This window comes from Leptosomus discolor, chromosome 19 (assembly GCF_034619465.1).
Source record: "Leptosomus discolor isolate bLepDis1 chromosome 19, bLepDis1.hap2, whole genome shotgun sequence".
Classification (NCBI taxonomy): domain Eukaryota; kingdom Metazoa; phylum Chordata; class Aves; order Leptosomiformes; family Leptosomidae; genus Leptosomus; species Leptosomus discolor.
Genome location: NC_141409.1, coordinates 4,522,483 through 4,663,383, shown reverse-complemented (window position 1 = coordinate 4,663,383; position 140,901 = coordinate 4,522,483). Strand labels below are relative to the sequence as shown.

General features: G+C 50.5%; 3 protein-coding genes across 6 annotated transcripts; 1 reads left to right on the top strand and 2 right to left on the bottom strand.

The window, feature by feature from the left end:
* Window positions 1-29,493: 29,493 nt before the first annotated feature.
* On the bottom strand, window positions 29,494-38,449 carry TMEM268 (transmembrane protein 268). Its single transcript, XM_009952153.2, has 8 exons — window positions 38,302-38,449; window positions 36,365-36,474; window positions 35,687-35,794; window positions 34,314-34,463; window positions 33,127-33,237; window positions 31,603-31,683; window positions 30,506-30,691; window positions 29,494-29,686 (listed from the first exon to the last, which is right to left on the bottom strand). The coding sequence occupies exons 1-8, from the start codon at window positions 38,405-38,407 to the stop codon at window positions 29,507-29,509; spliced, it is 1,032 nt and encodes a 343-aa protein (XP_009950455.1). The 5' UTR covers window positions 38,408-38,449; the 3' UTR covers window positions 29,494-29,506.
* An 11,004-nt stretch (window positions 38,450-49,453) lies between these two features.
* On the bottom strand, window positions 49,454-53,117 carry ATP6V1G1 (ATPase H+ transporting V1 subunit G1). The gene is made up of 3 exons (XM_086475594.1): window positions 53,013-53,117; window positions 51,631-51,731; window positions 49,454-50,229 (listed from the first exon to the last, which is right to left on the bottom strand). The coding sequence occupies exons 1-3, from the start codon at window positions 53,092-53,094 to the stop codon at window positions 50,056-50,058; spliced, it is 357 nt and encodes a 118-aa protein (XP_086331720.1). The 5' UTR covers window positions 53,095-53,117; the 3' UTR covers window positions 49,454-50,055.
* A 27,656-nt stretch (window positions 53,118-80,773) lies between these two features.
* Window positions 80,774-136,610, top strand: WHRN (whirlin). 4 transcript variants are annotated; one of them, XM_086475700.1, is made up of 13 exons: window positions 80,774-81,373; window positions 97,916-98,131; window positions 110,616-110,741; window positions 122,323-122,525; window positions 122,928-122,964; window positions 124,320-124,532; window positions 124,871-125,083; window positions 126,951-126,983; window positions 132,025-132,096; window positions 132,497-133,094; window positions 134,796-134,974; window positions 135,607-135,729; window positions 136,428-136,610. In XM_086475700.1, the coding sequence occupies exons 1-13, from the start codon at window positions 80,774-80,776 to the stop codon at window positions 136,608-136,610; spliced, it is 2,796 nt and encodes a 931-aa protein (XP_086331826.1). The 4 variants fall into 4 exon arrangements, with proteins under 4 accessions (XP_086331826.1, XP_086331828.1, XP_086331827.1 ...); XM_086475702.1 differs by lacking the exon at window positions 126,951-126,983; XM_086475701.1 differs by lacking the exon at window positions 126,951-126,983 and having other exon boundaries at window positions 134,796-134,984; window positions 135,611-135,729.
* Window positions 136,611-140,901: the final 4,291 nt, after the last annotated feature.

Genomic DNA, 140,901 nt, shown 5'->3' with positions numbered 1-140,901 from the left:
CAGACAAGACAGCAATAGGAGCCCTCTAACCTTTGCATCTGCTCAGCCTCCTGCTGAGAGGATGATCTTAGATCAAAGATTGATCCTTATCGCCAGGACATCTGGGAATAGACAGGCAAGGAGCCAGTTTGAATTTCCTCCAGGGAAGAGCAGTAGGGATGGCTGGGAATGAAAGAGATGAATTGCATGCAGCCCTGGAAACATTCAGCTTCATTCCTCAAATGCCTTGTTTTTGTGGGTAGGAAGGGAAAACGAGGCAGTTAACCATACTGACCGTGCAGCAGCCTTAGGAGGTCATGCTCCAGCACCTGCTGCCATGTGAATAGTCTCCATATCCAGAAATGCATGAACCCATCCCATCCACCTTGCAGACTATTGAGGAAACGTGTGCAGACATGAGGAATGGGTTCAGGTGAAATATGCCTGAATTTATACTAGTTCTACTCTCTGCAAACATGTCAGGGGCAGCTGTTTGGCCAGGCATGTTCTTGTGCAGGGCAATATGCTGCATGAAGGAAACCCCCAGTGCTCCTTGCCAACCATTCACAAACCATTCCGTTTGATTTTTTCAAAGTGTTTCCTTGAATGACCCTTTGGGGAACTTAGCTTTAGATTTTATGTTTATTTATAATATAAATTAAATAGGTAATATCAATAAAGGAGGAGAATAACCTCACCTAAGTGCTATCTACTTATGTGAGAATAAATCCTTGTCCTTGAGTAAAACTTCCATGGTGTTACTAGCAATGGCATCTCTCTAGTCTTGACGGTCTGTCCTGGTTTTGGCTGGAACAGAGCTAATTTTCTTCATAGTAGCTGGTACAGTGCTGTGTTTCGGATTTAGTGTGAGAATCATGTTGATAACATGCTGATGTTTTAGTTGTTGATAAGTAGTGCTTATCCTAAGTCAAGGAGTTTTCAGTTTCCCATGCTCTACCAGCAAGGAGGTGCACAACAAACTGGGAGGGAGCATGGCTGGGACAGCGGACCTGAACTAGCCAAAGTGATATTCCACACCATAGGACATCATGCTCAGTGTATTAACTGGGGGTGCCCGGGGGGGACTCCTCGCTGCTTGGGAACTGGATGACCATCAGTCAGCGGGTGGTGAGTGATTGTATTGTACATCACTTGGTTTTCTCCAGGTTTTTTTTTTCTCTCTCTTTTTGTTATGTTCCTATTATTAATAATTTTTATTCCAATTATTAAACTATTCTTATCTCAGCCCACGAGTTTTACATTTTCTTCCCATTCTCCTCCCCATTCCACCAGCTGGGGGGAGGAGTGAGCAAGCAGCTGCCTGGTGCTTAGTTGCCGGCTGGGGTTAAACCACGACATAGTCCTAGCACTAGCACTGGCTTTCCAGTGCAACAGCGAGGTGGGCAAAGACCTCTCACAAGCTTACCTTAAAAAGTCTTTTTTTTAAAAAAATAACCCATTATTTGCTCATCTGTCCAGTTCGCTGGTGAAAGAAAACTCTTTCTGCTTCTGCTTAGACAATCAAAACAGTCTGGCTCACAGTCCTTTTTAAACAGTAAAAACATAAGAAGAAGCCAGAATTTGGAGTGCAAAGTCCAGCCTGCGGACACCCAGCACCTGAAACACTGACCTGAGACCCTGAGAAAAATCTGCTTCAGACCTTGTTCTTGTTCAAGATGACAAATTCAGCCACTGAGCTTAAAAGTGAAAGAATTGGTGCTCACATTTGTTTTTGTGGGTAGGAAGGGAAAACGAGGCAGTTAACCATACTGACCGTGCAGCAGCCTTAGGAGGTCATGCTCCAGCACCTGCTGCCATGTGAATAGTCTCCATATCCACACCCATCCTCACCACAGCACGAGAAACCACCATGTGAAGACCTCCCGAGCCCAACTGAGAGCCTTGCAGGGTTTCCTGCCACTGCTTCATTCACCGCTGGTTGACTGAGAAGGTGGTGAGATGCTCCATGAGAAGACAGCTCTGCTTGTTTACGAGCCTGGAGGGAGAAGTGTAGATAACCTCTGAAGAAATGTCTTCAGAAAGGAAGGCAAGATGCTGAAGGGTTGATTGTAGAAACAGAGATCCAGTCCTGAAGAGCTTCACTTTGTCCACACAGCACCAGGGGAAACTGCGTAAGGAGGCTGCGGCGGTGTTTCTGTTCTCATTTAACTAATGGTTTTATGGAAGCAGGGTTGGTTAAACTTCTTACTGTCAAAAGCTGAGGCTGGTTTTGCACTGCTGCCTACCCTTTGGAGAAACGCATCTGTGCAAAAACAGTACCAAATCAGAGCTTTCCACTTCCACTGGTGGGAGTGTTTTGCATTCACTTTCTGCCAGTATCATTCATGGCAGATGGGCAAAGCACTGAAGTCAGGCTTAATTTTCATTTTGGGATCAATAAGTCACCTCCAAATCTGTCTAGATCTCAGCTATCCTGTTCCCAAAGGAGACCTGCTATTTGTGTAGTGTGGATGGCTGTGTGAATAAGTGTTTCTGCTCCCTGAATAAATGCTTGAAACCATGTAAGAAAGCTACACTGCAATAGATGACAGAATAGTTACTTGAGCTAATATTCGTAACGCGTTTCCAATCTGCAGGAGCACTCAGCTGTATTGCGAGAATCCATATGCCCTATCACAGGAAACTGGTGTTTTCATTTCTGACAAGGCAGGTAGAGTTTGTGCAGTTCAATATTACTGTGTGTTCTTTCTAGTCATGGAAAGGGGACTGGGACCCAAGAAATTATCTTTGTGTTACTCTGTGCAGAAAAGTGCATTTCAAGAGAAGGCATTAGCAAACTTCTCCTCCACCCTCCTGTTCTATAGCTTGGGCACAGCAAAGTGTGAGCTATTTGGTGTAACTATTTGAAGGGGTTCTCTTTCCTTCAGCAGAAAATTGGAAGATATATTTCTATATATTCTAGAGCACCCAGTAAGCGGAAACAAAGACAGATATCTGTCTTTGGAGATACATAGGTATATCCCAGTGAAGTAAAATAGTAAGAATAGGGAGTCTTGTGAAAGCTGGACAACGCAGCCTAGGGCTTTGTAGTTTTATACTTTGCTTACACTGCAAATTGCATTTCCAAATGTCTCTTTCCACTCAATAGCTAAGATCTCCTTTGCCCATCTGAGATACTTGCATCTGTTGGGGTTCAACCTCAACAGCTTTCCATGTGTCAACCGGAGAGGAGGATGAGCTGTAGGAGGGCAAATCCTTGACATGCAACATCACCAGAAGCATCCTAGGACAGGCAGGGAAAGCTTTGTCAGGGGCACCCACACCTGCTTTTTGAAGCTACCACCCTCTGTATGCGCAACCACTGCCTGCGCAGAGCACCCACACCAGCAGCTTTGTTTTCAGCTGCTGGGACTGCAGAGAGGTTACCACCAACTGTACTTCTCAGAGTGACTTTGAAGTTGTTTTTACAAAGAGAAGAAAAAACAAGCCAGCTTCACCGGGAACAAGAACAGCGAGATGTGACACTGTGGGAGGCCAAGCCAAACCCAGCAGAGAAGGCAGCACCAGCACCGCACAGCTCTCACCGGGACTGGGCTGGTCCCATCACTGTGCAACCAAGGGTGACAGCAGCAAACAACCTCAATCTTGTTCTCTGGGCTGGGAGAGGCTCTGGTCTCAATGCCTTCTGCCCAGGATCTGCGGAGATCAGCTAACAGCAGATGGGGAAGCAGAAATGGTTAAAATACAGGAAGAAAATGCAGGTAGAGCAGGTTGGCTGAAGCCACACTGGGCTTTACAGCTGAAGGGGAGGGTGAGAAGGAGAACAGTCAGAAAAAGTTTAGACAAAGTTCAGAGTAATGAAGCTGAATGTTGGGCTGGGAGCTTTATCCCAGCACAATCCCAGTTCACTTTCAGATGGCCACCACAGAGGTAGCACAGGAACATAACTAGTGACTTTGGAGCTGTAGAGCAAGGAAGCAACATCTTGCCCTCAGGCAGGTTTACCAGCACATAGAGGAGGGTGTCCCCAGAACAATCTAGCACAGAGGATGCAAGAAGCTGTTACTCTTGTAGAGACATAGTTGAAGGAGCAGGTCAGGGAAAGAAACCAAGAAAACTATGGGTTTGATTCTGCTTCTCTTGGTATTGACGTAAATTAGGGGCAGGAGCAGCAGAAGACCAACATGTTCTGAATCATTGTGGAGATCTCAGGAAAAAAAAAAAAAAAATTCAAGAACTTAATAAAAAGTTTTGAGACCTATTAGGATGGTTTTTTTTTTTTTTGCATCCTGCTATGTGGTACCACCTGGATCATCACAGCAAAAGAGGCAGTGGTTGACAGGGATGCTCACTGAAGCAGCAAACACCTAAGCTAGTCACTGCCAGATCTGGTTGCAAAACACCGAAGTCAGCAGAAGACCAAAGCAGTCTTGTTGCTGCCTCCAAACTGCATCCCAAACGACATTTCATTGCCCACAGCCTCTGGGCATCTCCGCTCCAAAATTAAATCTCCCTTAGCAGATGTGGCATGGCCACTCGGATTAAGAGAGTTCTGAGTCAAGTGAACAGTGGGTGCATCTTGTAACGGAAAGGATATTTCTCTAATTGAGAGAGTTTCCTGGCTCTGACGTAATTGGAAGAATTATTTCTCAATGTGTCAGCTTTACTGTCAAGCCACAGCCACATGCTCACTATGAAGGCTCAAACTTGTCTGGCTTACGCCATAAGCTTGACAGTTATTTATAGCTGGCATTTACATAACTGCCACTCCCAGAATACCTGAGACCTTCCCAATTTGAGGCTGTTCCTGTATCCTCCACCAAGGATGCAGCCAAGCGATGGAGGGACATGGGGGCTCGGACTCGGCCCCTCACCCAGACTGGGGCAAATTAGTTATTTCCACGCCAGCCACCTAAATCCCAAATGGCTGCCTTAGCCTTTCGTCTCTATTTGCTGTGGCTAAAGGTAGACAGAGGTGATGGGAAATGATGAAAAGTTGCAAAGTTTTGGGCACTTTGCATGTTTACCTGAGCAGCAGAATCTTCTAGAGTTTGCAAAACCAGTCCGGAAATTGCTCAATTACAAAATTTCTATTGCTTTCTACTTCCAGTCAGGCTAAAAATAAAAGAAAACCTTGTGCCAGGCTGATTGCTGCTGCAACCACACTCGTTTTAGCACAGTTAAATGGGGGTGAGCATGGGCCTTTACCATGTTTTTTTTTCAGCAGTGTAACTTCCAGTCACAGCCAGAACAGGGAAACAGAAACCAGTGGTGAGCCAGCTGGCCCCAGCACTGCTCCTCCATACTCCTCACTGGCAGGTCTCCACATCCCCAAAACTTGCCCCATCTCCTCCTGCTCAGCACCGACACCAAGGTGTCTGCAAGGCAACCGTCAGCAATGTGTGTTTGAAAGACCTGAGGCAAGACCCAGTTCAATCCCGCTCCTATGAAGTCCCGGCTTTGTGTTTAGGCAGAGGCTGGGTGCAGCTTAGGGAGGTTTGAAGCTGTCCTGGTTTTGCAGGGCTCTGTCCTACAGCCTTACCCTTCTTTATCTTCTACAAAACCGGCATATTATTTTGGTTTTGTTAGCATGGAGATGATTTCTCCTGGAAGTCCCATGCGGAATGTGCTGCAACGGGGAAGAAACTGTTGTTTCATCCAGGGCAAGAGGCGGTGTAGATCAATCAACCTCCTGGACAAATTGCATGGGCTTCTGCCAACAGCAGGGTCACAGCTGTACACATGACAGCTAATGCTGTTCATGGTATTCCTGACCATCGTGAGCATGGTCCTAGGAGTTAGGAACAGGGGATGCCAGCCAAGATACAGGGCTTCTGGCTGGATGCTCTTTTTCCAAGTATTTCTCCATTCCAATACAGTGAGCTCCCCCTCAGTGGTATTTTTTGCACCTGGAACACCCATCCCAGCAGCCTGCCTCAGCAGGGCTCAGGTGAAAGGGCAAAGCCTGCAGCATGGGGCCATTTTGCTGCAGCAGGGGCCACAGACAGGTACAGAAAGGAGACCTTCAGCTCCAGTAGCCCTAACTTCTGCAGGGAACAAAACACGAGCAGCACAGGGAAAGGCTGGTGGTCCCACATGGCAGCTGCACACATTACAGAAGCCACAGAAGGCCCTAAAGTGTCTCCTAAGAGAGTTCCTGTTGTGCTGAGAGCTGGGTGCGTCACTGATGTAAGGGGAGAAGGGAACAGGTCCCAGCTTGGGGGTGTTAGAAGCCAGTGAGTCAAGTATCTTTGAGGAACTGCTTGGGTATGACCATAAACCAGGGCATGGCTTCTCTTTCGGAGTATCCTGTGAACTCCTTCCCAGCCTCACGCTGCCTTCCCACCCTTCAAGGATATATCCACATGTCTAAGGCATGTCAGAGAGCTACACTCAAATCCACACATTCATACACACAAAACCTTAAGAGTTACTTGAAAACAGACCTTTGGGAGCCCTCACGCTCTGCATGCAGTAGAGGATGCTCCCACGGAGAAGCCACTCAACTCCAGCATCATTTGCCATCCACAGCACACCTTCACAGCCACCACCACACTCACAGAAACATCTCCAAGCAGCACAAAAGAAAAATCTCTACCAGCATCATACTCCCCTAGCCTCTTTTGGCCTGTTTTGTACCCAATCCTCTCCACCCACCACCAGGTGAGGGGTGGGTTCACCTAAGTGGAGAGGGTGTGTGTCTCCCTTTCCCAGCTGCTCCTGGGCTCTGCCCGGGGCCAGCTGATGGGGCAGCTCAGGCAATTGCCTATAGACCTTGCTGTGTCCTCAGACTCCGTGTGCTGAGCCTTTCCCGGGGCCAAGGGCAAATGTCTAATGTGACTTGGTCCAGCGAAAGAAATCATCTGTTCAGTTTCTGACACAGTGGCAACCTATTGCTGTAAACCTTAAATAACTGCAACTTTAATCTTACCGGGCTTGGTGGAGGCACTGGCCTTCCCTCTGCTTTTTAAATAAGGTGAAACCACGAATATTCTGGTGTCAGGGCTCAGAACTTCAGCCAAAAGGTTTAACAGTTTGTCTGGTCCCCAAGCCACAGTCAAGCTCAGAAATAAGAATCGTCCCACCAGACTGAGCGTACCCTAGTTTCTGGTTTGGGTGTAGACTTTCTGCTCTAAGTTTAGACCAAACAAGAGAGATGTGCCTAAGCAGGATTGGACTTTCCCTCTCTAATGAGCATTTTGCTGAGAGGTTATTGCTCTGCCCTGTGTGACAGGAGAGCAGGAACTGAGTCAATTAAGTGACAAGCAAATTCCTAACAAATAAACGGGAACAAGTCTATGTGGGCTGTGTTGTCAGCACGCTGGAAGGAGATAAGGCTTAGCCCCCGCTGCAGAGATTTCATGAGGGTTGATAATTTTAAACCCTTGCAATGTCTAGCAGCAGTAATTATTTTTCACACCTCGGATGAATAGAAAAGATTCTCCAATATCTTACGGTGTCTCTGACTGTGAATATGGAGCTGCACATTCCCCTGGGACAGGACGTGCAGGTCACTGGTAGAGAAAATATCTGATAAGGTTAGAATGACATGCAGATGCTGAAATTTCTCCAACTTTTACTTGTTTTTCTAACCAGTTCTGAGCTGGGGAGGAAAAAAAAAAAATGATAAAAATGAAATCATTGGAAACAATGGGCCGGAAAGCTTCCAAAATCAAAGCAGCTCAAGTCAGGCTCCTGCCCATGCTTTACTGAGAGCGTTCTGCTGCTGGGATGATTTTGCGGCCCTTTGGGAAGTACCTTCACCGGCCAGCTGGCAGCAGGGCTGAGGTCTCCATCCTTCCCCCGGCTGCAGAGGCTGCGCTGCTGCTTTCAGTGGCAGTGACATTGCTGCTTTGAGACTTGCTGACACCAACAGCAGAGAGTTTGTGCCAGGCTCGGAACTTCTTGTATTTGGTCTCGTACCCACTTCCCAGGGGACTTCCCTCTGTGCATAAACACTCGGCAGGGCTTTCTACGTGGCACTGGAGGTACCAGTTCAAGGACACTTAATTTATGCATCCAAAACGATAGCGTCAAGAGAGAGACTTGGGAGAGTCACAGAATTGGATATTTTCCGAGTCTGACACCTCTTACTTTTTTACCGCAAATGACTTCAGCAGCCACCCATTAAATCATTTCAGAAAATGCATGGAAATATTAAGTAACAGAAAAATTCCACCTCATCTTTCCATTCAGTCAGATATACATATATAAACATATTTTTGGCTGAAAAAAAACAAACAACGATGAGTTAAAACATCATTTGTACCTTTGTGGTCCTGGTAAAAGTCCCCCAACCCTTCTTCGGCTCTCTCGGTTGTAAGTTCACAGAGAACAGGTACAGGGGCCGAAGCTTAATCAGGAAAAAAAAAAAAAAATAGGTAGAAGGGAAATTCAACAAACAATGCATGATTGTTCTGAGGTTAGGTTCATCGCCGAGCCTTGGGATCACTTCCCAGCACATTGTGCCATTGTGACCTTCAAGATAACCGCACAAGAAAGGGCTTTTCAGCACTCTGAATCCTGAAATGACTGACTCTGCTTACTCAGGCAGCATCCTCCTGGGCAAATTACTCACTTTGTCGCTCATTCTGGTTTCTTTGCTTTCTCGCTCTCTCTGCAGTGTGACACTGGAAGGCACCTCTGGGTCAGGCCCTGCCATATCTTCATCACCATCGTGCTGATCTCTGCTCAAAGGGCGTGTTAGTCACTTGGGTATAGAAAGGATTAAGCCCAAGACTCTGCAGGACAATTTTATGCCTCCTGGTCTGTGTTTGCTCATACAGGGGATTTCTGTAAAGATGCTTTATTTTCCTGGCTATCCTTAGCAACTCTTACCATTCACCCTTTCCCAGAAATCCACCTGATCAGAGAAATATCCACAGGCCTTGCAATAATTGCTAATAAATTTGCCTTTTCTAAACCTCCGCGAAGTGTGAATCTCTCTGACATGGAAAAGGAAGACCAGGGTTTAGGGGCAGGGGAGTGGGGTCAAAGAGCAGAAACGAGCCTTTTACCAGACATCCCACCCAGCCCATCCTTGGCTTTGACCCAAAACCACTTCATGGATCTCACCTGGGACCCACCAGGACACTGTGGGGAGGCTCCCCCACCGCAGCCTGAAGTGAGCTCCCAGCTGTTGGGCATATCTGGATTTTGACACAGGTGTTGCTGTCATGCCACTGGGAGCCCCAGAGCTTCAGGGCATGGACATCTGCTGCTCGACAAGGACAAAGAAGCCTCCAGCCACTGAGCTCCCTCATCATGGAGCCCCCAGTGCCGTCCCTTGCTCTGGCACATTCAGCACTTCGCTGGCCCATCTCGAGAGCCCTTCCCCTTCTCCTGACACCTCCCTTCCACATGGCCACTGTTCATCCCAGGGGTGCTTCTAGCAGGCAAGGCTCCTGTTTTTCCAGGGAGATGAGCAATAGTTTCCTATCAACCATCCACGATGGCTTCATTAAATTACTCTTATCCCTTCAAAAACAGCAGGCCTGAACCTTTTCTTTGGGTTCTTGTTGTCCCTCCTGCCTCTGCTCTGCCATGACTGAGCCTCCTGCTGGAAGGGTTTCAAAAACGTTAAAATGCATTTTTGAAGAGGTATCTAAAAAGTTATGTTCCTGCAGGCGCCCCATGGTAACCTCTTGGCAACATTATGTACAAACCCGTAATTAATTTATGCTGCCCTTGAGCCAGCGCTGCAGTGAGAGTCCTGCAACCCTCAATTTTCCTCTCACTTAACTTTTAAGCCCTTAAAGGATTGGTCTGAACTCAGCACTGAGCCCAACAGAGACATCCTGTCTCCCAAAACAGCATCTCTGAAGGAATGCATCCCCTGAAGAGCGCTGCAGACCTCTCTACCCTCCTTCCCTGCTCCCCAGCCTATGCGGGGCTGCCTGGAGGAGGTTCCTGCCCCACACCTGGGCAGGGAGGTGAGCTCAGCCCCCCTTGGGGGGGAAATATATATTTCCTAATAGGTATTTCAGCTCCATCCCTAGTCCATGTTATCACCATGCTAGCAGTAACACCACATGAAATCTCTATCAGCTCACACCAAACATATTAAATCTACCTTGAACCTTGACTTTCCTGGAGCGTCTCTCATAGCCAGGGCTGCAGGGATGAACCTGCACAAAATCTGGCCGTTCAAACTCAGCAGCAGCCACAGAAACCTCGTGCTCTCTTCCCTCTTTTACAGTAGCACAGTTCTGAATGTAGAAGTGCTCATTAGGCTGATCTAGTCAGTTTACCTCATCAGCCACAAGATTTTCCTAATTTTGCTGAGATTTGGAATGACCCCAAGAAAAGTTGATATACTTTTTTGTCTGGCTCTCAATGCTGGCTCAGATTCTCTGATCAACCACCTGCTTTAACATGAGCCAGAGGTGCCTGAATGTTTGCACACGAGATACCTGAAAGGTTGATACACAAACAATTACTAATCTCAAATGCGAGACATAAATCATGCCTGTGTGCTTTGTTAGGTGATACTGGCAACTCTATTCATCAGCAGATCAATTATGCTAATAATGCTCATAACTAACTTTCCTGTTTATTATAATTAGATACTGGTGTGAATGTGACTTGTCTAACATGCTGATGTGCAAGACCATTCATCCAGTATGAATAGTTGATATAAATCAGGGATAATTCCCCCCCAAGAAAATTTTTTCATTGATTTGCCTTTATTGTTCTGCATCTGTTGTAAGTTTTGAGAAACCTTATGACTGCCCTTTCTTTCCTGTCTTTTCCCCATCCCCAATACTGCTATACCATGCAGGACCTGCATTAACACCCAGGCACCCCAAGAAATCTACTGTTTGAAAAACACAGTTGGTCTAAAATACCGCATGTCACTGAGGACCAGGACTGAAGTCCTGCTTTCATCACCAATTTCCTCTGTGAGCAGAAACCGGTCGCTCGCTCCTGGCGCACTTTGCTTTGCACACAGCTGTGAGAAGGACGTGACTTGTTTTTCTCACTTTGGTGATTCACATGCGATGAATCCTCTTGGGGCAGGGACCTCTGCTCGCTGACGGGGCACCGCGGACTCATCCAGCCTGTGGCCTGTGTGTCTGCGATGAGGAGCCCCGTTTCCCGCGCTCCCTCCCAACTCACAGGGACTCATGCAACCAATGGGTCAAAGGAGGGGATTCTGCCCCTCTGCCCTGCTCTGGTCAGACCCCACCTGCAGGGCTGCATCCAGCTCTGGGACCCCCAGCACAAGAAGGACATGGACCTGTTTGAGTGTGTCCAGAGGAGGCCACGAAGATGCTCAGGGGGCTGGAGCAGCTCCTCTGTGAGGACAGGCTGGGAGAGTTGGGGTTGTTCAGCCTGGAGAAGAGAAGGCTCCAAGGAGACCTTATAATGGCCTTCCAGTGCTGAAAGGGGGCTACAGGAAAGGTGGGGAGGGACTCTTGATCAGGGAGGGTAGTGATAGGGTGAGGGGTAACTGTTTCAAACTGAAAGAGGGGAGATTTAGATGAGATATTAGGAAGAAATTCTTTCCTGTGAGGGTGGTGAGGCCCTGGCACAGGTTGCCCAGAGAAGCTGTGGCTGCCCCTCCCTGGCAGTGCTCAAGGCCAGGTTGGATGGGGCTGGGAGCAACCTGGTCTGGTGAGGTGTCCCTGCCCAGGGCAGGGGGTTGGCTAGATGACCTTTAAGGTCCCTTCCAACGCAAACCAGTCTGTGATTCTATGACTTTTGCCACCTCCAGCAGGTGAACGGGGTTGCAGAGGACCCGACTCACCCCTTGCTCTGCCTTATACCCCAGGAGGGCTACAGTCCTGCCTTCGACTTCCCCGTTAGTGCTGAGTTCAGGGCTGTAGAAACGGGAAGGCGATCAGCCCAGACAAAGGAGAGACCCTGTTAATAGCGTCGAGTGGCTAATTGAAGTTGATTGACTTGTGAGCAAATGGCACTGAGAAGGCAGGCTGGGTTTTAACTTGAGTCAGCATCACCAAACCAGCTCATGGGAGATATGGTATCTGCAGTGTCCAGAGCAGCGGGACCAGGACCCAGGTCAGGGGCACCGAGTGATCCCAGGAGACCTGGGGATGTGACAGCGCCTCCAGGCAAAAAGCTTTTCTGTGCTTGGAGTACATCCCAGCAGCTGTACATAATGAAAAGAAGAAACAGCACGTCCTCTTTTTGGATTTTAAAGGTTTTCAATGGTCTGTTTGGAAGTGCTGGTCTTTCTCCTCACCCCTGCTCTCAGTCACGAAATAAATACCACCAGCACTACTAGGCAGCCCTTGTGCTAAAATTCGAAGCTAACCCTCTGGGATGGAAGCAAGCCTCTGCTCTTAACTGTACCCTTGCAGCTACACATCTGGCCACTTTGCTAAGAGTGTTTTTCAGCAGCATTCATAAGGTGACTTGCAAACATTTGATAGGTTCCATTGTCACCTTGTACCAGTGGTATATCGTCTGACACCTTTGCACAGAACTGATGCCATTCTCCCACTGCACCAATGGCACTTGTCATTGCCCTGAATGCCCCCCACATCCCATCTTTTCCTAAAGAGGCTGATTTTCTGCATACCCACTGTAGATCTGTGTGGAGAAGGGCTGTTTTCCCTCACCAGCTCCTGATGGTGCAGCCTTATCACAACTTACAGTAGTACCAACCTGTGTAATTCACCTGGACACGAATGCATCAGCAACGCTCAGTGCTCTAAGATAAGGTTAATAAGAGATACCTCACAGGCTAAACACACAGGGACGCATTTGTCACCCACTTCCTACAGATAAGGAGCTGAAATACAGATAAACCCGGCGTCTGCTGGAAGTCCAGCATGCGTCACTGCCACCGCGCGTGTGGCTTGCACTGTCTGAGGAGTGACTCCATGCGGCAACTTTTACTTTTTTAAAAGCATCTGTATGACTCACTGAGAGCATCCCTGAGCATTATGCCCAGTGAAGCATCACCAACCCCTGAAGGCACATTTCTTTTCCAATCATCCCTCAGGGCCAAGGCCTGAAGGGAAAAATTGTTTAAAAAGATGGCTTTGCCCTTGGCATGCTGAAAGACGGGTGCCTCATCTCTGATGCAGGGCGTGCAGCCTGCTTACGTGAGCAGATCTGGAACAGGCCTCTGCTCCCACAGCACTTGTTTTGCTTTCGGCCCTCTCCTGTGCCTGCGTCATTAACCTGGGATTCCCACTAAAGCACAAGAGCTACATCAAACCCAGCTTGTTTGCCTTTCAATTTAATAAATAAACCTCATTTCCCAGATTGCTGTTTTGATTTGGCAAGTGGAAGCTGCTGTTTGAACAGTAAGGTGCTTATCTGAAAAAAGCTCTTGAATAAACTGTTCCAGAGTGGTGAGCTCAGATCCCGTAGCCCCGGCTATTTTTAAGCCTCTGTTTAATTTATTGCAGCTAAATTTTCATGCTAGCCCAGGAATTCCATGCTGGATCTGGGATATAAAGAGAAATTAGTCTAGCAGGCTGAAAAAATAAACTGGTTTGAGATCCCTGGTTCCAGCTATCTGCCTACAGGCCTCGCTCTTGGCACCTGGACAAGTAGCCAGCTGGGAGGAAGGACCTGAACGTCACAGCTAATGTGACCATCCCCTCTGCCACTTCACTGTAAGCAAACTGGCTATGATGAGGTCACCTGTTTATAAAGAAAAAATATCTTACCCAGACCAAAAATAGACTTGGAAACTCACCCCCCACGTAGCTTGGGAAGAAAAGGCCCATGCTTACACCAAAGTCTGCTTCATTTCTGCTGCAAGCTTCTTTGGTTTCCCAGTATCCCAATGAGAGGGACTGGGCACCTCTGGGTGTTAAAACTCCCTGCCTCCCCCAGGCAGGGGTATAAAGTGAAAACGATGGCAAGAGAAAATAAAATCCATAAACTAATGTCAATCATAGCAAAGAAAATGTTATACGAATGTGGGGCCGATGGCTACAAGAGAATCACCAAATTTCATCAGCTTCCCAAAAGGCCTGGCTATTTCAGCAAGCGTGGCTGCTCAGTGGATTTGTTTCCCTTTTCCAAAATCAGAGTAAACAAGGATGCTGCCAGCTGGCAACCAGGGAAAATTCTCCTTGGGGATACATCCACCCAGCAGCATCCTCCAAAAGAGGTGTTTTCTGGAGCACATGGCGGGAAACCACCACATCATGCATGCTCTGGGCACATCTCACCAGCAGCTGCCAAGCACATCTGCACCAGCCCTCGCCTGCGCTTCCCTGGAGCTCCCACATCAGCGGCTTCGGATCTGCAGAGGGAAACCACACTGATGAGTTTTCTCTGCCTTTCAAGCATGTTGCAGCAGCTTCTTGCCACAGTAACTTGTAATACAGATTTTCAATGCTGTCCAGGAGTTAACGCAACCCTGTCTCTACTGCCAATGATACAGATGAGCTGCTGCAATGGATTAGGTACAGAGCTTTTTACCAACAGAAATGTGGATGAATGCAAATTTAGAAAAACCCTCTATCTAGCAGCCTATCATAAGAAATGTATTCTAAAGCACCCTCCAAGAAACTTCAGTGTTGGCAAAATTCATCAGAACAACATTTAATCTCCTTGGCACCTTGTCATTTTTTCATCCCATTTCTCACTTTTTTGTTGTTGTTGTTGTTGAGTTCTTACAAAAGAAGAAGAAGAAGAATCATAGTGTAAGGTGGCCAAGGGAAAATATGAGATAGCTGGGGTTATTTCTATGAAAAACTATAGTAATGGGCTTGAATATACAGTGAAAGAAGATGAGACTGTAATTCTTAATAGGTATATATTTCATAATCCAAAGTCTGGAAGGAGATGATTAATTGCCTTTGTAGGGAATTATGTATTAAGTTTTATATGAACGAGAAAATAACATTTTCCTGGAATCAATGCATCTTTACTAGTATGTTAAAAAAAAAAAAGAAATTAATAATTTTCTGAGACCTGTCTTTTGACAAAACCTGTAACAGCCCAAGCCACATTTAACTCCCAGCTGTGCCCTCTTTTCCTCTCCCATCTGAGTCCTGCCCAGGGCCCCCAGGGCCCAGGGAGGGGGTTGCGGAGCTGCACAGGGAGCAGTAGCAGCACCCCAGGGCTTCCAAGACCCTGGTGCTCGGGATCCCGCACAGGAAGGGACGAGGACCCGCAGCCAGGTCCGTGCCGTAGGGCAGTTCGGGGCCGCATGCCCTGGGAGCGAGCTGCTCCTTGCCCAACTGCCCCGGGCGAGAGCTGCGACATGCTGTGGGTTTTTTATCCCATCAGCCTCCTCCAGCCTCTCTCACAGGGGGTGCTCTGCCCAAACAAAATAAAACACAGTCCCTGCCCAGAAAAATTCCTTAGCTAATCAGACGTGAAGGAAATGGAGAAATGAGGCCGCTTGTGTAAGAGCACAGCGAGAGCAGAGCCAGGAGCGGAGCCGGTATCTCCCGCCCTACCCTGGGCACCCGACTGTTGTGCCTGTTTAGGAAACCTCCCACATGATTTTTCACATCCTCCATTTCTGGCTTGTCTCATGGCGAAGGAGGGTTGGCTCTGCGGGGGTGCTGCATGGCTGCACATGGGAGAGCTGCGCATGGACGGCAGGACGGCCTCAGGATACCTGCAGAGCACCGACTTGTGCATCACCAGACCATGCCAGGTGGCAAAGGCCTTTTGGCATTTCTTTACCGCAGGAGATGTCATCTGTCCCTTGTAGGGGTGACTCCTGGAGATCTTTTATCCCTGAATGCCCTCACTCCTGTCCAGGGAAGCTGATTCAGGAGAAATCATCTTTGACATGATAGCAGAGAGGAGATGCTGGATGAAAAACTTTGCTTGGGACGCTGAAAGTGCAGGCAGCAAGAGGAGTTACCCCATGATGATAAAGCACAGACCTGGGACAGACCAAGTGCAGCCCAGGATCAGACAGGCACATCTCGCAACATAAATCTCAATCTTTTCACTCATCTTGCCACATTTAACTCTAGTGGTGAGATTTCAACTGTGTCTATTAGACTGGTCACTGGATTGAACCTACGGAGAGAGCATCTGCTGTGCAGCATGGGAATCTCTGCTTGATTTCTTCTCATTACCCCTCAATAGTTATTAATCCATTTTTCCTAAGAACACTTTACCCAGGGACGCTGGGGTAGGTTTCAGGATCAGGGAGAAATTCCTGACTCTACCATCCCAGCCCAGAAACTACTACAGAGACAGGACAGGCACCATCAGCTGCTGTTGCCTGCAAGAGAACATTTCCTGCTGTGCAACAGGGAGAGTGAGAGCAGAGTCGAGCTGGCCCAGGCACCAGCAGATTTGACTCAGCAGCTGCTCCTCGGTGTTCCCTGTACTCTCAACAGGGCATGACCGATGCATGCCTTGGGATCTCTTAATCCTGATTTCCTGCCCTGGCTCAGTTAGCTGAGCAGCATGACTCTTGCTCAGCCCAGCTTTTGTCACGTAGCAGCAAGAGGTCCTGCTTTCCCTCATTGGGGTCAATCACACACCACAAAGCTCCAGCTGAGACAAGCATCACAAGCCATTTTGACCAGTGCTTTTTCAAGACCCATCATCACCTCCATGCGCAGCATCATGTTCCTGGCATTTGCAAAGAGGCAGGTGGCTGCACACAGCACAGGGCAGGCAAGCATCCATCATTGCTGCTTCTCTGGGGTCTACCTGAAACCTCCACGAAGCCTCCGAGTTGTGACTGACTTAGCAAATTTTCAGCACTTCCCAATTCTGGTCAGGCAGAACATCTGACAAGAAGCAGCTTTCCTACAGTCAGACTTCTGGTTCCACTGACAGGGACTGTGGGGCTCAGGGTGCTCTTGTGCCCTGGGTCTCCTCCGTGGTGCCACATGCTGAATGTGCACCCCAGTGGGAGCAGCTTCTGCCCCACTGTTTTGCTCATGGACCCACCTCCTATTGCCACGTCCCTGTGCATAAAGGGATGCTGATTTAGCCAACTTAATTTAGAAAGTGGTTTAATTGACTTAACCTCCCTGTTCTAAGGCTAATGAATCATTCGAAAGCAGCTTGCCTTAGAGGGGCTAGTCAGGCCTTTGGGATTTTCAAAACCTCACAACCCACAACATATCACTGCAAGTCTGTTAGGTGGTTCTGAAAATCCCACTCTCCATCCGCTCTGACATTTCAGTATTGCAGAAGCTTTGGCTGGCTGAGCTCTTTGCAAAGACATCAATTTCACCCTCTAATAGGAACAGAAAACTTGATTTCAGCCCCACTTACAGTGCTGTAAATCCAGGCTAACCGTATTAAAGCCAAGGGAGCTGATGCTAGAGACTTAAAACTACTATAAGTAAAAGTCACATCAGGTTTATGCAGTCAACAGCCTGGCCTACAGCCACCTTGGGCTGATTTGTAAAGCAGCCCAGTGAAATTTCTCTATAAAAGTTCCATTAATATTAACAGCTAAATCCCTGGCCTGCTCTAAAAACCTCACCCCCATCAAAGCTAGTAGCAACTGTTCTTACTTAATTTGCTCCCAAAGCTGACAGACCACACCATCAGCGGTTGCAAGCTGATGTAGTTCCCTTGAAGTCAATCATATTTATTACTGTCACTAGCAGGGGTATAGTTAGTACCTTGGCTAAGGGCCAAGTTTTTAAACCATTCCCTTTCAAGGTACTGGACAAAATCTGATCTGAAACCACTGAAGACCTCAATTCTATGACTTCTTCCTCAATTTTTCATCTAAACTTCACGTAGTGGAAAATTCCCCATGAGTATGAATTCTGGTGGGTTATTTTCTCCTTCAGGAAACTACCTTTGGGCATTCTAATATTCTCCCACCACAAGAAAGAGTTTTAAGTAAAATGCACCCTGAAGCTGGTGCATCGGTCCTTGTGTTACACCCAGTGCATGAGGTATGCTGGGCAGTATTCACCAAACGATGCAGTTTATTAATAGGAAGAGAGTGGCCTTTTTTTTTTTTTTCCTGAGCTAAAAGCAGAAACTGAGCCAACAACCAAGTACAACCTGGGTCCATCCTGCACCTAATAAATCCTCTGGCACCAGTTTCCCCACTGCTCCTTGTGGCAGCGAAGCAGGGCTCAGCAAGGCACAGTTCACCCTGCACCGCTTAAACTTCCCCTGGTCCCTGACTAGCCATGTCCCAAACCTGGCTAATACCCAAAGCAACGGTTTCACCCGGGTGAGAAAGTGGAATTAAATACCATTTCATGTACATAATAACTGTCCATTTAAACACGACAGCTCGACACAAAGGGAAATTCTTGCCTCAGCAAGAATGCCTTGGTATTTCCTATTTGCAGCCCAGAGGATCCTCATCTCCTGTCTCGCCTGCCTTGTGCCCTAACCACCAGACCGTATGGCCCTGGACGTAAAAAAAACAACCCAGGAGCTTCAAGTGCTGGAAGGAAGAGTGAGGCTATTCATTACTGCTATCACTGGTGGCTCCTGATGTAGCTTTCTCATTGTTTCAGCCTGAAAAAATAAATTAAATCTGTGGTCCAACCAATTAACATACAGTGTTGTCAGGTGAGACACTTCCCTTTCCATCCTGCTGCTGTAGTCTCTCTTTTATTACTGGAAGCTCTGCTGTACGTTATAGAGCCATGATTTATTATTGGAAGTGAATTTGGGGTCACAAAAAAAAACAAAAGTCAGAATATTCTGTCATGAACCAAACATCCCTTGCTCATTTGGCTGCCCTACAGCATTGTAACATGGTTTAACTGCAGATGTGATTCTTTCCTAATAAAAAACTGCATCACATGAGAGCCACTGCAAACATAGCGGTCATACCCAAGGATCGTGGATAAATACTTTCTGCTTGAATATTTAAGGATCCTGATACTACTTTTGGCTTCAGTCAAAAATAGTTCATCTCTTGAAGTCAGGAGCTCTCGTTCTTGCTGATAGGTGAAGCCGCATGCCGGCAGGGAGGGAGAAAGAGCATCTGCATCACGCTCTGCCATGGCTTGCTCCAGGCAGTGCCTTCTGACCCAGATGACAGAGGGATGGACGGCTCCCTCACTCTCCCACATCCCACTAAATCCAGCCTGGGGACTGGTGCATACTGGTGTGGTTGCACTGATGCTCGCACAGTGAGAAACACTACCACAGCTTTTAGAGAGAAGGCAAATTCACGCTTCTAAATTGTTTCAGATCATGTGAGCAGTGAGTTTTAGTTTTAGTTCCTAACGTGAACTGACTGAAAATCTGAAACCGAAAGTAATAGAAGCAGAAGGGTGGGCAGCTCGTACAAGAAATATAAAGGCACAATAGCAAACCCTCCCCAAGCAGAAAAATAGAAAGTGTTATGAAGAACCAGCATAGTTGCAACAAGAAGTCTTTCAGAAAATCAGAATGAGCAATACACCACCTAGAAATGAGGATATATGGGTGAATACTGTCTAAGAATGGCAAAAGTATTTAGTGATAAACTCAAATGCTGAGATGGAAACTGAGATGTAGACAGAAAGGGTTAAGAGAGACACTAAAATAAGGTCTTCTGCATTCATCGGAACTGAGAAGGAAACACTGAGAGCCACAGGGAAAGCTACAGCATTAGATACCCTTATTGTTTCAGTCTTCAGAGAAAAAAAACAAGCTTAATTCTCACCAGCTGCCCAGCAATGAGGCAGCTATACATCACAAAATAAAGAGTGTATACAATTAAAAAAAAATCAAATATTTGGTAGTATCGAATACTCTGGTATTTAATGGGTGAAAGACACTGAAGCACTAACAGCCATCCCAAAATCTCCTTGAGGACAGCGGCCACCTGGGGGCCAGATGAAGGGGAGAGTCGAATCAGACACCCGGAAAGGCAGAATAAAGCAGAGCATGGATGGTCAGGAAGATGCAACATCAAAAGGCTAAACGTGAACCCTCTGAGGACACCACAATGGCAAGAGACAATGAAATAGCATTTCTCAAGACCAAATTGGGTCACATAACAACCTTTCTGAGGGTATCTGGCTGCGTGGATAAGAAAGCAGCAGATACACCCAGTTTCAGCAGAGCACTGTGTTACTTATATGCCTTTTTTGTGGGGTGACAGCAGGGTGCTGAAGAAATGCCCACTAGTCCTTGCAGCTCTGACTTGCATGTTCACTCATGTACGTGCATCCAGACACGATGCAAGGGACAGTGACCTTTATCCTCTGCTTTGTGCGCAAATTCTCTCAAAATACTGTTCCTTCGGAGGTTGACAGTAATTGCTAGAAATGCCCAGCCAAGAAGGATAACCACAGCAAGGCCAGGCCAGGTGATGGCTGCCATGCCATTAAAATGATTAGCAAACAGCAGGAGATGAAATACACCCCAAAGGATTTCCTCCGTTGGCTCTGCTGCCTGTATTTGCTCTGAGTGCCTGGGGATAAGCCAAGTTGGGCTGGCATTGCTGCCACCCATTTTCCCTTCCTCCATGGGAGACAAACCAATCCACCCTCTCTCCTTCTCCCTTGGGGTCTTACAAGTCCCTCATCCTCCTGAAACCCTCCCCATGATGGCTGGACACTTTCCATGTCATGGTTATCTATTTCTGAGTTGCATTGATGTCTTTCTCCCTTCTCAGCAAGGATGTCACCTTGCCAAGGGCTGGGAAAGGCACAGGTAAACAATTTTGAGATTGTTTTGCCATGAAAGGCTTGCAGTCACCTTCATCTCTCCTCAGACTTGCAAATGCCAGGACCAATTATTCAGGAACAGGCTTTTTGCAATGCCTGCATCCAGGCTGGAGAGGGAGAGCTGGGCTGGGCCAGTGGCACAGGCCCACCAGCAGAAACAAGCACCATGTCACCCCAAAGAGGTCACTGAGGTGACAAGAGCCAGTCCCACCTGAGGAATGTTTGATTTAACAGGAATTCCCCACCATCAATTACAAGAACAAAGCATCCAGAAAAACACAATGCCAACTTTGGCTCAAGAAAACCTTTTCCCTGTCTCATTACCCATAGTCACAAATAACTGCCATTGCAAGAGTCTCACCAGCTCCTGCACACCAAGACCTCTCCATCCCTGCATTCTGGACCTCTGGAAGAAAGCCTTGTTTGGACTTGCTGACGTTTTGCTTATGCCTTGACTCCTCCTGACGCCAGTGAGGTTTCCCAGCACAGTGCATCAGTGGTTGTTTTCCTGTACTTAGGTAAACAGCAGCAACACCATGTTTACAAAACCACATTTTGCCTCTTTGCTGTCCCGCAGCTCATTGAGCTGCTCCGGAGCAGGAGCCATGATGCTCAGCCAGTTTGCAGTGACCCAGCCACCTGGATGCTAAATGTCACCCTTCCTTTCTTCTGAACTGGACCAGACCCTTAAACCCATCTAACCCAGCCTATTTCCTCCTAAGCAAGCAGGTGTTCAAAGAAAGGTGCAACTGTGGAGCTCAGCTGAGTACTGGGAGGAGGGCAGGTGTAGCAATGCTGAGCGTAAAATCCACCAGCGAAACTGGGAAAACAATGGGCATTTAGCCGCGGCCATATCACTCCTTGTAACAGCTCTGCTTCATTCACGCTAAAGGTATCTTCAGGTCTGTCTGCAGAACCCACAGGTCATGGAGGTGGCTACAGCAGAGATGCTCTGAAATGGGGTCAGGCTGATGGATGGAGATGAGGTCTCATTAACTTCACAAGTTAATTTTCTGCAGTCATGGGCAACATCAGAGGTTTTAATGGATGATATGTTGCCTGCAGCCTATGGATTAATTTGACGACTAATTTTTGAGAGGTGCTTGCACTTCTTGAGAAGGAGAATCAAGAGGCTGAGGAACATAATCTTCAGAAAAGCTCGGGTCTCATGTCAGCCTGGATAACGTGTCAAGTCTCGGATAACTGCCTTGCTTCTCCCAGTATCCTGGAGTGCTGGGTGCTGTGCTTTACAGAAAACATGGCCTCAAGTAGCCTGATACAAACTGCAAAGTGCTGAGCACTTATGACCATAATTTGCTGTTTACAAGGGGATGGAGCTGTTCTGAAAGCCCAGCCCAGATTATGGGTTTCAAATACTAGGAAATCTGTCCCTGAGCTCTTAATCCAGTTTAGGGGCTCATCACGAATGGAGCTGAGCCATTCTTGGAAGGAAAACTTGGCAAAAGCAGTCTTTCTACACTGTATCAGTAGAAATCGCATTCAAAGCTCAGGCCAACAAATCTAGACTGTGGAGTAACGAAAATCTGTAACAGCCTCTCTCCCTGACCGAGGGAAGTGGCGATACTGGGGCAGCAGCCAGACCTAATTGCACAGGAACAGGATCGACACCCAAATTCACTTCTCAAGGCACTCCCTAGGTCATGGACCTGGACAGGAGCTGAATGCCTCAGCTCCAGTAGAACTAAGCCTTCTTGTGCCAAAGAGCTGTCTTCTCCAGCCCTACCGAAAACAGCAGGTTGTGCCTTGATACCACCAGTGTGTACAAACATCTTTTCCCTCTGCAGAGCAAGGCACGGGGAGAGGAGCTCAGTGCTCCTCTCCCAGCAGCATTACATCAGTACAGCGCTATTGAGGTTAACAAGCGTTGTTCTCCTCCTGTTTATACTTAGTGGGAAGAAAAACAGACCTGAACGTGGCTATTCTTTTTTAAAAGTCTCTTCCAACAATAGCTCTTTTTCAATAGCTTATTTACTGCCCATCTGTGACTCCCAAGTAAAATCTGTTCAGCTGTTGATCTAAAAGATTTCCCTTTCACAGCTAATCCTCAACAATCCTTGCTGTTCTCTGGCAGCCAGGCTGAATTCTCTCTTGATTGTCCGCATCAATAAATTATACATTATCTATGCTTGAATTTGGTTAAGATTCTGGCTAATGATGCATGAGATAGAAGAGGACTCAGCTAATGTAATCTTAGTTGTGCTTCTCAGCAAAAGTGGTTGAAGTGGAAAAAATAGCTAAGTTGGATTTTTGCCATTAAAAATCGACTTGTCTGATTCAGTGCATGGACAGGAGCAGATGCACTGATTAAAATCACGATGCATTTGTGGAGTCTCATCAGCAAGGGAAATAGGAAGTGGAAGAAGGGCCTGAGAAGTATTTGCTGCAGATAGACACAACGAGCACCATAGGAGAGCACCTGTATAAATGCACGGGCACCTTGCTGGGAGTAAGCAGAGCGCGGAGATGTTCTCCTAGCCCAGGAGACCTCAGGCAGTGCCAGATGTGCAGAGGCAGTACACGGCAGGACAACCTCTCCTCCAAGGCCTCCCGTCACCCGCCTTTTCTCTTTAGCTTAGCACCACCTAGAGGGATGCATCTGCAAACCCAGGGTGTCAGCTCCACAGTGCGCATTTGGCAAAGAATAACACCCACCTGAAACGTACTGGGTTTGGAGTGGGGGAAAACCAAACAATTGAAAGCAAAGCCTCGAAAGAGCAGTTTATTCCTCCAGCCACCTTCACTATTTGTTAAAGCTCAAGGCTGTGGTGCAAACATTCCCCTTGTCCTGGTGAGCTCTTCTGGGAAAGGAAAGGGGTCCTCCAGACAGGACTGGGGGGGGGGGGGGTGGTGGTGGTGTGTTTAGGAGGGAGGTCTGGAGGGGGATGTTCAGGGTTTGGGGTTTTTTTCTTTTTTTTTTTTTTTTAACACCTACAGGTCTTGCATCACATACTCCTGCAGGCTTCAATGACATCTGATGATGTGATGGGGAGTTCTCTGTGGCTTAGAGCAGTCATTCTTCATGTCTGTTCAAGCCTTTACCTTTCACTAACACCACCACAGCATGACAGGTCACCAGTTGAACTAAAGGTTTCTATGCTGCATTTTATACAGTTTTTCAGTCCAGTGCATCAGAGCTTACTCAAATCTCCCAACACGGAACACAACCAAGGGCATGGTGGAGTGACATTGACTCCTCTCTATCTCACACACTGGTATTGCACTTTCTTCTGCAGCAGCCCAGGCTGCTGACTTGCAGTGCCATGAGATGCAATACCTGCACTCCATCAACCGTGTCTCTGGCCAACCTTACACAATCCCAAGGCAAGGCCATCGAAACCAAAGTCCGACCTGCCTGAACCAGTGAGTGCTTGGTTTGGAGATAGGAAGCACATTGCCCGGTCAAAGGGCAAAGCAGCAGCTGTCAGAATTCACCTGACTTTGAGATTAAGGAATACATACCGAGCATAAACAACAGCAACGTTTTGCAAAGGATGCACAGAACCTGTATCTCCTTCATAACTGGCTGCAGCGACCCTGAGGACAAAAATCAAGCAGTTCTCTGGAGATGGCATGGGGAAAGAACCCTGGAGAAACCAAGGGCAGTGCTACTGCCTACATCTTGTCTGCTAGGGGTGTCACTCTTACCTTCCCCTGCATACAGTGGGACATGGTAGAAGAGGGTTGGACGGTCTGGCTGGGGGAGGGAAGGACCTTCTTGTCCCAGCAGTGTTCAGACAGCAGCAGGAAAGGAGACGTCCCTTTCTTCACCCCTGCTCCAGACAAGCAAAGTGCATGCTGCAACGATCCTGTCCAGCTGAGCTTAGAGATCACAGCACAAGGTTTACCTCCCCACAACTCAAACCCTCATCCTCCACCAGCCACGAAGCACCAACAGCAGCTCCTCTAGCCAAGGCCAAGCCACCTTTCCAGCATGGTTGGCTCAAACCTCAGTGCCACTGCCCACAGCTGATGCTCAGAGCCCTTTCCCCTCCCCGGGAGGTGCAGTGATCCCTCGCCTGGCACACACAGCCCTGCCCAGAGGCAGCACCAGGCTGAGCCTGCCTCCCCACGCGTGACTGGGTGTTACTGGAGCAACGTCCCCGTGGGAGGGAAGGAAGGAGGAAGCCGGACTGTAAAGAAATAAAACCACTGCAGAGCTGACTGCGAGAGGAGAGAGAGGAGGAGACAGGTTGGCTGGAAAGGACAGCTTTGCTGAGACCAGGAGAAAATGGTCTGAGTAATTATCAACGGTAAGGAAACCTCTCATTTGAGGCAAGAGAGCTTAGAGGGATTTCTGCACGGTAAATACTCTGCATATTTTATGGCCTTGGCTTGTGGGGGAAGAATGGCCTCTGCTGGAGCGGTTTGAGAGACAGCCAGGACACCAGACACAGTAAATCCCTTTTTGCCCATTAAATCCGGTTCCCTCCATTTCCTCTGTGACTTTTGGCCATAACCCGCCATGCGTCCAGCACAACCCCCAGCTGATCCTCCTCTGCGAGGACCCCCAGCTCATGAAGAGGTCCCGCTCTGGGCTCTCTGGGGAGGGTTTCTGGGGTAGCTCATGCTTTGCAATGCTGCAGCAAGCAGACGGGTCTCCCTTTTCCCGCCAGCCTGCCGCTATGTGGCCAGGAAGATGGGGACCCTGTGCAGCCGGGAGCACCAGGAGCCACCCCCCTGCCCAGCGCAGGCAGCACCCCGAAGCCACCACCAAAGTAAGTCAGCAGCTTGTTGGGGACAGGGACATCCACACGCCTCAGCACCAACCACGCTGAGGATGGAAGGGCCAGGTCTTGCCTGGATGCACAAGCTGGGGGGTGAGGTGGCACCTCCTGTCACTGCCCACTGTCTTGGGCAAGCTGCTGCCCAGCCCACAGGGGAGATGTACTGGGTCCCCATCCCTCCCTGCCTGTGCTCCAGCAACCATAGTCTTCCTCAGAACCGGGCTTTTTGTCTAAGGATGAACCATAACAGGTAGAAATTCCAAAAGTTTGTTTTCTTTCCTGCTTTATCTTCCCTTGCTGGGTTTTGCCTTTAAATGTCATGGCTGCATTCCAGCCCCTGAGAGAGAGGATGAGCAAATAGCAGCCTCTGGAAGGGAGGACAGAGTTGCTCTGGGGAATCAGAGAGGTGAGTGGATGTAACCTACTGAAGCACCGCTTCCACAGAGCTACGTCTCCCTGGGGCAATCTTTGTTATTTCGGGCACCCTGCTAAATACCAAAATGCATCCGCATGCACCCCAGCTGGCAGTAAGAGATTTCTGTGCTTGCTGCCAGTCTTCCCCAGACCCTTCCTGGCCCATTTAAAACACACAAATCGCTATGACTTTGCAGACTACTCATGCAATGTCCCCGAGAGCAGCTGCTCCTCCTGGCTGCCCCCAGTTCAGCACAGAGGCTACAGCAAGGACCTTCCCGGCTCCTTGTCCCTGCCCTAGCTGTGGGGGCTGCTCCTGGCAAGGAGGGCTCACCAGGGAGCTGCTCCTGCATCACCTAGCCATGCTGCTCAGGCTTTAAAGCTCGCTGTCAAAATGAAATAATTTTTGAACAGCAAACAGAGGAATCTCAGCATGTGAAAAATCTGCCCCACCAATACCAGTTTCACTGGTTTGGCTGAGTCATTCCTCATTGCTCTTGTGCAAACACACGCAGAGCTGCACCCAGGCATGAGCACATTCCCCTGAGCACGTTTCCCGGCAGCTTCTACAGCGATCAGGTCATGCCCCATGGTCTCCTACCTCTGCCAGGAGCTTAGGGCTCTCACCGGAGACTTGCAGGAAAGATGTAGGGCTGAGCCATTCCCTCTCTGCTACTCTCGTGTGCTGTGTGCAAGGGGAGGAAAGGGAACTGCGTGCCTAGGGGGTCCTACAAAATCTCCAGATCACCTTTCCCCTAAAATAACACCTGGATCCTTAATGGGGGGATGAGGTGAGGGAAAGGGGATGTCCCCCTTCATTAATGCCTTAATTAAGTGCATACGAAGCAAAAGCAGAGTTAGTCATCTGGCCTGCCACGGGAGCTAGGACTTTGCAGAGGCCCCAAACGGGAAGATCAGGGCATGCACTCGGGTGTATTAGCAAGAGGACTCAAACTCCTCCTTCTCTGCAGTTAATTGCTGGGTGTTCAATCGCAGTCAGGGGAGCTGCCCAGGAGGCACTAGCAGAGGGTCTGGTCGGTGCCTTTCTGGCAGGTCAGGCATCCCGGCCCCTCAGCCGCTGTGGATGCAGGGGCCAGAGCAGTGCACAGGGTGGTCTGCACCTCTCTTGAGCATGGAGCAGCCAACAGCTGCGAGCTCTGTGGCACCCCAGGGATAAGCTGGCCCAGGATGGGGTGCGAGAAGCATACAGCTCAGCAGGGAACAGATCTGCCTGGGAAATGTGGGTGAGCTGGAGGCACCGGTGGTGTCTAGGTCACAGCTTGGAAACTGCAGAGCTTTATCCCCTCCTTGCAGCAAGGCGGGCTCTGCTGGAGAGCTGTGTTGTAAACCTGGCCTGACTCCCTTGCACTTACCTAGTGCTGCTTACAGCTCCCTTCATGAGGTTTTCCAAGCACCTTGCCAGTTCACACCCCAGCCTTGTCCCTTCAGGAATAATCTTTCCCCTTGGCTAATCCTGAATCCCCCTCTTCTCTCTGATGCTTGTGCATTTACAGATGTAAAGGCAGAGGTGTCAGCAGACCCCCAAGCAAGAACCTCCCTTCCCAGGAACAGCAACCCTGTCCAAGATCAGCCCTGCAGGTCCTGAGGGTAAAAGCCCTCGTGGTGCTCCCCTGAAGGCCACGAGCTTTCTTCCCATCGGTTTCCCCAGGAAATCCTGCAGCCCAGGGATTGGAAAATACCAGCAAATCCCTCCTGTATCTGCGGTCAACACAGAAGCACAATGATAGAAAACGTCCTGATCAGTCTCTCATTACTAGAATTTTCTATTTGGCAAAAAAAAAAAGCTTGCCAATGTGTATCAGATGCTTCTGGCACTTTTGGGCCTTGGAGCACCACGGGAAGAGCATGAGCCATTGCATCCTAGCAGCAAATTGGATTTTTATATTGTGAAAGCAAATTGTGCTCCCAATGATATTGGTATACATTCCATTTCCACGAAGGTAAAATCAGCTCCTGAGCTGGAGTACTCTCAGAGCTTAGGTCTGTGGAAATCCCATGATGTTTTGTACAACCCCTTTCCCCACGCCCAGTAAGCTGGTGAAGCGGTCTTTAGTGGGCAGCCAGCACCTCAGTGTGATGCACAGCACCCACAGAGCAGAGGGCTGCAGGGGCCGCAGTGGGATCCCCCCCTCCAGCAAACCCCACCCCGTCACAGAGAGCAATGACAGCAGAATCGCAAACTCCGCACGTGCGGGGAGGAACCTGCCCGACCCCTTCCTGTGACAGCCCAAGCTGAACCAGAAATAAAGATGGATGGAAAGAGGCTGGTTGGGAGTATGGTGGTTTTTCTCCTGGAAGGGGGTTGCCGTCATTACGGTGTTTGAACAGACCGACGCTTTGGATCGTACGTTGGCAGCACTCAGCTCGCTGCTGAGGCTTGCCTTGCGGCTCATCTGGGAGGAGATGGATCTTGTCTCACCATGGCTTATGACAGAAACAACAGGGGAGGGAGCAGCAGCATCCTGCGCCCCTGGGGAGAGCTGGCTGTAAGATCCTGGGTCTCCAGGGCTCAGCCGTTTGCTGCCACCCTGAGTGGTGGTTTGGCCTTCGGTATCAAAACTTTTCCAGTACAATGGCGGCAGGATGGGATGTGCACAACGGAGGGATGTGCACGAACTAATGACCTTAATTTTGAAATGCTCCTGGCTTTGTGCAGGGCAGGTATCTTGTGCTGAGCTTTGTTAAGGTGGGAGAGGCAAAAGCCCTGCCCAGGGAGCTGTGCGGCTCTGCAGAAGTTGGGGAGGAAGGGAGGGCAGGCTGGAAGGCAGAGAACAGACTCGAATCTCCCATGCACCCTCAGCCACAGCAAGGCTGGAAAACACAGACCTTAGGACTCTCTATCCTGACTAGTGCCACTTCCTAGGACAGCTATCATCACCAAACCCTGTGGTTAGGTGGTCAGGTAAACATCAGGGCATGCAGTCACCAGAGTTTCATGAAACTGCCTGGCTCTAGAGACAGAGGAGGACCCCAGCAGTTCTCCATTCATGGGCACCACCTGAGCACAAAACCTCTTGTAGGCTTACAGCACTTCGTTTCGCATTTTCCCAGGGGCTCCACTCAAATGCTGAAGTCTGCTCACCACTGGCTCCTCTCACATGCTCTGTGCTAATGCAGTGGGAAGAAGGGAGGAAAGGAAAAACAAAGGAATCAGCCTGTCCTAAAATGAAGCAGAAAGGGGAGTCTGAAAAAAGCCACGCTCCAGGATGCCCTACCCAGTGCCTTCTTTAAGGCTTAATCCCATGGATCATCAAGATGTCCTTCACCATCCTCCCAGGGCAGCAGCAGAAGCAGCAGGTACTGAGCACCATCCTGAGCTAGTTCAGTGGAAAGTTTGCCAAGTCATCAGCTGAGACATTATCCACGTCTGTCACAGGACATCGCTCACTATCACTGGCAACTACATGACAAAACATGATCCAGGGCAAACACCACATTTGCAACACTGCTATGCACAGATGTTCTGTGTCTTCCTTATACTAAAAAAACCCCACATACTTCCTATCTAATATCTGCAGGTATTCCCCATGGCTCCCTGAGGCCCCCAAGTAAAAGCAGTGGGTAATTTCCCAAGGGAAATCCAAGCTGTCCTTGGATTGTTTTGATCCCCATAACAGCTCCTTCACACCAAGCCATGGGGCAGGCAGAAGGTCTCAAAGGTAAGCAGCTTTCTGGTGAGCGTCTTGCATGTTTTATTAGAGTCGTATTTCCACTTATTCATCCAGACAAGTCCAGGATGAGCAATTGCAGCCCTCTCCTCTGCCCACAGCTTCTTCACACTCTTGTGTATGGACAGCTTTTATTTCTATGTTTTCCAGCTCCCTCCAGTCACCTGCCTGTGAACCAGCTCTGGTGTGTGTTGAGCGCAGTGGTCACGATGAACTGGCAGAGACAGGGCACGCTGCTGTCCTCCAGGTGTCCCCCTGCCACGGCCCGAGGGAGCCGGCCAGTGACCAGGAGCCGGACGTAGCATCCACTGAAGATCACCAGGAGCTGCTGGGCCATCACCTAGAATGAGCACAAGAGATGTCAGAGCATCTACCTGTGGGAAGAGTGGATGATACATTAAATACCATTTTCTCCCTCGTCCAAGGACTGTCCTTGTCTGAAAGAAACAGGACAGCAGTCAATGGCATATATAACTGTCCCAGATCCCCTTCTGGTCAGCAGTGCTGGCACACTCTCCCCACAGGGGAGTGACATGAAATGACCACTCAGTGGTGGGCGGACAGGGAGCCAGGCTGCTTGGGGACCTGCCTGCCCTGTCACTGCCTCCTGGCGCTTGTTTTTGCCTGCAGACAGCCAAAGAGCTTCAATCTGCAGGGATGTCACCTGCACCAAATTTGCTTAGTAACAAGCAAGCAGAAAACTGAAATAAATCAAAATCATCGCTTTTGAAGCTTCTTGCTGAGCAGGAATGAGGACACATTTGTTGCTCAGCACGGCACAAGGCTTTGAAGGCATGCCCCACGGAGGAAACAAAGGCTGAGCATTGCCATGCCTCACCCCGAGCCCAGACACAGACACTGGGTCCCTGCCTGGACCCTGGGAGAGGTTGTCTTCCAAACAGGGACCCCTGGCCACCAGCAGGGAAAAGCCCAATTCATGAATTCCTGAAGGATTAAGAACTAGCTGCCTCAGTAAGCATTAACTGCTCAGCAGTCAGGGCTGGAGAAGGTGTGTGGACCTCCAGGCTTCCAGGTCCTTCTACTGGTGACAAAGGAGGTGTCCCCATGGCTGGTGGCTGCTGGGGTGAGCTTTGGAGTGGAGGTGCCTGGGGAGGTGATTCGGTGCCTCTGTCCATCGGGGAGGGATATTTCTCATTACCTCTGGTGGGCCCTCGGGAACGAGGCAGAGCAGCTCGTTGCATGTCACAGGCTCTTTATTTAGGTTCACTTCACTGGATAAAAGAGGGGACTCTTCACGCGAAGACTCCTCCTCCATCACCGGGTCAGGCTGAACCACCGCCTCCATAACCACACAGAGCTGGTCCAGGCTGTGCCGCAAGCCCATCTGGAAGAGAGAGAGATTTTGGGGGTCTCCAAAGGCAGGCAGCAGCAGTGTCCTGAGGACAGCCTGCGAAGGGCATGAATCCTCCTGCACATTTTTTACTCCTGGGAGTTATCATCCCAAGAGTAAAAACCAGCATTGGCCAAGAGCTGTGCCCAGCACTTGGAGCTGAGTGTCTTCATCCTACAGCCCTGCTGCCATCAACTGCCTCTTGTGCCAGCGACTGCTCCCAGCATGATAGTCACAGCCTGGCATGGAGAATCTTGTCTTTAAAAGCTATATGAGTTATATCAGCCAATATATGAATCTGTGCGCTACTGTCCAGCCCCCGATCTGCATCTGCTGGTTCATCCAGGGAGATGAGCAGCCTTGAGATTTTCAGAGGGTCGTACCCCCTCACCTCTCATCCTGTGGCTGCGGTCAGCAAGGGCAATTCAGCGCAGGAGAGTGTGGTCTTTGTATATTTATACACTGCATAAAGGAAAACATTTTCTGAAGGCCAAGAGGACAAAATTTTTTTATACAGTTAAGCCGGTACGGTGTTCACTTATTCCTCAGGCTATCCAATTTCTTTCAGGAGGACAGCTCAAGGTGTCAGCTATTTCAAGTTGTGACACATGCTTTCAAAATTTGCCCTTGATTCATGATTACTCTCCTTTATTAAAGTTGTACAGTTAATTATCCAAACACGCACATACCACAGGACCCAAGCAAATTCCTGCTGAACTGGGCACCAACGGATGCAGTTTATCCACCTCCCAGTCTGTCCAGCTCCCAGTTCACAGCAGGGGAAGCCCATGAGAAATTCAAACACTCAGTTCTCCTTGCCCATCTCCATCCTACCAAAGCCGGGGCATAGGGGTGGACACACACTTGGCACCACAGGAGCTCAGGCTGTGCCCATTGTCACTTACCTCTCGTGTCCTCTGCAGGTCGGTGATGTGGGCTGACAAGGACTGGAGGCAGCGCTCCAGGCTGAAGTGCACAAACCACAGCTGGGATGGGCAGGGTTAAGGAAGGGGTCTTCCCATGCTTCCCCCTCCACAGCCCTCTGTCTCCATGCAGATCGTGGTATGGACCTCAGGCAGCTGGTACCCATGGGACACTCAGGACGCAGTCAGGAACCAAATAACACATCACAGGGCTAATTTTAAGCCAAGAGGCTCTAAGGCAAGGCCTCAAGGTAAAGGGGAAGAGAAGATGGGTGGCAGGGAAGGTGGACATTGCCCCAGAGGGCAGCCAGTCCTCCTCGCACACCTCCTGCAGCCTGGGGGAGTGATGACTGCAATAACCCAGGGCCATTGCCTATCACCCATCTTAATTTTATGTCTAAATAAACTGGTGGGTCGCATTGACTTAGCTCCCCTAACCCCGTCCTTCTTTCTTTCCTTTGTTTCTAGGGATCCATTCCATTTATTTTTTTACAAAATTTACTGTATGTGGTACTTGTCTTCAGGATGGAGGCACTGTTTGCAAAGAGTCTACCAAGAGCAATGTGTTGGGGATGAGAGTCCTCCCAGCTTTGAGAGCAGCAGCCCCCCAGAAGGGCAGCCAAAGGTTTGCCCTCATAGATCTACTCAAGCTGCTGTCATCAAGGGGATTCAGGAACAGTGTAAAAGCTAGAGAGTTAAAACAGATCTGATAATGGAGCAGACTGAGAAATCGTAAATCCTTGGGTTGTTTTCTGCTCTCAGGCAGTTCTGGGACATGTAGGTAGAGGGGAAGGTTCCCTGAATTAGTCCTCACTTACCGAGGTGCAAAACTATGATGGTCTGAACAAAAGTGTAATGCAGGTTCTTAAGTGATTCCTCCTCATTCTACATGTCTTCAGCCCTGCCAGCCCCCCTGCCCCCTTCTCTGACCGTGTATTTCAGCCTTGGTTCCCTCTCCATTCCTATTTCATGCCTCTCTCTATATATGGGGTGGTGTGAGGTCCCCCAGCAAATCTGGGAGACCATCTCTCTCACCTTCTTTTAACACTTTCGTGCTGTCTTAAAACTCTGTTCTTTCCCCTACATCTTTGTCCAGTCCAGAAAAGGTATCTCTGAAAAGCAGCAAATGAGCCCAGGGTTGGGGACTCCAGTTCTCTCTGTGTTGTTTTGGGTTGGGATTTTTTTTGCCAGAGGCCCATTCCTACCACTCTGCTCATAAGAATCACCACTGTCATGTAAGTATAATACCCTTTCAGGAATGACTGTCTGCCCAAAGGACTAATCCCACTTACCTTTTAGATTTGTTATTTCCAATTGCATTTGGGCATATCTCAATCCCCACTTCTAGAAGAAGAAAAACTACCAAATCCCTCACATCGTTATGAGAAAAAACAAAACCTAGAGATCCCACCCTCTGGAGATCCTCATGGACTGTAACATCAATAAACACCTCCACGCCATTAGCTACCCAGGAGGGGTACAAATGATTCCCTACAGAAAGGATACTTGTAGGATGTTGTGTGGCCCATCCAAGGCATCTGTAATCCCCAGTATTAAACTGTGTTTGATAAAGATTTCATTGACAGCTGCCAGCCTCACATCTGTATTCATATTTATCTATTAAAGAACGCAGGAAAAATTAACACGCTCTACAGCAAAAGTTGGGCCAGCCTACAGCTACAACCTGCAGCTGGATAATTCCAAATAACCATGTCTCTAACAAGAAAGCAGTGACAAAAGCAGTCTGCAGTCAGGCAGGATTGTCACCAGCCACTGCTAGTGGATGTCTTTGCAGCCAGAAATCTCACTTAGGATTATTTCTCTTATAGACAAGATGTTTGAAGTGGAATCAACTTCCAGTATCATGTTGCCTCTTCCCTCCCCAGCAGTCCCCAAGTGAAAGAATCCTTTCCTGAACCTCTGTGCACCCGCACATTTGCCAGGTTTCCATTTGGAAGAATCATTGCACAGCTGGCATTAGAGGCTTGCTCCAAACTCCGTTAAAACCAGTGTGAAGACCCCTCTGGATTTTGAATCTAGCCTTTCCATACCATTCTTCAGATCACTGGTTAGAAATTTCCATACTCCTGTGATTCCTACAAAAAAAAGTTGACAACAACCGAGCAGTGGATGCTGCAGGCTGGTTGCCTCTCATGCTAATGTCACCTCCCTGTTTCCTTCTACTGCCCAGACTACCTCAGTTTATAATTTTATTGCAATTTCTATGGATTAGGAGCTGCCTTTTTGTTCTGGACCTGTTGCAAGGTCCAGAGCACCACAGCGACTCAAATAAACCATGCTATTAATGGCTGCACGCAGCCGAGGCTGCAAGGACCATCATCAGAAGCAGGGCAGGAGCCAGCTCTGCTGGCAAGTCCCCGTGGCTTCCCACCAGCCGTGGGAGTGAGAACCGCGCTCTGCAATGGTTGCTTTATCTCCAGCGACAGCAGGCGCTCAGAGCCAGCCTGCCGGGCTCCAACACCTACTTTTTAGGCATTACGACACCTAACTTGGCTGTAAAACATCCCTTGCCTGAACCTGATCTCTGAGCCTGCTGTAAAAATATTCCTTCCTCCCCGGATAATTACGCTCTTCGTAGGCATCTAGGAGATGACCTGTGTGCCAGCACTTTGGTGGGAGGGAGTCCTGCTCCCCATGCACTGCCTGCCTGCACACAAGCAGCCTCCTCTTACCTTCCTCTGGTGACAATCGATAACCAGTATCACAACTACAGTGACTGCTACAGCAGCCAGGGTCACTAGCACGCTGGCCTCCCAGTAGCGTCCAAAGGAACACAGCTGGACTGTGGAGTAAATGTTTGTCCAGAGAGACATGTAGAAAACCTATAAAAACCCAGAGAGACTGCTGATACTCACAAAACTATGAAAGTGAGAAAAGTCAAGAAGAAAACTACTGGTCCTTTCTCCTGGGGTAATACCTTACCATAAATTAAGTCACACGAGATTTTCAGAGGGTGAGAAAGGACAGTAGTTCTTTCCAATAATAAACTGGGGGGAAAAAAAGGACTCGAAGGACTGAGCGAGCCCTAGTTTACTATAAAAAATTACCATTCATCAAAGACAGAGTGAATTTTTAATGATGATTCATACCTAGGAAGGATTTCAATCCAGTTCTTCCATTTAGATAAGAAATGCACTCACTGAGGCATATTGGTAATACTTCTAACAGCCCCTGCATTTAGAAAGCTCCTATGTCAGAGCACTCAAGGTGGTGCAGAGACTACTCAATTACAGCAGCGCTCAGATGGTGGACACTGACACTGGGCTCAAGGACTATGTTAAGCACTGACAAACTTGGCCTTTGCATAAAGGCAGGCAAAACTGAACTCCTTTGGCCTTTACATCAGAGAGCATGCATTTGGGCAGGAGATTGCCTAGAAGCAAACAGGACGTGCACAGCACAGCATGTCACAGCATCATCTTGCAATAACAGAACTCATGTGCACTAAACAGGCACCAAAACCCTCAAAACACTGAGCACCAATTCCTACAGTATTAGTGAAAGGAGAAGACATGTATAATGGCTAACCAGAAAAATAAATGCAACTAAAACAAAGGATTCAGACTTTATTACACCCTTGGCATGTTGCACAGTAGATGCTAATGGTTGGGGTCTCTGGAGGAGCTTCTCTCACCAGAAGACATCAAACAAGACTAGACAATCACCTCAGTAACCAAAGATGACTGGTCCATTGGTCTAAATCAACATCAGGACCAGAATATCTACAGATTTTAAAAATCAACTTCAAAAAAAACCCTCTGATGTAGGTACTACTACCTCAGCATATGCTGGTTATCCAGCCACAGACAGCCTGCTTCCGTGGGACTACCAGCAAGGGGTTGGAGAAGGTGCCTTGCCCTCCATCTACAGAAATTCTGTGAACTGGGTTTTCCAAAGGAGACCACTAGGATGTATGAAAAACAGTATCTCCTCCCTACCCAAACCTCTCTCCCTCCCTGGGCACAAGAGCCCCAGGTGTAGGTCTTGATGCGCCTCAGTAAGTGCATGTCTATGGCAAGCCTGCAAGAGACCCTGCTGTCCTTACCACAGCAATGGCTATCTGGAACACCCTGGAGTTGTAGAACATGTACCGTCTCACTTCAGGCTTCAGGACAGCATCCTGGATTAACCTCGCCCACTGACCCGCTGCCACCTGCTCAGGGAGAAAAGAGAAAAATAGAGCTGCCCTCCAGTTTGGGGCTCCTCATCCCATCAGAACCAGCTTGGGCAGTCATCATGGGGCAAGGCTGGCACTGCAAGCAAAAGCTGTGTCCCAGAGCACCCTCCTGCAGAGCGCGCCTCCAATCTCATCCATACAGCTGCCACAGACCAAAAACTTGTGTTCCTGCCTCCTTTGCAGTGAGTAATAGCTCCCTGGAAAGCGCAGGAAAAGTCACAAGAGAGAAGCACTTCTTTATGACAAAGGACAAGACAGATTGTCCCAGGGGTGCTCCATCCCATAGAGTGACTTTCAAGCAATCCACTAGAACCTATGTTGAATGGGTTTCTTCATAGAGGTTTAAGCCAAGATGACTACAGTTGACTTGCAGTCCATGGGGAATAGACTGAAATTGAACCCAAACAAGTGACACTCAAACTAAAAAAAAAAAAAAAAAAAAAAAGAAAAGCTGCCTGTGATGTGGGTGCAAATGCAAATGATGCTAACCCAGCCAGCATTCACTCCTACAGGGTCCCCAGGGGACATAACGTGTGAGGAGCTTACCTGAACCCCAAGAGCCTTCAGTTTCTCTGCACAAAGCTCCATGTCAAAGGAGGTGGCTGAGCAGTTGTTGTCCATGCTGAGCACCATGAGCACCTGGCCATTGAGGGGTTCTGCAAGAGCCCAAAGGAGTCATGAGCACAGCTCTGGCACGGGTTTTTCTCCCAGCAGCTAAGGAAGACAGGAATGCAGACCACACTGATGTGTTTTAAATGGATCCAGAATCCCCTCTTGGACATTTCAAGAGAGCATCACAAGGAGCTTTGGAAGCAGTCTGACATCCCCTGTAAGGAAATAACCTACAAAAAGGGAGGAAACCTCAAGTGCATTCCAGGAGTGAGCAGTCAGAGATAACATGATGCTCTGATCTTCAGCAGGATGACTTGCCTCACTGATCCCTAACTGAAAGGACAATGGACTCAAGCTGCTTAGCATTGCAAAGGCTATCTACCTCTTAGAGAGTTCCCCCATTGCCTACCCACCCCACCCACCACAAGAAAAAGCTTGAGCAATCAAATTAAAGTGTTTTCCAATAACCACATTTCCTGGGACATGGCAGGGCTGCCCTGGAGCACGAGCCCCATAGGTCCTCCAGTGTCCTGGGAAGACTCCTCCTGCTCTCTGCTCAAAGCTCTCAGCTTCCCAGTTTCAGCTAGGACTAGGATCACAGATGTAACCTAGAGAGGTTGCAGTCAGGAGCCCAGAAAGTGTGAGGACAGCCTGTCCCAGATTTGAGGAGCAGGCTGCTCGGAGCTGAGGCAGAGCAGCCTTGGAGTGGCACAAGAGAGCTGTGATCTCCAGGCTTCCCATCTGGCATTCATCTAGAGTTTACACAAGCTGTGCTACATCAAGAGAAAGAGATCAGGTCTAAGGAAGTGACTTGTTCAGATGAGATCCTGTTTCACTGAAATGTTTCGCCAAGCTTTCCTTCCCCTTTGCAGATCCGGGGTCAGCCAGGTGTCCCCTGGGGCTGCTACAGCTGACACTGCCTGCGCAGTGCTCTCCCAGACTGCTGTGCTGGCTGAAATGCAGCGTACACTCACCTTTCCCTTCTCTCCCACTCATGTCCTCCACCTTCATCACCTCCTCACTGCTCAGGAACAGGAGATGCCAAGTGAAACGAGGCAATTGCATTACAATAGGGCGTGACTGCATCGAGTCAGAAAAAGAAAAGTAGATGCATCTGAAACCTCCAGGATAACAAGGTTCTGTTTGTTTGCTGAGGTTTATCTCCTCCTGACACAGAGCAGTGGAGGCGGTGAGCATGAAACAAGAATAAAAAATACCTCAGCCTTGGGCTCAGCTCGGCTGTTCTCCATGGCTTTGGTCAAGTTGCTCGCACAAAGTCTAGCAAGTCAAGTGCCAAGCTGAGATACCAGAGATTTGCAGAGGGGCTCAGCTCCTTGACTTTTGCTGGAGCCTGCTGTAGGGACAAGAGCTGCTTCACCCAGGCAAAAACTGAGCACTAAGGAGGTGCCATGAACTGAGCAAGCAAAAAGTGTGCCCTGCTGAATGGTGTGTGGAGGTCTTGCTGAGAACACCCATCCATGGCACTGCCTTCTGTCTCTGCACAGCACCTCAGGCAGTCTCAGAAGCAGTGCTGCAGAGAGGCAGCAAATTGTTACTGGGGAAGGGGAGTCACTTGGAAAGCAGAAGTCAAGTTTCCCAAAAATTTGACTTCTGAAGGCCAAGAGAAGAGGACTTCCAGGGTCCTGTTTTCAATAGGTGGATGTCCATTCATTCCTGTGTATCAGGCTTTGCAAAACAGTCGAGGTGTCTCCATCCCATCCCCAAAATGCTGAAACATCCATAATGTTTAGTTACTTTTGCAAATGAGATGCTGTTAAGGATCATCTTCAAAAAACTCTGTCTTCTGTTATTTTAAGGGCACTGCACTCAGTACTGCCTTTCTCCTTATTGTCAACAAGCTGCTCGCTTACCTTTCACCCCCTGCAGGGATCCTTCCTTTAAATCACTCTTACAGTAGAGGATGGAGGGAAGCGACCCATTCTTCTCAATTCCACCAGCCTGGCTTTTATGGGCCATGCTGAAGGTGTCTCTCCTTGAGGGACTCTACGTCGTATTGTGAGAAACTCAGCACTTTGTGTATCTGCCTTGTCTTTCACTGCTGAGAAACACTGATTCAGCCCCACGGCAGCAGGCAGCTGGCTTGCTCTCCTCCTCAGGGAGCAGATTGTGAAATCCTCATTCACACTCCCACTGATGACTTCCTCGAGATCCTGCTTTCCATGAGCAAGGAGGCATTTTCTGGCCCTGAAAAGAGGAAAAGAAAACCCCACATCTTGCAGAGACAGCAAATAAAGGGGAACAGCACAGACCACTTGGGTGTACTCTGCTCTTTGGACCCCACTCCATGTGGATGTTATCACCAGGTAGGTGTTAGCCAGCCGTCAGTGCAGTACGCACAGGCTCGTCTTTTGCTGCAATTACATTTTGGGGGGGGGGTTGTTGGGGGGTTTTTTGTTAATAGGTAGAAAAGTTATCTTTAAATATTCCTTAAATTACCCCGACATACTTAAATATTTTATTTTGTAAACAATTAGTCAAGGAATAGGCAGGATTTCTCCTTGCAAAGCCAACAGGCTTTTTGCTATTGCTTTCAGCGTGCACCTTCAGAAGAAAATAGAGCTGGTGTAAATGCCCCTCCCTGGAAGCAATGCACCCGACTCACTGACGCAGTGGATAACTCACCACTGCACGAAGGATGCAGTGCAGATCAGGAAGAAAAATGCATTCACTGCAGGCAGAGGCAAGCAGCAGCTCTCACCCAGCAGCAGCGAAGCCTTTGAGGGCCTCTGCTTTCCTTGTCCCTCTCCTCTCCACCGCGGACAGTGCCAGAAGCCGACGGGGCACCTCCCCGCAGCAGGCACCGTGGCCACGGGTTTTCCAGACAAATGCTGATGACGTAGGTCTCTAACCTACTGCCAGGACCTGTGGGTGGTTATTAAAGCAAATGCTTGGAAGACTCTGGAAGATAACTGAAAAGTAAACTTCACTCATGTGGCTCAGCTGCATCTGCGCTGGCTCTCCAAAACTGTCATTTACTTTTTAACCTCTGCTCAGTCTTACTTTTGCACCAGGAGCCTCTTGCTGTCTCTTGGTGTAAGGGCCTCTCACAGAGCTCACCTGCTCTCCTTCCAAAGGGGACTGCTTTATTTTTCACTGATGGTTGTTACTGCAATTAACCCCCTGCACAGAGCCAGGATATTTGCCAGATGAAGGACTGCCGGAAAGGAAACTGAGGCAAGAGAAACAACAGGAAAGGTTCTTCTGATTACAGAAAAAACCTGCAGAGGGCTGGAAACTTACACTTAAAGGAATCAAGCCATGGTACACGTTGCACAAGAGGTGTGCAGCGTGCACATGTGTACACGGGATGGGCACAGCACCCACTCTTCACCAGCACAGGAGGAGCAATTCTGCTGTACGTTGAGCACAGCTCTCCAGTGTGATTTCCTTGCCAAACGTGGGCAGCCACGTGTTACAGAGCACATCTCCCAGTACCAAAATGTGGATTCAGACTGAATTTTCTCACTCATTCCCCTCCTTTGCCTTCAATTCCTTCAGGTCAGCGTCAAACAGAAGGCAAAATGAAAAACAAGACAGAAAAGCCCACACAAAAGAGCAAAGCTAAGAGTGAAAAAACAGAGGGAACAAAAGGAAAACCTAATTAAAACTTATCACCTCGGGTGTTGCTGCCGTCACATTAAGTTAGAGTTTGAATCAAGGCTCTCTGGCTTGGATGTCGAGAATTTTGTGTCTCTGGAGCACAGACCCTGGGAGATGACAGCAAAGGGTGCAGCAGGATGAGGGCAGCTCAGCCTTCCCTAGCCCGTCGGGGAGCTGCAGGTGGGAAACAACCTTCCCCAGCCAGGACAAGCTTGTTAGCAAAAGCAGCTTTGCTTTTACCTCTTCAGGCAGCACAGACCTCGTTTGGCTCCATTGCCTTTTACTGCAGAACAACTGCCCAGTTTTGGAGATGGGTCCCCCCCCCAAATCTTCCTCCGCCACCTCCTGTGCTAACGCGAGGGGTATCCTCTCATCCTCTGCACTCCCCAGGCTCTGCGTCTCTCTACATCTCTTCTTATTCTTTATGCAATGCCAATGTCTCTCTGGTGATTTTGCCTCCTTCAGGCTATGGACCTTCTTTTCAGGACACCTCCAAACCCTAGCTAGCAGCAGAGAAACATTCAGCAAATCCTTCTGCTTCATTTCCAGAGCAGCCGTCAGAGGCTTACCTGGTCCAGCTCACCTCCCGGTGCTGGGGAGCCAGCTCAGCTCCCTCCTCCTCACTGCCCTTTATCTGCCAACCTCCCGCTCTGCACTGCCCAGGCGCTGTGCTGTCCCACCGCCGAGCGGGGAGGTCTCCGATCCCACAGCCCCAGCCTGTTCTCCAGGAAAGGTCACTCTCTTCCCTGCGTCTCCCGGGGACTACGGACTAACCAGGCACGGCTCACCGAAGGCAAAGCAGCCTGCACCCCCACGCTCCCTCTCATTACCCTGAGCTGCAAGCACCAACTTGCAAAATCTCCCTCGTGCATGTGACTTTTCCTCTAGACTGGTTTCAGAAATGGGGTTTTAACCCTCTAGAGTTCCGCAAAAGCGCTTCCTCACTGAAGGCACAGCCATGGGAGGAGATCCCACTGCAGGAGTTATCCTCACCTTTTGCAGGCTGGGGTGTCCAGAGCTGGAGCCGCACCCTAAAAGCTGGGAAGAGCTGAAGAGTGGCACAGACAGAAGGCTGTCCTCCTCCTCCTCCTCGATCCGCTGGGCAGGACTCACCAAGTGCTGATCCCAAGGTTGCATCAGATTAGTTGTGTGAATATATTAGTCAAAGCCAACCATCAATGACAGGGCTGGAGAAATCAGGAGAGGTGAATGAAGATCTCAAGGCTGAGAACGAGTCGCTGTATGTTAAGCAAAAGGCCATGTTAAAGCACAGACAAACAGGGGTAACACGCAGGGTGGGAACTGTAGCCCTCCTCAAAACAGGACGCTGCGCAGATACGGAGGGCGGGTGTGAGTTTCCTCTCCAGCTGCCGGGCTCGGAAGAAAAGCAGTAGGCTGGACACGCAATCAGACAGACCCCGCAGAACAGCTTCATGTGCTAGAGAAGTTATTGGCTTTCAGGCAAAGAGACAGCGCTGAGAGACACCACAGGAAAGACGACTCATTAGCCTGGGAATCATGGTTTCACAGCTCACCAGAACCTAGAGGATCCATGGAGGCTAGAACAGAGTGAATCAAGTATTTCAGTGATTGTTAGTCTTAGTGGATGGTTTAAAAAAAAAAAAAAAAGCAAGTTTTATTGCAGTGCCTGTACACACTTTCCTGGAGAAAATGCCATTCTTCTCTTGCAGGGATGAATTTCTGCAGCCCTGCTTGCTCCAGACATTGCTGAGCAATGCGTTCATTACATCACGTGGCTGCATGGGGAACAGAACTGACTCCACAGCTGCTTACCCACACGGGATCTTGTTACACTGGGAACTGGCAACTCACATCACAACATCGCCCAGGTACTGGGAAAAATCAGATAAATCTTCTTGCTGTTGTCACTAGCTCAAGGCCCAGCTCAAATCCCCACCCAAGACAGAGCCATGAAAAGCTTTAGATTCTTTTGCAAATGCTCCTCATCAAAAGCTTTGGCTTCATTTCCTCCTCTTCTGGCCCACACAAAGATCCTGACAGGGAGAGAACATGACAACCAGAGTGCTTAGAAAGAGCCCTGAGAGCTCACTGCAAAAAAATGCCCAAGGCAAAACTCTGTGGGGGCAATAAACCTGAAGGCAACATTCATAATTACCTGCAGCACGTACACCATACGCCTCTTGCTTAGCCAGACGCGCATGTATGGGCTGATCTTGGCATCAACACCTCATCCCATCAGCACAAGTAGAAAAATCCTTCTCGTTTGGGAGGGGTGTTGCAAGAAAAAAAAAAAAAAAAAAAAAAAAAACCACAACACACAACCCCAAAGGAAAAAAGGAAATTCCAAGTTTAAAGCTATTCCAATTTTGCTGCTCCGAAGCAGGAAAAAGGGCACATTCAATCTCTGGGATCTCTTAGACTGACAGGCTTTCCCTCTGGAAAGCACCTGTTTCACACCTATCTAACAAACCAAGGAGGAAGCTCCATGGCAGCTTAAACCAACCACGATCAAAGGCAAGGTTATCTAGTTGTTTTCCCGAGAGAAGTTTTCCACCCAACCACTCCCGTGAACTTGCAGCTCTGGCCCAAATGAGATGGTGGACCTGCAGATTGGGTTGTAAGGAATCACGGTCTCCTAGCCCAGCTTCAGAATTGGTTGCATCAAACCACATGCTCAGAAACCTTTGGCAGGTGTAAGTTTTCTGATCATCTTATTTGGGACATAATTTTGATGATTTTGTTAGGCAGGAGAGATCCTGCCAGGTATTTTCTCAATTCAAGCAGGTATCTGTAGCCACAGGTCCCACAGAATAGTGTATAAAATATCCAATGATTAATATATTCCAATAAAACCCCACATTTTAGATTCTAGCTGGACAAGAAGCTGCTATTGTATTTGCACATATGCCTTTATATCTGGAATACAAAGATGGGTCTGTAACATTCCTAGCCCACCTATTAATGGCCCTACCAAAACCTGAGCATTAGAAAGTTAACCTTCTTAAAGACAACAGGGAGAACTATAACTAACAGCAAATACAAAGTCAATCAGTAAACTAGATAGACATTTGGAGAGAGGCAAAGGCTCACAAGAAATAGGGAACTATCTGACTGTAAAACAGAGGACATTGGCAGGATCCCAATGCAGACTGGAGGTGCTTCGGCTTCGCACAGCCCAGCTGACACCCTTTGATATTCAAAAACAAAGGTCTTCCAAAAATTGAAATGAGAATGAATGAATTGAAGTGAATGAAAATGCCGACTTCGCTCCAGGAAGCATCGTGTCAGCTGCACATTCAGCTCATTCCGGCTGCATGGGATTTGGGGATTTGTTTTATACAAATCAGAGTTAAGGCAGCTTGAGGTTTGTCTTGAGCTTCACTCGTTAGCGTCTATGAGGAAGCAAGTCTTGACTTAACAGAAACCCATAAACCAAATAAAGCTACTTGCAAAGTCTTCCTCTCTCACTTCACTTGCTCTTTGCATATTTTCTGCTTCCCGGTATTACCTCACTGATAATTAAGTGGTGAGCTCCCACAGCAGCTTTCTCACCAACAGCTACTTTCACCACATTGTCAAATGAGACCTCACCCCTCCTTCCAACACGATGAAACCAGCTGCCAGGGCCAACAGTTATTAGGGGACACAACCCCAGGACATGGGGACAGCAGGACTCAGTGGTGGCAGTGCTGGAGCCTCCCCATTCACCCGCCCCGCAGCCCTTCCACCCTCCTGCTAAAAAGCACTTCTAAACTAAGTCTTTCCCATTTCAAATGAAGCTGATTACTTCTTCCAGCCTCAGTGAATCTGGTGAAAAATTAAATGTCTGTCTGCTCTGAAACAACCTCTAACTTATTTTAAGACTTCTCCACTGTCACGGAATCTCTAGACTAAATAATTCCTCACCTCCCCATTATCATCACTCTGAGCCACATTTGCCAAACCTGCCCAGGCCCTTCGATGCTCTATTCAAAGAGCAATTTGGTTTCATCTCTTTCAAAGCTCAGCACCTGAACAGGACACAGACCCCACCACATTCAGGAGCATAACAACCCTCTTTCTCACCTCCATCTTACACAGGACACTTGCATGAATACGCTGTACAGCAGCGACTTCATCTCAAAACCAAAACACTTGCTGAGCCCAGGGGAGTTCACCCTCACTTTCACAATTTCTGCAGTGCTGTACAGCTGGTTACTGATTGCTTGGGTTTTGTGTATTTGATTTCACCTTTCTTAGTTCAGTGTACACTTCTCTTCGGGGACTTTCATACTATTGGTTTCAGATCATTTCTCCCATTTATCAGGATCATTTTGAATTGTAATTCAGTCCTCTGTACTGTTTGTATCTCTTCCCAGCTTGGTGCCCTGGACGTACGACTGTACTTCCTATTCCATCATGCTGCATTAATGAATATATTACAGGGAACCTGACTCTAGGAAAAAAAAAATATCTGCCATTTGAAGTGCTTTCCCAGACTGACAGTAACCACTGACACCTCCTGTCCTCGGGGATAACCTCATCCTCTATCATGTTCTTAATACCATTTCTGAGATCACCCTGCACTACTTCAAGTCCCACTGCTTTAAATACCAAAATGTGTACTCTTCAGTCTGCTTTTTCCTATTCTGACTCCTAAGACCATTTGCTCTCTACATTTACTACATGACTTGATAAACTTAACTTTTTCCGCAACATTTGAAAGGCTGGCCACATGTCACTGGTATTCCTGCTTCCTTTGCCATGGCCGGTGCAGGACTGCAGCTTCTCCCTACGCAAGCCTGGCTTGTGCTGCGCACGCTGCAGCGGCGAGCAGCAGCCAACGTGGGCAGATCTCATTTTCTTTTGATGACACTGCATTTTCAGTGCACAACTGCTCCAGCATCTTTCCCCCCGCCTCCCCCCCCAGTGAGCCTGAATTAGGAGAACAAAGTTGCTGAAAGCCTCGTCTTGCCCTTCCCCTCTCTTCCTGCACACAAAGTCTTCTTTCACGGACTCTGGGTTGAACTTTTATTTTTGTCAAACAGCTCAGCAAAGCTGACAGATTGACAGTCATTAAATATAAAAAACTTTATTTCACAATATCTGTAAATTACGTGTTTCAAATGAAAAATTACATTTGCTTAAGGCATAAAGTGTCTTTCTCGGGGTTTTTTTTCCCTCAATTTCTGCCTTTTTCCTATGAAGACTTAAAGTATTATTCTTTTTATTATGGTAATGTGAAAACCTCCTCCTTGCATCTCAAATTAAAAGAAGGAAAGCTTGCTATGTGCCTTGGATAATGATTCAGCTATTGATCCAGAAGATGCTTTATTAGATTATTTTGAGACAGCCAAATGTAATTTAATACCTATTTATTTTCTACTCTTATGCCAGTCCAAGACATAATCTTTTCTGCATGAAATTAGTACTTTCTCCTTTCAACCTCAAAGAAAGATTACACTATGCTTCTTTCTTGGACTAGTCTGGGTAACTTTTTCAACAAAACATTGATCTTGAGGGTTCTCGATCTTTTCTTTTGATACTTGGAAGCCAAAATCTCATCTGGATCAGTGGGTTCTAGGCTTGTCTGTCTTATTATGCATTAATGCAAGAACTAGTGATGTCAGATAAAACAGAGAGAGATTCCAGATGAGGAAAACAGACAAAGAGAAAAATTGAGCAGGTTTCATACAGGCAGAGAGAAGGAAGAGGAATGGCTTTCTTTTTACATAGTTACCTGTAACCTACAGAAGGGACTGCGTGATGGTACACCAGAATTGGAAGAGAGCACAAGAGTATTTAGGTCAGTCAAAATTAGGGTGTGCTTTTATACGACTGAGCCCAGCTACTCTGCAGGCAGCTATCGCTGGCACACACCATCTTGCTGTTCACACCTCCCACGAGCTGCCTCACAGGCCAGAACCTGCTGGCTTTTCTGTAGGGCTACGTATTGCCAGCTAATTCTGCTTGCTCCGGGGTCAGACGGGCACCAGTGCGGGAACCCAAAGCTGTGGATAGAAGGGAGAGGAGAGGGACTGCCAGCGGCTTGATGGGCTTACATCTAGCATTAAAAATGCTCCAATAATGAAGATCATCAGGAATTGCGTAGGGACCTCACAAAAGCAGAAGAATGAGGAATTTAAGGTTGCCAAATCTGGACTTACACACTGGAACACCTTGAACGGTTCATTTATGTCACCATCTAGCAGCACCTGTCACCGCGAGGCAGAACGAGGAACGGCTCGTTGACCTTCAGCTGTAGCCACAGCAGTGGGACAATTTAGGGTCCTCTCTCATGGTTCTGAAACTGTCCAAATCAAGCTGTCAGGGGAGTTTCTGATAGGCAGTCAAAATTGCTTCCCTCCTTACGAAAGGTCTCTCAAACTCCTGGACTCCAGACACAGGGTCGTGGGCGATTTCCCTCCTTTATTTCTCTGTTTGGGCCCTGGAAAGGGAGGAAGGGAAAAGGGCAGGGGGGATCTCTAGAGGGGAAAACTACTTTCTCTGAAACAAACAAACAAAATTACAAGTTCAGTATCAAATAAAATGCTCCGATGAAAATAAACCCTGATCGCTCTTACGTCACAGGAAGCACCATGAACAAGAGGAAAGCAGCACAGTCCCCTGCCGTTCCACGCTGGCTGAACAACTCTTCCAGCAGCAGCACTGCCTCGCCCTTTGCCTGCTTTCTGCAGCCCCTTGAGGGATCCCCCAGGCTGTGAATGACTGGCGGGGGAGCCCCTTGCCATCACTCACACACCAGGTTTCATCCCTCCTGTTCCTTGCTACACCTTTCTCTCATGTTTTTGGATTTAATGACAACAAATGCACCGGGGGATCAAACCCATACTGTCTCTGAACTGACAAAAAAATTACGAAGCATCATTAGACAGAGTAGAGGTGGCGGACCTGAGCGGGATCGGGGGCTTTGATTGCCCCTCTGCCTCTCCTCCCAGAGGGGTGCTGAGCTCTGTAACTGCTCCTGAACTCCTTGAACAGGCAGCAGTGAGGAGACACCAACCGTCAGACCGAACAGCACCAGCTGAATGGGGAGCAAGCTCTGTGAACACAGACGTGCCTGAAAAATTGAACTCTGCCTTCAAGCAGCACAAATGCCTGTCCTAATTGTACCTCATACTGCACGTTAAGTCGTCCAGATGACATCTTCTAGTGTTAATAAGCCATTTGTCCATCTGGTGCTTGCACAGATGACACGCCTTCTCAATGGCATTTTAAAAGTGAAAAGCATTAACTCTATAAAAGAAATTCCCCAAAAATCAACTCCAAACCGTGGTTGGTGAACGTGGATGTGACTGTGTAACTGCCTGACTGTAAACTGCACCGTGTAAACCCAATGTACTCGCGTTGATCCCAGGGAAGTGCTTATTTGCAAACAGTTTTAACGGGGAGAAACCAACAGCAGCAGCCGCTCGCATGACATTGCACGAACAGAACAAGGCACGAGTGCTGACCACTTCTTGTCTCCATACGGCTCCAGGACTCTGCCTGCGCTGGCAATCAGCTCGTATTTCCAGGCATGAGAGCTCAAATTAAGGAATCAGGCAGCAGTGTATGTGCCCAAAGCAGCTTCTGGCCCACATACATGGGGCCACATCTGTGAGGGATCATGGAGGTGGATCAGCAGCAGGAAGAATTCAGAGACAGATTTGTACCAGCAGCTGGGGTAGGTTTTACTCTTACCAATCAAACTTGCTGCAGAAAGTCTAGAAAAATCAGATTCCAGAGGCATGTCCAACTCTATACCTCTGTCAGTAGAAGACTCTTCCCTGCAGAGTATTTTTCTGGCACAGCCTGGCTTAGGCATGAAGGTAGCAGTAGGGCTCCCTTTCCCAGAGCATCACAGAGCAAGATGAGAGAATCTCAATTTAAACCAAAACATCTACACTGCAAACAAAGCCAGCCTTCCTGGAGAGCAGTAATTGGAAATACTCGCTTCTCTGCAGAGTTATAGAGTCTGGCAATTCTAAGCAGTTAAATTTTAGGGTAATATTACAGAAAATTGGTATTCTTGCAACACATTGTTCTAAAGGGAGCATCTTCACACCACCTTCCGCCAAGAGGAAATAACCAGGGAAGGGTTTTTCCTTTCTCCTGCCTCTTACTATTCTAGAGAGTAAGGACAGAACGTCCTCATTAACAACGGAAACTTCCGAACCAGCACGAGAAAGTGGGACGCACGCTGTATTTTTTCTGGACAGAATAACAGTCTTTTACTGATAAACAAACAGGACAAAATTGCTAATTACAGCCTGGAGCCAGGAAGACTTCCATCAGGAGGATCCCGCTGGAGTCTGAGCACCTGTTCTCACCAGGAAGCGATGTTTCACCTCCAAAGCACAGACCCGCATTAGCATGGCTGCAGCCTTTTATGAGGCCACAGCACCTCTCCAGCCATTAGACTGGACGGATTAAAACTGCTTCAATCCCATTCTCCTTGTACCAACCTGGCTTTTTGCCCAGCCTGGCCCACTGGACTTTGCAGGAGGCTTCTGTTTCAATTTTACCACCCACTTAATAGCTTGGATTTCTAAAGAGATCCTTCATAACTACAGCACACTACCATAAAATATTACAACAGGAGACACCATAGCAGTCTGCTCTTTCATTGCCCTGTGTGAGCGCAGGCAGATCCTTTCTTATGACTTTCACCCATCCTGCTTTCCTCCTTTCCAATCACAATCAAACTCTTGAGGTCCGAGAGGCTTTTCAACGCTATGCTGAGGGCGTGTGGAAATATAGGATGTTCTGTCTGAGGAACAGCATCAATAAGGCTTCTTGCTTAGATCCGCGACCCCTGGTCTGATCAAGTAGGTGCTCACCGAGGTCCTTTTACTGCCAAAAGCCCTAAACGGAACCCAGCAAAAAAGAAAAACTATGTTTCATGTTCTGCTGGTGAGAGAGGGAGAGGAAGAAGCCGCTGAAATATGAAAAACCTGAATACATTCGTGTGTACTTTTGATTAAAGAGCTAGAAAGGGATGCATAGACAACCCCAACACACTTCACACTGCTCCCAGGTAGAGCAGGATGCTGCACGATACAGTATGACCTTGGTAGAAACAAGCAGTGACCAGTACCTGACTACAGGAAGGATAATTACTGCCCAGCGCCTGGCTATCCAACTATTTAGTGAACTGGCAACATTTTGTTTCCTCTAATGGTCACAAGAACATTTGTTCCTGAAGGTTTTCAGAATGATCTGGCAGGTAAAACATCAGACTGGAGCCAAGAGGAGGAGCTCAGTAATGGGTTTTTAACTTACCTGCTGTGACCTTCAGACATTTGCTGTATCTCTGACTCTTTCTTTCATCAATACTTGATAGTCACTCTTCAGAGTCCAGACTCCCGTGCAACACAGTGAGAGCTGCCAGCACTCTCAGAACAAGTTAGCAGGAATAACAAGGCTGACTAGAGACTCTGGAATTAAATAAGTGTTTTTACTTTCAAGTGTCACAGTGCCAGACTTGTAACTCAAGCTAACAGCAGAATATATAGAGGATACTCAACACAGAGAAACTCAAGCACCTGAAAATTATCAGCCACACTTTACAGCCAGAGAATTCTTCTTACAAGGTTCAACCCCTTACAAAGGTTCACAACACACCAAAAAATGCATTTTGGTCAACAAGAATACGGTTACACAGGTCTAACAATTACTGACACAGGCTCTTCAATTTAAACCTGGCCAGCACCCCTCTCCCCTTTCTACTTCGCAGAGGAAAGCCTCTCACTGAATACTATCCAGATAAAAAGGAAGCATTAATGTGCCAACTTGAATATATATTTAATAACTTAGCACAGATTTGAGACATGGCCATTTAAGTTTTGAATAAGCTCTGAATCCGTGTCAAGAGAGAAACTAACAGGACTCCAACCAGGTATTGATGACCTACAACTCAAGTGAAATAATTAACACATTTACAAGAAGAACAGTTAAGCTATGGCTAAGAGCTGTACATTCCACCTGAAGCTCAGACGTTACTACCAGCATTTCCAGTATGCTAACTCCTTCTTCCCCTACTAGCCATTGATGCGGTAATTCACATGGATTTCAGGTTTGATGTCACACACTAGTGACAACAGCTGGGAGAGGACCACCTCGCGGTTCTTCTGGAAGTTCTGCTGGATTACGCTCATCTTCCCCTGGGTCTCTTTCTCAACCTCAGTGGTGCAGCTGCCATGAGATCCAAGTGCCTACAAATAGCAAAGGAAAGAGAAAGCTCACAGACAAGCAGTTTAACAAAGAAAACACTACACCCAGCTCTGCATTTTGTTATTCTGGGCTGCCTCAGTGCATCTCAATCGTGAATCTTTGCTGAGGGAAGAACTGCACTTAAAAATAAAATAAAAACGTACTGTTGGATTCTCTGCTCAGACTTCCCACTAAACTTGCCCAAGTTTGTATTTCATCCACAGCCCATGCCTGTTATCCTCTTCTATTCATCATCTATCAGTTTAGAGCATGAACTTCTAAAGAATGCCTGAAATAAAGGTCCTGTTGTACTGGCAACCAGAACCGGGAACCCCTGGGCACTACTGTACTAGATAGCGTAAGAAAAGTAACACCCTGACTTGATTTAAGCACAGTCTTCACATCACCCCATTGCTTCTACCCTTGGCGAATCTTTATAAAAATCTCTGCCTCCCTAACAGGCCTGTGGGCCATCTGATATTCACAGCAGTGAGTCTCTCACAGCTTACAATGCCCTTCTTGCCCTATAAGCACAGGCAGAGAGAGCAAACTCCCATTTTAAGTGAGGGGAAAAGGCACAGAAGTATGCTGAAGGAGACTAGCACTGTGGGACTCAAAGAGCTTCCCTCTCTGGAGAAGGCTAAATAAAACAAAACCAGCTGACAGGCAGTGAAGTCCACTTTATTAGCCTGGAATTGGCTGGTATCACACGCCTAGTGAACCAAGCAAATAAGTGACTGTAAAAAATTAATCTTGACCTCCTGAAGGCTATTACGCAGGAGAACAGAGGAGGTGGTATTGTGCTAACCAGAAGATGGACAGCGGGGAGGGTTGCCAGGTCTGAAGATTTCAGGACTAACGGGGCATACAGATGGTGGAAATAACCTCAGCTGGTAAAGGGCCTCAGTTCTGCACCTTTTGGGAATACCTCCTCTTGCTCAGAAGGAAAGAAAGACACACCCCTTGGGACACAGAAGGCAACACTGCTAAGCAGAACAGAAGCCTTACAACTGCTTCAGCAAGAGCACAGCATCTACGAGGCAAGCAGTCTCCACCACATTAACATCACGGAAAACAGCTTGTCAAAGGTGGAATAAGCTTGGGGTTTTTTGACACTGCTACATACAGTAGGTTTTGGGAGGCTGCCACCCATCACGGCACCAGCCAGTATGTGATCTTATTAAACTAATTCACTGCCAGTCAATAGTTCTGGCTGTTGAGACGCAATACACCACGTTCTGATTCACTGCCACTGGTTTTTCCATGACACGTGGCTGTGCATCAGAGGAAGGCAGTTAGGGAAGTACCGCTCTGGCAACACGTTCCACCCCGACAGCTGCTCTCAGGGCAAGTAACCCCGAGCACAAGGCTAAGGGACTGAGTGAATTATCTAGAAAACAAACCGCTGCTTCCTTGGCTTTAAACTCCTTCTCCCTCTGCAGGCGGTACTGCTCGATCTCTGCCTGGGCTTCTTCTTTTGCCTGCTTCAGCCTCCGATTCTTTCCTGTTTGCAAAGGACAAACCAAATAAAACGAAGAAGAGAAAGTATTGAGAGCACATTTCCCCAAATCTCTCCAGATACCCCCCACACAACCATCACTATGGCGTTTGCTATTGCAGGAGCTCCTTCTGCAGCAGGCATCAGCAGGGCACCACCCACCCTTGCAGCCCCTCCAGCTTCTCAGAGTTAACTGACCTCAGGAGCACGAGGTCGGCCCGTGTGCCACCAAACCATCGCTAAGCTCACCAGGCACCGAGCTTCCACCAGTGAGAACTGGAGATGTTCTCTGAGCCAGTGCATGCATCAGGCAGCCCACAGGTCTGGCCTTGCTCATGGGATGGTGCAACATCCCTGGGTGATCCCAAAGGGCACAGCAGAAAGAACGTTAACTCTTAGTTTTGTCTCAGGCCAATTGTGCAACTGATAGAAAAACTGCATCAACTTCCCTCTCGGACTTTCCACAACACCCTCCTCTCCAAGGTTATCATTAAACTGAGTACAACAATCTGCTTCTCACAAAACTGTCAGGGGGTAGAACACAACAGAGTGTGGCTTCATTAAAAAAATAAATAAATAAACACTTGAAGCAGGGAAATCTGAAAAGGTGGGGATCTTTGTAACCAGAATTTATCTTGATTAACAGGAAAAGCTCACTTGGCTCCCCAAGAAGTAGCTTTCTCAGCTCTACAAAATGTCTAACCAGCAACATAGAAATACACTGTTTTCATAGAGGAAAAAAAAATTAGAAGTACGAAAGATGCAGATAACGACAAGCATCCCCCAGCTGAGATGAAGGACAGGGTATTGATGGTGGTCTCCTCCTAGGGAGCAGACCCACCGGGCCAGGAGTCACTGGGCTCCTCCGACACCTTCGCAGGCCTCTCCAGCTACTGACCCGAAGGTTCCCCACTGCTGCCAGGGACCATCCAGCTCCGCTCTCCGCACCTACACAGGGGCCAGGCTGCCGGGGGAGCAGCCCAAGGAGCAGCAGCCCCCCCCGCACTCACCCCCAACCCGAGCAGCCCTTTGGCCTCGCTCTCACCGGCGAGGCCCACAGCGCTGCCGGCGCCGCTCCCGGTCCCCGAGCAAGGCGGGCCCCGCACCCCCTTCCCAGGGCACGGCAGGGGTATCCCCGCGGCACACACCGCTCCTCCGCCCCCTGCGCTGCCCAGCGGCCCTCGGCGGCAGCACGGCCGGCCGGGCCACCGGCCTTCTCCCGCTGACTGGGCTCCCGCACCCCGCGGCGGGGCCGGGCCGGGCCGGGCCGGGCCGGGCCATACTCACGCTTGCGGGCCTCGGCCACCTTCTCGGCGGCGCGTTTCTCGGCCTGCAGCAGCTGCTGGATGCCCTGCGACTGGCTCGCCATGGCGGCGCCTTCCCCCCCCCGTGCCCTTCGCCGCCGCCAACGTCACCGCGTCAGGCCCGGCCCCGCCTCCACACGGCAAATCCCCACCCTGGCCACGCCCCCTCCGGCACCGGCTGCGCGCGCGGGCCGGTGGCGGTTGGCGCGTACGGGGTTTCCCGGGCAGCGTGAGGGGCCCCGGGGCGCCGCCCGCCCGCCCGCCCGCCCTCCTTCCCTCACGGCGGGTTCCCAGCGCTTAGTTCGTCCCCGGCCAGAAAATGGGTTGAAAATTTGGAGGGAGCCTCCCTTGGCCACCTTCGGGAAGGCATCGGATGGAATTTGGTTTGGTTTCCTTCGTGGTTTTCACTCGCTGGCCGGGCAGCCAAGCCGGGGCGCCCGTTGCCGTGAGCGGCAGCCTCAGGGGCGGCTCGGGTCCCTCTGGGCAGTAGCACTCGGCTGCACAGGACGGGAGGTCTCGCCCCCGAGCACGGAGCCGCCGAGACACGGGGGATTTACAGTCACAGACTGGTTTGGGTTGGAAGGGGCCTTAAAGATCATCTATTTCCCACCCCTCTGCCACAGGCCTTCCACCAGACCAGGTTGCTCCCAGCCCCATCCAGCCTGGCCTTGAGCACTGCCAGGGAGGGGCAGCCACAGCTTCTCTGGGCAACCTATGCCAGGGTTTCACCACCTACACAGGGAAGAATCTCTTCCTTTCATCTAAATCTCTCCTCTTTAAGTAGAAAGCCGTTACCCCTCATCCTATCACTACCCCCCCTGGTAAAGAGTCCCTCCCCACCTCTCCTGTAGCCCCCTTTCAGCACTGAAGGCCGCTCTAAGGTCTCCCTGGAGCCTTCTCTTCTCCAGGCTGAACAACCCCAACTCTCCCAGCCTGTCCTCACAGGGGAGCTGCTCCAGCCCCTGAGCATCTTCATGACCTCCTTTGGACCCCCTCAAGCAGGTCCATGTCCTTCATGTGCTGGGGGTCCCAGAGCTGGATGCAGCCCTGCAGGTGGGGTCTGAGCAGAGCAGAGCAGAGGGGCAGAATCCCCTCCCTCGCCCTGCTGGCCACGCTGCTCCTGATGCAGCCCAGGATGCAGTTGGGTTTCTGGGCTGTGAGCGCACATTGCTGGCTCACGTTCAGTCTTTCATCTACCAATATCCTCAAGTCCTTCTCTGCAGGGCTGCTTTCAATCCCTTCATCCCCCAGTCCGTATTCGTACCAGGGTTTGCCCCAGTATCATCCAGAACCATCTTCTTTAGGGGCTCCCCGTGGAGCCAGGCCCCTCTACTTCACACGCACACACTTATCTCACCTCAACTGTACTTCACCCCAACTCCACTCTGGCCCAACGCTTGGCCGCCACATCCCAGGGATAATTTAAAGCCCTGAACGTGGCTCCCCTGACACTTTTAGAGCATAAATTACAATTATTGCCGAATAATATTGCTCTGATGAAGCATCAGAGCCATGACAGTGACTCACTGCAGGGAGGAATGGGGGGCTGCTGGTACGCCTTTTCCGTCCCCTGTGATGAATCAAATGCATATTTATAGTGCTGAATAGGAATGATGAGCGTTTGGCAGGGTGACCTTCATCTGAGCCCAGCGATTAACTAAATGGGCTTAGCGGGCCTGTCCATCGAGTGTTACGTTTGCTTCAGTAAAAGAAAGACAAAAGGAAAGATGGGGAGAAGAGCTCTGATCGTAAATCTGGGGTTGGAAGCCAGCCTGGGGCCTGGCAGTCCATGCGTGGGGAGCAGGACCAGCCGCTGGGTGCAAAGGGATGAGCAGGCACCCACCGCAGCACCGGCTGCTCCCGTCGGGCACGGGACTGTGCTGATGGGAGGGAAACCCAGCAAATCTGGTCCTAAGGGACACACGGGGCAGGTTCGGCCGAGGGGACGCAGTCAGGCGCTGTGCTGATTATCGGTGAGCGCAGAAAGGGAAGGACAGAAAATGCTGGTCAGATCGAAATATGCCGCAGCTCCTGGAGAGGTGGTGGGGTTCAGCTGGACCAGGTCCAAGCTGTTTTACAAGGGAAACGGCCTAAAAATGGAAGTCACCGCATCTGGCTCAAAATCCGAGGAACTCCCTGCCCTCCTTTCACCTCAGACCTCTGCAAAAGCCACCAAATAAACTCTCCCGCTGACTCCTACAGCCCTCAGATGATGTCTCCATCCCTTTCCACATCTAGAAACTCACCATCCTCATTAGCTGCTGCCATTTTTTCAGGGATGTTCATCTGCTGCTAATTAAAGCACTTGGCTGAACCCACAAATTACCCCCACAGCAGGATGCTCTGAAGGTGATGGAAAACATCGAGCCAGGTTTGCAGCAAAGGGGCTGAAACGGGCCCAGCTCTCCCCTGAAGTCACAGCAGTCACGGGGGGGGGGGTAATTTTCCTCCTGGGTGACTGAGATTTTCAGACTCGCTGCTTCTGTCTGTACGATAACAAGGACAACGATGCCCTTTTCTGCCCCCAGAAATAGCCTGGCTATGACCATACAAAGTTTTCAGACAAAAATCCCTCCCAAAGTACAGCTTTAGGTTGGCCAGAAACATTTGACGAGTTTTTGGCCATTTCATTTTGATGGTTAACAAATGAGGCAATAATATTTGTATTTAAAAGAGCCTTTTGTTTGGTTGTGTTGCTTTTTAGTTTCACACTGCTCAAAAGCCAATTGAAACCTCCTGGTGTATGTCACATGAAACACATGTGAATCTGAAAGCTGTTTGATCAGCTTCTTGATTCACTTAAATTTTGAAAAATGGCTTCTCACTTACTGCAAAAAAAAATGTGTTTCCAATTCTCCAGCCTGCATTTGCATGAATAGGAGTTTCTTGTACAGCTTTAATTCTATCAGCAATGGATTTATAATTAATTAGCGTCACAAGTACTTCTGAACTTGGCTTTCATTGCCCCAGATTCATTGTACACGAGCTTGTCACTCGCTATTACAGAGAAAGCGGCTATTGCTGAAACCGATACTAGCTGCCCGTTGTTTGTCCAGCACTGACTTCTTAACACTGTCAACTTGACTAACCTTGAATTTCATGTACCTCATTCAACAAAGGCTGTGAGAAGAATATCTTTAGAAGGCTAAGTCTAGTCCTACGCTCTAGATGGGAAAATAAATTGCTAAAAATCTTCCTGGCCCAAAGCTTCTTCCCCTTGTGCTGCTCTGCCTGGGCTGGCGGATAACTCAAAGCACGTGGATCCTGCCCGCTCTCTGCCTTCCCCCTCCCTGCTCGCCCTGCCACACCGAGGCTCCAGCATTTTTGGCTAGACATACACTAAGACATTTAAGCAACATGAAAAGTGGAGTATTTTAGAAAGATCATCTCCATATCTGGAGTGTGTTGGGATCAGAAATGTCCCAGTGGCTGAGGAGCAAGGAGGAGCGCTGGGCCAGGGGGATGGCTCACAGCTCGTGTCCAGTTCTTGCCAGAAAGGGAGGACCGTCCTGCAGAGCTTGAAGGAAACAAAATCACTGATCACGTTAATGAAAGTGAAATTACACACATTTCTTATATTAATTTTCTTTCTTTTTCCAAAAGCTTTTTTATTTTCTTGCAAGTGTTGAAGGCTGATTTTCGTTTTGGAGTGGTGTCTTTCGTCTTTCTGCTTTTGTTCTACACTGCATCATAGCTCCACGCATGTGTTAAACTGGTTTCTGAAGTATCATAGGATGTTTCTAGAATCAGGAAGGAAAAAACCCCAAACCACAACAGATTCCTTTGTCTTTGTTTTTCTTTTAGTTTCCAAGCACAGAAAACCCTTGCCATGTCTTACGATCCTGCAGTCATTAAGGATTCCAAGACACATTTCCTAAGAACGAGATTTTAAACATTGTGTCTGGCTTCTTTCCAGATCAGGTAATTACATTTTTCCTCTCCAGATTCCCCTGCACTTTCAATTGGGTGCGTTATTATTCTCTATTCCCTGACTTAAACTGTTATGCTGTGCAATTGTCTACTCTTTTAAAAAGGTTTTGAGTTGAACGCCTGGGAACCGAACTGCTTTCTCTCTTCTGAGATTTAATTCACTAGCACAAATCACTTTGAGGCATTGAGATGATGCAGCTGTTGGTTGTTGATAGATGTTCATTGCTTGATCATTAAAAGACTTCCAATGAATAATTATATTTAGAATTCTTATTTTGGAGGGATATTTTGAATGTATAGACTGGGTGTTAGAAACCTAAGCACAACATAGCAGTAAAATTTACACAGAAAAACTAACAAAACCTTCAACTGCACACATCAGCACCACTTGACTGTACCTGACAAGAATTTGGCCCAAATATCCCAAAATAAGAAATAATATTTCGTTTTTCATTTGGAGTTTCTTTATGATCCAGGGCAATTTAAAGCCCAGGGTAACCTGATTGCAGCGATGGAATTACACCAGAAGAATGGACTTGTGTTTATATTGTAAGAAATGATTGTTTTAAAAGCAGCTCAAGAAGCCATACTTCTGGTGTCAACTCTTACTATCTTTCTTTGGGAAAAACATGCTTTTCTGGTGTCAACTCTTACTATCTTTCTTTGGGAAACACATGCTTTTCTGGTGTCAACTTTTACTATCTTTCTTTGGGAAAACCATGCTGCTTTGGGGCACTGCCAGGCTTGTTTCTATGGTTTACCAGGCAGCCTGGGGCTGCCCGAGCTGCACCCCCCGAGCAGGGTATCCCCTGGGTTACTCCCTCCCACAGCCACATCTCCATTGCACCAAGCTGTGCCGCAGCCCCTTCTGCTGGGCTCCCCCATACCAACCCCGCTGATAAGCCTGTTCCCAGCACTAACGGGCTGCTTTTGGAGCACAGTACCAAAGACCGGGTCATGGCAGTGCCACTGGGCTGTAGCACCTGCTGCAAGGCACCTTCTCCTGTAGTGCCCCATCCCGGGTTCCTGCCACAACCCCCCCTTGCCTCACCGCCTAGAGCAACAAACTGAGGTCTCAGTTTCAGATAAATCAGGATCTTTTCAGAAGAGTCAGGGAAGCTGGCAACTGTTTATGTATTCTTCTGTTGTGATGAAACGTCAGTAGACCTTATTAATTCCTTGTGTACCAAAAGAAATCTCCATTCATATTCCTTGACATTTACTGAGGTCCATTCTTAATCAGAGGTCAAGTGTCCTTTGCAAGGGATGTGACTGGAAAGTTTTATCTAGTGTTTGATGAGCAACTGCACACTCCCCATGGGGCTGTTGCCTCTGAGTTACCAGCTGCTGATGTGTCCATCGGGGTCCCAGCATCAGGGAGGACAGCAGTGTTGGCTATCATGGACTCTGCCACATCCATACAACGTACAGGCTGTCTGGACCAGGATTTTTAGATATGACAGCAAAACAAAGCAGGTCCTGTTACACACTAACAAGGAGCTTCTCCTGTAATAAGTATCACCAAAGATTTGACTGCTGAAGGCAACTACCAGTTCTTCATCAGCTTCTGCAAGAACAAGAGCATCACTCCTGCTCCACTGGGAAGAAACAGTTCAATAGTCTCTTCCCCCCTGTAAGAGATCTCTTGGCTTTTCAGTTCAGCTTTCTCTGCCCCAAGCCTCTGAGTAATGTCATTGTGTACCACGGTACAGCCACTGCTTTCAGGTGGCTGAATTTCAGTGATGGATGAAATAATCTCTGCATATGTAGATTGTTTGGTGCTTTGAAAGGAGTTTGAATGAATGACACACTGCAGTACAAGACTCTGTATCAATATTGCTTGGAAATATTAAAAATGTCTCAGGCCTCAGTTTAATTTGGATTCTTATCATAGGCTCTAGAGAAATGGAAAAATGTGACAATAACAAAACACTGCAGCAGTGATGGCAGCCAGCTTCAAGCGGTGGTGGGGAGCTGGTGTATTTCTAGGCCATGAGGGAAGAAGATGTGGGTGCTGGGGGATCCTTCTCAAATACTTGTTCAGACAAAAGTGATACTGGAAAGCATCCAAGTGACAGCATCTCGGGCTCTAGTGAATATCCTGCTTTTCTCTAGGGCTTGAGGAGATGCGTAACAAGAGTTGCTGATATGCACAGTCCTCGCAGGACTGCTCACATCAGTCAGCTGCAGGACTCCTGCCTGCTAAATGAAGATTTTCTCCACAGTGGAGCGATAGACCCATCATTGCAGTTCAACCAAATGCTCTGAATTGCCCCAGGAAGGGGAACTTTCCTCACTCCCAGGTCAGCAGAGTTTGGAGCCTGAAGTCAGACAACAAATATCTCCTCAAGCAAGGCTTTTCAAAGGTGTATAGGCACCTGTGCATGCAGATAGCTACCTAGTGGAACTAATTTGTTTACAGCATTCATGGAAAAATCTTAATAACCCATTTCTATATTTAGTCTAAAATCTGAGCTCTATATCCCTGTGCTTACTGGCCCCATCCACTCATGCTGGGCTATGGGAAGAGGCCAGAAATAAACTGACACCAGCACAACCCTCCCATAGTCCTGATGTTTCTGCTGAAGGAGACCCAAAGTGCTGGTCTGCTTTGGCAATGCCATTTTTAACTCTTAATTATCAAAGGCACAGTTTATTGCAGAATTGAATCTACTCAGTTTACCTGAATTACCCCCTTGTTCTCTTACTGCTCTTCCCTCCCCAGATCAAAACTCTACTCCACCCCCCTTGTTTCCATTGTGATCTGCCAGACAGCTCTTAGCTGCAGGGAAAAATAAAATCAATCTATTTTTCCACCACCTCATCCATCAGCTTCATTTTTTACCCAGCATCAAGTCTTCTGTTGCCAAGATGAGTTCTCCAGCAGCTGGCCACCACCAAACAAGCCCAAGGCCATTTGGTTTGCTGTATTAGAGAGCTGCTAGTGCAGACGCTGCAATCATCTGCCTGACTGTGTTATGGGCAGGGGCATGGGAGCAGAGTTTGGGCTCCATGTAAGGAAATTACAGTTCAGTAGGTTTCAGAGCATTAATAGTCTGATTAACTTGAAACAACCACAGTAACAAACTGATTATCAAGAACAATAAATCTTCGTATACACCCAGATAGCCTGCTGGTTTTTGCGCTAGAAAGCCACAAGTCTGTCTACAGGACCATAACAACCTCCAGCACAGAGCAATACCCAGGAAAAGCCCAAACAGCACTTAATTGAACTATTTTGGGAATGCAGAAGACAAAGACATAAAACCCATCAGCCTTCTCCTTTAAGGTTTGGACACAGGTATTATGAAGCTTTCATCCTAACTTCCTGCCCCCATCTACTGGCCAGTCCTTTTCTGAAGAATTTGGGACTGACTACAGGGCCTGGAGCCAGGACAAGATGTGGCTGCTCTGGTCGTGAAGGACATCGGCAGGAGTGTGGCTACTCCAGCATCGAGCAATCCAGAGCCTGCAAGATACACTGAGCTGCTGAGTGACGCACTGGGGAGCCCCTGCACCCCAAAGGCCTGAATTTGCTCATGCAGTTTTCCATACACAACCCTGTGAACGCAGACTCTGGGCTGTTGCTAAAGGCTCAGCCCTGCTGGATCCAGCTGCCTTCCTGCCAGCAGTAACAGGGGTCCAACAGGGCTCACTGTGCTGCAACGTTTGCAGAACCTTAAGGCATTAGATACCCAGATCTCACTCAATGTGAGCCGCAGCTGGAAACTGAACTCTCATTTCCTTTGAGACACAAGTGAATAACTCCCGCACATGGAATATAAGTCATCTGCTCCCATCTCCTGATCCAGAAAGGAAACATTGAGTGAGCCCCAAGAAGGTCCTTGCTTACATACAGGGAGGATGAGTTATTGTCCTGCCTTGGTGATTGCACCTTTTGTCCGGAGAGGCTCATTAACCATCTGCTGTTGCGGTGCAGTGCACAGATCCACATCCAAGGAGCTGGAGATGAGCGTGGCTAAGAGGGAACAAATCTGTGCCTCTCAGCTTCTGATGCAGGCTATTTATAACATCAAGGAACATTTCAGGTGATAATTTGCAAATACTCTCCACAGGCACAGAAACAGCAGCAGGGAAATAGCCATTTGGCTTGGTGTTAGCACCCAGAGTCCCCTGCTACACCCAGTCATGCATGCAGGGAGGCATCAGCAGGGCTTACATTACACCAGTCCCACGGCAGACCAAGGCTTATTTCGCTTCCAGGTATCTCCTGGGTGCTCTCAAGTGTACTTCAACCGTAGCACCTCTGTAGGAGGGTGCTCAGGTACTGCTGTAGCTCAGAACACCCCATCCATGTCCCTTCCATCAACTCTGATCTGCACTGGGAAACAGCAGAGAACAGACCCCTTCACAGCCCAACTGCCCCGGCACACTCCGGTGTGTAAGGAGTTACACAGCTGCTCTGTGCTCCTTGTACCGAGGCTAAGAGTTGAGCAGGAGTCTTCATATAGACAGATGGGACAAGAAGTGCCAACTGCTGCTGTTAATAAGTCAAAGCAAGTCTGGCCATCCAGTTGAAATTGCTGGGCCACAGCTCACTGCTTTAATTTGAGACTAATTTACAGCTGGTGACAAAAATTAGATCCAAGCCAAGGAGATCACTGAGACATCCAGGGACAGAGCCAGGATAAGTTGGTACCATGCTGTCTGACCTGTGTTAATGCTGGCATCAGAGGAAAAACAGCCTGTGACCCATTTGGGCATTGAGACCCATTGGGAACTGCAGCAAGGCTCCCCTACACTCCATTCATTACCTCTTCCTTCCCAGGAGGAGACTTTTATAGAGACATTTCTGGGCCAGGAAGAATCCAGAAAGAAACTGGCAGATTGGGTATCTCAAAGACTGTTGTACATTGCTGTGGTGGCAGAGTCAGGACATAGCAAGACTGAGATGGCAGATGGGAGAACTTGCCCTCCTCCAACCTTGGCAGCAATGCTCCCGGAGAGGTGAGGCTCACCTCTGGAAGAAGGACCAATCAGTCCTTCCCATAGCATCTTCTGGCAGAACAGCTTCCAGTTCCTCCATGATTCAGCTCTGCTGCCATCCCCAGAGCACTGAGACACTACAGCACTCTTCTCCCATCAAGGAACTTGCAGGTTAAATTGACAAAATGTCTCGCTGCTTCTTGGACATCTGTGGCGTAAGGGTCATAGCCTTGGATCCAGTTTCCCCAGCCCTGCCCTGGGAGCCCTTCCCAAGTGACAGGGCTCCCTGCAGAACTCACTTTGCTTCCAGGAACTTAGGATGAAAGTGGAGGGAAGAGTGATCCATTATTTTAGTCTGCCAGTGATGAAACACAGGATCCTGAGAGAGATGTTACAGATCCACCTCGCAGATAGCAACGTGATATATGAACACAGGCAATTACTTAGAGATGGATGCAATCTGTTGGAGCAACACTGGGCCATTGGCACAACAAGCAGAATCCTTGTAGCTGCGATATAGCTCTGTACACACCCTCAACCTGATCCAAGCCCTGACAGCATGGATCAACAAAAACCCATTGATTTCAGGGGGGGTTCATGGCAATTCTAATGCCCAAGGCTCTTGTAAAGGCTTCTTTGCTTACTTAGGGCTTTAGAAGCATCACTTGGGTTTTGCGAGTATGCATGAACTTACTCGTTCCCCACGTAAGGCTCTTCTGTTGGATTGATCTTTTCACTCCTTTTGCAATCAATACGTCTAGGCTTAAGAAAGAAGATAATTATGGAACTCAGTGGTCAGCCGCGATGGCGGTGCTGGAGTACCACTAGTTTGTATCCACCTCTGTGAATGAACAGACCCCCAAGGGTTTGCATGAGCAGGAGGTTAAGTGGCTTGAAGAGGGTCTCCCACTTAGCCAGAGGGATTCAGTAGCATTAGATGCCTTTGATAGTTCCACATTATCTTCGCAAATACCTGCTGGAATATTTGAACAATGCAAGCCCAGGCTTTTAAAACCATTCCTGCACCTACAGATCATAGTAAGTGCCACAGTGAAAATCCCACTTCGGGGACTCTCAGAACAAAGTTCCTAACTCCTAATCACATACAAAGGGGTGAGAGCCTAAACACCTCAGGCCTTGCCCATACACTAGAGCTGCACGGACTTAACCGTGCCTAAATCAACCCCCACTCTTACTAGTGCAAATACAGCTGAGACTGCTCATTCTGCTCTAGCTACTGCCGCACAGAAGGGAATCTCTAATGCTGAGGGCATCTTTATACCAGTAAAACTGCATTCACTCAAGAATGGTACCTTATGTCAGCATCACTAAACAAACAATCAGGACAATCCTCAGGTGATGGACACATGAAGTGAACCCTGAGGTGCAGAACTGGAGCAATGTGCATCCCAGCAGCTGCCTACAAATGAGGAGGTTGTGCCTGAGCATCCAGAGGCAGGCATTAGAAAAAAAAATAAGAAAGTGCCATTGATTCATCCAGGGATAAATTTGCCACTCCTAGTGTACAGACCCATCATTTTTAGACTCGCACTACACCTGCTCACATATCTGCAGCATTTTGAAGTGGTGACAGCTTAGTTTGCCACATGTTATTCCATGGTCTGAGTGACATCTATATACAAGCAAAGTCTGAAACACCTACGCTTTGTACCTTGCCAAAAATCAGCCTTCACAGCCTTTTACTTTGGTGCTTAGTAACCTTTATGCCCCAGACACAATATTGGTGAGTCACTAGTGTGACAAGACAGAAGTCTCAGCAGGGTAAGACTGCCCTGATACTTGTATTATTAGGCAAGGATGGATGGTTGAGTTACCCACAACCATTTTAGTGGACCTTCTAGCTGATTTATGTAGCAAAATAGCACAATGAAGTGGAGGTCAAATGTACATAAACATAAAAATTCTTCCCAAATTGTTCACATCTTCCTTGCATACATGAAGCATTAAGTAAGGACCAATCCCTCATTAGGACCTTTGGGTGCTGCTGCAGTTTTAAGAGGCAAAGTTATTTACTTCTGGTACTTGGGCTGTGACTTTTACATATTAATTCTCATAAGACTTCCACAGATCCATTTTTGTGTAGAAAGAAAATGCTCATTATCATCTAGCGCTGCCAGAATGTACATCCTTCTTGGTCTAACTGTGCAGACTGCACATGCCGCTTCCCTTCCGATTCCTGCAATGCACTAAACATCCAGCTGATCTACACAGCTGCTGTCCTTCAGTCTTCACCCTCCTCACATTTCTGGGGAGCAGCAGACACTAGATAACAGTGGACCAACCCCTTTCTCAGGTCACACACTTCGTAATTCAGCAACTCAGCCTGGGCAGTAAATTAGCTCCAAGCAACCAGTTCTTCACTGCAGAGCCATACCCCCAACCAAGGCCTAAGTGAGCCTTGAATGATGTAGGGGCCTTGAATTCCCTCCTAAGGATAAACAGAGGCCGAGCCCATCAATATCCCATGCTATACAGCCTCTGTCTCCTTACATCCAAATCACATTGGTTTCATGACCCATCTCTTGATGTAGCCTAAAGTCGTCCCTCTGGAGCAGTATGTGTCAAGCCTGCCCAGCACCGCAGCTCCTGCTGCGCTACCTGCTAGGCTGGTTGATCTGCCCGACATAAAATACAATACAGCAAATTTGCAATAAAAAGGAAAAAAAACATGTGGAGTTTCTCTTCGCAATCTCAGTCTGCTTCTGGGTAGGACTCTGCCAGAGTCCAAACTCCAGCTCCATTTCAGCCAGCCCAGCAATGGGGATTAGATCAAAGTTTTGCTCGTTCCTACCACAGACACCCTGTGCATAGCCCTAGGAAAGCTGGTCTTGCTACTGTTATCGGTACTGAAAAACGTATTTGTGATGGGTAAAACCACCCCTTCAGTTCTGGCCCAAGTTTGTTGGTATAGGAGTCCTAAATCCTGGGATTTTGCTCAAGAGGAATGCAGTTTGCCTGTTTACAATGCTCCAGCAGATAAGATTCAAAGCGACAGGAATTCACCTATCCACTACATCCACACCTGGAATTTTGTTTAATAATGGACAAAAACTCCCTGATGGTCCTCATTTCAGGTGGAGACAATGTGCTGGCATAGAAGGGGGGTTAGCTCCCAATTGCATTTGTTTTCTGTGTGATTTTCCACCATTTTTAATAAAGATGTTTGTTATCAAAGCCAAACATTTCATACATATATATAGAATGTATATATACACACTCATCCCTTTCCTCTTCCCACTGTAATTTCGAGAGCACGTGTGATTTAGGGCTGACACTCTGAATGAATTGCATCTAGCCAACTGAGATACCCTATGCAGTCAGTTACATATTTCATGACAAAATGCTCAGACTTTCCTATTTAAATCCCTTCCCCATGAATGATGACTGGTATTTAAACAAACACATAGCATTTTCTAAAGCTTTTTATCCACTTAATTAAAAACTAATATTTATAGAGCAAGGCAGATGTTCTATACACCAAAAGAAAACAACAGTCCCCCTTTCTGGATTGCTAGTGACTTTCTGCAGCAACTAGCATATAATCACTGTTAAACTGGAATAAGTATTATCGATTGTTGCCTCTAATAGAGGACATGATTCTAAAGAACTTGCAGCACTGCACTGTTCAAGCTCATTGTATTTATTGATTGAGACTATGAAGGCTGTAATCACATGTGAAAACACAAGGTTATCCATCATACATTGGCTGTCCAAAGGGAGCATACAATACTGCCTAAATGCAGTAGGTGTGGAAGGACTTTGTCACCATCCCATGACTACACACAGGAGTGGTGGAGAGTCCATGTGCTGCTCCAGGCATTAGCCACCAGACAGAGCTAGCTTCTGACCTCTTCTGGGAAAACAAGAGGTTTGCCTGTCTTCTGCTGCCTGCGTAGACATGCAACAAGGCAACAGTCTCAGCTAACAGGTTGCTGGGTAGCACTTCACCCAACATCAAAGGCTCAGACTTTCTTCTTCAAAACTGAATCTGGCTGTGGAACTGGCTGCAGGCAAACACTGAGAATACAGGCTTCACATAAGGGAGCTATGTGTATATATATATTCAGCTTCAGGATTAGAAAGAAGCTTGTGGAGCAACATCTCATTTTTTTGAACACACTCTTTTAGCTTACCTCTTCTTGTCTTGTAACTACTACGGTTACTCTGTCCAGCCTCCAGAGTCTTCTACATGACAACACACAGTTTGTTGGTAGTTACTCGTTCCTTTTTTCCATATCATACTGCATACACGACCATAGAGACCAACACCAGCATCACAGCTCCTCAGAGGGTGAGGTTGCTGCTATAGCTTTGGGAACAGCAAAAGGGGGATGTCACGCAAGGGAAGGGGAGCAGGGAGCAAAGGGCAGTGCTCTCACCAAGGGGGATACAGTGCCACAGGACCCACACAAGAAGAGAGGAGCGCTAGGTTAGCTAGCAAGCCATTGCTCTCTAGACAAGCCCATAAGCAAATAGCCAAGAACCCAAGGCACAAACCCCCCCACACCACACAGCCAACACAACTTGAGCAAAGGGCTGAGCTTAAATACATCTCCTGAGCCAACAGGTGAAAGCCAGTGGGTGGAGACCTGAGATGGGGCTGCCCAGGGTGATCAGAGCCAGGTGAGGCACAGGGACGAAGAATACCAAAGGGAGGGAGGAGACATCAACTGCACAGTCCTACCCTTTTTCCAGGGTAATTAAGGAGCTGCTGAGCAAAATCAGTCCTTAAAGGAACTCCATCGCTGTGCTCCCTGCAATCAGGAGTGTCAGTGACCCCTTGTCAGCGACCATTGCCGGCTCTTCTTTCACCAGCTCCTCTCTGTTTTTCTCTTTGTCTCTGTTTTCTTCAACTTCACTAAACATTTCCCGCCACAGCCTCATTACAGGTGCTTTTACCAAAGAGCACTTACATGATTTAATGTCTTTCTGGTGCCTATTAAATCAAGTGTCCTGTTTAAAAAGTACTAAATTAGCCTTGCATATTCCTTGTCAGATCATTAGCCATGTTGACTTTTATGCTATTTTCCACTTATATCTGGGCTTTGAGTGTTTTCTCTCTCAAATTTGTTCTAAAGCATTGTATGCCATATGTCAAATAAAAGGTGCTTTTTGCTTTCTTGTGCCACAATACCATAGTGCTAGGGATTTCCTCCTGCACTGTCCTGAAGGGACAACTTAGAGGTGAGAGAGGTTCTCCTCCCCCTCTACTCTGCCCTGGTGAGACCCCATCTGGAATATTGTGTCCGGTTCTGGGCCCCTCAGTTCAAGAAGGACAGGGAACTGCTGGAGAGAGTCCAGCGCAGAGCCACAGAGATGATGAAGGGGGTGGAACATCTCCCTTATGAGGAAAGGCTGAGGGAGCTGAGTCTCTTGAGCTTGGAGAAGAGGAGACTGAGGGGTGACCTCATGAATGTTTATAAATATGCAAAGGGCGAGTGTCAGGAGGATGGAGCTGGGCTCTTCTTGGTGATGGCCAGTGACAGGACAAGGGGCAATGGGTGCAAGCTGGAGCACAGGAGGTTCCACATTAACGTAGGGAAATACTTTCTCACTGTGAGGGTGACAGACCCCTGGAACAGGCTGCCCAGAGAGGTTGTGGGGTCTCCTTCTCTGGAGACATTTAAAACCCGTCTGGACGCGTTCCTGTGTGATCTGCTCTGGGTGGTCCTGCTCTGGCAGGGGGTTGGACTAGATGATCTTTCGAGGTCCCTTCTAACCCCTCACATTCTGTGATTCGGTGAGCTCCTGTCTGCTGGGGCTTGCAGTTTATAGCAACAGCAAGCACTCAGCCTATTGCAGTATTGGCCTTCCTATCTGTGCCTTTGGGAGAAAGAGGTGGTAAGAGTCTGGTGCTTGGGGAAAACGAAAGATCTTATGGTGCAGGAGGTTGTGTCCCTGATTCCATATGATCTGAATCAGGGAAATTATTTGGTTCTTGGAAAGCCAAAGGAAGTTCAAAGGGTTTGCAAGATGGTTTTGACAAAAATAGTCCTCTGCAACTTGCTGCTGGCTCGGAAGGGCAGAGTCACCCATGTCAGAACAAGACCCAGACAACTTGATACTGTGAAAGATTTCTTTTTGCCTTTCTGTTTCTAGAATTTCTTGCTATAATCCTTGCAAAGTCTCCTGTCTGCAGTGAAATAAATGACAGTTCAGAACTTCCAAGGTTAACAATGCAAACAGCCTCCTGGGCTCTCTGTCTGCATTTTTATATGTATCCCAAATGGATCTAATTTACCACTGAAATGCTCTGGTTTGTACCAGGAAAAAAAATGTTGCTTAGATCAAACACTAGGAAACATCTCCTAACACACAGTGCTAAAATGCTGTGGAACAGAGCTCATTCTGCAGGGAGCACAGCTCCTGCGTGGTGCTACCAAAGCTGCAGCCTCAGCTACAGCACTCAGCACGCTCAGAGACGAGTAATTTAAATGGTTACTACTTGTGCCAAAACTCAGCAAACTTTCTGTCACGGGGAAGCTTGGTGTTCGAAATTAGTGCAGGGAAGCGTGTAGTCTCCTTTGCCCAGGGAAAGGAGGGCACGTCCTGAGGCAGCAAGGTTATGGACCCCGCGAGAAGCAAGCAGGAAGGGTGGGAAGACAAGGCAGCACTGGGCATCCTACACTGCTGTGTCCCTGATAGCACAGAAAGAGACTTGCAAGCTGCAGGTGGGGACCACCCTATCTGAGATGCCTCTGCAGCTCTGAGAGCTGCTTCTGAGCTAAATGAGCAAAGGGAACAGGAACCATTTCCACGCCTAACACAGGCCATCCACAGCTGCACCAACAGCTCATTTGCACGGAATATTTTGTTCAAAGACTGAACAGCCCTCAAGACACAGCACCTTCTCTCACGGAAATCCTATGAGGAAAAGCAAGAAGGAGCTCAGGTGGTTGAAGTCTTCAAACCCTGCTGAGTGTTTAGTGGTAGAAGGAGAACACCTGGGAAAGACAGACTGGAGGTTATAAGAGGGGAGGGCAGTAGCTGGCTACTCCTGGTAGAACTCAGGTAGGAGAGTAGCAGCTGTAGCTTGAGGGGGTGTGAATTCAGTTCATGAGGGCTGCTGGAGCCCCGGTGTGGTAGTGTGGTGGCCTCTACGCCCCTCCCGCCTGTGCCCAGGGGAAAGGAGAGTGTCAAGCACTGTCTGTCTCTCTCCCTGCCTGTCAGTTGGCAGCTCTCCTCCTTTATCATCCTTGCGAGTTTTATTGCCAAGTTCTTATGCAAAGTAGAAAAGCCTTATTAAGTGATGCTGAAAGTACTCCTGTGTTGATGTTAAAATGTGACAGCTGTGTAAGTGAGCAAAATGTTCTGGTTGGGTTAACGCTTTGTACAGGTACAAAATGGCTCTGTAAGGTGCGGAGCAGGGAGAAATCGGGCCTGGAAAGGAAGGTGAACTGACTGACTTTTCAAACTGTCAGTCCCAAAGTTGGGAAACAAGCCCAGACATCCTCATTGGAAGTTTTAATATCCAGCTGCACATGCCAAATGTCCTCTGCCTTCTCTTACAGAGCTCCAGAGAGCAAATCCAGAAGGACAGTTATGTCTCCTCTAGTTTGCTCTGGTATATCAGCATTTCTTACTGCCTATGGACACACAGAGCTTGGTTTCGTGAGGCCTTTGCAGTTGCACTGCTGCAATCCTTTGAGGTCTGGTCCTCAGGCCGGATCATTAGCTGCTGTAAATCAGGCAGCTCTGCTGCAGCAAAAGGTGCTGCTAAGATTTATACCAGGTGAGATTGTCCTATGCTTCCGTATGGATGAAAATACCTCTGTCTCACCTCCAGTACCATCTTGACCCGTAAAGCATCAGCTCAGAGCAAATCCTTGTGGAAGAGAACTGGGAGTTATGGTCAGACATGGCTGACACTTGGACTACCACCATGAACCATGAGCTGGGTACCCAGGTGGTCTAAAGAACCTAAGGCCCCTCTGGAAGGGATCTAAAGGATCAGGGTGCTAAGGGGCTTTGGCTTAGAGCTGCTAAAACATTCAATGGAGACCACTCTTTGTGTCTGAACTCATGCCTCTGTGTGGACTTCAGCACAGAGCTGGGATCTAGACCAGGGTTGGTTTGGGCTTTTTTAAGGTCAGGAGCTTTGATTTCTTCTCCTGAAGAAGCTAGCACTGCTGTGCTGATAATGTGGTGGAGGCAGAGAGCCACGACAGCACGTGTGCACCTCCAGAGGAGTCCTCTCCAGCTGGATAGTTACAGAGGGCAAGAGCGTCTTGAACTGCTAGCAGCCTCCATGGGGGTGGAATTTACAAATTCTGGTTCTTCAGGTCCAGATATTAGAAGAAAAAAAAAACACACTGTGATGGGAAATCACAAATTAAAGCCACGTAAAGCTCTGGGCCTTGCAGCGGTGCTTTTTTGATGGGGCGGTGGTTGTAACACCATTGTGCAGAGAGCTCTGGGTTCTGCAGCTGAAAGTCAGGACCCCTTCAGCTGCTTTGCCTGGGAGGTGATTCTCTTGGGCTGGTGCCTGAACTAATCCCCAACACCTCAGAGCAGTTGCTGCCCTGAAAATGGGGTTGGACAGGGATTATGTCTCCGTTTTTTGGTAATTCCTTTTTTATGAAGGTCTCCACAGGTTACAGAAACGGCACCTCTGCAGTTGACTCTCGCACTGGGAGCAAGGTGGTTTTGCAGTGTAAAAATTGGTTTTGTCTGTCTGCTGATGGGCTATGGTGGAAAGCAGGGCCCAGGATGTATAACTGCAGAATCTGTCAGAGAAAGCAGTGCTTAAAATATCCCTTCTCGCTGCATCCCATTACATCTCTTCTCCCTGTTGCCTGTCTCGTTCAGGATGCTATTACCTCAATTGCTTTAGCTGTAGCTCTGCTTACAGCATGGCATTCAGTCAAAATAGAGCAACAGCTGCTTGAGATGCCACAAAATTCATCTCTGCTTTCTATTAGCTGGAGGCTGTGGGCCCACACCAGGAAGAAGGTAAAAAGCAATTTATATAGGAAAGCTGGAGAAATAAATCTGTTGTACCAAAGAGGAGGATTTAGATCACATGAGAATCCATTTACTCCAGTAGTCCCTGCTGTCATTCCTGATTCCAACAGGGACATGACAGGGGAGATGTTGGCTTGGAGGAGGGAATCTTCATTCAACTGCCCAGGTGCGCAGTTATTCAAAACTTACTATGAATTCAGTTGTCTTAGTATAGCTTAGGCTGAATGAAGGTATTTTTATTCCAGGCTAAATGAGATGTTTTTAGTGTCAGCTACTAAATTATCTCATGTAATCTTGTTGCTGCCTCCTGCTGAAGCAATGACTATCTGTGCTTGAGAGAGACAGAATAATTTCCTTATGAATGTCTTTAGAGCAGCACGACAGTGACCTTACTCTGAGACTCATTACAAAGGTGCTGTGTAGCTACCAGGAGCAGAAATATCTTCCCTAGCCCAGGGTAGGGCAGCAGACTAGTCCAGGTGAGGGACTGGGATGTTGGGCTGAGACCTGTTGCTGGCTCTATCACCAATCTGTGGAGGGATCATTTCCTCACTTAGCTTTTATCTAGCTATTGCCAGCTTTTATTTAGATGGGGTTCTCATGAATAGTATTTAGGGGCAGAAACTGGATGGGGTGGGCAGCTGTAGCTCAGGTTTGGGCTGATAATTCAGGAAATGGTCACAAACTGTACCCATGGACTGAGACCAGCTTCTACCCTTAGTGGAAGCTCTTGATGGCAGAGAGAGAAAGGATGCTGTATTAGGAGCAAGTCTGAGGCTGAGCCTCCTTTTCTCCCCTTCCCAGATGGCAGTATTCCCCTCATCTCTGAGCCAGTCACTGAATCGTTCCATGCGCCGTGTGGAGCAGTGATTCCTGCAAGCTCTCCGTTCCCACGTGCCTCTCTGAGCAGTGGGGCAGGTCCTCTGGCTGCTTGTGCACCAGTGCTACAAAGATCGTGGCCACTTTTTTCTGTCTTCAGCTGGTATTCACAGGGCTGACCGTGTCCTTGCAGGTAGCGGTTGGGATAAGGGCAAGCGCAGTTGGGTTTGGCGTATCTGCCACATCATGGGCTCTCGGTGGAGCTGGAGTGTCCTCACATGCCTGAGTGGCTGTTGAGGTGTTGCTGTGTCAGGGTGGGTGGTTTGTATCTGCTGGATTAACCATGGTTATGGCCCTGTAGCAGCTTTGCTGCCTGTTAACACCAAGCTAAATTGCTTGAGGGACAGAGCTCTTCTAACTCTCCTTGCTTCCACACAGCAAGGTTGCTCTTTCGCTTAGATGAAGCCTGGCTGGCAAGTTTTTCAGCAGAAAAAAAGACTGGGCATGCTTTAGCCTTTGCAAGTGGCTGTTGGAAAGCGGCTTGGGCTGAGCAAACCCAGGTGCTCCAGCATCTCCAGAGAGGTTCAGACTGGGGTTATGCAAAGGGTGTTTAACATTCACAGCAGCGCGCCGGCTGCTGGGCTCGCCGCACTTCGTGCGTTACTGCTCCTGGGAGCTCAGGGAGGGCCACAAAGCCAGCTCCTAGTAAAAGAATAACATCATTTGGTATAATAATTCTGGTGGCTTTACTCTTTGCATCTAAAATGATGAGATCAGGTGCCATCTAGTGTAAACCTATTCTCTTAATGCAGATATGACTCCACCCAGGTTTCTGTTATTTCTTCTTTTCCCTGCTTTGATATGCAAGATCTAGGATCCACAACTGCTGTTAACAAAAGCGATTCAGCCCTTCCTCTGGGATATCCTGCAGCAAAAGCCTCACCAAGTGCCTGCTGGCGCTGCCTGCAGTGCTAAAGGCAGGACAGCAGAAGAGCAGAGGTCTCGGACCTACAGCACCATCTATTCTACAGCCCAGTTGGGGAAACAAAGCAGGAGTGGGATGAGATGGATGTGCTGTGGGATTGAATCTGTGGCTGAAAGCTAACAAGGGTGCTCTGGGCTGTCCCTTGTGCTCCTGGCCCGGTCTCCTCCCTCTGTAGCTTCTGCAAAATGAGTGTGGGAATAATTTGCTCCCCGGAAGAGTGAATGGGCCTGATCCAGCCTGCATTGAACTCGGTGGGAGACATTCCCTCCCCTTGGGTAGGGGCAGGTGTGCTTGTGACTACTGCTCTAGTGTCGTGCTCTGCCCCAGGGTTTCAAAGTGTGAAGACTTACTTCACATCCTTCCCCACCCCTGCTGCTCTCTCGGGGGGCACCGCTGCTGAGTAGCCACTGGGTACCGGCTGGCCAGAGTCCCTGGGGAGTTGTAACCCCTCCAGTCACCCTGTCACCAACAGGTCACTAGGCAATGAGGGCAGAAGGCTGAAATCACCCTGTGTGAACAAGGAGGGTTGGTATAAATACAGGTGGTACTGATCAGTGAAGGATCTGCCATAAATGGTTATTCTTTTCCCTCCTGTTCGTTGACTTACAGGAAAAATTGTCTGCTCGTGCCTGCAAAAGTGTTTTATGCTTGTTTAACTGGAGTGTGACTGTTCATACACTGAGATACACAGCCACATGCTCGCATGTCCACCGGTGCGGTTCTCGCTCCTCATGCAAAGGCAACTGCGAAATATTCAGTTAAACTCTAGTCTGAGATGTAAAGTCATGTTGAAAATAAGGGGAAGGATGAGCTGATGCCTTGAAAGCTGCTACCAGGGGAGCTCTGCTTTCCTTAGGACACAGGGAAGGGGAAGGCTGGGGATCAGTTCATCGCTGCTGTGTGTGGGAGCTTTGCTTGCAGCAAATCTGCTGGGTTCAGAGCTTCCAGGGCAAGCCAATCCTGCCTCAGGGGAGGAGAATAAATATTTTAAAATGTAATCAGAGTCATTGGGGAAATGTGACAGTATTTAAATGATGACATAACATGCTTGTCTTGTTTCTGCTACCTGTGCTAATGAGCATGAATTGAGAGCATTAGAGATCTATCCACGGGCATTAGTGTGTGTGAGTCGGGGGATCACAGCCTTAATTAGTCACATCCTCTACTGGCAGCCAAGCCACTTGCCTGTCCAGCGCAGTCAGAAACACCCTCTGAAGCTCTGGAGTTCCAGGCTTTGGCATAGCACTGTCCTGCTGTCCGTCACGTCTCAAGGCCAGACCAGGCAGTGCCTGCACCTGGTTGTAGGGGGTTTCTCTCATCTTTGTCTCCCTAAGAGAAATCTGAGTGCTTTTTCCTCTCTTCTCAGGAGTTTCAGAAATGTGATGACAACTCTGAGACTTTTTTTTGTTGTTCTGTTTTCTATTGGCCATTTTTCACTTTAGGAGAACTTTTCAGCATTCAGCATAGCTGTTTTGCTAAAACCATTATTTGTTCTCCCAAATGCTGAATTTCTACAAGAAAATGGGGTTTCGGGCTGGAGACAAACAAGTAAAAGCCTGCAGAGAAAGGATCCAGGATGCAAGCTTGTCCTGGATTTTCTTCCTGTCCCTCCATGCTCCTAATCCCTCACTGTGGCCTTTATGGAGCCGCATCAGCAAGATTTTGCACAGTAGTGGTGAGGCTACTGAGCTGCAGTGAGTGCTGGGAGGGAATGGAGGCTGTGGCTGCTCAGCCACACGTGTTTCTCGGGCTGGAGATCGGTCCTCTGGCATCTTGCAGCATTTCCCTGATTGTATGAAATTAATTTTGAAAAAGAAAATCAAAGGGCTGATATGATTGATTAGATGCCTTTGCCCTGCTACATTTAATCAATGGGAGTGGGTATTTATTGCATTATATATACTACAAATCAATAGTGATTAGTACCTCATTAACCTTTTCTTTCCTTTTGATTGTCTTCTTGCAGTGTTGTAGTAACAGACCATCCCTCTCTGGCCTGTCAGAGATGGGTTTGTAGACTGGAGAAGATGAGTGCTGGCGCTTTTGATGATGAGTGTGACCCTGCAGCTCTATTACTTCGCTGAGTAAGTGGCAGAAACATGGTGTAAGTCATCCCCACAAGGAAAGAGATGCTCGTGGGAAGGTTCACTCACATCCAGGCTCCCACAGCATAAGCTGGCAAATATCTCAACCCCGTAACTCTGGCAATGTTTAAATAGGGAGCAAAACTCTTAGCAGTGCAAAACCTCTAGTGTGGTGAATACGCCTGAGGAAGAGAGAACTGCTGGGTGCTCTGGTGGGATTTCAGGGTTGTCATAACAGGACTGAGCTGCTGCACTTGCCTCTGGGGCACAGGACAGTCTTTTATTATGATAGATGCACAGAAAAGCAAGTAGTCTCAGTGAGAAGCTGTAAGGAGTAACGCCAGATGCGTTTGTTCCCCCACATCTGTGCAATCAGACCTTGAAGCGGAGTTATCCTGCTTGCTGGGCCGAGTTGTCTTCCTGATGCAAACCTGCAGGGATAGCGTGTGCCACTGCGATCACTCGTAAATCCTGCCAGACTGACAGGCTTCCACAAGTAGTAGACTTAGGTAAATGTCTTCAAATTAGATAAATATCTTCAAATTAGATTAGCTCTGTGTGAGTTTGTCAGTTCTCAGTGTGAGCGAAGCCCCTGCATTTCCCACCTGCTGGGAGGCTGAACTTGTGCAAATGAGCTCTGCCATGCTCTGAAATTGTTGGATAAATTGGGAGAGCCCTTCAGAAAGGGACTGTACTTCCCTCAAATTCGTTTGGTACTCTCCAGCCACAGCGACTGCTGTAAGGATCACAGCTCATGTGCTGCACTGGCTCGGGTGCCTCAGCCTCGGCTCCTAGAAAGGTCAAGGCTCTGGTGTGCAGACACTCCGTATGAGGCAGTCCTTGCCTGAAGGGTAGAGACTAATTAGGCCTCTGGGCTGGGGGAGTGATGTACCCATCAGCAGGAGGATTCAGGGTCGGAGGCTTAAATTTGCACCGGGGCACCCACCGTGTGCAAGGCTGACCCCAGGTCGTGTATAAAGGCAGCGCGGAGGATGAAGAGCCTGTGCTCTTCCCTCTGTCAAAGCATCCCGCAACTTCACGTGCAAATCTAGCTAGTCCTCCTCTGCCACCCAGCTCGTCTGGGTGAGCCTCGCTTGACGATTTCCACAAAGAAGTTTAACGGCTGAGGTGCCCAAATCAGAGACCAGGTAATGACGGCAGGGCCTGCCGTGACAGGACAAGGGGTAACGGTTTTAAACTAGAAGAGGGCAGATTTAGGCTAGATACAAGGAAGAAACTTTTTACAATGAGGGTGGTGCAACACTGGCACAGGCTGCCCAGAGAGGTGGTAGGAGCCCCATCCCTGGGAACATTCAAGGCCAGGTTGGACGGGGCTCTGAGCACCCTGATGCAGCTAAAGATGTCCCCGCTCCCTGCAGAGGGTTGGACTAGGTGGCCTTGAAAGGTCCCTTCCCACCCAAACCATTCTATGACAAAGACTGACCCTCAGCAAGTCTCTGCTTTGCCTGTCCATAACATCCAGGCTCACATTGTGACTTACAGATGATTTGTGCTGGGCATTTTAAAAAAAAAAAAAAATCAAACCACCCCAGTGACGCAAGTGGCTCTTTCTTTCAGGCATTTCAAAAAGGGCTAGAGAGCGTAAGTGCAAGAAATTGCCAGAGAGGGGAGGAGGATTGCAGCTTTTATATCGCCTGGCACTGCGATGCAGTGTTACATTCAGTGGTGTTGGCACAGTGGAGAGATCACTGCAGGCAAATCTGGGTGAAACAACTTCTAGTCTGGAAAGGTTTTTTTCACAAGGAAATGTAGCTTTAAAGCAAATGCTTTCACAAAACGTGGTTTTAATTTGAATTGCTTTGACTTTGGGTTTTAATAAGTGGCAAAGCATTCCAATGGCATTAAAATATTTCTGGTGACATAGGTGAAACTATTGCTCTCTGATTTGATTAACTTTTTAATCCAGGCAGTGTCTAAATGTCTGATAAACTGTAATCCTGTGGTGTCCACCCTGTGGAAACAGTATGTCTAGTTTGGAGCTAAAATCCTCGGGTTTGATCTTCTCTTGCACAATGGAAAACAATAAATTCCCACCCAGTTGAACCTGTTTCAGGCTGACTTTTCTCAGTAACAGTCTCAGTGTGGCACTGAGAAATATGAGCATAAAGATTTGTAGATATGCAGATACAGAAGGATTTAAGATGTGTCCGAGTTCCCTACCTTCTCTGCCTGCCTGAACCTTGCTTTTAAACTTCTACCCCAGGCTGTTGGCTGGGACGTGTCAAATTGAACTTGGTCTGATAAAGCACGGCAGTGCCCATAAATTTGAAACATTCCTGATGCGAGTGGATTACATTTATGCTCATAACTCAGAGCTTAGAAAATCCCCCTTGAAATTATGATTTCTCGCTGCTCCTAGGGCTTTTCTTTAAATCCTACTTCTGCCTGTTATACCTGGAGCTGAAGAGACGGAGCATGCATCTGCTGTTTGTGCAGCTCCCAGCACGGTGGGGAACTTGTGTCTGGATTCGGTTTTACCGCAAGACAAATGGTGAGGTGGTGCTGGAACGCTCGGTACCCAGGACTTTGGTAGGAAAACCCTCATGATGCTTTTTCCTCTGCATTGGCTATTTCTGTAGCCCGCTTTACTGCAGCACTCGGCTGGTTCTCACCCATGCTGAGGAAAGCACATGTTCAAGCTGCACAAACCAGTCCAGCCGGCCAGGGACAGAGGATTGGGAGCCAATCTGCTAAACAGGGATTTAGCCAAGAGGCAGCCCTGAGTGCCAGCCACCTCCTAATACTCTCTTAAGGAGCCTAGCAGCACAGGCAGCTGCTGCTTCCTCCCTGGCCCTCCTCGTGGTTCGGCTCAGTCCTCCAACTCTGCAGCAAGGCATTTCCAAAATTACGTTTCGTTGTCTTCTTGCTACAGTGCCTTTTAATTAGGAGCACAGCTGCTCTGGAAACATGGAGCTCACTTTTCAAAGAGTGCTCTGGAAAGTGATTACAATGGATTAAAGCAGAAAGGTTAGGCAATTTATTCATCCGGCACTTAGCAAATGCATCGGATTATTTTGTGCTGCAAGGATGATTTAAAAAAAGCAGATGAATAACACCTTTTCGGCTCTTCCTAGCCTTAAGGCACTCTGCTGCGCCAGCGAGGTGCTGGATCTGAAATTCTGCTGGAGAGTTGAGCCTACGCAGTGTCCAGCTGCTCCAACAGCTCTCAGCTCTGTGCGAACGTGCTGGAGCTTCTTTGCCCGTGTCTGTGCAGCCCCTCCAGTTAAGGAAGGTCCATCTCAGCCAGGAGCTGCCCCAGGAACGAATGTGCCCTCTTGGCATTCACTAATCTCAGCTCCGAGGAAGCGGTTACCTGGGGTTTGCAGAGTGATGCTGTTGTACCTGGCATTGGCTTCCCACCCTGAGCACTCGCTGCCAGCGCCCCGGCTGGCAGAGCTGCCTTCCTGGAAGGACTGCTTTGATTTACAGCCGTGAGAATCTGGCTCGTGGGGCCATGCAGCCCTGCACAGGTATGGGAGCTGCTGCGAGGCACTTGTTCAGCAGTGGCACTTGTGCCGAGAAAGCTTTGGGAGGTTTTACTCGGGTGTGGGAACACTCCCGTGGCGAGGAGCTGGATGAAGCTCCTCTTTCCCCTCTGGCCCAAGGCTCGCTCTCAACTGCGTGGCTTAAGTGCTTAAAGCAGTGGAAAGGTTAAAGCCCCTAGAAATTAATCAGCTTCACTTCGAAGCTGAGATTCTAAGAGAAGATCTCAATCCCTTTCTTCTCCAAAGGAAAAGCAGTGGGGGGCCCTGGCTGGACAGTATGTGATGAAGATCCGACTCGCACAATGTGTGAACAATCTGAATCTATAAAACATCTGGGGATTAAAACTTTGTATGTGTTCTGTGAGCAGAAACTACAACAGGCATCACATCCAGCCCTGCTCCAAAGGGGTGCCTCGGAGCTGTCCCATGGCAAGTCGCAGCTGGATGGGGCATCCCGAGGATGAACAGGCTCTGCTGGCAGGGCTGCAGTAGCAGCAGGAAAACATGTATTTCCACATGCAGCTACTCGTGTGGATGTTGTGTGTGTTTCTGCCGGGTAGCATTGGACTGAACCTGTCTTAGGCTTGGGAAATGCTTTGTGATGGTTTCCAGAGTAGTGGTCAAAGTATGAGGGACCAAATGCCACCGCTGGGCAGCTTTGGCCATTGGGTACCCGTGGTGGCTGTGGTCTGGGCTCTGCCGACGCGGGGGGAACTGGATGTGCTGCTCCAGTCTGGAGGTAGCGCAGTGCAGGGGCAGCTCTTGCTGCATGTGTGAACAGACTTGGTGTCTTCTCATGGGATAAAAAAAGGTTGGAGATGCTCAGATACTGCGCTTGTGGGAGGAGTAGTACTTTAAATAGAGGAGTCTTTGAGCAGGGTACGAAGCATTAAAATTGCGTTTGAGTGAAATTCAAAGACATGCAGTACCTTGTTTGCCCTTCTCTTCTTTCATTTGGCTGATGTAGGCATATTTTTGGTTTTACTCACTTTTCAGTCCTGTATTGTCCCATTTTTCAGTAATGTTGACTGTTCCATCTGCTTATTTATCACCCACGGTTAGAACCCAAATTTCAATTAGCAATCTGTTTTGTTTAGGTTTGTTTTAAACACGGCATTGAAAGCTCCAACAAAGCTTTAATACATGAAACTACTTGTAATGCAGCTGTTAAAGCTCTTCCATCATACCCATGAACAAAATGAATTCTGTTGCTATCAAGATGCATCTGATAAATTAGGTTTAATCCTCCTCTACTGCAGTGAAGGCACTTCAGCGAGGACAGAAAGATTTCGAATGACTGAGATGGAAAACGGTCTTTGCTCAGTGTTCCTGAGCACTGTAAAAGAACCCAAAACCTCAGGTAGTAAGAAATAATTCATCCAGTAACTGGAAAAGCAGTCCCTCGATCACTGACTTCTAATCCTGATGTTTCTGGATCTGAAGTCTCAAGTTAGGGGTGCGGAAGCAGGAGGGTGGCTGGACGTGTGGCAGCGTCCTGGGCAAGAACGTGCTCCCCTGGATCCCACCGAGCCACGCTGTGGTTTGCAGCTCCGGCTGCCTGTGGCCCTGCCAGCTTCTCAATCGCTGGATCTAGATCACCAGGATCCGTCGCGGGAAGGGCTTTCCTGGGGCGGCTGTATTTGCTAAATGAAGGGGGGTTAATTGTAGTGAGTTTGGGTTCGACACCAAGCCTGACATCACACATTGCTTCAACACCCTGTTGGTATTGCAGGTGACTAAATCCCATTGATTTATGATCAAAACGAAGCCTGCGCTGAAGCTCTCTGCTGAAGGGATGTGTTGCCAGTACAACAAGTTACCAGTTAGAATTACCAGTGCTGGGACTTAACGGCAGCCCGCCGCCTGGCACAGGTTCGAGCGCCAGCGGCTGCGTACGGCCGGTGGGCTCTTCTCCCGGGCAAGAGCCCCCTCCTCCCACTCGCCAGCGCAGCCTTCCTGCGTGCCCCGCTGAAGGGCGGCAGGGCTGCGGGGGCCCGGGAGCCGCCATCTCCCCCGCCCGGCGGGCGAGAGACCGTTTTGTCCGCCCTGACCTGCCGCTGCTCCAGCGGAGCAGCTCCCGCCTCGCCCCGGGCCCGGCTCCCCGTCACCGCGCGGGTCACCCCTGCGATGAGCTGCGCGCCGGCCTCAGCCCGGGCCGTGCCGGGGCAGGGCTGCCCCCGCCCCGCCCCCGGCGGTAATGAGCAGCCGCGCTAATTACCGCTCCCGCGGGGGCGGGGCATGGGGCGGGCACGATCCCCGTCCCGGTCCCGCCGCCGGGGCCGCTCTGTATAACCCGTCTCCCGGCAACGGCGGGCACGTCACTTCCTGGGGAGCCGCCGCGAGGCGCCGGCGAGCGCGCGGCCAGGTGGAGTGGCGCGTGCGGCGCCAGCCGAGGCGCCGGCGGGTCGGTCCGGTCGGGGCCGGGCCGGGCCGGGCCGGTTCGGTTCGGTTCGGTTCGGGCCGGTCGGGGCCGCCGGTGCCCGGCGCGATGAGCGCGGAGCTGGACGGCGTGTCGGTGCACTCCTCCTCCTCCTCGTCGGGCTCGCTGGGCTCGGCGGCGGGGCCGGCACCGCGGCCGCTGTCGGCCAACGTGCGGCGGCTGCACCAGGCGCTGACGGCGCTGCTGAGCGAGGCGGAGCGGGAGCGCTTCATCCTCTGCCTCAACGCCTACCACGGCCGCCGCAACGTCTGCGACTTGGTCCGCTCCCTCCGCGCCCTCCTCGACGGGCCCCGCCGCCGGCAGCTCCTGCCGCTGCTCCGCCTCGTCCTGCCGCGCTCCGACCAGCTCCTCTTCGACCAGTACACCGCCGAGGGGCCCTACCTGCCGCCGCCCGGCCGCCCCCCGCCCGCCGCCGCCCCGCCGCCGGTGGTCCCCGGCGAGCTGCGGCAGGTGACCCTGCGGCGGAGCAAGGCCCATGAGGGCCTGGGCTTCAGCATCCGCGGCGGGGCCGAGCACGGCGTCGGTATCTACGTGTCCCTGGTGGAACCGGGCTCCCTGGCCGAGCGGGAGGGGCTGCGCGTCGGGGACCAGATCCTGGGCGTCAACGGCAAGTCCTTGGACAGGGTGACCCACGCCGAGGCTGTCAAGGTAAGTGGGTCCCGGACCGGGCTCGGGCTGCTGGGACCCCCTGCCCTGTCCCGGCGTTTGGCCGCCGTGAGCCCCGTCCCGTCCCGGGCGCCGCTTCATCCCCGTCGCACACGGCCGCTGTGCGCCCCGTCCCGCTCTGCCCGTCCGGAGCCGGCGGCTGTGCCTGTCCCCCCCGCTCCCTCCCTCCCTCCCCCGGGTGTTGTCGCGGTGCGCCCCGTCCAGCTTCACCCCCTCCGGCGTTGGTCGCTGCTCCGCCCCGCCGCACCGGTGGGACGGGAGCCCCTGGGTCCCTGTCTCCGGGGCGCGGCGGTGGAAACCTGAAAGCGCCTTCGCGGAGCGGCTCCGGGTTCGCATCGTGCCGGAGCGATCGGGCTCGTCCCGCCGGCGGTACCGGTGCTAACGGTGGGTGAAGCCGAGCCGGAAAGTTTACGGTGGAAATACCGATGCCTGCTGATAGCACGGGCACGGACGGGGGTCGGGCTGGCATCGGCGTCAGCGCTGGGCACGGCAGGTTCGTCCCCTCAGGGCCGAGCGATACTTCTTCATCGCCACGTCTCTGAAACGCAGCAGTGCTGCTTGTGGCTTTCTTTCAGCCTGGGCGGCTTGTGGAAGTTGGAAATTTGCTCGAGCCGGGTTTTAAGGCATGTATTCTAGCTGCTATACCAGCTTTTCTCCTTCCAAAGATGGAGAAACTGAGGCACAGAGAAGCAGAACAGCCCCCGCCCCCCGGACCGCATGGTGTCCAAAGCAGGAGCAGATCCTGGATCCCCTGTAGCTGTGTCGGGGTAGAAGCAGAACAGTTACACAACTGAAGTGCCCCCCACTCTTCCCGCAGCGCAGCACCCGGAGACCTGTTGTAGTACATAACAAGCAGGAGTGCTGCTGATAAAAGCTTTCATGTAGGGCTAGGTGGGGGAGCTCTGTAATCTCTGGGATTTTCACCTGAAGCTCAGTGTTTTGAGGCAAAGTCCATGTTTGAGTGACCCAGACCAGTCAGAGATGATCTTGTGGCTGGTGGGCTCAGCTCAGAGCGTTCCCGTGGCGCAGCAGTGCCGGGCACAAACCTATTGAGCTGGAGAATCGGCTTTCAGGGCAGCAATTTGTAGGCAGGGTGTGGAGAGCTGGGATCTGGGGTGACAAGACTGTTTTGCAGCTGTTTATGCTTTAATTCTTCCACAATAAGGTAAAGTGCTTCTGTTTGCAGCCTGCTTCACGTGGTGTGTTCCTCCGACAGTTCATTAATCTTGCGCAGCTTTGAACAGCATCTTCACAGCCAACCTGCATGCTCCCTGCCCCATCTTTAAATCGGTGCCCCAGGCAAGGGCATGTCTTCCAGGCTGGAAGTGTGTCCTTGGTAATCTTGAGAGCAGAGAAAAGATTTGTAGGAATTCTTTTTTGTTGTTCCCAATGATAAGACAACAACAGTGTAAGCTTTTGGAAGTTAGTCTGCAATTTTGTGCTGTAAAGATTGCAAAAAACCCGTGTATTTTGGCTGTGGCATTGGGATGGGTAGAAACCAGGTGTCAGGAATGCTCTGGTCTGTTAAATGACTTCATTTCTAATTCAACCCACTCTAGTAATTCACACCACTTTCTGTTTGTTCTCTAATACAATGTACGTGATGTCTTTTAGACACTATTAATATTGAGTGAAACTAAGTGCTTCCTGCACAGAAATAATTCCTGTAGGATGCAGTTTGCCAAGGGGTTGTTCTGTGACAAGAGCTATATTGTGTTAATGTGATCCTCATAGCAAAGAGAAGCTTAGAAACTGTCTGCTTGTGAGCTGAACTTCTTTAAACGCCAGTTTCATCAGCACCCAGTTGTGTGGCATCTTCTAGAGCTCCTGCACTCGTGTTACATCTGGGAAGGATTTATGACCCACGTAGTGGTGGCAGAAACACTTGCCTTGGGAGTGTAATACAGCTCTAACAGTTCCTTTGGAGATTTTAAAATTAAGCAATTGCTAATTTGTCTTTGCATGCTGCATTTGGGGAGGGGCTGTGTGGAAATGAAGAGTAGGTCACATTCAGTGATGGTAAAGGGCAGTCTTTGGAGGGTTTTCCTGGGGTTAAGATACAAATACCTCAGCCTAATGTTTTGGAAATCGTGCAGAGAGTCAGAGCTGCAGGAACAAGAGGTGGTGATGTACAGAGTGTCTTGACCCCATGTTCTCTGCTTCCCCTTGAAACCTGGGATCTCGGGCTCAGTGCCGATGTGAGTGTTAACAGCTCCACAAAGGCTGCTGGCTGTGGTCTGGTCTCCTTGAGCAGAGCAAACCTCACCAAGTCCTGACATCCTCACTGGTGTCTGTTGGTCTGCTCTGTAGTGAATCAATGGAGATAAGGGTTTGGTCCTGGCATTTACGCATACACTGTGCTTGGGATCAAATACGGAGAGGGGAGAAAGGTGAGCAGCGAGAGGCTTGCTTAATGCAAAACCCCAGCTGTGTGCCTTGGTCACCCAAACGCTGTCTGCCTGCTCTAGATGAGCAGACGTGGTGAACTCTCTCTCCATCAGAAGCTGTCTGATTAAAGCCCCGCTCCCATCTCTGGGAGCAGAGTGACGGTTGGCTCTCCATCAGTCTGAGACGGAGCGCGTTGCTGTGCACGCTTCCATCTTGACTGTCCTGCAGCAAGAAACTGTCTGTCTAGGACAGCGTTGTTACTCGTAACATGCAGAATGTGTTGTTGTGAGGGAAGTTGTCAAAGCTTGTTCTCCAGGGCGCAAGACGATTGCAGAGATCAGGAAGGCTCTTGCACCGCTGGCCTGGCCTGCTCCCAGGCACAGCGCTCCCTCTGGGGTGAGCATGACAAACTTGCTCACTGACCCAGAAGTCACCTTTCTGTCTGTCAGGGTGCTCCGAGATGCCCAGCTGTGAAGATGGGTGGTGAGGCAGCTGTTCAGACAGAGCAGTGAATAAATACATAGCCTTAACTTGTTTGGGCAGTCTTGTAAGAGCGTTCACACGGTAGTTACAAGTTGTGGTAGCTCAGTTGCCTTCTATTCGTGCATGTCTGCCTCTGCAGGAGTACCCCAGCCGTTTCCAGCAGTCCTCTCTAGGAGGAGAGAGGCACCGACTGGGGTAGGAGCAGTTCCTGTCTTCTGCCTTCTGTTTTCGGGCATTAATCAGAGCTGTGACGTACCAAAAGTGGAATCATGGCACCAGATAGAAGCTGTCATGACACTGGGCAAAGAAGACAAAAGTAATGAGCTGCACACTGTCCTAGCTGAAACCTGACTGGTGGCCTGTGACCAGTGCAATGGAGTTAGTAGATATTTTAGTGTAAATTAGTTAAAAAGTGGAATTCTCACTTAAATGACAAGATTACCTAAGCACTGCAAATCAATTCACTTAATGACCAGCTTCTTAACCTTTATGTGAGTAGCGGAGTTTTATGCCTTGTCTGCTTTGTGCTCGCTGTTTCATCCAAATATAAATTAAATTACTCCATTACAATTATAGCTCTATCATTGTAGCATTCAAGAGTGCACTTTAGCAAAAGATCACTGTAATTTGAATTATGGTGGAAGCAAAGAAGTTTGTATTGTCTGTCATATTTTTAGAGCTCACTTGGCTTTCATCAGCCTTGCTGTATAGTACACAGTTGATGTAGCAGTCATGCTGAAGGTTTATACTGATAAGCTGTAGTGTTTTTTCCACAGTAGTTAAAATTGAGGTGCTTGTGGGTTTAGACCACCTAAACATTATACAGGGAGATATTTCTCCTCTACTCTGGAGTTTGCGTTAAACTCGTGCTCCCTTTCTCCCGCACCCCTTCCATTTGTTGCTTTTCAGGAGGTTTTTTATGTCCTTTAAATCATTTAGGGAGGAATGGGACAAGAGAAAGTATGAAGTATCATGACTGGTGGATCATTCCTGATGGAGGATTTGGCTTAACGAGCAGCCTCAAAAGAGCCACGCCGATTTCCACCATTTACCCTGCTGTGCCTGTCTGTGCTGACAGCTGGGCAAATCCGGATGAGCTTGATCAAAATGACCAAAACTAGACTAATTTGTGTGCATCGGTCTTAGGGAGCATGATTCTTTCATCTTGGTGCAAACCTGTGGTAACTTTGCCAGTGTCAACGGACTCGCACCAGTTTATGAAGGAGCTGCGGCAGTTCGGGTCCACTGTCTTGGGTTCTTCAGAGCGGCTTTGGCGAGAAGCTGCGGGGTTTGCTACAGGCGTGGTGGGGTCGGGGGAAGGCTTGTGCTGAGGCAGGTCTGCTGCTGGCAAGGCCAGGCTCTCTGGAGGGCAGCGCCGGGCTCTGCCAGCCTGCCGGCTCTCCCGCCCGCGCTGCTGGCCTGGGTGGAGGGGGGTCGCATCGCCACGCCACGGCCTCTCTGCTCAGGCAGAAATTTTCCCTGCTTCCAAACCAGCCTTCCCCTCTCCTGCTCTCATAGTGACAAGTGGGCATTTGAAAATAATTAAAAGGAGATTAAAATTGCTTTTACGTTCTACTCTATTCGTTTGGACTTTCATGATGGCACACAAGGTGATCTCTTCAGGGACTGTAGTATTTCATACGAGGTAGAAAGGGCTCCAGCTTCTTGTGCTCTGGGCGCTTGTGATACTGTGAAAGGACTGCTGAGAAACGGCGATGTGCAGCCCTGAGCCTTGGAAGCATGTTTAGAGCAATTTTACCTTCCAGGCAGCTTACAAGAAAGCAAATCTCATTTCATTGTTTCTTCTGATGTCCAATTAATTGATTATCATTATACGAGACTGCTTATTTGCTGTAGTCAGTAATCACCACTGCACTATACAGGCAATGTAACAGCTAGTAGGAATGAATGCAGCTTGGTGTCTTTGGCTGGTTTTTAACCCTTCCAAGTACTCAGAGTGGTGGACCATCACACACAGTCATGGCTGGGATGAATGAGGAGTGAAAGCAACGCATCGATCCCCTGATTCTGTAAAGATATCAGGCTTGTTTCTTGAAATGCCTGCTTGCTTATCTCTGTGTCTCTGTATTTTTAGAAGTCACCAACTGATCCAGAGGCTAGAAACCTCTCCCCAAGGGATCTTGGGTAGCTGGAGCTTGGAAAAGAAGGATTTGACTAGCATCTACCTCAATTATTAGAGTGGTGACCTATTCCGTAGTCTCAGGGCCTGCTTAGAAACAAAACCCAAGAACTGCACACAGAAAAGCACCGACAGCTCGAAACGCAGGTGCTGTGCAATGCCACAGGCTTCTGCTCTGCTTTGCTGTCCTGCGAACAGTTTCTGTTTTAATTTCTGGAGCCAGCTGAGCTCAGAGGGAGAGGGTGGAAAGTGTAAAGTCACCAGGATCTCCCTCTAGGAAAAAAGGGGAGGGCAAAAGGTCACTCCTGAACTTGGAGGCATCTGCATTTTAAATTAGTTGTAATGCTCCTTAAAGGGAAGGGCTCATGGAGTGACAGGGTGTAGGTCTGGCAAGTGATGTTCTTGGTTTCACAGGCAGATCTGATGATGTGTGGTGGAGCAGGCTGGAGCGCTGGACCTCGCCTGGTGTCGAGGGCCTGGCTGAGAGGCACTGCTCCATGGTCACTGTGAGCTAGTCTGAGCTGATCAAATTGATATCACGTGTAATTTGGAGTGGGGTGAACTTGCATGTACAGAGAAGCATCTGTGGGAATGTGGGTTTAGCTGTTGCACTGGAGTTGGAAGTAGGTTACATTTGTTCCTCTGCCACTAATTTCCCTCAGTGGGCAAGTTACTTAGTCATCCGTTTCCCTTCATTACACCAGAAAAATCACAATCAGCCCTAATGAAATCAAATGACATTATACTGATGCAAAAGATTAGAATGAGGTCCTTAATCTCTCCTCTCCTCGTAACGCAAGGATGATAGTACGTGGCATCGGTATTGGCTTGTTCATCAGGGTTAGTATTGTTAGGGCATCCTTGCATTCTTGGAGCATAAATGTTATTTAGTGGGCTCCTTGTAGATAAACAGTTTTGCCTCAGTAGAGTAATTGATAAGATAACCTGAAGGATGAAAGCCTCTTGCCTTCAGTGTCCATTAGAAGAAAACAAAAGCGTTAATCTGCAGCGTAGCTGGTGAGTTAAAATAATCTTTTACTCCGTTCTTCTGTCCTCGGGGAAAACGATGGATTTTCTTGACACCTTCCTCAATGCCATGTCTGCTCGGAGAATTATGCGGCTCTAAATCCCCTTGCCTAAACTGACAATGCATCTGCTAAAATGATTTGGCTTAGTTTCTTTTGACTGGGTGCTCTGTGAATTCTCCCTGTCACAGACCACCAAGTGCTTAGTAAATACAGGGACCTGGGCAGCCTGGAGGAGCTCTGCTCCTGCCAGCTTCTTGCTGCTGGACTCGGAAACTGCATATGAGCCTCTCGGGGTGAGATGTGCTGACAGGGAAGGCTGGAAGGGCCTCTGCTTTGTGCAGGCACTGACTGGGTATCCTTGGTGAAGTGTCTTGCTCACTTCCCCCCGTTGACTCTCCCAAAATTAGCTTTTCCACCACATAACTAACCGTATGTAGACAATATGGGTTTGTTGGTGGTTCTAATGATATTTTTCAGTGCTGTGTTTGGTGTGGAGTGGCAAGAGAAGACAAGAGGAAGCGGGAGGGAGTGCCTTGATCTAGATTCCTCTCATATAGCCCCCCCACCCCAGAAAGCACCTAAACAGCTTTCCAGGCTTGCATTGAAATAAAGCTTTGTGGAGTTTTCTGCTCTTAAAAATTGTCCTGGACTTGCCTGAGGGATACGCTGGACAGTGACCAGCTTTGAGGAGATGGGAGGTGACAGAGCTGTTGTCTTGAAGCAGGGGTGGGGGGTGTCAGCCCTTGGAGGGGCTAGGGAAAAGGCCCTGGAGCTAAGATTTCATTTGACCTTTCCAGGTGAAAGGGACGTGGGCTTCCTGATGCCTTGGGGCTAAATGTGTGCAATCACCATAATTATGCATCAATTTGCATGTATTTGCATAAGTGCCACTACTTGAAAGCCAAACTGCTGTCACCTTTGCCTTGTGAGAGGGGGGGAGAGGTTGGACTGTGCCTCCTGCCATTCCCATTTGTCTTCCTGACAGGGTGCCCATTTCACACCCTCCATCCCCTGTGCTGTTACCCACTGCTTTCCCCTCTGGTTCCTCTCACCCAGCACTCCATCTGGAGTGCCTCCGCTTCCCTTCATCCCTATCTATTTCTCTCTCCACCTGCCTCTGTCACCTTTTCCTTGTACCAGTTTTCTCCGTTCCTGTCCTCCCCGCGCAGGGACGAGCTGTTTGCATACGTCAATGCAGACGAGTCTCCCGGTTCCTCTGCCCAGCAGCAGCTCCCTGGTCTTTGTCAGGCAAGATGAGGAGGGGACACATTTGATCCAAAGCATCTTATTTATGACTACAGACTGCTGTCTGGGGCAGGGGACGATCACTCCCTGTGCGTTTGTACAGCACCTGGCAAACTTGGCCTCAGCCAGAGGGTGTAGTGGGAGCTCTGATAGTCTTAAATTTATCTTGCCTGCAGAGGATCCCTGAAGCAAGCCTTTAGGGGCAGGCAGGCGGGTAGTGCCTCTGCCTGCTGTCTTCTGCTCTTGTCCTTTCTGCTGATAGAGGAACCGTTTAGCTGATACTGCTCAATCAGTCTCCCTGTAAAAGGTCTCCCAGGCCTGCCCCTGCAGCCCCCTCCCCTCCATGGCAGACACAGGGACCCTCATCATTCCCACTGGCACTGAGATGGTTTTGCTCAGTCTAGCTGAGCCCACAAACCTAAAACTACCTGAGTCTACCTGGGTCCAGCAGGAACACCCCGGGATAGTGCAAGGAATAGTGCTTAGACAAACTTCTGCATATTGTTCCCTCCACGCTGCTGGAACATGCTGTAAAAGCTCCCTCTGCCTCCCTCCTGTGGTATCTCTGCATTTGTTTCCCCTTGGCAGCTTTTTTTTCAAGTCTGTGCCTTACTTTTTTTGGGACTTGGTGCAAAATTGCGTGGTACTTCAATGATTGATAACCTCCGCACTGACCTTTGCAGCTTGCAAATGGAGCAAGTGCTTGGATGCCCATTATCTGAGCAGCCCAAGAAGCCAAACAGCTCTGGTGAGCCTATTATTGCCAGAAGAAAGCAGTTTGCGTCTGGAGCTGGGGGGGAGGATGGCTCATCGTTAATGCTGCTTGTATCAAACTGTGATCTGCCCACTGACGGAATGAATTGGAATAGATTGCTCATTTCATTAGCGGCGAAGGTAAGTGAGTGGGCTGTGTCCGTAAGAGATGGGTATTTTATTCAGGCTGCCAGAAGAATGCTGGTGATTAATTGCCATTGATTTCTGACATCTGTGTTCCTACTGGGGGAATTTTTGAAGGCCTGGAGGATGCTTGTGCACAGCCTTCAACCTTTTGGTGCCCTCGAGAAGCAGAAAGAAGGGGAGAATTCTGAAGGCAGGAGAGGAAAGCCTTCAGTAATGCAAGACATGCTGGGCAAGAATGGCCTGGCACAGTTGGGTTTCAGGAAGGGTGGCAGCTGCCAGTCTCGATCTTAGGAAAGAACATACTGCATTGTGCGTTGTTTTGCTTTTTTTTGTTTTGTTTTTAAAGGTGATAACTGTGGGTACGTAAGATATGTTTCCTTTTTTGATTATTTTAGGCGATCTACTTCACTCTCAAAGGACTTGATAGATAATTAAATAGAGTGTTGTCAGGAGATCAGTGGCCTTATGGAATCAATCTGCCCTTCTTTCTGACACTTGCTGCTTCTAATAACATTTCTAGGCAGTTGGTGACTGTTTTCCTGCTAAATGTTTTGGCACTGATCCCCAGATCCAACTAAATTATTTCCTTAGGCTTGTCTTCTAGCAGGTGTGCTTGCACACTGTGGTGCCAGTGTTAAACCTTTCATACCATGGTCTTTGGACGTATTATAGATGGGGCAAAGCCAAATTTTATCTGAGTCTGGAGTGAAACGCAGCAGCACTGGAGAACATGTAGCAAGTCCCTAAAATGGCTTCAGAAAGGAAATGGAGATGCAGTCTGCACTGTCTGCTTCGGCAGAGGGGATTAAGGAGGTGAAATTATTTTGTTTAATGGTCCACCGCAAATGGTTTAGGTTCAGTATGCCTGTCAAATAACACACTTTCCCAAAGAGCTTGTGGGATGAATTATGCTGTTGCTTTTGTGGTGGTATCTCTGCAGTCATTGGACACAAGACAACTTGCATGTCTGTGAGGAGGAAGTTCTCTGCTGTAATGTTGCCACCCAGAGCCTATCCTTTCTCTCCATGGGCCCCATGCTCTTTATGTTAGATGAAAACTCTGGCCTGAAAGGCTTTTCCTTTTATCCCAGGGAGCTGGGGTGACCTGCTTCATGGGAAGTGTATTGTTCATGTGGGCAGGTGCTGGCCCTCTCGCTTGCTGTGGTGGTTTTGTAAGTGGGACTGACAGCAAAATCGAGGTCAGTGGCCTCGTGCCAGCTCGCTGGCACTGTGGCACCTCACTGAGAGTGGGGAGGTGCAAGGTGCTAAGTGCTCAAGCAGTAGCTAGGCTGCTGGTGACAGGCACCAGCAGCTCCCTCCACCAAGGGGCCAATACAGCTGTCCAAAATCCTGTGCTCAGATGGGCATTGGGACCCTCTGCAAACACATTCCAGCAGGCAGAGGTGGATTCACAGTGTGGGAGAAGCAAGTGTGGTCGGGATGGAAAACAGTTCCTGCTGATTATTTGATGTTCAGGGAGGTGAGCTGGAAAATGGGTCCTGCCCTCTGCCATAGATACGGTCCCTGCTGGCCAAAATGCCGGTGCGATGGCAGGGGCAGATGTGCTGAAGAAGCTGCCTGTGTGGTCCCTGGTCTGTCAGGAATTAGCACCTCTGATCCCCAGATGGTCAGTTAGCTCCTTCTCACCAGCCCTGAGAAATTAAATTAAAATGAAACAGAGAAGAGAATAATCATGCTTGCTGGGACAGCTGGGTAAAGATGAGGACTCTTAGGACTGGATCTGCCCTTGGATACTGGTCTGAACCTGCCCATCCAGGACTGGCTTCACTCTTGTCCTGAGGCTCCCAGATGGCTTAGCAGAGCCAGCACCACCTACCACTCATGGGAAAGGCAATTGAACCCCAATGGTACTGGCAATGCAGAGCTCCAGCCAGAGGTTGTACCTGGGATCTGTCCCTCAGCACAAAGTCTGTCCAGGCTGCTGGCTGCTCCCAGGGGATGCCAGGACTCCTTTCCACACCATGTCCCTGGAGAACAAGGCTCTGTGCTCTTGCTGATGAGGGAGCTAAGGTGAGCAGAGCTGGCTCTGGTGAGCAGCAGTGGCTGCTGTTGTGCTCTCTGATGCCCTGACATTGGCCACCTCCTCTCCCTGTGATGAACAGCTTTGGTGTTGCATCCCTGCCTTGAAACCTTCCATCCTGCCTGAGCTGCTGAGTCGCCTGTTTGTAATGCAGTTGCCATCGTCCCCTAGCACTGATGTGTCCCTGAGGTCTTGCAGAGACACCTATTGCCTCTCCAGCTCAGCACATGAGCCTTTGCTCTTGCCTCGTTGGATGGCTATTAAATGATTTCCATTTTTGCAGCACCTCTGCGCCCAAAGCACTCTCTTTTATTAGAGGCAAGACTTCCACCTCAATTTTCATTCTGAAGTTACTTCTTTGGGTACTCTAGCACCCAGCTACAGCTGCACACTGAGTTGGAGAGGAGCGGTGCTGTAGGAAGCACTCTGCAGCCCTCGGCTTAGCCAGGCCTGGCCTTGCTTCGACTGAGGAGCGGGTGGTAAGGTCCTGGCCCAGCGGTAGCGCAGCAGTAGGCGGCACCTCCTTACCTTAGTAGTAGGCATTAATGGCCCCATTAAATCTACCCTGCATCCCAGTGCTGTAGCAATAAAAATTGTCAGGACCAAGATGGTATTAAGATGTTTATGGGGAGTGCTCCGCTGTGGTGGTCACTCGGTTTCCTCAGTGTTGGGGCTAGAGCATCCTTTAGAGGGAGGCTTTTCCCAAAGCACTTCTAACAACCTGAAGAACAGCTGGTCAGGGGGAGTCACTGTCATGTGCTGCTAACTTTCCAAAGGTGCTGGATAATCGTGCTCAGTGGATGAGAAAATTACCTGCGAACTTCTTTGGGATGTCAAATCAACCTTGCTTCCTCCAGACTCTGCAAGCTGCTGAGAGCCTCATGGAAATGTGTGTATTAGCAGAACTGAAGGGATGAAATGGGGAGGAGCAGCTGAGGGCATCCGTCTCTCATGTGCCCCAGGCTTGGTGAGAAAGCCTTCCTGGGTCTGTCTTCTGTGCCTGGGTGGAAAATGCAGAGGAACCAGTTTGGAGGGGACTCACTGTTGGGGTTGTCTCTGCATTCTTTCCAAAAGAGGATGATTTGTCAGCCTCAGTACAGGGAAACTGAGGCACTGAAAAAATGGGAAGCTACTTACTATGGCAGGATCTGTAATGGCTGGAGGTTTTGGGCTCCTGCTGTAGAGGCTGCACCCTGTCAAAGCACAAGGATGGTAAATAGAAAAAGCCAGTGGAGGCTGTTGGCTGTGCTGGGGATACCAGTGGCTGACTTGTGGGCTTCTGGGAGCTAGGTGGAGAGGGGTTAAGCCCCGCAGGTCAGTGTGGGTTGATTTTGTATGTCTGATGGGAGCAGGCCTCATAGGAACAGGGGAGTCAAAGGCTGTGCAATGCAGAGACAGTCCTTTTCCATGACCCAGCATGTCTCCACAAGACCATTGCACCACTTCCAGGGAACGGCCTTCTCCCAGCAGGTCATGTTCCAGAGGTCTCTTCTCTACCACCGGGTCCATTGTTTTTCCTTCCTATTTCCCAAGGGTAGCAAACTTCACATCCCCAAATACCAGGAAGGGCATTCTTACAAACCAGAAGATGAACAGATGTTCACTGCAGCCTTGGTGAAGCTGGAACAAGCCAGAGGGGGAAGTGCAGCATTTCTTCTGTGCAGGGAAGCAGATGGTATCTCTGCTCACTTGGAGCTCACCAAAGCAGCTGATAGTGATTTCTGTCTTGGTTTGGATGTATGATGGAAGTTTCTCCCATGTGGCTCACCTGATGCCTCATCACTTTGCACCTCTGCATGCCAAGTGCTTTGTTAAAGTCTAGTTCAGTGTGTGGATGTACAAAGGTTTTATAGGTGTGTGCCAGATCTTGTTCCCGTGCCTGCTGTGCTTCATTATGGAGCGTGTGTGGTGCTGTTATCCGAGGGGAAACACTGCTTCCCTTCTCATCTCCTCTCTTAGCCTTGGCAGCTTTATTTTAAATAGCTGGTGGCTGCCTAATGAACTAAAAGCTTCCTGGAAGCTTGAATGTTTGAACAAAACTGACTTTAGCGGTCACCAGTTTGGGGACGTGGTTTGCGCTGACCATCCTGTGATTTTTTTTTTTTTTTTTTTGACAAGACTGTGGTGGCCAGAGGGAGAACATGGGTGGTGCCAAGCAAGCTTGGTGCTCCTCAACCTCCAGCTCTCATGCTAGGCCCCTTCCTCAGACAAGAGCTGTGCTGTGGCTTCCTGGAGCAGACGTGCTTCTAGTGGAAGTCAGAAGGGATTCCTCAGGCATTTGTGCTTGTGGTTGAAGAAGGATTTACCCCCTGAGCTGATACAAACCTAGGCTTATCCTAAAATTAATAATTCAGTCTAATCAAATTGATGGAAGCTCACGAGTCAAAAATCTGTTCTTGTAAATAGACTCAGGTTATATGTAGATTTGACTTACGAATGGACTTCACTGGCTGGATTTTAGACCTGTGCTTCAGCATGTTCTAGGTAGCGGTTTAAATGCTTGCTTATTTAAGTGCATGCCTGAAGGCTGTCTTGAATCAGGGCTGTGGGAGATGTCTTGTAGCAAAAAAAGCTGTTTAACTCTCTTAAATGGTCCCATAGTGTTGCTGTGTCCTGGAACAGCTCCTGCTTTTTACCTACATGTATGTGTATCTCAGTGGTGCCTGCAGTGGTGTGTTACACATCCGCGTACAGCATATACATCTGCATGCCAGTATAGACGTGCAAGTTCCGTGTGGTTTGGGGATGCCCAATGGCCTGTAGCTTTTCTACCAGCTTGTAGCTGGGTGAAGGGCTTGCTTGTGTCGTTATAAAGCCAAGGAAGAGGGAGTTGAACCGGAGAGGATGGCAGCAGTGCGGGAGCTGCCTGTGCTGGCAGGGGCCATCTGCTGCAGGCTGTGAATCAGGTGGGGCAGGCTGGGAGCGGGCGGGGGCTGAGGTGTAGCCTGACTTGTGAAAGGCAGCGCTGGAAAGCAGGTCAGAGTCGCAGTGGGAGGCATGGGGACTCAGCCACACATGGGGGCAGCGTCACCAAGTAGAGGTGACACCATGCCAAGAGAGAGGTGCTCTCTCCAGCTTTCTCAGGGTTTGTGGGGTCACTTTGGACACGATTTTTCCTGCCTTTCTTCTCCCCTTTCGGCTTGCTCTTTCTCACTTGTGTTTCTTGAGTCAAGCACCATCCCTTTGAGTGTGTTTAGCACTTAGCACAAGGGCAGGTAACTGGAATCCCCAGCTACTGAGGTCGATATTCGTTGAGCCGCATGGATAGTCCCATTCTGCCTCACAGCAGTAAGGTAAGTCCTTTGTGGGTGTCACTGTTCTCTCCCACCTGTGATCACCCAAATAGTCTCCAAAAAATGCAGGTCATCTGCCAGTGTGGGTGGCTAGGAGGCCAGCAGAGCTGTCCTGGAGGGCTCCTCAGTGCAGGGAAGGCCTCTGGTGGGGCAGCATTACACACCTGCACCAGCTCTTCAGTAGGCATTAGCAGTGGGGATGTGCTGGGGGAGAAACTCTGTGCTGGCCAGGAAACTGCTTCCCTCGCTGAGTGCTTGAGAGGCCTCAGTAGGTGTATGAAGGACTACACAGAGTGTCACCAGCCTGCCCGCCACAGCTCTGCCTCCTGCTGGGAGAGGCTGTCACCAGCAATGTCCTCATGGGCACTGCCAGCTTCTGTTCACTCCCTCCTCTCGTGTCTCCTCTTGTACTGAGGCTGCTGGGAGCCCTGGCCCAGCCTGCTGCCTCGAGCCAGATGGCTGCTCTCCTCGCCTCCCTGCTCTCTGCTGTCACCTTCATACATAAAACATCGCCCTGTTGACTGAGATCCCATCTCCTGGTGGCCTAGTCAAGGCAGCTGCAGGGGGACATAAAAAGTCCCTTGTAAATCTCTGGCCTCTCATCGCCAGAAGCTTTCCTGTGCCTCCAGAGATCAGCTTTACTGCTGTTCCTGCTCTTTCAGGGGATGACACTCAGCCGTGGCAGGACAGGAGCTGCCAGTGCTCTGCCTGCTGCCAGCCTTCAGCAGCCACCGCTGCCCTGTCCTCAGGGCGGGCTGTGAGTGATGCTCGGCGCAGAAACAGGGGCCCTGCCCGCGTGTGGTCACTTCTCCTGCGCCTGGCGTCCCTCCTGTGTGGTAGAAACCCCAGGGCTTATCTTCGGTCCCCCCTTCCCTGCCAGGATGGATGCTCTGAAGAAGGGAGGAAACAGAATCCCTGTGTCAGTCCCAAAGAGACCCCCATGGGAACAGGGTCGCAGTGAACATGGGGAGAAAAGGGAGAGAGTGGATCATGGAGGGCCCTGTGTGCTCCTGACCCAGCCTCAGCACTGAGTGTTTTCTTTGCTCCTTCCTTAAGTTACAGTGATGGTTGGCAGCTGACTTTGAAGCGTTGTATGAACATATACAGGTGAGGAATGCCCAGGATCAGTGCAAACAGAGAGCCTGCCCTTTCAGTTACAGGGGGAAAAGGGTGGGTGTGCAAGTGTCACTTAGGGTCACATGGCATTTCTGTGGCAGAGGGAGGACTGTAGCCCTGTACTGTTGGACAAATCACTGATTAGCCTCATCATTTGCCGGTGCTTGATGAGGAGTTGCAGCCTCGCTCAGAGATGAGACTTTGCTCATGGGTCTGTCAGTGCTGTTTGCTGTCTTGGTACCTAGGTAAGTAAATGATGTTATGCAGGCTTAAAAGATTTTCCTAGAGATGGCTCTAGTTTGAAGGAATGGGGAATGTTTCTGTGGGGGGCTGTACCTGACCTCATAGGGGTCACTCTGCTCTAGGGTAGGTAAGAAGCCTCCCTGCCACCTCCAACTCATTGCCATGGAGCTCGGACATCCTGAGCCTGTCTGCGTGGCATCTTATGAAGGGGCTTAGGGTTGGGCAGCTGAAGTGTGAATGGGCCCCTACGTCACGGTGCCCATTTGAGAGCGATACCCAGGGGGGGACAGCAGGCTCGGACATGGCTCCATCATCCCAGTGAGGCTTGGGCTGATGCCAGCAAGACTGGAGTGTGGTGAGCACCTCTGCCTGTCTGCCAGGCTGGGCTCCATGCGCTCACAGGGAGAGAAGAGACTGTGGCAGGCACTGTGTGTGAGGGACCAGAGGAGCTAAGGGGATAGGGGCTGGAGTTTGTGAGCAGCCCAGGCTGTGGAAGTGCTCTGCGGTTGTTCTGATGGGGCTCTTGGTTTCACAATCCTTGTTTAAGCTCTCCAGGCACGTGATGACCTTGGGAGCATGTGACAAATCTGCAGCCAAATTGCTATATGTGATGGAGATGCTGAACTGGGAATTGGCGAGCTGGATTCTTTCTAGCTCTGGCAGGGAGGGCAGGAATGTTGCCAGGTCAGAGCTGGGATCCAGCCAGCCCAGTATTACTGATGATATTACTCTTTACCGAAGAGCTGCTGGTATTAGTTCTTCCCAGTCGTGAGCTTTGCTCGGCAGCTTGTCTGCTCAGGAAGGAGAAGAGATCTTGCAGGAGCAGCTCATCAAAAGGACGTATATATCTGGGGAAAAACACCCCAAAGCACCTGCTTTCTGAGAGCAGATCCAGAGTGTTGATGTTCCTGAGGCCTCAGGAGGGATCAGCACTTACAGCTGTCCCCAGGTAGAACTCCTGTATGTTAAGTTTACTGTAAAGCCTATGTCAGCTTCTCACAGTGGAAGCTGGAGGAGCAATTGCACATCACCTTATCTGGGTCCCAAGGTCATCTCTGTGCATGCAGTTTTAAATCTATGTATATATTTAATAATTATTGTACTCATTGACTGCTTGTGCTGGGGAAGGCGGTTGGTAATGAAATGGCAACAGAGGCTGAATTTCTGGGAGTGATGTCCATGTCCCCTGAAGCTATCAGGAGCTTTTCTAATGGCAGGGTTTGGGGCTGAGCTGTGGGGACCAGCACTGCTGCTCTCCTCCAGCAGTCCGTGTCCTGCTCTGACTCCTCTCCAAAACTGCCGTTTGCTCAGGTTCAGCCCATACTGGGGTTCCTCCTGGCCCCTACCCACCTTGCCTCCCATACTCTGCTTCACTCTGCTCTTTCTGTGGCTGATGGGGAGAGTTGTATTTTCTGTCAGCAGCAGTAGCTTTGCCTTAGCACTGTTGCAGTTCAGGAGAGAAGTGAAAAACCTGAGGTTTTTCTAAAGCTTTTTATGTAGCTCAAACATACAGTTGGTGGTTGCAGAGTAGCTTGAGATCTTTCAACCCCAAGGAAGAGCAAAGCTCTGTCACCCTAGAGTCCTAAGACAGATTATCCTTCTCCCTTCATAGGCATTAACTCTCTCCTCTCCTTGGCTTGTCTTCCAGGTACTGAAAGGCTGCAAGAAGCTGAACCTGTCTGTACATTCGGTGGGACGCATCCCAGGGGGCTATGTCACCAACCACATCTACACCTGGGTGGACCCGCAGGGCCGCAGCGTGTCCCCGCCAGTGGGCCTGCCACACCACCAGAACAGCTCCCTCCGCAAGGACAGCGAGAAGAGGAGCCACCTCCAGCTCCTGCAAGAGGGAGATGAGAAAAAGGTGAGCAAGGGGATCAGCCACAGCCCTGGGCGCCTGTCTGCCGTGACCTGCTACTATGCAGGTGCCAACCCAATTTGTTCGACTTGTGCTTTTCATTTGGGTGATTCTGACCTCCATTGGGATAGCCTGTTTCTCCTATAGGATATACTGGATCCTGGTTTTCTCCCTTGGCCTGTAGCTTTCCCTCTGTCTCCCCTGAGGAGTCCTGTAGGACAGGATGGATTGGCTTTGTTCCCATTTGACACCAGTAGAACCTGAGCTGGAGACAAGACACTATCCAGATGCAGGCTTGTCTGGTGCGGGTGGTCCTGCCAGGAACAGCAGTCAAGCCAGAAGTTGCTTTTAAGGCTTTTCCCAAACAGGTTGTTGCTTTGGGTGGAGGCCTGCTGCCAACATGATCATTGAAGGGCTGACATAGATATTGTGTTCAGGAGGGCTCGTGGATTTGGAGGGATAGATCGTGGAATGCGTTATTGGCCTTCCTGTCTTTTGGGTGTGTCTGTGAGGCTTTCTTGGGGCTCTTGACAGTTTTGTCTAAGCTTAAAAAAAAAAAAAACCAAAACAAACCAAAAAAAAAAAACCTCTACAACCAATTTTTCTTGTCCGTTTTATTTTATAGCATTTCTGGAGAACTTTGCTTTTCCGTTTGAGGAGAGGCAGGCTGAGCCAGGAAGGGCCTAAGCAGTGCCCCTGTAAAAAGCCCTGGCAAGTGAAAAAGGAGTGGAGAAAGGGATGGCTTTCATAATGGTACCCTGGGGAGCTGGTGGTGTCTGGCCAGTGCTGGCACTCCAGCCAGGACCTGGATCTCGGGCCTTTGACAGGAAGGAAAGCACATTAGGATATAAAATTGCCAGTCCTCTTCTCCTACTGTGAGCCTGCCCTCCTTTGAAACAGGCCTTATTGTAAGTGAAGCCAGCAGAGGGTATGTTCAAGCTGCACTATCTGATCTCGGGAATTCAGCATTTCTCCTCCCTCATGCTTCCTGTGCCCAAACAGACCTAGAGACCTGTAGATGCAGAGGAACAGTGCTCAGATGCCCTTGCAGTGAAGCAGAGACTGGAGGGGCGGACTCTGCTTGCTCTCTTGGTGGTGGTGAATGGGGAACCTTTTTGTCCTGTACAAGCAGGATGTGGTGTTGCCTCACTGGCATTCTTGGAGTATCAAGGTACTGTCATGAGTGAGCAGGGCACTTGCTTCCCAAAGGCACAGAGTTGGTTGGAGCCTTGACATATTTCCATCCTGCTATCCTGAGATTGCTCTGGCTGTGCCCAGCACTTCAGTTGTATGCCCAAAATGTCCTCAGCTCTGCCTGGAAAGGCTGTGGAGGGATCTGTAAGCTGGAGCCTCTCATCTCTGCCAGAGAGGGGAAAAAAATCTAATACAGGATGAGGCAGTTTGCTGATGAAATATTCATGTGGGCCACAAGGGAGAAGGGCCCATTATTATTACTTTAAGGAGAAGAGAAAAGCAGCTGCTGCTGGCTTGCTGGTGTCCCCTACCCCTCAGTGTCACCTTGATACGGCAGGCAGTGACTCTTTGAAGCCGTAGGTAGGAGATGTTTCTCTGTACATCCTTCCTTTACTCGTTGCTGTGTATCAACACGAAAGGCTTCAAAGCCTGCAGCTGCACACACCCCTGCCCGGTGCCTGAGCCTCGCGTGGCCACAGACAGCCCCTTCCCGTCAGTGCCTAGGGACGTGGGATTACGGCTGCCCTGGCTGTCTGTGGGCAGCTTGGCTGCTGCGTGGGCTGGTCATCAGACCAGAGCACCCTCCTCTGTGCTGCTCCTGGTCCTGAGCTCGTCAGGGCTGGCTCCCGAGGGGTGTGCGGTAAAATGAACCAACTGAACTTTGCGAGTTAAAAGAGCTTTAATTACCATGGCTTAATCTGCTTTGGAAGTGAAGGAAGCCAAGTTGAATGAAGGCTATGTTAAACTTTGAAGAGCAGCTGTGCTGGGCTTGGCTGCTCTTGGCTGCTCTCACTCCCAGGGTGTGAGGGGGGCCCTGGTTCAAAGTTGCCCACTGTGGCACCATTCTAGCTGAGCTGGGCTGCAGGACCTTGGCCCACAGAAGTGGCTGCCGTTGTTCTGAGCTCTGCTTCTCTGGTGCTGTTGCTGTGGTGCTGCTTCGTGGCAGTGCTGCGCTTGCAGAGCACTTGGAAGATTTGCCAGCCTTGGGTGGGATGCCCAGTCTTCATGGTGCTACCAGCTTGTGGCTTGCTGGCTCCAGGATCTTTTGCTGCTGTGAGGAGTGGTGAAGAGCCTCACACTCCGCCTGGCTCTTCCGAGAGTCTGAGCTTCCTTTCCTTGGTGCTGCTTCACACAGACAGCCCTTTGACTTCTTGTGGTGGAGGATCGTGCTTTGACTCCAGGGCAGGGGTGTGAAGGCCCTTGTGTTAACCCAGGAAGAGTCAATGACCACTGCAGGAAATGTTTGAAGCTCACAGGAATGGGTGTGCAAAGATCTGATGCAGAGGATGGCGCTGGCATCATGAGAACAGGCAGTATTCAACCTTCTCCTGGCACTACTCCTCCATGGCATGTCAGCAGTGACATTGGTGGCTCTGCAGTTCCCATCCTGCTCCTCTGTGCCACGCTGGCTGCGCACCACGTTTCCAACAGAAGCTCTCAGCCACGTGTTGTTTCAGTCCTGGGATCCCCAGGCAGCTCTGCAGGTGGCCCTTGGCTCCCTCTGCTACTCCAGACTTGACTTCTTGTGTCAGCCCCCAGAGTGCCTCCTGCTGTGCTGTAGCACAGCTCTTGGCGCTGCCTGGAGGCCTTCTCCTTGCTCTGTTAATGGGCCTCTGTCCTTGCTGACCGCAAACCTGATGCACCTTTCTCCCTCGCCTGCTGGCACAGGGGTTCGGAAGTGCTTTCAGTGGTAGCTGTTAGTGCTGGTGGGACCTGAGGTTGCTCAGAACAGCACCCTGACACCTCCGCTCCTTGCACTGCCCTGAGCCTGCCCCCAAACCCAGCTGTCCCTCACGGTCCTGCTCATTGGTGTCAATGTGCAAGGCTTGGTATGCACATTGTGATAACTTCCACTCCTGAATTCCCATCTGTGAGACTGGCAAAAGAAAATTACTGTATGCTACAACTTTTAAATGACCAAGGCCACCCAGACACTTCTGTATCCAGAGGTGCCTTGCTTTGCCAGCTGACAATGAAAGAAAGGCCCACTGTGATCCAAGGCTGGCTGGCAGTGAGGAAAGCCTGACCTGGCCAGTGGATTTGAGGGGGGTTATTTGGTGTGACTGCCCATGTCATGTGTCTGAACATGCTTCGGGGCATGAGTGAGCTGAGCTGCTTTGTCCTGACTTACTGTGCACCATCGAGAGATGAAAACATGTCCCAGAACATGGGAACAGCCTGCCTTATTTTTTTTCTCTTTTTATTTGTATGAGGAGAGAGAGAGAGAGAGATTTAACTGTTGAAAGGGGCATTATTTTGTTCACAAATATTATGCAAATAAATGCAACATATCCCTGGTTAATTCAGCCCAGTCAACTGGAATTGACAGGTACCCCTGAGGGCTATTTGATTTCTGGATGGTTTTACATTCTGAGGGAAGGGCTGGGGATTAGTTGGTTATTTCTCTCCGCCCCCTGCCCCGATTTTAAATCGATCTGAATGTTCTGGAATACATATGCAAAAGCTTTCAAACAGGCACTGTTTAGGAAAGTACAGCAGAGATCAGACTTCAGCCCTACAGCAGGAGGCTGAAGAGATGTAAACCAGCAAGTTTGTTAATGCATTGCTACAGTTCAGTAATCCTGCAATGCTACTGTAGTTGATATTTCCAGCTTTTGCAAGGTCAGATTCAAGGTTGGTGGAAACATCATTCATCAGGCAATAGAGACATCCCTGTCTGGCTACCTTTCCCTCCAGCTCATCTGTTCTGTATGCCTGAAAGGATAGGTTTTGTAGCATAGTTTAACAAGTTTGCTTATCTGTAGGCAGAAGCATTCATTATCAAAAGGCTTGAAATGGAAACCGCTGCTGTTGGCGTGTTTGTGATAGTGTAACCAATCCGTCTCACAGAGCAGGGATCTGGCGCATGGCTGCCTACCTTCCTGGAGCCGGCACCGGGACAGCGGGATGGAGGTGTGGAGCAGATGGAGCGGTGTGCAGCCAGGGTGGTTGGGCTCTCAGCTGACACGTCAGTCTGACCTCCTTGGATAGCTTTGCTGTAGCCCAGGCTCGGTGCAGAAGGCAGCCAGCGTTGCTGGCCTGGGCTGTCCTTGGCTTTCCATTATGTTTTTGTACTGACACTGGGATTCTTTTGCTGTCAGGTGCAGAAGAAGCTGTTTTGGAGCTTGGGGAAGTTACTAGTGGACTGTCAGCTGTCCACTGGCTTTGCTTTCACCTTTCTGTTCCAGTCAGTGGTTCAGGGCCAAAATCCAGCTTGCACCAAGCTTGGGTCAGAGGCTATTCTGTGTGGGTGAGCAGGAGGTGAATGCTAAGATCTGGGCCAATTATTCAGTGTAGACCTGACCTAATTTGAGTGATCTCTCATGAGAAGGCACAAGAAAGGGGTGTGAGAATTAAAGGGAATGGAGGAATGAGGGAGGTGCTGGCACATAGGCACCTGTGATTGTGCAAGTTATTGCAAATCTTCACGCTTTCCATGTCTGTGGTGGGTTGAGGAGCTCGCTGTATTTCCCAAGTTTTGCTGTTAATTAGTTTCCTGCAGTAAGGGCAGCCTTCCCTGTAGTTGTAATCAGTGAATCCAGTGTTTCATCAGAGCTCGGTGCCCATCTTCCTTGTAGGTGAATAAGCATGAAACGAAGGGCTTGCACTAGTGCAAAGCTCTAGTGAAATGTTGTTGGAGCCACTTGTCTCCAGGACAGACACAGCAGCAGGTCACGGTCCCCCAGCACCATACCAACAGAGGATGTAGCCTGCTTGCTGGAAAGATGGGACCTGCCTCCAGTGGTCACTCTGTGCTTTGGAGCGGTTTGATTCTCATGATCTGGCCAGGCTTAAGTCCTCTGGATTTTTCACAACAGCAAGGACCATTTGTGCTGTGAATTGTCATTGATGTACTTCTGGGATCAACAGCTTATTTTATTAAACGCACTTTGGAAACCATTAGCCAGCAAAAACGCATAGGTGCTGCAGAGCTGGAGGAAGACGAACTGTGCAAAATGTTCTGCAAGTGTCAGACTGCTAATTCTCTGAGAAACGCCATTTCATCAGCTGGATTGTTGCTCTAATGTGCTTATTGCCAGGGGAGCTGCTTATTCCTTTAAGCTTTTGGTGCAGCAGAAGAAAGAAAATATACGTAAAGAAGAGAGTGGAAACGTCTCCTTGCCTTCAGGCAGTTCTGTATCCAAAAGTAGTGGTATTTATTATTTAAAAAAAAAAAAAAAAGAAAAAAAAGAAAAATGTCTGTGATGACTTTGCATGGCTGGAATGTTTGAGACACTAATGGTGACTATTTGAGCATGAAGGATAAGAGATGCAGGAGAGATAAGGAAGGATTTCTTTCTATTAGATTGTAATGACACTTTCAGTGTGAAGTGATACAGCTCCCCGCGTCTCTCACTGTTTGCTTGCTCTGACCTTGCTGGGGTTTGCAGCTAGAAGCATATCCAGGCTACTGGGAGGTATGTGGTTAGTTCCCTGTGGTGACTGGAGTATGTAATGTGAGCCACTGGTCCCCCAGTTCCCTGGTATCTTTCTGCCTTGGGCAGTCTGCAGCACTGTCCCAGCAGACTTACTCCAAAATGTCCCTTGGGTCAGACCTCAGCTCACCCCATGCTGGTGGGCAGCAGTGCCATCTCTTCATTATTTCAGGCACTTTAAACAGAAGAAGCCCCAAAAGCGGTAATTCTGCAGCATTAGCTGAGCACTGCCCAGTGCCGGGGCAGCTGTTTGGCTCAACAGCAGCGTGGCCAAGAGCTGGGCAGTGCTGCCGGGCTGACACTTGGGATCAGGCCCTGTGGCAGAGGGCTTGGTGACTGTCCTGTGCTGCTTCTGTTGTTGCCTGCCTGCCCCTCTGCTTCGAGTGTCACCTCTCAGCCCTGGGAGACGCTCACTGCCCCAGCACACAAGTCCTACAAGAACCTGTTTGCAGATCAGTGCCCCACATGTGCCTGTTGCACAGCCAAAGGCAGCGCTGTAGCTGCACTAATATTAAACACACTTGGAGGTGGCTGCCAGTGCAGCCGTGGCAGCAAAGCCCCTGGTGTGGCCTTACAAAGCTGCCCGGGAAGGGGGGTTAATGCTGAGGCTGTTCTGATGGATCCAGCACCCCTGGCAGCTGTGACTCTGCTGCTCCCAGTGCCTCAGTTATTGGGTCGGGAACTGGCTCTGCATTCCTGGGAGTTGTGCTCGAAGGTTTGCAGGATGTCTAGACATAAGCCAGTGGGGTTTCCTTGGTAAGCAGGAGGAGGATGAGCCCTGTGAGCCTCCTTAAGTGTTGTTTTTGTTGTATGGTAGCAGTAATGGCATGGAAATAGCGGTTGGCCTGGGTGAAACCTTCTCAGCCACTCACGCGGCTGTGTGCTGAATTGTACTGATGCAGAGTAATGCTTGTCTGAAAGTGCTTTTTCTAACGGTAAAATTGAATCTGTCAACAGGTAATTTCATAAACGCGGAGAAAAGAAATCGTGTGCAAGAATCAACTCAGAGCAAATGCCTTGCTGATGATGGCATTTTTTTCCTTCATTTCCTGCCACAGGAGGTGGCAGATGTTTCGGTGTTGAAATTGAAATTCAAATTGTGACCTTGACCTTCCAAAGGCTTCTGTGTTGTGCACACAGGAGTAGCCTGGGGCTGGACACAGCCTTGGTACTGCATAGGGGAGGAGGTGGGGACTGCACAGCATCTGTGCTACCATAAGCCTGGGAATACCTGGCCCTTCTCAGCAAGGTGTGGCGGGGGTTACCTTGCCGGGATGTCCTCAGTTTCCCCACACACAATAGCTGCCCTTCTGCACAGCCTTGCTTCCCTCTGTTTCAGGAGGGTGTTAGGACAGCCGTGCATTTAGCAGCTCCCTAGCTCTCCCTGACACTGGCCCTTGAGATACGTTACAGCTCTCGCTCCGAGCTTCAGCCTGGCAGCAGAACTGAGGGAGAGTTGAGGGGGGCGGGGAAACATAAAGTGGAATTGTAACCAAAATGCCCTCTTCTGGGACAAGACTTGCACAGCTGCGTGTCACGGTTTGAGGCTGGGCTGGCCACTAACAAATGACAGACGCTCTCTACTAACCCCTCTCCCCTCTCAAAAGGGAAAAGGAAAGAGAACAAGGGAGAGAGACTTTACTGTTTGGAAAAGAAAACTAAAACAGCTTTAATGAAACAATAACAATAAAAGATAATAATAAGAATAAGGAAATAATGAAATATATACGATATGTACAAATCGATACAAAACCAATACCGAACCCGACTCCCCCCACCCTGATGATGACACGTCACCACCAACGCTGCAGGGCTGGCACTGGGGCAGTCCCAGGCTGGACTGGGCAGCAGACAGGGACGGGATGCAGGAGCCGGACTCAGGCACTGGATTCAGGGGTGCACTGATCGGGATCGACGACAGAAGGACAGAGAGAGTCCTCCTCAGATGTCGCCATCGAAGAAGAGAGAGGGACCCTTGTGATCCCTCAGCTTTATACTGAATATGACGTATATGGAATGGAACACTCTGTGGGTCAGGTTTGGGTCACCTGTCTGGTTTGCTCCTCCCTGTAGGTGTGACCTTTTTCGTGCTTGTGACCCTTTTCACTCCCAGCACTCCAATGTGGAGTACGAGATCTAGCAGTGACCTTGGTCGCTATAAGAACAAGTCTAAGCAAGGGCCTCTCTGCATCCCATTCCTTGGCACGAACTATAAACATCAGGCCTTGTCACTGCTGGGAGCAGTCACTGTCTGGAAAAATGTGCTGCTGTTTCAGAAAGTGCCATTAGTTAGAGGAGACTGAACTGAAACGTTAAAGCACTAAACCAGAATTAGTTCTGGTTTAGCCCAAACCGGGACAGCGCGTTAATCGTGTATAAACCTGCTTACCTGAGTTGAAAAGCCCAGGCCTAAGAGCTTGGTCTAGGAAATGGTGTGCTGGGGTTCTGCTCCCAGTGAAGCCCAAGATCAGCGCTTTCCATCGTGGCAGGATCAAGTCACAGTGGTGGGAACCACTGGAAACAGCCTGGTCACAGTGGGCATGTTTATCTCCCTCCTTGGACAGCACAGCTTGGCTTGTGCTTCACTGTCATCCCAGCCGTGTCTGGAGCGTGGGAGAGGTGCCCTCGCTAAGCTGGCAGCGGGTGCAGACAATGCCGTGCTTGGGGCAACCCCACCTAACACCATCCCTGCAGTGTGCCCTGTCACTCGAGACAGTGTCTCAGAGACAGGAGGCCCTTGGGAAATACTGTGCAAAATAGTCTCCCTTCTTATCCCTAAGCCCTTAACATGGAGTGACTCAGCCTTTGCTTCATCCTGGCAAGCAGCTTATCTCTTGGCTCCTGAACGCTTTCGTTCTGCTCCTCCATCCGGCCTCGCTCATCGCTCCCCAGTCTGAGCAAACTGAGCCCCCTGCCTGCGAGCACTCGCTTTATTTCTCAGCTATTCCCTAAATCTGCAGTTTGTCAATAAGCCAAATGCTCCGAGAGTGGTTATTTCTCTGGCCCCTGCTGCTGCCGCGCGTTTCCCAGCAGCCTGAGTTTCTATTGCGATTTCCGCAGGGTTTATTCAGAGAGGCGTAGGTATTAGTTGATTAAGAAATGCAGTTAAGCCCTCAACAACCCAACTTTCTGGGATTGCCAGCAGCGATGTATTTTTAAGTAGTGCTTAGGTTTTTTTTCACGCAGCTTGGGTTTGCGGGAAGGTCTTTCAGACCTTTATTGCTCGGGGCTGTATTCATTGCTTTCTGCTTCTTGAAGACTAGGTTTGCCTGGTACGTGTGTAAACCGACCAGCTCACACAGCAGCATGTCAGGTCTAGAGGGAGAGGGAATATCTCTTACTCCATCTGATGGTATCAGGGTGGGGAGAGCAGCTTCTCAGCTTACCAGCCCGTCGGGATAGTGTTAAAGGGAAATGTAAATGCCTTGATGTGGAGCTGCCCCTCCTGTTGTGAACTCCAGTGAGGTGCTGGCAGGTATATTTGTTGTTCAGGAACTCATGGAGAGGGAGTGCTGCCATTACCAGTCTATTTTGACCCTGATCTGTGATTGCATGCAGTTTGTGGCATTTCTGCTACTTGTATTTTTCCCAAAGTTGGGGAATTTTTGAAAGATATGGCCACGGTGTGGTGAAGAAGTCACAGTAGAAAGGAAATCCTGAATGTCGTTAGACAAATGGGGAAAAAAGAGAAGGACTTTGTAAAAATTCAATATTTTTCTGGTTCTAATAAAACCCAGTGAAATGTTCTATAAAGTAATCATTCTGTGTCCAGAGTGATGTTTTCAGGTGAAAAGAAAGTTAAACTGCCCTTGATCTTGACAGGCAAACGCTGAGTTAGGTGGGTGCAATGCCCGCTCTCCTCTCCAGCCTGAAGTGTGAAGGTCTCTTTATGGTTGCTTTAGAGTGCTTCAATCCTAAAATTGTTTCTAGCGTGTTGTGCACTTTAGAGCAGGGGAGGGACCGGCCCAGAGAACGCCAGTTTTGTGCAGCCCTGCCAAGGACGCTGATGCAGGTAGTTAATGTCTTGCAGTTCTCGCTCTCCGGCTTTCCACGGCGCGGCTGTTTCGGGAGCGCGGGGAGCGGAGGGCAGCGGCGCCGTGCTGAGAACCTCCCCGCGTCGGTAGCGCCTTGGTGGGTTTCCCCCAGCTTTAGCTTGCCGATCCATGAAACACGTGTAGCTGAAGAGGCGTTCGTGCAGTTGCCAGCCAGCTGTGATACTGGTGTAGAAAAGCAGGAGAGTTTTGTCATCTACTTCTTAAAGTACAAAATTTTGCATTGTGTTGTCCTTAGATTTATGTCCTGCTGATGATTTCTGTTTTGCTGCCGCACCACCACTAAGATAGAAAATAGGTTTTCAATACCAACCTCTCTTAAGGCTGGGCTGAATTCCCTGCGTGATGCTGTGTCCTCTAGAAAGACAGGTTAATTAGTGACTTGAAGCTGGAAATGAATTTTCCATCCAGGTGAATGTGCAAGCTTTTGAGTTGACTGCGACAAAGAGTTTTAAATATAAAAGCCATTTACAAACAGTCTTTTTCGGGTTGTTTCTATCAGTGTGAAACACATTTTGGCGTTTCTCATTTGTTTTTATTCCTGCTGTCTGCTTTTCTCTAGAATTGACTTAAAACTTGGGACAAAAGCAAAAAGAAAAAAACCTGGTGTTATTAATTTAGAAAATGTTGTGCTGCAAGTGAACAAAGGCCATTTTAAATTGAGACTCCTCATGGGAGCTAAACACAGGCTTGCTCATTCTAAATTCTCACCTGAACCTTTCATATATCATCAAGCCCTCTCAGTAGGAGAGGTTGGAGGAAGGCAGATGGGAAGCTGGCTAATAGCTTTGGTCTGCCTTGCAAAATCAGCCCTGCAACCAGCGTTTGGTGGGGAAAACAGCTGTCCAGGTGCTGCGAGGTACTTCAGCCTGTCAGAGGATTGTGGAAAATATTAAACATCTGTTGCAGTATGTGCTGGCTGTTCTGGGCAGGATAGATAGAAAAACCTGTCCTAGCATTATTAATTAGAGATAATAAGGCACATGGCTGCATGGAGGAGTCCTGAGTGCCTTCTGTGCCTCGGACAGGCAGGGTGCCTGGGTGGGGTGTCCTGCGAAGCTGCCGTCTGCGCAGAGCAGTGACTGCTGCAGGGGGGATGGCTGGGCTGGTGGAGGTGGGCGAGGACCAGCCTGGGCTGTGTCAGGGTCTTGCCCCACTGCAGCCTGTGCCTCTGTGTTGTTTGTCTCGTTGCTTGTTCTCTGTACCCTCTCCCAAGGGGAGAGTGCCCGGGGTGGCCCCTCACAGTCACCACTGCCTGAGAGACGGGCAGGGAAACGGAGCTGGGCAGTTTTCCAGTTGGGATGGATGTGGGTAGTTGCTGTGTGATCATGTTTACCCAGGGCACAGGCAGGCAGAGGGGAAATGCACAGCCAGTGCTGACCAGTACCGCTCCATCAGTGGTGCTTTGGGGATTTCTCATGGCCAAGTATCTACCCCAGAGATGGCCCTGTAAAAGTAGAGAGCTGAAAACTGCTGCAGGTCAACTTTCCCTCTGCTTTATGGTTGTAATCATCCCAGGCCACGTGTGCTGCCCCTCACGTAGGTGAACCTTCTCAGTCCTCCAGAGCTGACATTTCCTTCTTGTATTCCCCACTGCCTCCCCCGTGCCACTGGAGCTGCCCTGTCTGGCCAAGGGACACGGCGGGGGTGCAGCTCGCCTGTGTTCCAGCTGGCCGTGCATCCTACCTCTCCCTTCCCCTGTGCGATCTCCTCCTTGTGTTTCTGAGGCTGGCAGAACAGGAACAGAAGGGTCCCTTTGGTGCTGCTTTGTCACCCTGTGTTCTGTGGCACCTGGGGCTGGTGGCAGGGGAGGTGCAGTGGCCCCGAGCAGCCTGGCCTTCAGCCAAAGAGCATAACAGCGGCTCCGTCTGGACCCCGAGGGTGTTTGCCATGAACTCAGGTGAAACCTGTAGCTTCCTTTTTTAGCTGATGTTTTTAGTTGCTAATACTGGAGGCTGGGTTTCTGTGGGACAGACGGGAGGAGAAGGGCAGTGTTCAGCAGAGCTCTGGCACTCCCTTGTCTGGCTAACACCTTAGCTGGACTCCAGCCTCAGAACGGTCTCTCGGCCCTTGCTGAAGCTGTGTCTCTTCCTGAGGACCAGACCCCTCCTGAAACAACACTTGCTCCACTTGCGGCATTAACCTCCTCCTGTGCCAGTGCTTTACTTCTGGCTTTGTCACCTGGGTCCTGGATGTGATCCCATTGTCTTTCTTCTTCCAAGTTTTCCTTTGGAAGAGCCAGACTTCCATACCTTCTCCATGTGGTCAGCCCTCTCACTCCACTTGAGCCTCTAAATTATTGGAAAACAGGAAAAGACAAACCAAACCCAAATCATGGATGTTGCGTGCTCTCCACACTTCACTGGAAAATGCTCTCCTTGGTAGAGTCACCCTGTCTGTCCCCCTGTGTCTGTGGTTAGCTGTGCTGCTCTCTGGGCATTGCCCACTCTGCAGGCCTCGTACTTCTAAAGCATCCTTCTGAGTCACAGCCAGCCCTGACCACTTGTCCGGGCATGGGGAGACGGAAAAGCCTCGGGAGCCAGAGGAGCAGCTAAACCTGCTCGCCTCCCTCCTCTGCATTGCTAGGGGAGCCAGCCGCAGCTGGGAGGGGATGTCGTCTGGGGCTGAGGTGGTCTGGAGGCCTCTACAGAAGGGGCTCTGTGCCAGAGCGTGCGCTGCTCACTAGGGAACTGGTGGGAGAGCTGGTGGCAGCAGGGGGGACGTGGCTGTTGTCAGAAGCGTGGAGCCGACGCTGCTTTCGTGCAGTGCTCAGACCCCATGGAAATGACTGTTCCTGTTCCTCTGCAGGTGAATCTGGTCCTGAATGAAGGGAAATCCCTGGGCCTCATGATCCGAGGAGGTGCAGAATATTCCCTGGGCATCTACATCACTGGTGTAGATAAAGGCTCCGAAGCAGAGAGTACTGGCTTAAAGGTAAGAGTGACCCTGGAGTGGGCTGGGGCAGGAGGTAGAGCGTCACGCGCTGTGGCTGCAGGGCCGTGTTGGCACGTGACTGCTGCTGTTCCTACCCCTCTGCCCCCGGCCAAGCAGGGCTCTCAACAGAGGGATGAGCGTTGGCTCACCTTTTCAGGGCAAGTTCTTTGGATGTTTTGGATACTAAGCCTAGAGGGAGCAAGGTGGTTGTGCAGAGAGAAATGAGAGAAATGCAGCCTTACAACTTCTGGAGTCGGTTGTATTTGTATTCTTCCTTAGCACACCCCCATACCTGATTTCTCCCCTTGGAGGTAACCTGGGGATGTTTTTGATGCAGACATCTAAGAGTGCAGCCCAGACCTGGCAAGTGGAGAAAGTCAGTCATCTCCCACAACTGGTAGGGAAGAGTTTTCTATTAAAGATCCTCGTCCTGTGCCCTCTACCTGCATCTTGCATCCAAACCCATTACGTTTGGAGCTAGTGTTTTGCACAAGATGCTCTTAGCCTGCCTGCGGGGAATGTGTTTAGCCACCATGATGCGAGGAGGCCAGGCTTGCTGCGGTGGGAGCAGATAGGTGCTAGTTTCCTCCTGCTGCATTGGTGTTCACAAGTACCGTGTCTTAACAAGCAGAAACAGCGGGATCAGCCTCGGGGTTAGAGCAGAGCTGATCTATCAGCAACCTAACTTGGTGTGACCTCCAGCTACATCAGGCTCCCTCCATGGTCAAAGGATGCTTTGAACCCTCCAGGTTCCTAAAGGATTCTCTGTGGTTTGGCTGGGCCCTTCTGAGGCTTCAGTGATCCAGAGTTGGCTACAGTTGTGCTGCAGACCTCTTGTAAAGGGAGATCCTACATCTCTTTCATCCCACCATGTACACATGCACACACACCATCTCCAAGCTCCTCCAGCCTTCCCGCTGTACCAGGTCTCAGAACATGGTGGGACACCCTGGGACCTCTGCTGTTCCTGGAAGGGGCATTTGGGGTTAAAATTTTGTATGTTTTAGGGTGTTCACTAGTAAAATCAGTTGAAAAGAGAGCCATTGGGCTTCAGGTGTATGAATGGGGCGTGTTTGAAACTCAGACTCCTCAGGCTGTAGCATTTTACTTCATCACTCAGGGTTTCTTTTCTGGTGTGTTTTTTTCTCTCTAAATGACCCAACTCCGTGCAGTCACATCGTGCCCTTTTTACTTCCTCCAGTGCAATCCCATGAGCTCTGCGAGACAGTTCTTTCCCTGCTCCTTGCGTCAGTCGAGACTCGATGGATGTGAAACTCCCTAACATTCTTTCAGTCCCCTGAAATGCTGCTGGACTGCTGGATTGAGGGGTAATCCACTCTGATCCCCTCTTTGTAGTATGAAGTGATAGATTTCTCCCTTGATCAGCCCTGGAGAGTTTAGGGCAAAGCTTTCAGCTTTGCTCCCGTGGCCCCATAAAGTCACTTAACTCTGTCAAGGCTGGTAGCATGGAGTGGGCAGGCAGTCTGGTGGAGAGGGCTGTGATTTGGGTGGGGACAGATACCAACCTGTCCCTCAACTTGCTTTGGCCCATCTAGCTGGGCACTGAGTTCAGCAGGCTTCCCTTTAGAGGCAAAGCAGAAAGAGGGAGACATTTGCAGGGGTAATGCAAGCACTTCTGAACTTAGGTGTCTGCTGCAGGCTCCTCTTTCTCTCTGCTGACTCTTTTTAACACAGAATGAAAATACTGAACTTGGAGATTTGAATCAATCCAAGCCTTAGTCCCTCTCTCAGGTCCTTAGCAGGGAAACGGGGTTTTGGACACTGCCATATGAGAGAGTCACTTGGACACTAGGGACAGGCAGCTGTGGGAGCATCCTAGGGAGATGGCCGAGTGTTTCTCAGGGCAGCAAGAAGTGAAAGTTGCCGCTGGAAACTCCCTGCAGGCCATCCTTCGCTCCCAGAGCATACGTTACTCCTCTGGGCTGGCCGCCTTGCAGCCGCTCCGCCTGCATGCCCAGCCAGGGATGTCGAGGCATGCGTGTCCATTAGCGCGAGGTGGGGGTGAGGGGCAGCAGGAACAGCTCTGGGACACAAGGATTTCAAGACAGAGATAAGAGGCACAGGAAAACTTGTTTCTGCCTAATAGAGCTGGAAAGAGAGGGATGGGCTTGAGCTGCCCCAGGCATCACGTGGGTGAGGCTGCTGCAGCAGAGGACCTGCCGTCTGAAGCGAGCCTGTTTGTCCCCACACCTGCTGACCCCGTGCCAGAGTGTCAGACTCCATCTCATAAATGCCAGAAGCCTGAAAGATTAAAGGCAGGAAAAGAAAAAAGCGGTGTTGTTTTCTTTCTGTTTGTTTCATGTTTAGTGCTTCCGTACTGCTCCAAATCCCTCTTTTTGCTGCACGGGGAAAATTGCTGCTTTTCTTGGTTCCGTCTCCCTGCCGGTGAGCTCAGCACGACTGATGTCACACTGCACACTCGCACACACAACAGAAGTCACAGCAGCACAACACAGGGCTTTATCCCTCCACCTCTCAGTTCAGGCCTGCTGGGAAGGCAAGAAAATAGTCAAAGCCCATGGAGCGGTGCGTGCTGCTCCCCTCCGTCCCTGCCAAGCCAGGTCCCCCTGCCGTGGCAAATGTTTGCACACCAGAGCCTCTGCTTATTGATTCTTTATATTTCTGTTTTCTGGTAGCTGGTTTGTGCATGCCAGCAGGCTGGTGCTTTTCTGAACATCAGGCTTTATGGGATTTCAGATACACACAGACACTTCCTGCCCCGATTTGTATATGCTGCAGGCTGTAAGTTTAGAACTGTTTGGAGATAAAGAAAGGCACTTTCTGTTCTGCTGTTAGACACGGTCGGGTGTAGAGTGCATCCACACACTCCCTGTGCTGCTCCAGGTGGTGCTGGAAGGGATGCAATGCCACGAGGAGGGAAGAACTAACGGTTAAACGTGATTACCAGATAATTTGTTGCGCTCTAAAACAGAAAAATTTGTTCAATGTGGGCTCAGCCCAACCTTGCTGGGTCGATGGGAAGGTTCCTGCTGCCTTCCCAGGCAGTAAATACTTCTGTAAGTTTTGATGCTTTCACTAAATTTGTCAGCAGAATTGGGTTGATTCTGTCAGACATTGCATTTTGGGGAAACCTTGCATCTATGGCACCAAGTCAGAATTTTTGAATGTTTTAATAACATGTGTTGCATTTCCCCTAAATTTTGATTAAAAGACAAACAACGTGGTATCAAAAGCCAGTCAAAACCAAGGAAGTTTCTCTGGTGCCGGAGAGTTAAGCTGGCTTTTGTCTGCTACAGAAACAGGGGCTGTGGTCCTGAGAATTGGGTCCCAGAGGAGGTCTAGCCCTGGTGATGCCAGTTTGGGGACTGCTGCTCCGCTCCCTCCGAGTGCTCTGCAGGTGCCAGCAGAAAACAGGCTGGATCACTGCAGTCAGTCAACAATTAAATATTCATACTCTTGGCCTTGGCCTTGGCCTTCGTTATGTTTATTCATTCATGAAACTTCTGGCAATGTGTTCTTTGGGCATGTTTTAAAATAGGCTGCCTCAGTGTAAGTGCTCCGACTGAAAAAGTGCAGGTTAGCAGAGGAGTGCAAAGGAGGAAGGTGAGCCAGTCTTGTTTGCTTTTGGGTTCCGTCCTTCCTGCCTCCTTTGTGACGTTTGCAGTGATGCCGTACAGGAGCTGAGCTTGTTCTGCTGGTGTTCGTGGCTCTGCTCATCCCGATTTCTTTGTCGTTCTTTTTTTCTTGTGGTGTCTTTTGTCAGGATTTTTTTTTAAAGGCTTTTTTTTTTGTCTCCTTGACCTTTACATCAGAAATAGCACATTTCAGGTAGCTTTCTTTGAACAAACAACTAAATATTGAGTTCCTAGCACAAAGGCTGGGGTAAAAAGAGGCTACCACGATCCCTGTATGTCCATATACAAGAGAAGGAGAGAAAAAGAAAGACTGAATAGAAGGTGAATGACTTGGGGACCTACAGGAAAGGTGGGGAGGGACCCTTTATCAGGGAGTGTAATGACAGGACGAGGGGTAATGGTTTCAAACTGAAAGAGGGGAGGTTTAGATTAGATATTGGGAAGAAATTCTTCCCTGTGAGCGTGGTAAGACCCTGGCACAGGTTGCCCAGAGGAGCTGTGGCTGCCCCTCCCTGGCAGTGCTCAAGGCCAGGTTGGATGGGGCTGGGAGCAACCTGGACTAGTGGAAGGTGTCCCTGCCCAGGGCAGGGGTTGGACTAGATGGTCTTTAAGGTCCCTTCTGACCTGAACCATTCTGTGATTCTATGATTTTCCATCATTGGTGGCAGTCATGAAGCTGCCTCTTGAAAACTGGCTTGTGTTTTGAGGTCTGCACGTAGACAAAGACACTGAAAAAGAGAAAATAAAAAAAGAGCCTCGTGGCAGCCTCAGAGTCTGGGAAATAAGCTGTATAGTGAGAAATTCAATGAGGAGGTGCATGGTTGTGGTATGCAAGGTGTAACCTTTCCACTGGCAGCAGCGTGGGGTGGTCCTTCAAACAATGTCACTTTTATGGGGCCAGACGTTGCTTAAATAGCTCCCCTTCTGGGGAGGCTACCAGAAACCTCTCCACAGCAGTGCCGAAACCACTGCCTGCCCCAAGAGACACTCCTCTCTCCTTGCATGCTTTCATTTCCAGTCTGCATCTGCTTTGTTCCTCTGATTTGTATTACAAGGTGTTTGGGGAAAAGAACGTGTTTTCAGGCAGGGCTTGGCACCCGCTGTTCCCTTGCCTTGCTCCCAGATCTGTGTCTCATCCTTCCAACAGGCTGTGTTGGCCTCGTTGGACGTGGATCGTCTGCCTCGACCTGTTTCCCTCCTGGGGAAGCTGAGTACCTCCTTATTTTTCTGAGTCTTAATTTAGTCGTTTCCAAATTGATTTGTACTTTTTCCTGCCCATATTTTTAATTTCTTAAGGTCTGCTTTTGGTAATTATTTGTGCTAGAGAGAGACTACTTGTACTTTAGTGGTATCCGCAGGTGTAATTTAACCTTTCTTCTAGCACATTAGTGGTGTTAAATAAAACTAGTGCTAGTGCCAAACCATTTGGCATCCTATTAGCCCTGTTATTCCCAGCTCAATTTGGTGTCATTTAACGTTAACTCATGTTTAAAATCTCTCACCTGTTTTTCTGTCGGTGTGACTGAATTTCTCCCAGAGCCAATTTTGATTATTTTTAAGAGACTTTAGGTGCTCAGAACCCTTGTCTTAAGCCCATTAAGTTTCTCTTGACTGCCTCTCCCTTTCCCATGTTATTCTCTCTGTCTCTGGAAAGAGGAGGAACCAGCCTGTCCTCGAGGTGTGTTATTTCTGAACTCTGCTTCTTGTCTGTCGCCTGTCACCTTTTGCATGTCATGTTCAGCCCCTGCATTTCAGGGTAGATTTTTCCCTAGGAAATAAGAATAATCCTGTTTTCAGAAGTGGCCAGGCACTTAGCAGGTCCTGTTGTGTCCACCCACCATTAGCTGAGCACAACTGAAAACTTGTTCCTGAAATACCCAGGGCAATCATATTTCTGTAGTTTATTTAACCTTTTTGGTGTCTTATTACTATTTCTTTAATTCTGTGCTGTGCATACAGCGAATAATTTGCCAGGGTCAACATTTGTTTTAATAGATGGTTCTTTTGCATCTCTGCAGTCTTTTGTTATCTTCCCAGTTGTCCTTGACTTTGGGGAAAAAAAATAATTATTATCTTTGTTAATTAGCAAAAAATCCTTTCCAGCTCTAATAGGAGCCTGTCATCAACAGGCTGATTTGCAGGAATTTGGGCTGTCCAACAATTCCCTTATCTGCCCTTCACCAGCAATTATTTTTGCAAAGTCTTTCCCCCCCAGCCCCTGCACGAGGTGCTCAAACTTACCCAAGTATTTTGTGGCTGGTTGTTCTCACCCAGTGTTAATATTCTGGCAGCACTAGATGGAGGTGGTCTTGTGCTGGGCACTATACTAATGGAGCATAAGAGACCGGAGCACCATGAAGGACTTCAAATAAATGTTGAGGCAGTGATGAAGGACAGACATGGAGAGATGAAGTAGCTTGTCCAGGGCCCCTCTGGTCTCCCTGATACAGCGAGGGCTTGCCAGGTTCCTTTTGGTCCGCTCTTGAAAGGCAAAGCTGAAGAAAGATTATTAAATCTGTGTAACTGTCTTGAAGAAAAAATCATGAAAGTTTAATCCCTGATATGGAACTGGTAAAGATTCATCATTGCAATAAAACTATCTGATCGAATTTGGATTTTCATTGTTTTGGTGCTGCAGTGAGCCTGGTGCTCCTTATTTTAGCAGCAAAATCCACTCCAGCGGTTTGCCCAGTGAATTAGAAAGACCTGAGAGATGATACTCATTACACCTGAATGTGTGTTTCTCTTGGCAGTTTAGGCACTTGCGTACTTTTCCTTCCCTGTTATGTTGGTGGTCAGCAATTTTCTGATTGTTGGTTTAAAGCTGGCAGAGCTTGAAAGCAACCTGAGGTATATGTGGAGTCTCATGGTTGGAAATGTGGTCATTTGTGTCATTTACCTTTCCTTGGGCTCCCTCCCTCCCTTGTTTCCCATTTCTTGGTCTCTGTGGATCAGCTCGGGTGGAGCTGGCTGCTTCTGTCTCTCTTTCTGCAGCTGGTTCACAGAGGTGAGGTTGGCTCCAGGCTCTTCCTTTCAAACCAGGGAAGTTTCACATCCCTCACCTATGATTTTGGCAACCGATCCGTGCTCTGCAGTCTGCTGGGGTAGGTGTGATTATCCTACCCTGACACAGCCTGTGCTCCCTCTCCTCCAGCCAGCTGGTGCAAAGGGCCACCATGCTCTGGTCATGACCTGCCAAGTCTGACCCGTACCCAGTGCTGTCTCTCATCCTTCCACAGGGAAAGTCAGAGAAGGGGAAGGCCAGCCAAGAGCAGGCAGCTCTGTTTGCAGGACCTGCTGCTTGAGCATCTTCCTGGAGCCAGCGCAGGAGATGGTGCAGCAGGACCTGGCCTGTGCCAACACCAGGGCCTTGCAGTGGTGATTCGTCTGCCGTGCTCTCGCTTCCCTCTGAGCTGCAGGCTTGCATCAGCCCAGCCTGAAGGCATTGGCTCCCTTCTTGGCTGGGCATAGGACTGTGGGTTTGTCTCTTACCTACATCATCTCTTGCTTTATAGCTGTGCAGCTGCCCCATTGACAGCAAGCAGAGGGCATTGGCTGATCCACGTGAGGAGAAAACTCAGGGGCCCCGACAGTGGTGTTGGTATGGACTGGGCTCTCCTGTGCTGCCACAGCCCTTGCGATCCACCAGCTCCTCTGTGTGTCACAGGGGAAGGAACTGTGCCCAGAAGAATGGGGTAAATCTGCTCAAGGTCACTGGACAGAGCCGAACGCAGAACCGAGCTCTGCTGCATCTGGACTTGATCTTAAAGGTCTTTTCCAACCTAAATGATTCTATGATTCCTTGATGCTCTTGCTCCATGTCCTTTTCTCCTATTGATGCCACTCAGAGTGTCCTTCCGGCCTCACTGAGCATCCTCTGTCCTTTCATCAGAGGGGAGGTAAACAGGAGCCCTCCTCAGGCTTCTCATTATTGCCAGCATTATTTTGTATAGCTCCATCAAGCTCTCCACACATTATCTCCTCTCTAAATTTAACTGGCCTAATCTTTTTGATCTGTCCTTTCACAGGCACCTTCATCTGCCACTAATCATTTCTGTTTCCCTTCTATAGAACTTTTCTCTCTGCATCTCCTTGCTGGGCAGGCAGGGATGTAACCAGGGAATGCACTAACAGCAAGGTCACACACTCACTTGGATATTGCCATTACACTGCTTTGAGCTGTTCTTGATGTGTTTCTTACAGTTTCCCACCATGTGTTTTGTTGGAGGCTTCCTTGATCATTCTCAAATCACAGCTGCACCCTGAGCAAAGTGATCCATGAGCTATGGGTTATAGTCTTCTACCCGTGTCCTCTCTGGTCATTCAAGAGGCATCAGTCGCATCTCAGCCAGTGGCAAAGTCCTGCCTGGTTCTTCAAAGCACCTTTACCAACCCCTTCTGACACCTGTAGTCTAAACTAACCCAAACAGTTTAGTGTTGCTGGCATATCTTGACTTCCTCCTGGGCTCACTCTCGCGCTGCTGCTGCAGGCACCGTAGCATTTTCTTCCTCACCTTCTGGGTGTTCAATAACCCTCAGGTTCTTCCATTCCTTTGCATCTCTCTGTTGCTTCTCAGGGAGATACTGTGCCATCTCTCCCTCTGCATCTATTTTTGCAAGGCCAGAGGAGCACAAAGGTCTCCATGTACAACCCTCCATGACCCCATGCCTCCTTGGCACTTGGGAGCTCTGCCTCTGTAATAGCCCGAGCAATACCTATTTGCACAAGTGCCATGCAGTGGATTTGGGGGATTTCTTCTGCCCTCCAGGGTAGATGGGTACAAATTACTTTTGGGGAGATTCCAATTAGACACAAGGGGAAAATTTTTCACAATGAGAACAATCAGCCATTGGAATAATCTCCCCAGGGAAGCGGTGGATTACCCAACGCTGGACACTTTTAAGATTCAGCTGGACAGGGTGCTGGGCCTTCTTGTCTAGATGGTGCTATTGCCAAGAAAGATTGAACCAGGTGATCCTTGAGGTCCCTTTCCACCCGGTATTCTATGATCCTATGATTCTCTGGAAGGCAGGCTGGAGCACGTGAAGAGCTCCTGGAGCTTTGTGCTGCTCTGAGGCCATGCCACCTCTCTGTGTCATGGTGGCTACCCACCAGCCCAGGACAGTCCTGGGGCTTCCTGCCACCCCACAGCAGCTGCCTGATCCTGTGGCCGTGTGGGGAGCTGGACGAGAGAACTGAACCCCAACTGAAAGCCCATCCTGCAAGAAGCATCCGTGAGCTTGTCAGATCCATTAGCTGAGCCGAGTCACTGCTGTGGGACAGGGGAAGGGAGGGGTGCTTGTGAGTGCTGAGCTGGATAGGAAGAGCCAGACTCTCCCTGGAAGCAGCCTCGTGTTGATCAGCTAATGCTTCGACAGTCTTCATCTGCACAAAGGGTCCTCTGTGCGGATCATGGGTCCAAGAGTTTCTCTCCAGGCTCCGGCATCCTGGCTTGGTTTTGCAGTGGGGCCAGAGTGCCTGGTGCCTGGCACCACTTGGGAGAGCAGGCCCGGGGCCCCTGTAAAAGGCACCTGGAGTCTTCTTTAAGACTCATTTCAAAACAAAACAAAATGTAATAACTAAACTGCTGCAGTTTTCTCTTGAGGGCTGCTGGGAGGAGCATAATTCAAGGTAATGGTGGTTTTCTTTGCTATTGAGCCAACTTTGCTCTACAGCAGTCTGTCCAGGAGGTGCCCTCCTGTGGTGCCACAGGAATATCAAAAACCTAGCAGAAATGGGATGCTGAGACCACTGCACTGCAGAGTACAAGAGGGGCCCGTGGGGCTGGACTGTGGCCTCTGCTTTGATGGTAGCTCTCAGGCTAAAACCCTCTGTCTGAAATGGTCAGTCGTGCTGCTGTTGAGACTGACATATGCTCCTGGTTACACCCTGCACCCTTGTCTGGTTACACTGCAGCTGGGACAGCCTTTTACCACTGGGTAACTGCCCCTGAATGTGGCTGCTGGCAGGGTCAGACCCTGCTCGCAAAACACCCTCACCCCAGCAGGACTCTTAGGATGGGGATTTGCATCAGTTTCAGAGAGCCCTGTGAAGTTGTGTGCACTTCTGCCACCCAGGGACTCTCCACCAGCTTGCCCTTCTCCTTTTCCCTACTTGATTTCTCATAAAAATCACCTCTCAGGTGCTCTGAATGGTGTCTGTCACACCACAGACCTCAGGACAGCCAGGGTTGTGATCAGGGGTCTCTTCTGGCCCAAGCAGCAGGATTTCTCTCTTGTCTGTCTTTTTCTTTTTCCCCTTTTCTTGTGCTGCCAAGGATGTTGTCATGGGGATGCCTGGAGAAGCCATGGTCGGGTTTTATCAGCACTGTATCTGACATTGTGGCATGGCCACCCTGCCCTGGGTCCCCATCAGCCCTTCACTGGGTGCACTAGTGGAAGGGAAACGCTGTCCCAGGAGGACGAAGTGAAAGCAGTGGTTGCCTTGACAGGGGCCCTGTTACCCTTGAAGCCTCGGCGGTTCTTGGATTGACCATCTGGATGCCACAGGCACAGCAGCGCAGGCGAGCAGAAATCGGGGGGGAGCGTGTGCACAAGTGTGCAAGTTGCCTGTGTGTGTGTCAGTCCTACTGCCACAGCCCCCAGCTTGCTTCCATCTCGGCTGGCCATGCTGTGCCTGGAGAGTAGCTGATACAAGCTCTGGGCCTGTGCTCTTGTGAGCTTCAGCCCGGCTGCAGCATAAACCAGGTGATGTCCAAGTGCAGGGGCCGTACCGCGGCTTCTGGGTCAGCTGCTGCTTCCTCAGACCAGCAACTGGCTTCCCTTCCTTGCTGGAGCAGTTGATGGATCTCATGCTTCATGCTTAGCTGAGCTTTGCTGATGGTACTCCTGATGACCATTTTCACCCCAGCAGAGTTCTGGGTAGCACTGGGGGGAAACTTGGGTGACAGCAGAGTCACAGCCCGCCACACATAGCTTTTGCAGTGGTTAATCATGGCTTCTCGCTGAAGTAAGAGTCTGAAGGACTACTCCTAGTCATCTGAGGCTTCCTTAACCCAGCGACAGAATGAGGTGGACTGAACTGAAAGGATGGTATTGACTCTTGATGTTATTATCTGAGACTTAGAAATTCTTCCCCCTCCCTCTTTTCTTCTCTTCCAAGATGGAGGCGAGTTATTTAAAGGAATGCCTCATTCTGCTTGCATTGCAGCATAAAGAAAGTAAGACTGTTTTGACAGAGCTGAACAGAAGCCTATGGTTAAGCAAAGATATGAAAGAGCAGTTTCAAAGAGGTGGCTTATCAGAAACAGGGTGAATTGTGATATGGGAGTGAAGAGAAGTGTCCCTGAATGCCCTAGAAGCAAAGAGGGAGAGGACCTGGGATGAAAGGGGAAATGCCCAGATGAGTGCTGTGTCTTGAACATGGCCAGGCTGTCAGGGAAGTTCCCGATTACAGCAAAGGCCCTGGCCGCAAAATGAAAGCTTTTGGGAGCAGCTGGGGAGGAAATAGGAGGAGAAGAGAGATGAAATTCAGCTGCCTCAGATCCTACAGTTTACAGAGCATTGGAGACTGTGGTGAGATGCTCAAGTTGAACCCTCCCTGCTGCACACAGAGATCTGAGGTTTGGGGCTTCCACAGATGGTTCCTGGCCTCCCAGATCAGCAGGAGGGACTGGGGCTGGAGGTCTTGATGTTCTTTGGGAGCGGTTTTAACCAAGTTGGTCTGCAGATCTAGTTAATGGAGAAGACTGGGCAGATTGGTCTGACTTGGGATCCTAAACAGGCTCCTCCAGGCCTGGTCCTTTACTGTCTGTCATCTTGAGTGCTCAGTCTCCAGCCACCAGCACTTGGCCTCTCTCCTTCATTTTTCTTGGTCCCTCCAATCGCTGTGTCCCTGGTTTGGTGGTGGGTTAGACCAAGGAGCTCCTCCCTGGTGGGAGAGGAAGCAATCTAATAGGAAAGCCCCCAGGGCCTGCCAGGCTCACCCTGTCCTGACTCCACAGGTAGGAGACCAGATCCTGGAGGTGAACGGCCGGAGCTTCCTCAGCATTCCCCATGATGAAGCAGTGAAGCTGCTCAAGTCTTCCCGCCACCTCATCATGACGGTGAAGGACATCGGGAGGCTGCCCCATGCCCGCACTACCGTGGACGAGACCAGGTGGATAGCGAGCTCCCAGATCGGAGACCCTCTCGTCAGCTCGGCAGGGTATGTGCTCGGTACACCCCAGGCGAGCTTGCTGCGTAGGGCTGTCAACTCAGAGCTCCTGTAGGCTGCCCGTGGTCACCCGGGGTGGGTGTGGAGCCCCAGCACATGAAATGGGGGCAGCCCGATGCACTGCAGTGTGCACGGGCATCCTGTCGAGGGGAGCACCCCCAGTGCTCGGGCGTGTGGCCCCCATATCCAGTGCTTAGGAGGCAGCAGCTCTGGCCTGTAAGGCGGATCAGAGCTGGACAATGAGCTGCTGCCCCTTCCCTGTTCTCTCAGGCCAGCAGCTCTTGGCTTACTGGCCCAGCGAGGAGAGTACGTAACGGATCTCGTGCCAGGCCTCAGGTGCTGAGTGATGGGCGCACAGCGCTCAGTGCTAACTGGTCTTCTCCCTCCCTGCAGGGCAGTGGGAGACCATGCTGCGGAGGCGACAGCCAGGGTAAGAGATACTGGGCCTTTCTGGTGCCTTGTGAAAAAAAATCACCATTGTTGTCTCTTATTTTCCGTGGGTCAGAGGGCTTTGTGCTCCTGATCATAAAAGGGATGCTAGTTTTATGATGACCGGTGGGTTTTAACTGGCTCTAGCTGTTCTCCTCCCCACCTCATGTTGCCAGCTGTGTTTCTGCAAACAGTGACATAGTGGGTACCCCCTCTGCCACTGGTGGGTCAGTTCTGCAGCACATCTGGTGCTTCCTAGCCTGGGAATGATCACATTAATGGGCAAGGGGCAATGATCACACGTGGGCAAAGACCGTGGGGACCCTCTCCACCCTGCAGAGGTGACCATGATGCCTTCCACATGGTGATTATCTCTGAGCCCTGACAGCTTCTGGGATCTTTCCCACCCTGAAGCAGAGCAGAGCCCACCCCTCTCCAGCACACCAGCCGGTGGCAGGGCTGCAACAGCATCAGGGGCTTGCCCAGCACTGTGACTGCAGCGCTCTGCCAGCATGTCTTCTCCGAACACCTCTTTGCAAAGTATGTTTCTTTTACACAGAAATGAAGCAGCAAGGTTTCCCACGTGGCTCTCACTGATAACAGCTTTGTGCTGTTTGCTGGCAAAACATGCTCGCCAGCCCCATCTCCTCTCAGTGTCTCCGGGATAGTCAGGGTCTTGTCTGGCTCCATATCCCTACTCTGGCTGTGCCAGCACTGCCTGGGAGGGTAACAGCAAGGACCTCCCCTTAGAAATCCCTCTCAAAGAAAAAAGCCTTTCATCTGCAGCCAGACATGTCTCTCCCTGGGACTCCTTTGGTTGCCAGTGGCTCTTTCTTCACTAGGGTCTGCTTCCAGCTTGCAGCAGGGGCAAAAAACTATAAAAGTGCCTTTTACACAAGATGGGAAGCTTGCCTCTCTCTCATGGCCCCAGTTCCCCCAGCTCTGCTAGGAGGGAGGACAGCCTGCTATTAAATCAGTAGCCGGTCAAGGGACAGTGTCCACGCTTGCTGAACAGATCTGGGAAGCTGCTTTGTTTATTCAACTGGTGCTGCATAAGCTCATGGCTCTGGAGTTACCCCGACAAGTAGTGACACTGAGTGAGCAGCCATGCCAATAAACCCTTGGGGGTACCTGCCTCCCGTCCTCTCAGCATCCCCCTTCCAGTCCTGCTTTCCAGCTTTGCCACAGGTAGTTGGGTGAGAGCGATGGTCTGAAACACAGGCAGCTTGGGCTGGTGGGCAGAGCTGAGAGCAAGGGGACAATTCTCGGTCCTGCCTGTGCTGCCTAGCTGTCTCAGCAGACAGAGTGCTGCCCTCCTTTCCGCAGCTCATTGCTTGGCATCCCTGTCTTCTGCAGCCTGTGTTTTACCGGGGCCTGGCCGGCTCCCAGGTGACGCTGAGCAGCATGGTGAACCAGACCCGGGTCATGCTGGAGGAACAGGCACGGCACCTGCTGAACGAACAGGAGCGGGCGACCATGGGGTACTACCTGGATGAGTATAAGGAAGGCAACATCTCCGTGGATGCTCTGGTCATGGCGCTCTTCGAGCTTCTCAACACACACGCGAAGGTGAGGCCCGCACCCAGGTCAGGAGCAGTTCCATGTACCCGGTGGACTGAGCAGAGCCGTTGTCGCAGTGTGGCTCAGTGCCTCCAAGGATGTCTGCTCAGGGTCGAGGGTGAGGATATGAAAGCAAAATCCCGACGTAGGACATTATGGGGGATACAGGCTGGTGTTCAGTGGCAGAGGAGCTTCTGGTAAAGCTTAGGACCAAACCTCCTCATTGCTAGTTCCTTGCTAGTACATCTCGTTACCGCTGTTGAACAGTGTGGGAGGGTGGGTCTGCGCCTACCCAGGAATAAGGTCATGCTCCAACCTCTCTTTGGTTGTCTGTCTGCCTGGCCCAGTTCTCACTGCTTTCAGAGGTGCGGGGTGTGATCTCCCCGCAAGACCTCGACCGCTTTGACAACCTGGTGCTGAAGAGAGAAATCGAGTCCATGAAGGCTCGACAGCCCTCGGGGCCCAGCATCGGCACCGACTCCTACTCTATGATGTCCTACAGCGACACCGTCTCTTCCTCCAGCAGCCACTTCACTGCCACAACCGTCAGCTCAGCCCGGGTAAGTCCCTCCTGGCTTTTCCTTTTTTCTTTCAACACCTGCTCCTGGCAGCCCTACACAAACTCACTTCCCTGCAGTCCTAGAAAGGCATTTCAAGGCATTTCACCCTGCAGGAAACCCTCTCCAGTCTGATGGATTCTCTCAAAGCTTTCCCCCACCCTCCCCTTGCGGGCTGGGCACAACAGCGTTATTTGTAGGTGCAGTAAGGTGACATGTGCAATACCATGACACCTGCGTGGTCTCTCTGTGCCCCTAAGACCGATGTTACTGTCCTCTACATGGGGGCTGGGCCTGGTGCTAAGTGTCGCTTTGTCCCCAGCGAGGGAGGAAGTCTGCCTTCCCTTCCAGGACCTCCACTGTGCAGTGTGAGCTGCATCCACTTAGAAATCTCAGCAACTTGTCACTGCCCCACCGTGCCTGCCGCTGTTCACCGGCTCTGGCTGTCACTTTTAAATCACCTCCTTAAAGACACTGGCTGCCTGCTCCTCATCCCAGCGGGGACCGCAGTGGCCAGGCCAGCTCCATCCTGTCCCAGCCCCTGCCCACTCTCCAGCATTAAGCAGCAGCACTCCTACGTCTCTCTGCCAGGCCTTCATTGCACGCACCGTCTAATTAAGTTATCGTAATCACCTCAGAGTGCGCAGGCACACAGCCCCGAAATTAATTTCCTAGCCATAAAATGCCTTTCATCATAAATGCATTAGCAACCTTGGAAATTAAAACCTTCATGAAAAGAATGGGTGACAATGGGCTTTCTGCTAGTTTGGCAGCAAGCAAACCAGCCCACGGCTGGAGTGAGTGGGATTGTGCTGGGGAGGGCCCAGGCAACACAGCCGGCAGTGGGGAGAGGCAGGGGGGCTTTCTGGGGACTGTGCCTGCCTGCGCAGTTTGGTCCTGCCTACACAGTTTGGTCCAGCCTCCCAAGAGGCCTCAGAGTTTCAGAGCATCAGCACTACGTTTTTGTTCCGTTGACTCCACAAATACCCATAGAAAAGCCATCTGCTCCCTTCAGGATGGATTGCAGTGAGATCCTTTCTGGATCAAGATAAACAAAGTGAATTTTGTGCTGCTCTCCAAAGGCCTGCTGGGAAAATCTTTCCAAAGTATCAGAGGGCTGACACAGGTCTGCCAGGACTTGTGTGCTGAGCGTGACACCCTCCTCTCATGCTGTCCCTGTGCCTGGGGCTGTACCACTTCCTTTGGGTGTGCCATTCGCAGCCTCCTGCTCCGTGACACCACGTGCCAAGCGTGGCTGCATGGCCTGGTGTGTGAGCGATGGCCCAGCCCCACCTGGCACAGGAGCCCAGAAGCTGGGGAGGGAGACCGGGGTGCTGTTCTGGCACAGAGAAGAGCTCCAGCACCACTGTTGTAAGAGCTTCCCTCAAGAACATGTGTGCCTTGGTCACCCTGCAGGTCCTCCCTGGCAGTGTGGCACCTCTTTCCATGGGAGTGAGAACATAACACCGTTCTGAGCTCTGCCTCGGGTGGTGGGAACACTGGCTCTTGAGATGGTTGTCATCAGTGCTTGCTAAAACAACTGCCAAGCAAAGAGCACCGGCTGGTGGTGGGTGGGTGCTTATCTGAGCTAGCAGGAGAGAGAGGAGAGGGTCAGAGCTCCCAAACTACTCTGCCCTAAGCCCCTGATGCTGTTGCCCTCCCCAGCACCTCTCACAAGAGAGACTCATTTCAGCCTTCGCCTTCAGCACTGGGTGCAGCTGGATGTGGATTCTGCAGGGTGGGTTTTGGGGAGGAGGGATGCATTGTGCCAGGATTTGCTTGTCTCGCTCATCTGTTGTGCATCCACCCTGACGTTATGTTTTCGCTTTAATGCTTGTTTTAATCTGCTTTTGCCCTCGCACGTCCCCAGGAGCGGCTCTTGTGGCTAATAGACCTGATGGAGGTAGGGGCTGTCAGCGAGACGGGGAGCTCGAGTGCTGCGGTTGCCATAGTAGACGAGTTGGGAATGCGTGCGAGCGTGCGGCGGGTACAGGCTGTCCAGGGCCCGGCGTGCGGCTCTGCCACGTGAACAGCCGCCTCATTTCCCCCATCTCTGCCTTTCCTGGGCTCTGCTGAGTCCCTTTCCCCAGCAGGGCTGCAGGCCTTGGTGCTGCAGTGCAGACAGCGCTCGGCCTTGAGCCAAACCCAGCCAGTACCAGCGTCCTGCTTGCACTAAAGCCCCCAGTGCCACCAGCGCTCAGGGCTGGAGTGTTAGAAGGACCGGCAGCGTTGATGCCAGATGGACCCCAGACTGCCCTTCCTGCCTTGCTGCCTGTTTTGCCTGTGACTGTGCTGTCCTGCTGTATGGGCACCCTGGCTAAATACCAGCAGGCTGGTCACATCCCCTCGTGCGTGCTCAGGGATGGGGCAGAATTTTCCTTATGGGCCTTGAGTCTGCAAAAATCTGTGCTGCAGTGCAGGAGGGGTCGGTGTGCTCATGTGGTGCATGTTCAGCCTTGGAGAAGTCCCCACACAGGCTTTAGAGAGGCTGGACATGGATGTGGGGCGAGCCTCAGAAATCCCTTTGTCCTAATAGAGCGAGGCTGAGAAGGGCTGCAGGCTTGTGCCCTACAGCACAACTCCGTGGTGCGGAGTGTGTTCCCTCCTCCTCCTCGTCTGGGAAGAAATCACAGGGGTCAGCGGGTTGAGCACACACAGCAAGTGGTGGAGCCAAGAGCTGCTGGTGCTGCTCTGGGAGCTGTGAACCTGGCCTAAAAATCTGCATCCCTCTGGGAATGGCAGTTATCTAGAAGAGGGTAACTGTAGTGTTCCCAGATTTTCATCACAGGCATCTTGAACCACGGGACGCATTTCTTTGGCTTCATGACCAAAGGCAGTGACACTAGACCAGGCCCCCTGTCCCATCAGCTCTTCATGGGTCAGTGGGTGAACTTATGCCAAAAATAACCGGTGTGAGGCTGATCAGGACCTGCCATGTGAAAAGCTTGAAGGATACTCAGAAATGAGACAAAGCCGTGTTTGGTGGTGCCCCCCACGGGTGATGTGTGTCTGCCTATCTGAGTGTCACCATCACCTCTTGTAAATCTTGGATCTCGAGATGAGTTCTGCAAAGCAGAGGTTAATTGTAGACTGCAATAATCGGATGTGACTTGCCTGATCAGAGCAGTATGAATTTCTAATTGCTTACAAGCAAGGCAGCCTAGCATTTCCCTTGTCCTTCCTCCTGCCCCAGCCCTCATTGTTAGGATTAAGGAATTGAAATCCCTGTTGATTTTTTTCTTCTCCACTGCCTCCTAGCAAAGGTCCTGCCATGCAAAGGGGCCTTCTCCTCCCAGGGCCTGATTCCACAGGTGCTGACTGCTGACTTGCTCCCAGCTCCCTGAAGCTGTAGGATTGGGCCCAGTATGGTGACCCAGTTGTCTTGGTCTCCATTTCACAAGAAGTATAAAAAAGGAGAGGATGGCACTGAGCTGTTCCTCTCTCTGGCAAGTGAATCTCAAGCACAGGAGCCCACAATCTCTTTGGCAGCTGGCAGGTGATCTCTGTGTCCCCAGAGGGAGAGCAGAATGAGAGCAGAGAAATGGGGGACGTGTTCCTCACCTATGTCCCCTGTTACAGAGCTGCTCCAGCTCCCAGCTGTCCTCTTGACCCCCTCCAGGACAGGCACAGATAACCCACGGGGAGGGTTCCCATGTGCTTGGCACAATCCTCTCAGGCAGTGGGGATAGTGACAGAGTGAAGCCATTGTGTGGGTGTCACTGTGTCACCCTCTGAGCCCCTGAAGTCAGAGAGGTCTGTGCTCAGGCTGGGGCAGGGCCAGGGGCTCTGGGGCTCCTCCAGCCCTGCAGATGCCTTCAGGGGTGGGAGAGGGAAGGGGAAAGAGGAGGAAATCTGGGCTTATTTTCAGACTGGTGCACTTGTTCAAAATGTAAACCCTGCAGGAGTTGGGCTGAGTAGCTCTGCAAAGCTCTTGACAGCAGTAGCTGGAAAATAAGGGACTCATTTGGAGCTGTGGGGTTAATTAAATGTTGGGTTGTATTCCCCAGGGAGGTGGCAGTTTCTCCACCAGGCAGTCTGTGATTGGAAACTTGCTGCCTGTCTGAAAGATGCTCTCCAGCTCCATCGCTCCCGCCGTGGACTCTGTGCAAGACAGGAAGGACAAAATTTTCCCAGCTGCAGCTTGCGGAGGGGCTGGAAGGGCCTCCCCTAGCCTCCAGTTTCTATCAGTAACTAGAAAACAGGTGGGGAAAAGGAGCAGGGAGTCTGTAGGAGGGAGCAGCCTCCTCAATAAATACTCATTTTTCAGAGCAGTGGCACGTGGCTTCGGTGGGTCTTTCAAGGGAAATCCAGGAAAGCACAGTCTTAAAATAGCCAATTCCTGAAAGCAACCGTGTTCAGCTTAAAAGCCATGACATTTTATAGCCCGGAGCAATTTCTACTTAATTGCTTTTGCCCCCAAAGTACTAAGCTTGGGGAAAGGCAAATCTCCTGCTTGCACACTTCAGCAGAAAGAAGTGCCCTGAAGAAGCTGAGCAGTATTAGTGTCCCCGGCTGCTCAGGGGGAGCAGAGCCAGGGCAGCGGGATTAGGGCTGTCTCTCGGGGCTGGCAGGGAAGGGCGCGGGGTGCAGCTGGCTGTGCCCACCCTCCGTTTGCCAGGAGGATCCAAGTCTCGGTGCAGACGGGTCCTAGCTGTGAGGCTGGGGCTGGGACATGGCACGTGATGGGCTTGACGTTGCGGTGGTGGCCACAGAGTTCAGTGTCAGGACTGGGATAGATGGCACTGGCGGATTTTGGGGGAGCATTGTGCAGACTCTTCTCTTTTTAGTAGCGATGTAACTGTGACTTTGATGACAGGCTGCTCCTGGTCATGCTGTAGAGGTCCTCAGGCATTTGCCAAGAGCCCAGTGAACTCTTGGAGGCAGGTGGAGGCTGGCAGAAGCAGGGCTGGAGAGGGAAGAGTTAGGGACGCAGCTGAGACCCTCCCAACCACGGCCAGGCTGGTGCTGAAATGCCACCGTCCCCGCCTTGGCTCCTTTCCTTGTGCACGCAGCCGTTGGGCTGGGTTCAAGGCCCTGGCCAGCGTCTGGAGGTGGGCTGGTCCAGGGGGAGGCGATACGGGGGCAGCTTTCTGCAGAGCAGCTCTCTCGTCAGAGGGAGTGAGGGCGGGAGGAGGGAGCTCTGCGGCGAGCGCCCTGGTGCAGTTTCCTCCGCACTGTTTTGTCCGGCTGAGCTGCTCCTTGGCGTCGCGCAGGGACGTGGTGGCACACGAACTTTTACATTCATCGATTGGCCCTTCGGTCAAATCTGGAGTCCTGTTGCTGACGTGTGCGCGGCACAGAGCAGTTCGTGTCCGTTTTAATCAATCTGAAGGCAGGTGCCTTTTGAAGTAGCCCTACGTGCCTCTTCCTCCAGCCACAGACGTGGTGGCATCGCCCTGTCCTTCGGGCCAGCGCTTGGGTTTGCACAGTCCTGGGGTGCGTCAGGTCTGGCTGAAGCCTCATCTTTCTGTTGCTGCTGCCATGTGTTTCAGTCAAACCTGGCTTCTGCCCCGGCTTGCTGCAGGGTCAGTAACCCAAGAAGGGATAGGGGATGTTTCTCTTTCAGAAGCCACCTGCCTTTACATTGGATTAACTGATGATGAAATCAACCCTCATTAGAGGAAGGAGTGGTTTCCTAAGCTAATACTTTCCCTGTCGCTCTCTGAACAAGCCATTTCTTTTAGTTCTCATTCTCCAGGGTTCCTTCTGAAGCCACAGAGATAAAAGCACTTTCCATCAATGTTTTTGCTGCTTCTCTAATGCTCTTAATTGTCTCCCGTGTCTATTTTGGGACGCTAACATCTTGCAGGCATAGCAGCAGCCTCCAGCAGATGGGGGAAATGCAGATGCACCAGCGTTTCAACTAATCAGTTGTTTACCCTGCAATAAATAACACACAGTTAAACACAAACTGTACCCTGCCCGTTCCAGCACAAACTCACAAACATCCTTGTGAACGTGACAGAAATGAAGTACACCCTTTCTGAGCCACAGCAGCACCTCTCCAGCTCGGGAGGGGGGTGCCAAGTCTGGGTTTGCTCTCACAGGACCTTGCAGGGAACCAGCTGGGGCTGTGCACCACTGGCAGAGCATCCCACCGGAGAGTGCCTGGGGCAAAGCCGGCAGCAGAGCCATGGCTCTGGGCTAGACTCAGGACCAGCTGCATTCAGGCCCATCCAGGGCCAGGCCAGGCTTGGCTTGCCAGCGCAGAGCTCCATACCCAGCCTTCGCTGCACGCCCCCGGTCCTGCTGTCCCTGCTGTTATGTAGCCAGGGTGCCTGTTTGCTCTGCTTGGCTGTATCCACGTCCTCTCCTTGCGTCCGTCTTGATTGACAGCTGGCCCTGTGCAGACAGACTGACAGATTCCCAAAGCCACCCTTGACTTCTGGACCTGTGATGCGTTCAGAGCTCTGTTGTGATTATTTGACATTTTTGATATAATGACATTTTGACTCGTAAAGGGAAGGCAGTAGCAGCGGCTTCTATTTGCATCTGAGACCTCCTGCTCTGGTTTCCAAGGGAGGGAAGTTTTAAACTTTTTCGTTGCCCTTTTACCGGGAAAGATCTAGATATTGAACCTGCAGCCCTCCGAGCTGGTTCCTCTCCTCCCTCCAAATTGAACACGGGGAGCTGAGATCTGAGTTACGAGGAGCACACTCCTCTGCTACCGAGGAAATCACCTGGTAGGTCAGGTTCACAGCAAGCTTTGAGCACGCTGCTCAGCTTGGGAGAGTGTTTCCCAACCAAGTTGCTTTGCTCGTAGGTGTGAGTCTCTAGGGAACCCCCCAGAAAACCAAAACCTTTGGGTGAAAGACTGGCCTTGCATGGGGTGGGGGCTTGGGCAATGCCCAGCATCACTCTGCATGTTCCCTGTCGTGCTGGCACTGTGGTGGTTGCTGCTTGCTGCTGTGACCTGGTTTTCTCTTTCTTCTTTGCCCTATCAGAACACATCAGAACTGGAGGGAGGTGGAGACAGCCACCAAAGTAGCATCAACACCCTCCCAGACATCTCCTTGGTAAGACACTGCACCATGCTGCTGCGCCTTGGATGGGAGCTGGAGGCAAATTGATGATACCAAGTTTTGCCTCAGCTTCTGTAGGTCTTTGCTGCATCGCCTGCTCATGGGTGTCATTGCAGTCACTGGAGCGTATTAATCGGAACAGTTAGAAAGAAGGATTCTGGCTGGCTGAATAAGAGCAGCACCTGTGCAGACCACAGCAAAAGTTGTGTAGTTTGTCCTCTAATTGTCCTTGTTTGTGAGCCATGTTCTTATTGCCAGTAAGGTCAGAAAGGCATTTCTATAAAAGTCATGTCATTTTGCTGTGGCCACTGTGAGGAGGCAGGTGACTGTGAGCCTGGGGAAGTTCTTGCAGCCGAGTGTGGTGTCCTAAAGGCTTCTGTTCTTGGTCTGGCAGGATGATCTCTCCTCCTTCCCAGATGAACCACCCAACTTCAAGCCTCCACCTCCTCCTTCAGCCCCTCAAATGCTGGACCCCTCTGCTGCCCAGCACAGGAACCCCGGGAAAGACAAGCCCAAGCGCCCTTCCTCCGAGTCCTCTCAGTCAGGCCTCTTCTTCGTGGCCCCCCGAAACCCCACGCCCCCTCCTAGCCACCCCGAGAAGGACACAGTCAGCATGACTTCCACTGCTACCACATCCACCGAGGAGTCTGCCCCCAGCGCTATCTACGCTACCATTTCCCCAGCCCTGCACAGCTCCAGGAGGCAAACGGATGCCCAGCTCTCCTTGGTCAGCCAGCACCCCATCGGTCCCTTCCCCAGGGTCCAGTCCCCAACGAGGTTGAAGAGCCCAACCCCAGACAGCCCTGCAGCCGGTGGGCTTCAGAGCCCCGCTTCCCCGTCCCCTCCTCCTCCCCCACCCCACCCGGCACCCCCTCCACCAGACAAGGGCAGCCCGCAGGCCATGGCCAACCAGCATTTCATCATGGTGGAGGTGCACCAGCCCAACAGCGAGCCCGACGTCAATGAAGTGAGACCCTTGCCCCAGGCCAGAGGTGGGTGTCACGTTATCAGCCACGGGGTGAAAAAACCCTCTCGGGGGTGATCCTCAAGAGAGAAAAGGGCGAAGAGACAGATCTCAGGGGCAGGAACTGGGGGAGTTGGAAGAGGGAGGCCTGCATCAGGCTTGGTTGCAGGGCTTCCCCCTCCCTGGTGGGGATGTGGGCTGGCAGCACTTGCCAGGGAAGGGCCACAAGGGCAGACGTGATTTCGGTTCAAACTGCGGGTCAGTAAGGTAGGGTGAAAGCCACAGAGCCGGGATCAGTGTGGCAACGTTTGGTAGCTCTGTGGTGGTTTGCTTTTTTTCCAAGATGAATTTTCAATTGCAGAAAACAGCTTGACATCATCACGGCAGAAAAAAAAAAAGGGGGGGGGGGCGGGGGGCGAATCTGGGGAACGCATAAAGCCCTCCAGTGTTAGCAGCAGTCATGGTATTGATCTGTGAGACAAAGCCCTCAGCCCTGGGTTTTGGCAGTGCTGGAAAACCTGTGACACCCAGGACCAGGGCAGCCAGCTCCTGGTCCCCATCCAGCACACTCTTCAGAGCTTCCCTGGGTTTCCAGTGCCGTTCGGGCTGACCTTTGCTTAAAGACCAAGCTCTGCTCAGCAGTCGATTGCAACTTCTCTCCTGTGTGGGCTTTGCTGTGTTCGTTAATAAAATCTGCTTCCAGTGGAGTTTTAAAAGGAAAAAAAAAAAAAAAAAAAAAGAAGCAATTTTGGGATTAACTGCAGATTTTGGGGGGGGGGAGGGGGGGGGGAAGTCTTAATTGTACCCTCACTGAGCTTGGGGGTCAGATTTATCCTGAGCGTATCCTGGAAAAAGGAATGGAAGTGAGGGAGGAGCGTGCTGGGCTCCGCAGGTCCCTTGGCACATGGCTGTGGTCCAGCGGGAGTGGGAATGGTGGTCCTGGAGCTCTGAGGGTGCCCAGGAGGGTGAGCTCTGCTTTCGGCTGAGACCCGTTGGGGCTGGGGGTACCCCCAGCCTCCCGGAGCCCCCTCGGAATTCCCCGTTGGCGTCCGAGCTCCGTGGGCCCCGCAGCGAGTGGCGTTGTCGCCCCCCTGTGGCATCCTCCTCCCACTGCAGTTAGTCGATTGATCTTGGGGTGATGGGTGAGGGACTGGAGTGCCTGTCAGGGGCCGGATCCTGCCCGAGGGGTGTCAGCAGGGTGACCCCAGCTTTCTCAAGTCCCAGAGCCGATTTCCCGGACCTTCAGCCCTCTCTGCGGGTGCTCTTGTACCCTTGTTTGTGACACTCCTTTCCAGAGGCAGAGTGTCCATCTGCACCCAGAGTCTTCATCCTTGAAGGGGAGAAAACTCCCACCTGGAAGCTCCTCTTTGCCCGGGTCTGTCCCCACCTCCTCCCAGACCCTGGTGCTGAGCATGGGCTGGCTCAGACTGGCCTCCAGCAGGATCCCTGAACTCCTCACTCTCTCCCTCCATCCCACTTTGAGACCTGGGTTAGATCCTGCACTTGGGTTTGAGGTTGCTTTGTTGCTTGATGCTCCTTGGGCACAACTTTGCTCTTCAGGAGGGGTCTGCTTGGGAACCCTGCTCTGAAGTCCAGGTCTAAATCCCAGGGAACCTGCCCAGCCCTGGGAGCGGGTGAGATGTCCTCCCTCTGGTACCTGGCCCTGGGGTTGCTCGGCTGGCCGCAGAGCCGTGCTGCCCGACCTCTAACAGCCCTCGTCTTTCCCCAGCATCCACGCTCTCCCAGCTGTCGGACAGCGGGCAGACCCTCAGCGAGGACAGCGGGGTGGACATCGGGGAGGTTGAGATGAGCGGCAAGGACAAGAGCCGGCAGCCGGTCCCTGGGAAAAGCCGAAGCCTCAAGGAGGCCATGAGGAGCGAGGGGATGGCAGAGGGGGCCTCCAAGCCGGTGAGGCTGGGTGCCCAGGGGCCTCGGGGCACTGCTGTTCGTGGGAGGTGGGCACCCGGGGCTGCCGAGGGGCAGTGCTGCTCCCTCTGCCTGCGGGCAGCAACCCCTCTTCTGTGCTTCCGTGGGGTGTTTGTCCTCTGGTTTCATGGGCTGAGGCAGCTCGCTGGCGGGCTGAGCTGTGGGGAAGGGAGCCAGCAGCAGCTGAGAGGGGCACTGCAGGGCTCATTCACTCCATCCTGGGTAAAGCCAGGCCCTCCCATCATGCAGCTACTTGGGACATGGCAGAGTTGCTGCCTCTGAGGGGACATCTGTAGGGCACAGCGTCCCATGAGTGAGGTCCCCTGTCGCCCAGAAGGGAAGCTGGCATCAGGTATTGGAATTAAATTGGAGGATTTCTGATGGTGACAAGGTTGAGGGGCATAGGCAGGCAGTGGGATTGCTGCTCCGCTTCTCCCCAAGCCCAGACCTGCTCACAGTTGGGATCTTGGATGTCAGGAGTCGGAGAGCAACTGCAGGCAGCGTGTCTGTCCCCCTCCCACGGAAGCCTGCCGTGGGGGAACCTGCCTGCCGAGGGACCGTGGCAGGCCAACAGTGCCCGGCCTCCCTCGGCAGCGCTGCCATCTCTCCCGCAGCCAGGGCTCTTGGAGCCCACGTCGTGTCTGATCCGAGTGTCCAAGAGCGCACCCACCCTGGGGATCGCCATCGAGGGCGGAGCGAACACGCGGCAGCCGCTGCCCCGCATTGTCACCATCCAGGTAGGGCAGGCTGAGAATGGGAAGAACTCGATGCACATCTCCTCCCTCTTCTCCCTGGACAGGCTCAGGAAAGCCCTTCAGCCACGGCTAGAGCGCAGCGGCAGCCCTGCCCCAGGGGGGGATTTTGGAGATGTGCTTTCCCCCTCCTATAGCCCTGCATCTCCCCAGGCACCAGAGGTGTCATTCTCCTGGGGGGGGGCAGTTTGCCAAGGATTGCATTCGTGTCCTGTGGGTGATCCCGTACAATAAAGCGCGTCCTGGGAGCCAAGGATTTGCTGCAGACATTTTGGAGGGGGTCTGGGCAGCCCTGAAACCTTGGCTGGTGTCTCCAAATGTCTGGAAACTCCCTTTTTTCTGCTTCAGATAGAGGACTGGGGAGGGGGAATGGTGGCTGATAGCTGGGGAATGAAGCCCTTGGGAGCTGTCTCCCCACACTGTTTCCTCTGCTGTTTACTTGGGGCAAAATTCAAGTTATTTACAGCAAAAGAAAAGCAGAGCTGACTGCGCCTTGGTTATTCTTGGCCATCGCAGCTGGCGCTGTGCTCCAGGAGCAAACGGGAGGGAAGCCAAATTCGTCCCCTCTTTCTGAAATGTCAGATCTTTCATTTCCCATTTTCCCAAAAACTGCATGTGTTTCATCCCTGGGTTGAGCCGGGGTGGGGTGGTGGGAGCATGAGCTGACCACCTCTCTCCTGCAGCGCGGGGGCTCGGCGCACAACTGTGGGAAGCTGAAGGTGGGCCACGTCATTTTGGAGGTGAACGGCACGGGGCTACGGGGCAAAGAGCATCGGGAAGCCGCCCGTATCATCGCTGAAGCCTTTAAGCTGAAGGAAAAGGACTACATTGATTTCCTGGTCACAGAATTCAACGTCGCTCTTTAGGAACCCAAAGGGGTTTTGGGAGAGTGGCTTTGGGATGGGGAGCACCCGAATGGGGATGAAAGGCAGCGCCGAGGTGTGAAAGCAGCATCCCACCACGCAGAGCCCTCGCCCACTGTGCCACCCTGCACGCGCAGACACCCCCAGCTTGTCCCCAAATGTCCCCTCACCCACTGCAGACTCTCACTGCCTGGGTAGGGCAGGCTGAGAACGAGCAGAAATCAGTGCACATCCCTTAAAGTCCATCCCTGTCCTCTCTGGAGTCGGAGGGGCTGCCCTTTGGGAACAGCCTCTACCCTTCAGTCAGCCAAGGGAGCAGGGCTGGAGGATGGCAGAGGTCTGGGTGTCCCCGCTGTCGTTCGAGTGCCACATGCAGAGCAAGGTGGCCCGTGACTCAGGCTGCAGGGGTTTTGAGGTGGTCACTGCTCCCTTGGGTGCTTGCCGCCGTGTCCAGGTGGGTGGCACGGGCCACAGGTGGGGATGCAGAGAGAGCAACTGGAGGCCTTGTAAATTGCTGGCAGTGTCGTCGTTATTTATGTATATACAGAGCTTGTGCTTTTAATTTTTCAATAAATCTATCAGGTTAGAAAAAGGCTGGGCTTGTGGGGATTTCTTGTGGGCCGGGACACGGGGGATGGGAAGGTAAGGGGCAGGGATGGCTGCGGGGCACCCGGCACTGGCAGGGCAGGTGGCAGTGTGGTGGCGGTGGGCATCCCATCGGGGCAAAACTGCCCCACCCCCTGCCATCCCCATCCCTATCCCCTGCCATCCCCATCCCTATCACCTGTCCCCTGCCATCCCCATCCCACTCCCCATCCCTATCCCCTCTCATCTCCATCCCCATCCCCATCCCTATCTCCTCTCATCCCCATCCCCATCCCCATCCCCGTCCCCATCTCCATCCCCGTCCCCGTCCCCGTCCCCGTCCCCATCCCCATCCCCGTCCCCATCCCCATCCCCATCCCCATCCCCATCCCCATCCCCATCCCCATCCCCGTCCCCATCCCCGTCCCCGTCCCCGTCCCCATCCCCATCCCCATCCCCATCCCCATCCCCATCCCCATCCCCGGCCAGGGCCGCCCCCGGGGATGGGGCAGCTCCCGCCCCGCTCCGCCCCACCAGGGGCTGCCCGCGCTGTATAAATTATGACAATGAGGGCCACCCGCCGGCCCTCTGATTGGCCGCCCGCCGCGGACTATGCAAATGCAGGAGGAGGGCGGGGTTTATGTTAACGACCTCCCGTTTCTCCGTTCAGCGGCGCGCGTGGGTTGGCGGAAAGCGGCGGGGATGCTAATGAGGGCGCGGGCCCCGCCCCCCGCCGCCGGCGGGCCGCGCTATTGTCCGGCGGGGCCGAGCCGGGAGGCGGCGGCGGCGGCGGCCGGGGCTGGGCCGGGGCTGGGCCGGGGCTGGGCCGCCGTGAGGAGCCGCCTAGCGCCGGGCGAGGAGGGTGCGGCCGGGCCCCCCCTGCAGGTGAGCAGCCGCGGGGCAGCTGTTGCGTGCGCGGGGCGGGGGGCGTCCCCGGGCCAGATGTGCCCCCCCGGGCCAGATGTGCCCCCCCAGCTGTGCCCCGGAGCGGGGGCCGGGGCTGGCTCAGGGCGCGGGGCCAGCGGTGCGCGGCGCCGGCTGCAGCGGGGAGAAGGAGGGGGCACCGCTGGGGGCACAGCGGGGGACCCGCGGGGCTGGCTCCATCCCGGGGGCCGCAGCCACCGCCCTCCGGCTCTGCTGAGCCCGGCTCTGGGGGGCCTGGTTGGGGTCCCTGGGCGGAAGGAGGGGGTGGGGGGCGAACCCCCAGCCCCACCGGCGTCCCTGCAGCCGAGGGGGATGAGGGACACGCCGCTGCGCCGCTTGTCGCCAACCCGCGTCCTGCCCGCGCCGCCAGAGCCATCGTGGCCTCGGGGAAACTTGTCATAACTTTTCTTATTCCGGTGCTTCCTCCCCTCCCGGGACCGAATCCGCCGCCCGGAAGGTTTCACCAGGCTGGCGGGGCCGGGGCCACCGAGGCGGGTGCGACAGCGAGCGCGAGGCTGGCGCCGAGGTTGGGGACACGAGGCCGCGGCGCTGCCGGCGGCTCCTCCGGGGAAGGCGCAAGGGCCGCCCGCGGCTTCGGTTCCTCGTTGGGGTTCACGGGCAGCTGCGGGCGCGCTCGGTTCCTCCAAGCCAGGCCGTGGGTGCCAGCCGGGTGTCGCGGGTTCCCCTCGCTCTGCAGCGCCCTTGCGAAACGGCCCCGGCAGGGGTGTGTTAAGGACTCCCCAGAGACCAGTCTGTTCACCCAAATCCGGTTCCTGGTTAACCCCACCACACGCTCCCGGCTGCTCGGGGCCGGCTGCCCTCCCGTGTCCCCCGCCGCCTCCCCCTGCCCTGCGCTAAGAAGGGATCTCTGTGCCACCGGCTCTCTCCAGACGGGGATTAAGGCCGCCCTTCACGGGCATTATGGCCATCGGCAGCCCCTGGCTCCCGCAGGTGCTTTGGCGTTCAGCCCCGGTGGGTACAACCCCAGCTTTCCAAGGGCAGGCCCTGGGGACGATGCTGTCCCCAGGGAGGACAGAGCCCTGCGTCAGGGACAGGAGGGTTCCTGTGCCAGGGAGGAGGCAGGAAAGCGGCCGCGGGACCAGCTCCCAGGCCGTGGGGCTTCGCTTCGGTGCAAGTGATGGAGAGATGCTGTTTCCACCGGGTTTCGGTACCTCTCCGTGGGGATACACCGGCGTGGGGGAGCTGGGGGGGACGTGGGCCCTGCAGGCAGAGGAACTGGGGGGACGTGTGGGCTGTACAGCGGTGGTGTAGTCGCAGGCGTGCGTGCTTTCAGAGGATGAGGAGGGTTTGCCAGGCTCTTCCTCACTATGATGGTTTCTCCCTTGTTTTAGTGGGAAATAGTGCAAACTAAGAAAGCAGCGTTTCCGCTTCTCTGCTCTCTTTCATGCTCATAAAACGGGACTCTGCGGGCTTAAAAAAAAAAAAAAAAAAAAGGGTTTATAAACCAGGAATTCTTCCCTCCTGGAGAGCAGACGTCCCTTGCCAAGTTTCAGCCCGAGGCCGTTCTTTTGGCCTCCTTCAAACCCCCCCAAAAGAGATGCTTTGGATGGCAGCGCTGACGTGCTGCTCCTGCTCAGACAAAAAGGCAAGCTGAGGAGCGTGGGGAGGCTGTGAGAGACCCACGCTCCCAAAAACCAGCCCTCCCCTGCAGGTCACCCAGACCAGACATCAGCCCCTGCTTGCTTTTAACCTCCCTTTTTAGGCACTCGAGCAGAAAAATCTCTATTTTTCATACACGGGCAGTACCCCCCCTGCAGAGCCCGGGGTTGCAGAGCTTTTTAGCCTAAAAATAAAAGAAACCTGTGATCAGAGGTTCCTGGCTGCTGGCGCTGCCTGCTTGCCCTCTTGGGGTGCTGGGGTGTAGATGCCTGTGGGGATGCGGGTTCTTGGCACCTTGGGGCAATTGGGTGCTCTCTGGAGCTGGTGGTTTAGCAAAATAAAATAGCCATCCCTTGCCGGGGAGGGGGGATTAAAGCCCCCGCTGCGGGACGCAGCGCACCTCCCCGGCAAGGGATGGCTATTTTATTTTGGGGTACAGGGAGGGTTATTCCCCATCGCCTTCACGCCACAGGGATGGAGATGGGGGGGTTAGAGCCTCCCCAACCCACCTGCTCTGCCCAGGGTTGACAAGGCAGTGAAGGCAGAGTGACAGCGGCCCTGTCCATCCCCCCCCCCCCGCCGCCTTCCATGTCACCCAGCGAGCCCTGGGGATGCGGCGTCTCCTCCGCTGTCACCACTGATCAACCCGGGAGCGGTGACGGGGCCACAGCGCTGCTTCCCATCGGCCTTGGCTGCGCTGCTGTTCCTCTGCCTCGCACGTGCAATGAGTTGGGCGGTCTCAGCCTCCCACCTCTGTCTGTCCCACAGAGGGTTTCCAGGGCAGGGGCAGGATCTCTGTGGCGGAGGGTGAAGCTGGCTGTGGAAGGGGATCAGAGATTAGAAGCTGAGGACGGGAACAGGCGGAGGCAAACCCGTCCTGCCTGCTGGCCAAGCAGAGACCTGGCAGCACTCATCACTGCCCTGAGCACCCCCTCCCTTGTCCGAGCACCTCCACTCCCGAGGCACAATTCAGGACAGCCCTGGCTGAGAAGCAGAGGGCAGGAGAGGGGCTGAGGGTCTCGGGCAGAGCAGAGTTCAGGGGTACAAAACATCTTCTAGCTGAGGCTTTTAACTTTCTTTTTAGCTCTTTCTCCAATTACCCTGTTGCAAAATCTTGGTTTTCAAAGAGCAAGACTTAAAAAAAAAAAGAGAGAAAAAAAGAAAT

Coding starts and splice junctions, on each gene's coding strand:
- TMEM268 (XM_009952153.2), bottom strand. CDS start 38,407: ATGGCCCATAAAAGCCAGGCTGGTGGAATTGAGAAGAATGGGTCGCTT. Junction 36,475..38,301: donor ATCCCTGCAGGGGGTGAAAG/GTAAGCGAGCAG, acceptor GGGCTCTTGCAG/AACCCCTCAATGGCCAGGTG. Junction 33,238..34,313: donor TCGATTGTCACCAGAGGAAG/GTAAGAGGAGGC, acceptor GTTCTTTAATAG/ATAAATATGAATACAGATGT.
- ATP6V1G1 (XM_086475594.1), bottom strand. CDS start 53,094: ATGGCGAGCCAGTCGCAGGGCATCCAGCAGCTGCTGCAGGCCGAGAAA. Junction 51,732..53,012: donor GGTGGCCGAGGCCCGCAAGC/GTGAGTATGGCC, acceptor CTTTGCAAACAG/GAAAGAATCGGAGGCTGAAG. Junction 50,230..51,630: donor TTAAAGCCAAGGAAGCAGCG/GTTTGTTTTCTA, acceptor TGCTATTTGTAG/GCACTTGGATCTCATGGCAG.
- WHRN (XM_086475700.1), top strand. CDS start 80,774: ATGAGCGCGGAGCTGGACGGCGTGTCGGTGCACTCCTCCTCCTCCTCG. Junction 125,084..126,950: donor CAACCGTCAGCTCAGCCCGG/GTAAGTCCCTCC, acceptor GCACGTCCCCAG/GAGCGGCTCTTGTGGCTAAT. Junction 135,730..136,427: donor CCCGCATTGTCACCATCCAG/GTAGGGCAGGCT, acceptor TCTCTCCTGCAG/CGCGGGGGCTCGGCGCACAA.